At 38.8% G+C, this 138463-nt stretch overlaps 2 protein-coding genes across 4 annotated transcripts; one reads left to right on the plus strand and one right to left on the minus strand.

Annotated features, from left to right (window-relative positions):
* Nucleotides 1-4157: 4157 nt before the first annotated feature.
* PSME4 (proteasome activator subunit 4) lies at nucleotides 4158-72921 on the minus strand. 3 transcript variants are annotated; one of them, XM_075708556.1, is made up of 47 exons: nucleotides 72795-72921; nucleotides 65194-65334; nucleotides 64508-64624; nucleotides 59497-59541; nucleotides 57968-58117; nucleotides 56725-56788; nucleotides 54798-54872; nucleotides 54155-54277; nucleotides 53588-53680; nucleotides 52464-52729; nucleotides 50696-50882; nucleotides 49898-49987; nucleotides 48079-48143; nucleotides 47832-47982; nucleotides 46086-46184; nucleotides 45625-45694; nucleotides 45110-45177; nucleotides 44316-44531; nucleotides 42110-42267; nucleotides 39826-39921; nucleotides 30014-30069; nucleotides 28847-28903; nucleotides 28602-28657; nucleotides 28422-28520; nucleotides 27872-27934; nucleotides 27614-27709; nucleotides 26652-26783; nucleotides 24948-25157; nucleotides 24085-24221; nucleotides 23712-23765; nucleotides 22906-23035; nucleotides 22450-22531; nucleotides 21757-21910; nucleotides 21149-21218; nucleotides 20291-20416; nucleotides 19787-19939; nucleotides 18906-19010; nucleotides 17939-18030; nucleotides 17428-17559; nucleotides 16545-16753; nucleotides 16153-16238; nucleotides 15053-15181; nucleotides 13832-13987; nucleotides 9016-9178; nucleotides 7545-7678; nucleotides 6404-6542; nucleotides 4158-5752 (listed from the first exon to the last, which is right to left on the minus strand). In XM_075708556.1, exons 2-46 carry the CDS (start codon nucleotides 65232-65234, stop codon nucleotides 6408-6410), a joined length of 5190 nt encoding a protein of 1729 aa, XP_075564671.1. In that variant the 5' UTR covers nucleotides 65235-65334; nucleotides 72795-72921; the 3' UTR covers nucleotides 4158-5752; nucleotides 6404-6407. The 3 variants fall into 3 exon arrangements, with proteins under 3 accessions (XP_075564671.1, XP_075564672.1, XP_075564670.1); XM_075708557.1 differs by lacking the exon at nucleotides 72795-72921 and adding an exon at nucleotides 68773-68805; XM_075708555.1 differs by lacking the exons at nucleotides 47832-47982; nucleotides 48079-48143; nucleotides 72795-72921 and having other exon boundaries at nucleotides 65194-65268.
* Nucleotides 72922-90906: 17985 nt separating this feature from the next.
* On the plus strand, nucleotides 90907-136192 carry ACYP2 (acylphosphatase 2). Its single transcript, XM_075707837.1, has 4 exons — nucleotides 90907-90976; nucleotides 91665-91681; nucleotides 93947-94056; nucleotides 136078-136192. Exons 1-4 carry the CDS (start codon nucleotides 90907-90909, stop codon nucleotides 136190-136192), a joined length of 312 nt encoding a protein of 103 aa, XP_075563952.1.
* Nucleotides 136193-138463: the final 2271 nt, after the last annotated feature.

Genomic DNA, 138463 nt, shown 5'->3' on the forward strand with positions numbered 1-138463 from the left:
TAGTAACACATTTTTGCAAAACAGGAGACCTTTAAAAAGCTGGGAAGGTCTGCATCATTCCAGGTGTTATTTGGCCAAATGCTCAGCCTTGGATGACCACAGTTAAGACTTCTTATTTCCTGTAGTTACTAGATTAGCAGGTGGAAGCACACACACAGAAATAAGGCTGCACGTGCCTAATGGGACTGGTTTTAGCAAGCCCATGGGGTTTAAAGGAGTTAGCAAGACAGACTCTGATCTATTCTGTGCTTTTGAAACCCCTACCTGAGAAATGGATTTAGGAGTCAAAACTGTAAGACTTGGGCCTTACAGAGAGTTAAATATTTTAGAACTAATTATGAGCAAAAAAGCAAAAGAAAACTCTGCATTTTCTAATAGTAATAGGCTTCGATTGTCACTTATTTTATTAATGCAGTTTAGCAGGCCCATGAAGAGCAAGGGTGGTTTTTTGGTTTGGTTTTTAGATGCTTTACCAACTGTAGTTTGAAATGAAGGAGAAGGTGTTCCTCATTCTAGCCTGCGGGCCTCAAGCGTTTTGGCCGGATAGCGTTCTGGTGATGCACGTTGAGAAACGCTGCGGATGGCCACCGGCATTCAGCAGAGAGCCTGTGAACGCTGGAGGAGGCGGCGAGCGCAAGAGAAGGTCGTTGGAACACAGGGCTTGTACTCGGGGAGCGAGGGGATGAGCTGAGGCAAAAAAGATCTCCATGGGAACACGAAACGCTGCACGGTCCCTTTGGCACGGCAAAGCGTCTCGCCCGCCTGCCCCTTTTTAAAAGAAATGCCAAAGTTTGGGGCCGGGGAGAAGAGCAGTGAAAGAAATCAGTCTCAGTTTTGCAAGGCAGGAATCACAAGAGCGACAACTTTTGCAGCACCTTGCACAAGGTACTAGGCTATTAACTCTTTCTTTACAGCACTCTTAAGACTTTCCTTAAACCAATTAAAAAAAAACCCAGCACGCTCCAGTACTATCAAGCTTCTCAAATATCTTTCAGCATTGGAGTTCCTACTGCGTAAAGAAAAATTGTATTCCCAAGACATTTTTTTACAGCAGTGTCAAGTTTTGCAGATTACTTACCACAAGAAACTGGAAATTACTTTTAATTGTGGAAGCCTGGCCCCCTCTCAGCCTCAGAAGAGTACCTTATGATTTTAACAAAAGAATTGCAGGGGAATGAAGCTGGAATAATAAAAGGGGAAATTATCCCAGAAAAATAGAAATATAAGCCAGGAGAGAATATAGAAAAGCTTTTAAGTGATACCCTTAGCAGAACCCATTCTGCGTAAACTCACCTAGGCTTCCACATAGACTTATTGCTAACGTGACTACACTTATTGCCAAAACAGATTTATTGGGTTTACTGCTGTTTTTCCAAAGTATGCCAATCTGAAATGATTGCACCTCGTATTTCCTGGTACCCCCCACTATTCCCCAAGGGAAGCGGGTGTCCAGCTCCATCTCTAGCACCACAATCTGCTCAGGTGATTTCGACAAAACCTGCAGCAGTGAGGGTGCCAAGAGCCCAAGCAGGGAAAGCAGGCTGAACTTCCACAAGCCTTTTGTGGAAAAAGTCATTTAATCTAGACTTAGAAAAGGATCACGGCTAGCAAGGCTCCCTCTTCTTTTTGCTCTTTGAAAAAGTCTGCCTCGTTAGGATGCAGCTAATTCCTCTAAGCACTGCACTCTAATCCATCAGAAATCAAAGACAATTTTGCTAATAATCTTTGTAGGCAACAGTTTAAGCTTTTATCTGTGCTAAGAGAACTCTTGATTCAAGACTGCTTTACTAAGAGTCACTCTCCTTCCCAGGGAGAGAATACTAACCTTTTTCTCCTCTCACCTCATGGACTTTCCCTTCTAAATATCTCCGAAGAGCTCTGAGAAGCACCTGTTGACCGAGAGAGAAAAAACCCTCAGTGCAAATCAATTACAATTTGCTTGTAATTTGTGTGCATTGCCTTAAAACAGCTTAGCAATATTCTTCATCCTCCACACAGTTTAATTTTCGTCTCTAACTAAACCTCCGATTCCTTGCACCAGCCTGGGAAATTACTGCTGCCCTCGTGCCCCAGGTACCTCGATGGATTAACCACCACAAACCCCCTCCCTGGAGCATGGTTACCTCTAGCCAGCAGACAACCTGAAAGTCTAGATCAGGTTCAGGTGAAATTCGCCCCCTCTTATAGGAAATCCCCTTCTCCAGAGCCCGTGCAGCAACGCGACTGTGTACGGCGAGTATTTTGTGACAAGGAAATCCACAGAAATTGCCTTCCAGTTACTGCACAACGCCAGTGAGAATGTAAAACAAACTAGCTGGTAATTCACAGCAGGGTTAAAGTTAAAATCTTGCAAGGACAATGGCCAGCACGACTTTCTACTGGTAAGTTGGGATTTTTTCCCTTTTACATCTTAGCAGATTATTGTGTCTTCCACAGCACAGGGGAAAAGGAAGCTGGAGTCTCTGCTGCAGGATTCCAGGAAGCCTGAAGCTATGGAAGAAAGCGCGAGACCGAACGGAGTGTGGGATGCTGGAGATGCCTGACTCTGAAAAACTGACAGGAGACATCATGCCTGTGTACCAAGCAGCCTGGTAAAGAAGGATGAGAGGGCAGATACCTGGACATGAAACGAATACAGTCATAATATACCATATCAGAAATAACGACCTTCAGACCTTTTCCTCTTTAATTTTTAAAAAAATCCATATACAGATTAGCTCAACTTGTTAATAACACAGTCCACCAATGTCAAGTCTGTGGTGCCACCCAAAAGCAGAAGTTAAAGCCTTACTCATCTACTTGATACTTTTCTTATACATTTTGATCAACATCAGCATCATGTCTCTGCTGTGATTTCAGCAGGTTTTCACATGTGCAAATAGACCCACTTGGTTATGGAAATATGGGAGATCACAACATGCTAGCAAGATAGTCACTCAACAGTAAGTCACTGCAACTCAAGGGGGAAAAAAACCAAACCAAACCAAACCACAAAAAACCCCACTCAACAAATGAATTTTGCCTTACATCATTGCCATTCTTTGGTGCTTCAGACAGCGGTGGTCACTGAGATTATTTGTGCAGACTGACACGCGGTCACTAAGGCTATGAAGGCTACCAGACGATCTCCAAGCTATTTTTCCATCTCCCTTACTGTTCAAGGGGAAAAATTCTCTCTTCTCCTGCTAGAAATGTCTCCCTCTCCAGACTGAGGTATTGCAGTTCTTTCATCTCTAAGGCTTTAGGGAGGAAAACAGCATAAGACATCAAAGTGACGGAAAGCTCAGAACTCATTACATGTGTATATTGCTTGGGGAAAGTTAGGGAATAAAAATAGCAATGGAGTTGTGGTATTCGATGGAGAACTCAAAATTGTTCCTACATTCTCAGAATAGGAGACTAACGATCTTTCACTCACAAAAAGTCAATTAGTACAAGTTCCTTCACACTACCATAGGTATATTTTATCCTACAGAACTGTACTTTGAGTAGGTACTCTATTTTCTGGGTGATCTGTTTGGATCAAGTAATTTATTGCTGATTTATAAACAGCTGTTGTGAACTAATATCACCTACTTCTTTGCCATCATAGCTCTGACCACAGAATGATTCTCTGCAGAGCACTGGATCCTCAACATCGCAACCCATTCCAGCTACACCTTGACTATAGATATGTAAGAAAAGAAACTCCCAACTACAGTAAAAAGCAGCAGAGCTGGTTCCTGTAGTTAGCTGCCCTTAGCGTAGGCAAAACAGACCATCTAATACCTGCTCCACCAGTTAATCAGCCAGCACATACTTTAAAGACAACTCTCTGCAGCAAATATTTTCCATTAACTTTTTTTTTAATTCTATCAGCAAAACCCCCTCCACTTCAAACTAGTTTCTCCAATTTTCAGCGTACTTCTCAGAAGTTAACAAGTTTCTTGGCAAGCCTCACCGGGTACAAGATATTTTTACATAAATATAAAAGCTCGTTTCCCCACCATTAGAACCAGACCATTAATTGAGCCTTAATGTTGCCTTAACTCACAGCCAAGTCCCACAATAAAACACGTGCCTCATACAAAAAGCTCAAAAGCACAGTACACAACCTTAAGTTATAGTCTCAAAATCCAAAATTTCCGCTTTAGAAATAAAAAAAAAAAAAATGCAGATGTTACAAACAGTCCATTTATTGGGTCTTAAACTACGTACACAATTGAAATAATAATTTTGGCACTACGCTATACAGTGGTTACATCTGTGTGCTGACACTCATTAAATACTGCACCAGGAACACCGCTGTGCTTTGAAGTTTGGAATGAGTCACACGCTCAGCAGGTAGATCACTCGAAATGTACCAGTGCTCCTGTAGGGTTGCATGGAAGTTGAAACACACACCAGTTTATGAATTATTTCAATGTACCTCACATTCTGTGAGCTTATCACACTCGAATATGTGATGTCAGCATTTTAGAGATGGCCACAAGTGTTGCATTAAAATCTGAATGAGACATAGTAATAATGATATAAGAAAACCAAAACAAAACCTCTGCCTTTCAGACATGAAGAGATATTCTGTTAAAGAAAATAATTTAAAAAACTAATAATGGCATTTGATTTGATACAAAAGCCAGAACTACTACTGTATTAACATCTAAGTATGAATCTTTACAAATTAATCTCACAATGGTGTTATGTAAAAGGTTGCAAACTGTACAATGTTTTGTCAATGCAATGCCTCTACAATTTATACAGTCTTTTACAACTATGTAACACATTAAATAGCCAATAGATATCAGTCTCTGAACAAAGCTGCAGGCAAAAAAATACAGAGCTTGCACAATCTTCAAACAAGATATGCCTGCTCAAACAGTGACAATCTTTATGAGAATATGCTGTTAAAAATAGTCAGCCATTCAGCGCTTTTTCACACTCTGCATACATTTCATCCTGTGAATTCAACCATCGCTTGATAGTCCATAATTTCGTATCTGTGGGCTCTAATTACGTGGAAACACCCATAGTCTTTCACCCTTAAAAATACGCAGATAATCATAGATTGTTATTCCACACGTGGCCAAACTATCTATGAAGACCTGGCCAGGCAGTAAGAGCTTTCACTCCCCACGTTTTGTCCTGCCATCGTCTATACTGCACAGAGAAGATCAGCTATTTACATTTTGACAAGGAAGATACAAAAAGGCAATCCTGCCCTGAGGTGGACTGAATGATACAGAGCCCATCACCTGACGGGCACTCAAATCCAAGTAGTGAAAAATAAACTCTGAGAAAGATAGGTTCCTGGTATTGTACGCTCACTAGGTAAGAAGTTGCATCAAGAGAACTGGAGGGCTTCACTGACAATATTCTGGTTTGCAGCGCGCTCTGGTTCTGCGTATCTTTGATGTCGGAAACAGCTGGGAAGAAGGGTCGGAAAAAGAGGGTAAGAGATGTGCAGTGTAAGTCACCGTGTGCAAGAAAGCAGAAACAAGACTGATGTGTAATGCAGGCCAGTGACAAGGGTCTTGCAATAAACTCACGATCGGGCTCTGTGAGCGCAGTTACAAGGAGACTGTGGGGCTCCCACAGCTGCTCCCTGGGGAGGTGAAATTCTTTTTGAATAGAACCAGGTCTTCACGTTTGTATTTAAAAGTGGTTTTGATTAGGCATCAGGATTTCCAACACAAAGTTTTCCACATGATAAATTTCTTGGAGTTTCCTTTATTTTGCAGAAAGGTTCCCACATCCTCATTTTTCCAGGAGAAACCTGAAAAGAAAGAAGCAAGAATTCAAAACAAGATTACTGCCTCAGGCTATTACCACATAACAAAAAGAAAATATAAATTAAAACTTCTTTTGGAATACTGCCACAAAACATCACACTGTGACAGAGATCAGAATCTTGTAGCGTAACAAAGAGAAACTCCAGAATGGACTCATTCTTTGGGGACATGCCTATGTGAAGAGACCTGGCAGCAAAGCCACAATGAGGAAGAGGAAACAGTTTGGCAGCAGTCATTCCCCATCGTGAGAAGTAGATGATATACTGGGCTGCGCGGTAGGCTAAAGTCCTCAGAGGCGTCAGAAGTATGAAGCAGCAAGCACCTTGCCTTTAGTGAAGCTGCCAGGCATTTAAAAGGCAGCCAACTGGCAGAAAATGGAGAAAAGGAGCATCAATATTCAAGAACACAAGTGTGAGCATCTTAGCAACACACCGGTGTAATACAGGGACACGCACAAAGATGGGCAATATTTAATGAAAATAAATCTGATCCTGAACAGACCACTGGAGGTGCAAGGGACTCAATTCTCCCTGTGGTTTACAGATTCCTCCCTACTCCATGCTAGACTGGAGAGCTACAGTACATTTCGTAAGACTGATGCTTCTGTCAGTTTATGTCAAAACAAATAATCTTACCGATCTACGCATAATAGCATGGTGAAACCAAGAGGTCAGTAAGCACTAGTAGCTGGTCATCCGTGAACTGCTGTTTATGCTCCTGCCAGTTGTCATGATGGGTCCTCCGGAAATTTGACAGCGTTTTTTTCACAGTCATCTGCATGGCAGACAATCAGCATTGATCTGTATCAGTTATGGATTTAAGCTCCATGACAAAACAAACGTTGAATGCAACAAAAATAACTGCTGAGTAGAGCAAAGTGTTTGAGCAGTTATAAAGATTACAAGGGCTCTGGGAAATTCAGCCCAGTTCCCCAGTATTTTAATTTTTACAGTTCTGGTTAGTCTTTTGACCAGTGTCACGACTCCAACGTTCTTATAAAAAGGATTCTTTGACCTACAATTTTGGAGTTTGAAAAAATTAATAGACTCTTATAAAGTGTAAGTGAAATGCTTTTCCCCTCTTCCTTGGGTATTTCTAACCAATGGTTTGGGTGTCCAAACATGAGAAAGAGTTGATGAATCACATGAGGTGCACAGAAGAAACAAATCGGAGGAAAACTATCTTCTGTTATTAAAATAATTAAGATTATTATTAAATTAACAAAAGAGAAGTCCAGTCAGTTCTGTTGCTTGATTCAGTAAAGCACACCACAGCAAAGTTCGTTAAATCTAAGGAAATCTTCAGCCATAAGCTCACTACTCTGGTTAAAACAGCAAAGGTCAACAAAACCGAATAGACAGGGAAAAAAAACCAGAGTTAAAGGTAACTATTTCATTAAAAACTTGTTTCTAGGGCTGCTTATAAAACCTTGTATTAAGAATTTCAGATTTTTTTGGTTCAGGCTGGATATCGTCTAGAATGGCATGCACAAAAGTGACATTTTTAATTAAAAAAGACTATTTCCTCATTATAGATATAGTTCTTGCAGCTTTCAGTTTGTGCTTTAAATTTGAAAGCAAGAACAGAACTACCACAAAAAAAACTTAAAAGCAGTCCACGACTTAAAACGTATTTGGAACCATTTAATAAAAAGCAGCAGAAACTAAGTTTCTTAATAGGTTCCTATTTTTTTTTCTAGGAAAGGGGAACTCGGAATGAGTCAAGCGTATTTTAGCTGTGTTATATCGAACAGACAAATGATACAAGTATTTTTACCTCAATAGGCTGAGGATCATTAAGATGGGCACTGAGATCCATCAAGAGCTGTGGCATCCAGGTGGGCACATCATACGGACTTGACAAAATACACGCGCTAAGTCCTAGCACACCAGCATGGCGCTTAACCAAGTCTGCAATTGCAGGATATCAATTTACATTTGGCAAGGTGCAACTATCTTCTCTAAGACATTCCTCAATGACGCAGCCAAACTTAAAACCAGTTATCAGTGAAAATAAGGCTATTTTTAACTGATGGGAATGACTGAAGAGAGCCTATATATTAAACAAAGGTGATCTAATTAGAATAACATACTGATACTAATATTGAGTTTTGACCCCGAATTAAAAAAAACCCCACAAACCCAAAACCAAACAACCCTGCCACAGTAGAGAGATCTCTGGCTTCTGCAGAAAACCAGACAGTTCTACAGACCATATAGTCAAATAAATTCACACAAGCGTATGGATCTCCAAATTGCTTCTGCTTTCTTACACAGAATCATAGATTCATTCTATGATTCTATCTTTCATTTCTAATGGAAGGATGTGTAAAAAAATTAATCTGCAACTGCTGTATGCTTTTATAAACATTTCAAAAGAGCTTCCTTCTCTCAAAGACTCTTTCCCTCTACTCAGTTAAATAGTTCATGAACTACATCTCCACTGTTACTTATTTCTGTGTTCAGAATGTTTTCTCAAATACCAGACTATTGGACAATCTGAAAGCCCAGTCCTTCTGGCTCAAATGAATGTAACTCAGATGCACTAAACATTTGGTCAGAAGCCAAAGCTCCTGAACTAAGTTGGTTTTTTTGTTGTTGTTGTGCTGGGTTTTTTGGGGGTTTTTTTTGGTGTTTGTGTGTTGGGTTAGGTTTTTTTTTAGAATAAAAACACCATGCTGCTAACAAATAAGAGGATAATGTGGGTAAGGAGTGAAATTATGTTGTGGCAGCTAAGGAATTTTATTTACTGAGGAAATTGCTATCCTTCATCATCTGCATTCTTAACTATGTGAACTGTGCACAGGGGAAATGGAGAAGTTTCTTTCGTGTTAATTCTGGAAAAGTAATAAATTAGTTTAATGTAGGAATACATCATAAAAAAACATTATTTGGGTTTTTTTGGTAGTAGTGTATTCTTACTCATCATTTATGCTGTAAATCAAATTCTGGAAGCACTTAACAAGGGTTAGGATCTGCACTACATACACAGAAACAGACAATAAGGTACGTAAGGACAAGTGATTTGCCATTATGGTTTATGAATGCTTAGCAAGGAAAAACATTCACATGGGCAACGTGTTTCTCTGGGTATATGTTAAATTTCTCACTATTGCTTAACCACAGGACAAATCCTATTCCATCTGGAGTGCCTGGAGAATAAGCATTTAAGTGTAGCACAAAGTATTTATTTCTTCCTAACCTGCTATCGACATGCATGGGTTTAGTCTCTGAAGCAATTTTCTTACCACCGGAAGGAATTGTGTCCACCACTGAACCCAGGTCTCGCTTTCGTTTTTTCGGTAACCTCATCTTGCACAGCTGTTCAAAGTGCGTCTGCATGGGAGCATCCATAGCGAGAAAATTGCACTGTAGCAGACCACTTAGTGTGGTAGCAGCCATTTCTCTTACCTATGAGCAGAGATAGAACATACCACAATTACTAAGCACACATGCACAGCAAGAAACAGGTATTTGTGCTATTACTACCCTTTTAAGCACATCCAGCTAGGGCAAGTTACCAAACTCTGCCCAAGAAAAGTCTTTAAAATACTATCCCATTATCTCATAGATCATAAACTACTAGTAGTTTACTGTATGGCTCTTTACAACTTAATAAGCATAGTTCTACTGTAATACAGAACTACCTTCACATAATTTGTCATAAAGTGACCCACTACTCGAGCAAATAATGTAATTAAACTCCACTGTCAAGACATATATATCATAAACTTAGATTAGCTTTAGAAAGTTTAAAAACGGACTTCTTGAATGAGAACAAGATGCCCTACCCCAAAAAATCAACCTGCTTTACAAAATTTGTAATAGTCTCTGTATTAACATTAGTTTTACCAAGAAAAAAAAAAGTATACTTTATTCAAAAGCATTTAGTTTTCCCCCTCATCTGTACGTGGAGACATGAGAATTGCCAAAGGCAGAAGAGCCTTTCCAAGAGAAGGTAGAAGGTGTGTTCATGAGACAAAGCTGATTCTGTTCTAGCACAAGAATTCTTCTGAGAGATACAACAGGTGCTGCAATTAATAAGCCATTATGGTCAACAGTTTGGTTCTATAATGGTCCAGCATTGTTTACTTGCTTGTCCTGAGTACCAGTTCTTTTCATTACATGAATAAAAACCAGAATTCCAGGTTGGAAAAATATTCTTCTCTTCAGTAACACAGAAACCCAAAAGAACAAGAGTAAACTAATTTTTCAGCTAATTGCCAAACCATTCAAAATACAGATCTCCTTTTCCATTCCTTTTAAAACAGCCACAACGCATTCTTAGTGGATTACAAGTAGAGACAACTCAATCACTTGCTTCTAAAAGCAAGTACAACCAATCAGTTTTACTAATTTATCTCATCTACTCAAATCTTCCCAAACCATAAAGTTATAGAACTGTAAGACCATATTTAAATTGGAGTCCCTCCGAAACTCACTTCCACTTTCAATAATTGCAGGCCGACAAAAACCTCCCAACATTTACAAACTTGAACACCAAATCGACTTGTTGAAATGCTGACAGCAGTCGCCAGATTTTTTGATAAGTACATACTGTTACACCTAACCGTAAACAGAACATTTGTCTATCTGGAGTACAAACACCTACCAACGCTCTGAATCCAATGCAGCAGATTATAATAAATTACATCCTTGAACATGATGTTCTGAACCTCCATAAAGCAAAAAGTATAGCTGCAAGTGCTGCAGTAATTAAACATAGTAAGTTAACAATACGCTCTTGAGACTTCACTTCATTCCATTTAAATTTCTACAACGTATTATTCAAACGTGATCTACTTTGTTAGCAGCATAAAGAAGTGCAAAGTGAAAGTCTGCCAGTATTGTTTATCAGCAATTTGTGAGTCTCTTAAGAACGAAGCTATTAAATGAAACATGATGTGCTAATGCAAGACCCAGAATAGAAAGAAGCTTGGCTGTAAAGTGAGCAAGCTCCCAAGTGAACTGTACTCATTTACATCACTATTCCCTGTATTAAAACCACTTTCATTTCTAAATTAATAGTCTAACTAAAAGGAACACTTTGCTGCAAGGAGCACCTAGAAGCAAAGCCTTTAAAATCGTACCTTAACAAGCTAATCATTTGTCACAACGTCTGACACTAAATAATTTAGATCATCATACTCACATAATGACTCCTAGAATATAAAAACTGCAGAAGAGTAGCCGAGGAATACTCTTCCAGTCAAGGACGGTGGGGTTTTTTTGTTTGGTTTTTTTTTGGTTTTTTTTTTTAATCAGAATTGACTGACCAAGGTCTACAAAACTGTAACAGTATCGGAACAAAACCACTCAACAGCACAATAAAACCTAAGCACAGTCCTCGCAAGGGGCTACTTACACAAAGAGAAAATACTCCCGTAACTGCAGTATTGCAGTGTAATATGAAAAATGTTTATCAAGACATGAGTGCTATGTATTCAGTACACTGATTTATAGAAACATAAACATATGAAGCACCTACCCAGATAGCTTCCTAGCTCAAACTACGGCCAAGAAAACTGTAAGATGCTTTCAGATTAACTAGGCTATCACTTTAACCATAACTCCAAGTTGAATACAGTCATTTTCACTTTTCTTCTACTTCTAACCGAGTAAACAGAATTATTTAGTGCAAAACATGCTTTCCCAAACTCAAATCATTCCTGCAGCTCTCTTCAACTGCCTATGTGACATGAAAATTAGACACAATAGTCAATGGTGGTTATACTGCTGTACACAGAGACTTTTTTTTTCAGGACTGCACACTTTTTCCCTTTATCAGCTGCAGTGTCACATTAGCTCTTACATTCACAGTACTCCATCAGCTCTATGACTCCTCTGACTTTCAGAAGGAGAATTTCCCGCAATACCATTTAAATACAGCATTCTTCAGTCCTAGAGGCCTATGCCTAAAAGCTGGATGCATGGAATTTGCGTTCGATAGAAGACAGGCTGTTCTATGACCCATGTTCGCTTTGTATCGCAGTCACATTGCTATCTGACATCAGTGAGGTCATCTGACACTGTAATTTGCCAAGGTTTGTTGCTGTGATTTTATGAAAAAATATGAAGTTACCAGGAAGTTTGAGAATTCTAGCAATATTAGAAGTGTAAACTGTATATTAAAGCAAAGAACAAGATGAGCAGGATCATTCAGTCTGGCACCTCTAACAAAATAAGCAAAAAAAAAAAAAAATCATCATCATCATGTGTCTTTGAATCCAAGATCCAAAATGTCAGTTCCACAGCATAAAGACACCAAATACTAGTTAAAGCTAGGGATTCTAATGAAAGCACACTCATCTTAAAAATCCAGCATTAAAAAAATACACAGGAATTACTCTGCAAGATACTGCATCTTGCCAACTATTCTCAAGGAAGAACAAGATTACTTTTCAAAGAAAAGTGAAAGCTTGCATGGTAACAACATGATCATAAGTGGTTATGAACATAGATAAGCTTTTTTGATTTGCATCTCTGTAGGGCAGACGAGTAATTTTTGTACATTTGAAATAACTCGACAAATTGTATTGAAGTGAATAAAAGGTATTTTTCCAAAATGACATGAGATCACGGAGGTAAGCGTCCCGACTGGTGTGGAGAACAACTTATCTTGGATTGCCAGCTTTCGCTTTCTAGCTCGCTACAGCAAATAGCGACATGAAAGACATGAGAGAGCTCACCTGAAGACTGAAACGGCCATGGCTGGGCAAGTAGTCTAAGAGCTGTTCTTTAATTATTACATGCACTTACAGAGACTGTACTGTCAAACCTTTTAAGCCAGGTATTTTAATTTGTATATTCAAATTCTTTCCAATTCACTGTTCACAAAAGCAAGCTTCGCAACTCGGGTATAACTAATGTTTTAAATGTAGCTTCAGAAAGACCTAAACCAGGATGCTTGTCTTGGCAGAAGGGTACCACACTTCAGAATCTTCTTTTTCTTCTAGAAAGAAAAAGAGCACCCAAGCACCCAAAAGAAGGATTTCATTGCTATTTGCCAACAGCACACAAAACAGTGAAAAACAATGGAGCAGGATAAATGGAGCAGACTGGAGGTTAACACTAAAGATTCTTCACTGTGCTTGAACATCAAACGTACTTAAACTCACGTCACTTAATACAAGCCTTCAGTTCTGTACATTATTGATACAGAACAAAATACTTCAGTGATTTTCCCCCAGCTTTTGGAAGCCTGACAAGACTCAGTGATTCACATCAGGCATCTTTTTTTTTTTCCTGAGAACAAGTTTATGATCTAGCACTTCTAAGAGTATGGTGTACATCCATACACAGATCTTCAACAGTACGCATGCACCACAGCCAAGATTTTGGATTTTATCTCTTTCCATTCGTATATACCGAAGTATCAGTAGCTCGAGACGTACAAAAGTACCAAAACTTGCCAGACTGACAAATAAGCTTACAAACTATTATCTTTTTGAATCATGCAACACCATCAGTAACAGCATCTGCTAGACAAATTCAGTCCTATTACACATGCATCTTTCACAAAAGTAAGGAAAATCTGCTTGTAACTGAAGAAATACTTCCTTAGTGAGCTGGATGTGTAAAAAAAAATTGTCATTAACTAGCTGGTATTATTAAATGGGAAACAGACCTACAGAGTAATAAATAGCGGTTTTATACAGTTTTCACATAGAAAGGCATTTTACCTTGTCAGAAGTTGAATTTTCTACCAACGTCCATGCTAACATTTATAGTAAAATGATAGTATCCCTATTTCAGCTGTACTTAAACCAAGAATGAAACAAAGCAATGTTGTATTCTTTTGAAAAAGTAGGAACAATGGAACTTTTAAAAATCACTAATGAAGTATTTTCTAAACAGCTGTTTTCCTGGAATGGAATATTAACAGAAAAAATGGAATATGGAAGAAGTAAATCCTATACAGCTAGTTGTATTTTCAAAACAGGAAGAATGCTAAGCTAGAAGTACTTGCTGTATTAATTTACAATTGGTAGCTTTTTCATAAAACTTGACAAGGGCAAGAACCAGTCATGTGAAACAAAGCATTTCATAAAAGGTATTACTTGCCTCCAGCTGTTCATCTTCCAGGAGTTTTATAACCAGCCATCTAATGTCATTGACTGCTTCTTCGTTGTTGAGAAAGATAAAGAGATTGTAGAACACCATGGTCTGGAGGTAGGTTAATATGGTATACCTAGCATGCCAAGAATTGCTTCTTGCTGTCTACAAGTAAAAATAAATAGTAAGTATCAGAAAGGAAGGATGTGAAGGAAAGAAGCTACCTGATGTAAAGCTAACAATAGCTAAGAAAAAGCTTTTGGAGTCAGTTGCAAATAACTTCTCTTATTCAGATATTTTTGTTTCATACACTCTTCAATTTCCAAAGCACACAATTATTATTTAAATAATACTCTATTACAGGTTTAACTTCCAAAGCATACTGTTATTTAACAGATACCTAATATTGTAAAAGACAAAGTAGGCAAGTTTCTCCCTTTGATTAGTTCCCGACATCAGTCATAAGGCAGATATAAATAAACCAGAAATTCCATTCTGCTTGAGGGTATATGTATATATATTCTATACAGTGGATTTGGAAAGCAAAGTTTTTTCAAGTTCCTTTACTTTCATCTCCACATGCTTATGGGAGTCCAAATTATTGAAAGCATCCAGGCATGGGTGCAGCCTGGCTTGCAACACTACAGTTACTATTTTGGCTGTGTGTACAGCTTACACCGACAGTTTGCAATAGGTAATTTTACTACTATGGATCAGCCTTGAATGACTAGACAAAAAACGCATTTCTTGCATGACAAACTGTATACAGAATGAACCATTCAAGAGTGCATTTTCATTTGTGGTGTTTTTCAGAAAGCCGTAGCAGTTAATAAACATACTGTAGAACTATAAAAAGGCAGAGATTCAAGGGCAGTTCTTTATATGACGACTCATCTTGAAACTGGATTTTGAATTGTTATGCTCATGAGGAGACATGTTTGGCTTAAACTGATCTACTACTGAACTAAATTTTCATTTACTAAAATACTGTTCAATTTCTTACCAGGATACGAATTGTTTAAATGTTTGGAAGTAGGAAACAAAATGTATTTACTGTGTCTCAGAATGTTTTAAAACACTTTTAATAAATTCCTTCCTTTCACCTCTAAGAAAATCAGTATTTGATTCTCTTCAGACCACAGCTATTGTATAATCTTTAAAAAAAACCAAAAGAAAGGCACAGAGTGCGTCAGCTAACAAGAAGCTTTAAGCTATTTAGACCATACTCACTTGTTTTAGCACCTGAAGTACCAAAGGCACTTGCTGAGGATACAGCAAACCCTGAGACATTAACGACAAACACATCTTAGCATCTCTTTTGAGCTCATCATAGCTATTGTCATTTTCTACTGGTGCAATCTATACAAGATCAGAGAGGGGAAAGAAAAAAGAAGAAAAAAAAAAAAGGCTAGCGTCAGTAAATAAGCGTTGCTAACAGCAAAATCCTGAAACTTTCTAGTTTAATCTCATGAAAGGGAAGTTATCTAGGAAAAATACAATCAACATAATGCTGAAAGATTAAGTTAGCTAGGAAAAACAACCAATGTGAAGTTAAAATATTCTCAGCCATAAGCTGTGGAAAAGTGAATAGACTCATGAGATCCTTGCTCCTTGCACCACATATTACTTATCTAAACACTATGGCTAGCCTGAAGCTCTTAAGGAGGATTAAATGGGTGCTGTTAAGACTTTGGTTCTCCATGGCCATTCTTTTGGTATCAAATCAAATTAATTTTATATTTTAGATGTAGGTCCAAAACAGAGAAAGCTTTATCAGTATTCCAAGTTCACGTTTACAGAAGTAAACCTTTATTTTGCGGTCACATACATTATTATTGGATAATTGGTGTTTATATAAAGACAGACATATGCTTTGGGGCACTGAAATATGCATTATTTCAGATATGTAGCACTGAATCCCAGCTTCATAAAAGAATACAAGGATTAGAGGTGCCAGGAAAAACAAGAGAAGTACCACCTTTTCGAAAGAATTGTATAATCATGGAACAAAAGAAAACAACTAAAGATAAGTATCAGAACAGAAACAACAGACACTCATTCATGAATTAAACACATTTTCCCCCCCAAACGACACAGGTACAGGGCATTCACCTACAAGTCATTATTGTCAGGGAACCATTTAACAGGCTAGATTACCAGCTGTAAACGTACAGAAGCACAAAAACCCCATTTGGGCCTCCTCAGTATGCATGGTTTTTATTACCATTACTGGTTTTCTTCTTTTTTTAAGAAGTCCCTTATAACTCTGCTTTATCCTAAAGCCCTTTTTAATTCAACATGACTAATAAAGCAGCAATTAAAGCATATACCTTGAAAAACAAGGGTAGCAGCTGGAGTTGCTCTGTGACAGCCGTAGAGAAGGACCGTCCTGCACTTGCCATCAACCACTTCAGAACTGTTTTCGTAAAGAGAAATGATCACTGATGAAGAAGATAAAAACCCAGTAATAATCCCAAAACAAATGATAGACCAAATCTATTGCAAGACTCGCCTGGGAGATTTTCACACGTTAAGAGTGTACCTATACTGGTAGTTTGACCCTGTAAAGGTGACTTTATAAACCTCAACCCTGAAACAACAGATACTGTGTTGTAGCACAGGTCTGAGAGATGAAATTGTGTACTACAACTGTATGATCTGCAGACCTCAATCATCATGTCCTAAAACACCCCCCATTTCTTAACCTCATTAAGTAACTCACTAGTTTTCACGAGTTTAATGCCCTGAGTTCGCTCATCTTGTTCACCAACTCCATTCTCTTCCATAACATGATTCTGAATTTCTTCATCTGCTTCCATGAGGGGTTTAAGATTTTCAAGTATCCGAGTAGTAAATTCATGGACACGAGGAGATTTAGTTCCAGCAGTATTTGGCAAGGAAACATCTATCATGAATATGTAGGTCAAAACACTACAAAAGCAAAGCAAGCAAGCAAGAACATACAGTTAGTCATGATTACTGCCTAGAGAACATAGCTAAAACTGATATGAGATCAATTTGTTGAACTTTGAAGTTTAATACTTCTAGAAAACATCCTCTTATCTTCACTTCAAAGTTATGTAAAACCACATGTTTTTCAAATACCCTCTTTGTAGATATTTGAATCAAGCAGGGTTAGACAATCACTAAGCTACAAACCCCCTCTCCTCCAAACAGAGGATCTGCAACTAGTTTTTAAGTCACTAAAATGCTCTCTAAAGGATTCCCTGTATATTTGTGGCTTACCAGGGCTTAGACACAGTAAATTTGGGTTGTGGTGGTGTGGTTTTGGGGTTTTTTGGGGGTGGGAGGTTGTTTGTTTGTTGTGTTTTGGGGTTTTTTTGTGTTTTTTTTTTTTTTTTAAAGAGCTTTAGAGATACCATACATAAACATAACAGGCCATATATAATAAAAGACAAAAGTAGAGAAGTCATCTGAAGTTTCTGAAGCAAGCCTGTTAACAACAATTTATCTAATTTCTATTACCAGTATTAACACACAGAGATAAGCAGTCACCACTTCCGTGTAATTATTTAGATACTCAATTACGCGAATAAAATGAAGAGGGAAAAAAAACCCCAAGAACTGCAGAAGAGAACACTGACCTTCCTATTCTCTCTCGGACGTTTTTGTAAACCTGCGTGAGTTTAGGTTCCAAGTACTTCAGCAGTCTATGCAACAGCTCCGGTACTCTCCATTCTTGCTGTGCAAGGCCACCTTGCAGTACATAAAGTCGGCTAGGAATCAGAACAGCCTATCTTTAGTCATACAAAATTGTTCCTCTCTTCCCCAGTCCCCTCCAAGCCTTGTTTTGGAATGCTGTGTGTGTGTCAACGCATAAAAGTGTCTTTGTGAGAATTGCATGCAAAGATGGGTAAAAATTACAGAATGAAGCAACAGTACTGCTGCTATGCCAGTTCCAAACCTTCACATGCTGTTAACTAGATTTAATTACATTAAAAAAAAAAAATTAAGAAACTGCCATTGTATGGGGAAAGCTAATTGGAAAGGAGCGCTTTTGTTCCCCACTTCTGCAAGCCAGCTGGCACAATATGTTCTCAATACATTTTATCCAGCTTTATTCAGCCACAATAGAACAGTTAAAATTAATTTTACCATGCATCTACAAATGATCCTCCTTCACCACTCAGTGGAGATTCCAGCAGCAATTCAAATAACCAGTGCAGTTTCCTAGGATCTCTGCTCTCCTAAAAATAAATGGGTATCAGAGATATAAGCAAATTAGGGATTTTTTTTTTTTAATGTAAATAATGTATAAACAAGGAAAGTTTTGACAGAGGTTTTCTTTGCATCCCTTGGGTTTACTCTATTAAGCAAGTACCATTAAATGTCTTTGCACAATGAACCTCAATAGGAGGAAAACTCAATGAAACTACATGCAATTGTAATTATTCGATAAATACAACGATAAGAGTAGAAGGAATTTTAGCTGCATTTTTGCCATATATGAATAATCATGTCTGAATTCTGCTCATTAATTGCCAGGGTTCTGGCTGACAAACTATGCTGAATTTTGCTGAGTGATTTCAAAGAATTCCTGATCCAAGATATTTGTGGCCAGTCATTTACCCTGCTTCTCAGACATCACAACTCCCAGTCCACCACAGCGTAGAGAAACCTTACCACAGTGTAGAGAAACCTTACTGTATGTGAGAAGATAACTTGAGACTTAGTTTTCACAGCATAACGCTAAGCTGCACACTTTTAAAGCAAGAGTAAATGTGTAATTTGAGTTCAAAAACTCCCACAAAAACCAAATGCATAGCAAGCACACATACCATCACCTGCTGACCTTATACAGCTCTTCTAAAATACTTGAAAACTAAGGCTTTATTTCTTTTCTAAAATGTTTTATTTGTCTGCAAATGGCAGAAGAGAACAAAATTTCCAAAAAGCTATGAGATTTTAAATGGATGTTATTGTTATACTGTATTCACAGTTCTCAGTTTTAGCTGATAAAATATACCCAAATACCTCTGTTCCTAACACTCTTATTCACCTATTATCTATAAAACTTGACCATCTGGATATAGCTTTACAAGACAAAAAATGGGGAACTTACACAGGAGGTTGCTATGCATGTGCCCCAATCATTATACGTTTCCACTGTAATGTTGGATAAAGCTGTTCGAAGCAATGGACAGAGAAGCTTCCAAAGTTTTTCCACCTGCTCAGCAAAAAAGCAAAGACAAGATTTGTCTATTTAAGGACAAAATGGCCATCTAACCTCTGTGAACCAAAATCCTTCCATCTTTTCTAATCGTGGAAAAACAATACTCATTCTGGAAGCAGCTACAGTATGATATTTATAAAAGGAAATAAATACTGTCAGAGGTGAGATTTTGGGAATCATTTTAATTTTGTTTACAAGGTGTTTAGAAATACTGCGGACTATGTATGCACCATTTTCATAGTGATTTAAGTACAATTCTATCAGAGACTGCATACACTTTGCTTTTGGTAGGATAGCAGCCTTGTATGCCCTCCCAAGGACTTCACCCCCCACCCCCAGATTTTAAAATGTCTTTTTTTATTTTTTATTATGGAACTGATTCTCCCAGAATTATTTTTCAGCATAGAACTTCATTTAAAGCTAATCTAGACAGCTAGGTCTAGACTAAATAAAGATGTAATAGTCTGAGATGGACATAAGCACTTACTCCAGTTGGAAATTACGAACAATGTCAGCTTTACTATCTCCTTACCAGCAAACTGTTCTTAGTTCTAATCTTGAAGCAATTTATTAACACCTAGTATTACATAGGCACCAAACCAAGCTATGAATTGTGCTCAAAGTTTGGCAACAAAGCACTAAGTGTTGCAATATTTTCCAGTCCTTTCTTGGACGTAGGCGACACGTTAAAAGCCCTCAACTTCATATCTTTAATAATTCAAACTTATTCCTTAACTTCCATGAATCACTCAAAAATACTACTTCAGCACCTTCTCGAATGTCCAGTGTTTAGAACCTCTTATTAAGCCAGCTATAATTTCAGCTACACATCTCTGGGTGCTTTCATGGGAGTCTGCCACAAGTTGTTCTAAATGGGGCTGAAGAACTGGCAAGAAGGCATCATCAAAGTTTCTGAAAAGGCCCTGTAAAACAAGATGTGAAAGTGTCTTCAGGAATTATCAGTCTAAACCATTGTCTTTGTAAGAACATAAGATCATGAAGCGCTTGAGATTTGAATATGCAGAAAGTGAAATTACTTTGCTTTTGTAACCAAATTACATGCAAGTGTCCTACATACTTTTATATTACTCTGATTATGTTTCCCTAAGTAGTAGTTAATCAGAAGAGAGGATTAAAAGGATTAATCATAGCACCATACCTTTAAAAATCAACATTTTGCAACAGTAGCGTGTAAGACAAGTAGCATGTGGCTCTTCCACGCTTTGATAATTAACTACAAAATGGAAGCAATTTAGTTATTGAACTCTAATTACCTTGAAGAGGCAAAATCTGCGAGGATTAAATTTGTCTTTTCCTTTTCTGTCTTCTAAAGACAAAAATTTTATTAACTGCTCAACAAACTTGGGATCAGAAAAGTGATCATATATAATTTGTTCTGCCTGTAACAGAAGGAAAAACAAGGATTAGCTTTGAGGTGCTTGACTGTCACAGTGATATCCCAATCTTTTCAAGTCCCATTTTTCATTTTAATTCTATTTTTGGAAAAAATCATGCCCGAGTTATCCATTTCCCCCCCTTATATTGGGTAATGTTTTGCAAGAGTCCTGATTTTATTTTCATTAATGGCTTTGGATTGTCTTTCCTTTCACTAGCACAACCCCTACAAAGTAGTCATTCCCACTGTCATTAATTACCTTGTTCTAAACTCTGATAAAGATTTGAAAGGGAACAAGAAAGTGCTCATTAATACAATTGCTCCACGATCACTGACAGAGAAGCTGCAATACGCTAAAACAATAATTTCTTGTATGCTAACCCCGTAAGTATGAAAATGAACTAGAAAAACACGATTAAAAGTGTCTTGTGGGGATCAAGGTTTTAGAATAGTTATCACTTATTGCTTGTTAAAACCATGATTATATCCACACAGCCATGAAACTGCGTAGTTGAGTTCAATATCCATCTTGGTTTGCAATCAAGCCAAACAAATCTGTTTCCACACATTTTGTGTAAGCACTCTCTAAATGCCAAGCAATACCTAGGCCAAAGGAGAGAAGGGAATTTGATCTCCACATTGTCTCCACAATAATTTGTGGACAATATTAAAAAAATAAGGGAGGAGAAGTAGTATTAAAAAACCCCACCAAACTGAAACATGCTGAAACCCTTACCTCTGTCAGCTCATCTCTCCTTCGCCCAAGCTTTGGTTGATGCTCAACTGGAGCATAAACTGTCATAGTTCTGAATATTAAAAAAAAAAATACAGTAACGCATGTTTCAAAGTAAAATAAAGCTTATGATAATTTTCTACATTCTCTATATTAAATAGGATTTATCATCAACTCCAAAAGAGCAAAACTGATACGAAAATTTACAACAAAAAGATTAAGTCTGTTATTATAAAGGTTTTGCTACAGCGAGCAATCCAGAATTATTAGTGATAGAATACTCTGCATATTTTGCAACTAGGTAACTTTCAAACATGTATACTTCATTTTAAAACCAGCAGTTAAATAGCCATATGACATATATGCCTATAGTACCCACGAAACCAAAAGAGAAGCCAGTAGAAAATAAATAAATGTAAAAAAACATATGAAAAAAAATCACCCCCTCCCCCAAACCACCCAGAAGCAGTAAAACAAGCAAGGAGCACAAAGGATGAAATAAATTGTATTTTTTTGTTTCAATTTAAAAAATTAACAAACATTATTTAATTCCCCACAGAATTTTTTCTGCTGACTCTCACAATTCTATCCTAATGCTTAACGATACTCACTGAGGCCAGGTATAATATCCCCAGTGTGTTTTCTCCACAAAACAACACGACTCCCAAGCTTCCTTAGTCTTTGGTAAACTCCGACTGTCATAGTGCAGCCACTGGTTATCTGGTCTGTCACCAGCCTGAATGCTGGAAGGCTTAGGGTTTCCACCTGGTTAAAGAGGAATTTCTAATCTATCAAACTTGCTCATTAACAGTCCAGCAAACATTACGACTTACTTTTAATAAAAGATTCTAAAGAGCTTTTATGTCTCCCTCCCCACAATCAAATCTGTACAAAGATTTGCCCTAGGAGATTAAAAGTAACACTAATAGTAACAGAAAATATTCCTTTAGTAATTTATATAAATGTGTCATTTGAAATGATTTAAAAAATAATAAAAAGGAGATATACAAATTATTCTCACAAATTACAAGGCTTTCTGAAAGGAGAATGACCATATCTCTGAAGTTTTAACTCACTTCTAATAAGTGAATAGCTTAATACACACTTGCAACACTGTTTAAAAAAAAGCCACCAAACTGAAAACCGCCTGATTATATTACCTATTTTGTTTGCTGAGGACATTAACAACCAGAGAGAAATGAAAAGCTTGTGATTCCATGTTTAAGTTAACCAGAAAAACACACTTTAAAAAAAAATTCAGGATAAATGTTAGTAAGACTTTTCTTATATTAAATAAAACCTACTTATTTCATAAGGGCAGACGGGCACTTTCTTGTGTGTTCTCTTAAGCTGCTTAAGAATACCAGCCACAGCAGAGATGGCCACCTAAAAGAAAGAAATAGGCATTAATGTATCCGTTCCATACACTTACCTCCAGAAGGATGCGTCTCATCATCTCATTATAGACACGTTTTAAGCCAGCTACTCGGCACCCTAAAAAGCCACTGAAAATTACAGTGAACTTCATCATTCCAGCGGCTGATACTTCCCATAAAGAAGTAAATCTCACTCCTTTCAGGGGATACAGGACATGGCTTAAGCGTGACCTTTATAGCCCACAAAAACCTTCCCACTAATCGTTTTCGGGGGCGGGGGGGGGAAGGAGCTGGCCATTGGTTTTAAGCAGCAAGACACCACAAACATCCGATCTAAAACCTAGTGAGTTGCAAACCAAAAAGATATAATTATGTTGTCTTTACCTTACGAACTACAATTGCATCATGGTTGAGACACTGCACAAAAAATTTTATGGCACGGACAGGCAGTATCCTATCATCCCTCAGGAGCAGAGACAGAAAACCAATACTTATGTGCTCGAACTTCCAGGGACTAAAAAAATAAAAAAAAAATTTCAAATAAGCGGCAGAGTTGCATGTACTGCTTTTGCACAGAAATGATTATATGCATTATGTAAATATGTTTGGACTAACTTAAGTAATGTTCTACATCACCGCTGTAGTCAACGAGCTTAACTGTCATTTAGGGAAACCTCCAGTGTTCTGGGAACACACAAGTGCAATCCAACACATTCAGTTAACGATGTCTTTTTGATCTTGGCATTTCAGTGTAAAATACAGACCTATGGGGGTATTCCTTTAAATTTTTTAAGCACAAATACTAGGCTACCAATTAAAATCTGTTCAGATATCAGTATTATGCAGACAGAACCAGAGGTTCCCCCCCCCCCCCCCCAATAAATAATTTTTTTAAAAAAACCCAAACCAAAACCAACAAAGACAGGTCAAACTTACTAACAACAAAGCTAAACTCCAAGACGTGATGATACCTTAATTTAACAAATCAAGCTTCCAATGAAAATAAATTCAAGACTCATTCACGTCTTTACCTAGGAGACAAATGCAAGACTCCCCCATAGTGGCCTTTATCTGAGTATTACTCAGTTGTGGTCATGCTAACTGCACTTCTTGATGCTTTTGATGTTTATTCATGCGGCCACCTCCAATCCACCCCCAAAGAGTTCTCGTGCACGGAAGGGGAGACTTACAGATTTCTCTGTTCCACACAATCCAGCAGCATGTTGACCAAATTTTCATAGTTTCTGAGGGAAAAAGAGGGAATCATCAACCGGATGCTACTGGGAACCATTTAAAGACAGAGTAAAAGTTCATCAATGAAAGGTGGGTGAAGGCAATGCAGTAAATGCAGCACAAACTGGGAGGAGAGAGGACGAGGAAGGAAGGAAATAGGAGTGCAGAAGAAAGAGGCTGCCAAGTCAGGAGAGAAGACACACCACAACAATCCTTGGACATTCTGAATTTGCCGAGCTTGAGATTTACTTTAGCAATTTCGGATTATTACATTTAACGTACAGTAAATATCAGGCAGCACAAGCTGGTGTTAAGGGAAGTTTAACTTACTGCACAGCCTCGGCATTCTTTTCTTTCTGTCGCTGAATTCCCAACTGAATTTCTTCTGAACGAAGACCTGTGAAGTTTGCACCTGGATGTTCTGTTTTTTGCAGCATAACAGCTATCTCAACACATTTCTCTGGAACCTATTGACAGAGAATGCAAAGATTTAGGACAAGTTTTTATATTTGTTTATTTCTGTTTTTAAATAAGGAGAGTTGTTTATTTCTGTTTTTAAATAAGGAGAGTTCAGAATCATATGAAAAGCGCAGAATTTCCATGAAGTCCGTGAAAAAGTATGGAAGACAGCTTTTGTGTTCACACAGTAGAATTATTTCTCCAAGTAAATGTTTGATTCTGTTTTAAGATAAAGACAAACTTTAATACTTCATTAAAGCATAAAAATTGTCTCTAAAAGATTTTTATTAATTGGCATTCATTCTTTAAAATAAGTACCATGCCATTTATCCCACTGATTAGGCAAAAGGCAGTTGTGTAACGTGTGCTGTGTTAGCACAGTGGGACAACACTACAAATACTGCCAACATTAATTTGATGACACTGTCCTACCAAAGCACACCTTCACACCTGATCAGCATGGCCCATACTAATTAACACTGAAAGGCAACTTAAACTTCCTTTCTGTAACAGGCTTCCTTAGAGGTTAACGAAAAGTTACAAACTCCAATAGCATTACAGGAAGCTCTATTACTTCAGCCTCAAAAATACATGTCTACATTCCTCTGTAACAGAAATCAGGACGTGATCAACATCACAACACTAACTCAAATAATATACATGAGTCTCAAGCATTTATGCAATCAAACGCTCTCAGAATCCAAGACATTAATGCCAAGCAATCTGTCACTTACTGCAAAATCCAATCCAATTGTTTCATACTGCCTATGGATTTTTTCTGCTAGGTCATCAAAGAGTCTAACTATGGATGGTTTTTCCAAGGACATAGCTTTGCTAAGCCCAGAAGAAACAATCGCTGGCCACGTCTGTGCAATACAATCCCAATCGTGAAGATTTGCCAAACATACTCCACTGTGATTTCCAAGAAGACAATATAAGGCACCCTGCAAAATGAAAGAAGTCATTTTTAAAAGTTAAAGCATTGTTCACATATAAGTGATATCTATCTACATAAGCATGCAACCACACAGAATAAAAATTAATCTTCATCTTACCAAATCATTAAAATGTACCATAAACATTCAGCTATGCGGCCTCATTGTCAAAATACTGAAGATTTTTCACAGACTCCTCTTCATACTAGAACCGTTTTAATGAGATTGGAAGCCCTGCCAATTAATTTATCCACAGAATGGCTGGCTGATTTCTGAATTACATTATAAAGATTATTCAGTGATCAAGTACCACACCTGGCCTTTCTGTGAACTTACCCACGTTTGGGCTGCAGGCAAATCATAACCCTGTTAAGTAGGCACCTGAAATGGTGCCGACCGAACAGGATGGGGATAACTACCGGAGACGAGGAACTGGTGAACGTGACAGGTGATTGTGTGAGAAGCTGACAAGAGTTACACACAGCGAAGCAAAGCCTGGCTGGATTTCACAGGTGATTAAGTGGGAATTATGTGAGAAATGGCCAAATTTCACCGGCAATTGGAAGGAAGTCTTGGGGACCTTTTGGAGAGCAGAGTCTTACAAGAACAACAGTGCCTAGGTAACCACATCAGTAATACCATACAGGCTACAACTGCCTGGTAGCAGTATCAGAAACACCAGATTCAGGTATGGGAGCAAATGCTGTAAGTGTAGCAAAACTGGGACCAATCCAGAAGAAGTAACTAGGTGCGGGTTGCTTATCTGGGAGGAGACAGGGATGGAGAAAGTGAGGTACAAGGATGGCAGAAAAAAATAATCATCAAGAAACGAGAAAAGGGGTAATAAGATATGCAAACAAGGTAATGGCATGCTGTCTGAGAGTACCTATCAGGCAGCTGGAGCAGGACAGTAAGCCATAGCTCTTGTTCTGACCCTATGACAAGGGTCCAACTCGCCCCTGTGGCCAGGAGGACTGAGGGGGTGCAGAGGAAGGAGGGGAGCATGATGCTTTCGAACACCCGGACAGATAGATTGCATCCTGGCATCACTGCAGCAGCATCATTTCTTTCCAGGCCTGACAGCATCAGCAATTACCCACCATTTCATAACAAACCCCACCTGATTTAGTATAATTTTTTTGGGTGATCAACTTTTTGTCGAGTTCACGTTATTTTCTTGTACTGTGAGCTGACAGAACTGTCTAACACGCGTTACCACCTTGGACTGCAGCTTCTCAATTTCCGTGTCATAATTTAAAAATGGGTGTTAACATACATTTTTGTAATACCTGAACACACAATGAAATGAGGAACCTATATAAACACAAAATTTCTCTTGACAACTGATCTAATCCAAGCAATTCCTTACACTAGTCATGCATAAGCTATATGCCATGAAAATATCAGTCATGCTGATAAGCAAATCCCACTTTCACCATTAAAAATTCTCCTGTAAAAACACTTTAAAAAGACAGACATGAAACAAAGGTAATGAGACTGTACTTTAAATTGCTTTTGAGTGACATCTTGCCGGTCTGGACGCAAGAACTCCAAAACCAAGGGAATGATATCTCTGCAACAAAAATTGTACGTTCCCAGAGCTGTGAAGAATGCTTGCTGAGCTTTACTTCTGACCTGTGGGAAAAGAGACATTGCTAGAAAGTCTTCTGAGCCAAAAATACACTCTACAAAAATGACATCCTTACCCATTTCCGTGACTTATGCACAGCATTTACATGATGTATTTGTGCACAGAAAGAAAATTATTTGTAGAAGGCTGTAAATAGCATGCTTCCCCTCACCCTTGCTCACAGTTGTTTATAAAAACCTACTTCTTGTTCCTAGCATTTACTTGAGAACAGCTACAAAGTTAAAGAAAATTCTTTACGTTGCCAAAAAACAGTCACTGTGTTTTTAAAATAATTTGAAAAGCAAACAGCTAGAATAACAGGAGCAGTCAGCAGAACTCTAAAGAGCCTGCAGACATTGTGGATGGATCTGAATTTATACACACACACAAAGCTCTCACCAGGCAAAGAGTTCAGAATCCAACTATCAGCACACTTGTTTTGTTTATTTTTAAGAACTAGGGTGCCATCATAGCTACTTCCTAAAAGTAGACCAAGTAGTGTCATGAATCATATCATCACATCTAAGAACCTCAACCTGGTGTATTTTTATTAAAATTTTGTATTGAATTATTGTTTCTAGAATCCTAGAGTTAAGTCCCTCAAAAAACTTAACATTTGTAACCTAAGTTGGCAGCCTCTCCACCCAGTTATTTATTTGACAAAGAAGGGGCTTCAAGCAAAAGCTATGCCAAAATTGGCAACTAATGCAAATGAAGTAAATATTTCATGTTGCCATGGAAATAAATTGAAAAGCAAAGATCCTGAAAACATAACTTGAAGAGATCAATAAAAAAAAACTCCATATATTTCAGTTCCAAAGGGGTAGTTCCTTACCTGACCGTATGAACTTGTGGACAAACACAAAAGATCTCTGATCATCTCCTGGTGGGAAGTTTTATATTCACAGCCTTCCATCGTTAGTGTTCTCAGCTAAATTGCATAGAACACACAAATAAAGGACAGATTCTTTTTACATTTCACACATGTAAGAGAAACACTAGCACAAGATTATTGCATCTTTTGCTAAATGACAACATAACAAATCAGCTTTTTGAGAAAAGTAGTTAGCGAAGATTTAAGTGAAAGTATTACCTCATGCTGCAACATAACTCTGTCTATCAGCAAAGCTCTGATATGCTGTTTCTTTCCTTGAAGCTGTAAACAAATATATGATTGGGTTTAGAAACCAGTATTCGTATTAGCAATTTGCACTGAATTCCCCATGTACTCTTCTTGTTCTAGAAACAAGCAAATTTCCTGTAGAAATTCTTCCCGGCAGACAACCTTGATTTTTTTGCCCTGGTAAAGTTTTTTATTTGCCTATTGCTCTATAAGCAAAAGGAAGCGCTGGTCACAGAAATTTCTCAGTTAAGAAGGACCAGAATGGAGCATCACGCCAAATCTCAGACTTCAGTCCTGAGAGGGACGGAGGGTTACTACAATTCAGAAATGCTAAGCTATTTACTCATAAGATATCTAAATAAAGGTACAAGAGCACTGCAAAACAGTATTTTATCAAGGAATTAGATTTCAAAATTACAAAAACTGATTAGGACAGTAATGAAAATACAAAAAAAGTCTTTCTGAACATTAGGAACTGTCTCCACCCCTCACCTAAGCTTTACAAAGAAAAATCACTGACCCTGTTCTCCATTGATTTTTTCACTAGATTAAAGCTTTTCCATCGTGAATCAAACTCATGCTTGTGAGACCCTTGGAACTGCAAAACATCACTAATAATCTGTAGAAAGAAAAAGATGACAGAGTGACTATTTTGCAAAACAAGTAATCTTGTCTTAAGTATTACAAATTATAATTATACCTTTATTATTAGAAATAAAGACTTGGTGTCATCTTCTGAATTATCAAGTATATAGCCTGCAATTAGAAGAAAAATAATTTATTGTCAGACAGGAAAAGAGCTTTAAAAATTAACAATAATTTTATTTCTACAAAGCTTAAATTTAAGAATTATAGGCAAAGTAAACAAAACAAGTTTCCCATCTATAAAATTATATTTAAAAGCACGACACAGTACTTTTTAGATAGAGGAGTGGTTAAACTTACGCAGCAATTTCCTTGTAACCCTTGCAATTGTTTCTCGATAATTCTCTCGTGATAAATCTACAAAAAAAAAAAATTAAACATTTGCTCTCTATTATACAATAGCATAAAAAGCAATTTACAGGTAAGTGAACTAGTGGAAAGCCAGAGCGGACTATTCAGAAATGGCAGTATGGACTATTATAAAAATAACCATCGTGTTCTATCTAAGGACACCACGCTCACAGGGCCACCTTCTGTTTATCAAGTCAACAGTATGTTTTTTTACATGTATATAACCTTTATCTGCCCTGACAGTTGGCTTAATTTCTAACCACAGATTGAGACATATTATTTAGCGTATGAAAACTGAGTAACACATTAAGCAGGGTAAAAAAGAAAGTCAATAGAGTAGATTTTTATGGATCGGGTGATCAAGCCAGTAAAAGACTGGGAACTTATTCCCCTTCAATACATGGAAGGGAACAGACGTTCCCAATCTAAACACCAAGAAATGCAGAAGAAAGAAGGATCAATGATACAAGCAGTCTCCTTGGAAAGTTTTAAGCCAGAAAAATCTTAATTGCTGCAAAAGACCACTAAGTAAACGCTCATTCTCTATTACGTGTTACATGGCTACAAACTCACCACTTGCAAGCTAATAGACCAGATTTTAGAAGAAGTATTAAAGCACCTAAAAACATTGAACGGTCCAATAAGCAGTTACCGTGTGTGCCTCAGTTCCTTATTTAAATAGCTCATCTTCACTTGGAAGATGGTGAAGAATACACACAAAGCCTGAAAAAATGCAGTTTTCTTCTAATGGAGCTGCCACAGCCTTTAGCAGGTTATGCCTTGATTCCTTCTGTCTCTCAAGTGCAGTCCTTGGTGCTGGGTGTTGCCTCCTGCACCTCTCATCTGTGTGGAAGTACAGGGGCCCAACCATTCTGACCTGGGGGTTGGACCTGAGCTCCCATTCCCAGCTCTATTACTGCAGCACATTTGCATCTCGGATACCGTCGTGGAAGATGAAACGGTGTGTACACAAGAACTTCCATGTTGGCCAAAAAAGACCATTTCATACACAGAGAAGAATCAAAATTACGGTCTCAAAAAGAACCTACTGTTTTTAAAGCAGACCAAAAAAAGAAACAAACGCAACCTGTCTGAACAGAGTTAGGATCTACTCACCATATTCAACACCAGTGTACAGTTTTGTCTCTTCCAAAGACACCAGACTCGGGACCCTGCATGAAAACAAACTAAGAATTACTACACATTATGGAAATCATTGACTACGTGAATTTCATTGGCATTTAATTCATTTTAACAAGTTAAATTTCATGCCAGTAGCGCCAAAAATGTTTGGCTTTACTAATAGTATGCCTCAGTTCTAACATTTATAAATCAACCATACCTATGGGTCAGACTGTTTGTCAGAGACAAGTACACTATAAGGACACCACCTCGAACGCAGAATCTTGATTTCTCATCAGTTCTGTTAAATAGCCAGAGATTTGGTCTCATTGTCAAACCTATGGACACACTCATCAAAACGAGCGTGGCTCCTCATCGTCTTAATCTAGGAAGGACAGGGGAATTTGGCTGCTGAGGCAGAATCCTTTCCTGACAAGTTAAGCTGATGAAGCTTTTCTGACTTTGGTCCTTTCTTTACAAAGTAAAGAAATACACCCACTATCTACAGAAGTGCTACTTATTGCTATATATGAAGTTCACTATTAACAACCATGCCAAAAAAATAAAGCCATGAGTCTTCCAGGATTTGGGTCAAACTTACCTATCCAAAATATTTTTTCAAAGTGAATTCTTAGTCTTTGTGGATTTGCTTTTATGTAACCATGCAAAAAAATACAGACTCAGATAGCACATGCCAATGAATTTAAAAGATGTAAGAACATACACTTGGGGTTTTTTGTGTGGGATTTTTAAAATTTGTTTTGGTTGTACGTTTTTGCCTTTTTTTTTTTAAACCTACAGTCTCATCCCCTAAAACATTAAGGTAGACAAATTCAAGCTTTCAAGAACAAAATACACCAGTGTATTATATTAAACAAATAGTATCAGCAAGTAATCCCCATAAAAATAATCTTCACATAAAATAGCACTGACTGTATAATCAGAACAAAGCTAAGTGAAGCAATGTGAATCTACTCCTATTACAAATACTAAATAACACATCAGAAAACACTACAGACTCTGTATCCGAGCATCTGCTACAAGTTACTAAAATAAACTTTCAGATTTCAGGCAATGGCAAACTTCTATCTGTCAGAACCAGAAATAAGGGTCATGTTTCTCCTGTAAAAGTGAACACATTAAAACATGAGCATCACAATTACTGTGCCGATAGACGAAGGAAAAAAACTTGCAATCAAAAATTTGGTAAACTGACTTCACAACCCTTGTAACAGTCACATCTGCACCAACAAAAGTCAAACTGAAATGTCTTTTCCTTAATTGATTTAGACATCAAGAAGCGAAGTCTTAATTTCATTTTCCTTGTATTTCTGGTAGCACTAGGTTAACTTGAAAATAAGCCATTCCAAAAGTCTTCCCACTTTTTTCCCCATCCCAAAACTCAACACTGGCATAGGTGCTTAACGTACAACTTGGCCACTAATACAATTTCCAAAATATCCAACATCAATCCAGTACTTTGGTCCTGAATAACTGAAGTTTTTACGGTCTCACACACTCGCTCTTTTAGAATCATCTACGTGATTGACTTTGAAAGTGTTTGCTATGTATTTCCCCAAGATCAGACCCTTCCAGTTGGGAAGATACAGAGAGGGGATATTTCTGCAATTAACATCAGGGGGAAGAGTGAACCTTCCCACCCCAAATGCTATTACTTCTTAAAAAAAAGAAGGTAACAGATAAATCCAACAATCTCAGACAACCAGATATTAAGCAACTACTTTTTTTTTTTTGGTACAGTATGCTGGATATGTTGATAGGTAAATGAGCAGCATTTTTTTTCTACAGTATTTGAATGTATTTTTACCCTCGAACAGTTTCCCCTGATATAAATACACAAATTAAGTTCACATAAGGCTTTCCTACCTATGATGCAAGGAAAATTAAAGTGCAGTTTCCCAGCTTTCCTCAGGTAGCCTACAGAAAGATTACAAATCTTCACACTTCTTTCCCACTCCCAGCAAAACGCATTCAACTGTTCTTTGCCAGCTAGCCAGGTTCCAAACCAAATGGGTAATATTTAAAACAAAGGAAAAACAACACTCCAAGCTCTCTCTACACTTCAGGTTCCTGAGCAAACCAGGAGTAACAACTCAACACCTAGCATCCAGTAACCAAGAACTAGCCTGGTATAGTCCTTACGCTCACCATGACAGTACTCCACAGACAGAATACTTTATTTCAGCAAGGCTACTAATAGGATGAAAACATTATGTTCAAAATGCAACGAAGTTTTATAGCTGGCCCACAAACTAAGATCCATACTAGTAATATTCAGAATTAAGTGTCAGCCACTGAGCCAGAGAAAACTGTGTTTTACTTCAGACACACAAAAGGAAGATGCATGAAATGTTTTTCGTAACTTCAGTCAATACTGATAGCAAGATTCTCACGAGAATGCTTCATGCAATGTATAAATAATACTGTGCTTCATTCTGTATCAACAGTTTTCAACACAAATTGCCAAGAAAACTTACGAAGAAAGAGTATCCAAAATTACAGCTGGAACAGAAATTCCAATTAAACAGAACTTTGAAGAATTCATTCCCTAATTTGCCACAGTACAAAAACTAAAGCATCTTTATTTAAGAAAAAGTGATGCACTATGTTTTTCAACTTCCAGACAGTTTACGGAGCACTCCATTCAAGTCTCAGTGTACATATTCCTCAGTATGTAAGTACAGTTCAGCAATCACATACAGCTTTTCAGAAACAAGTAACTTTTAGCATCACTCCACTGGATCAATTGCAGAAGAAATTTTTCTAATTGCAGAAAAACCCCGTGCCATGTTAAGGATGAGATCAAGGGCCGCCATCAACCTATTTTGACATAAGAGATTAAGAGACAACCGTCGGAAGGTGAACAAGGAGAAAACAGGGTTACTCACCGTGGAGGAGTAACTGTTTCCTTTCCTGTGTGCAGCTCCCCCAGCAGAGCTGGGAAGTTTCCTGGAGATGCCAAGAGAGGTTAGCTAGCCCTGCCCCTCAGCGTACGATATCACATCCTTACACATTTAAAAGAAGTGGTCTTATCCTCGACCTGTAGACCGAACACCTTCAGCGAAAGGACATTAAGAAAGCTCCTACCGACATCTGTAGCAAGAGTAGAGCAATACTGCATCCTAACCAAGCTGTATTTAAGAGGAGACAAAAAAATGGATGTTCTCTGAGCAACCCTGGTTTTGCTTCCCTAAATCAGCTGCGTGTTATCTCATTAACAAGCAGGCTGCAAGAAGGGAAGCGAAGCAAAAGGGAACTCAACCGAACATCAGAGAAAGACTTCTCAGAGAGCTTTACGCTGTGTGCACTTGAAATAATCTTTACTTGCACACCATTAGAGTCATTATAACAAAAGGAGATTGATATTACTTACAATTACAGTGGCCTCTTAAGAAAAAGGGTAGAGTGCGTGCGCAGAAGCATTATCTATACCAGCACACATCTCGTGTGGCAGAGCAACCATTACCTTGTCTTTCTGCAGGCGCAGAAAAAAAGCGTGTATTCATTTTTCCCCAACTAATATCAGGATAATTCACCACAGCTCTGACTCTATGGCTTTGAACACCGTAATTCAGCCAAAAAACCCACTGCTGTCATAAAGGATTACTCCTCACAACCTCTGGCAGCCTCCTCAACTCCTTTTTTCCCCTTCCCCTGTAACTATCCATTTGGCATTAAAAAAGTAATTCACAGAACACACCTGAAATCAATGGCATCTCTACTAGAGATGAAAAGCACTGTGTGAAATAATAATATAAATACACACTATTGGGTCACAAAATAGTTTTCTATTAATTTGTTATGCATGGCACTTCAGAAAAGAATTCATTCATCCACCAAAAAAGATGAAATTTAAATTCCTTGCTACTTACAGGATAAAAAAAAAAAGTCAACACCAAGTGACATTTATTAAAGTTCTATTTCCTACTGGAATTTAACTATTCTTTTCAGTTGTGACAAGTTCAATTATGCAGTTTATTTGTGCATGGATTGTGCACTAATTTTTTTTCTACTGAATCGCCTATCATCTCCCTAAACACAGGAACACTAAGCATTTAAAAATAGCCTGAGCTATTTTTTAATTAAGCTATGGTGGGAAGATGGGATTTTCAGAAGGATATCAATTATTTAGGTCATTCACGTAAAACACAGACAGGAATTCTGCTCCCAAAATTGGGGGGGGATCGCAAACTGCACATAAGAACTGCTTGGTCTCAGAAAAAGCTGGAGCATTATGAAACCTAAGCGTTTTGTGCTCAAGTTCACTAACCAAGGAAATCACTCTTCAAGCACTTCACAACAGCTATGCTGAGGCGTATACCCAGTGTGTGTACGTACACACCTACACAGAGTGTATACTTGTGGGTATACACACCCAAGTCAAGTGTTGGTCAGTTTAACCATGTGTTTTCTGTACTAAATATAGCACTTTTCAGTTCGGAGACTACCAGTCATCAAAAGATAAAAAAAGGAGTAAGAAAAACTAATGAATCAACATGAAAACATTAACCTAGATTGACAGGAGCTTCAAGGAGGCTCATGCCAATGTACACACTTGCAGATAAACAGAAGTTTTGAAACCTTTACTCTAAAGCAGTATTTATTAAGCCATGAAAATAAGGGCACGATTTGATTTTGTCTAGCAAGGAGAACATACCACACCAATTCTGGGGAATTCTATGCAGTTTCAGCTTTATCAAACAATAAATAAAAATTAAAAAAAAAAAGAAGAAACCAACAGAAAAACTTTGTATATTAACTATTCAAGAACCAAATCTATTTTCAATAGCTAATAAATTAAACACACACAAACTGCTGAGACACAAACCAGACTGTTCTTAACAAGAAGAAATGAAGACAGACATTTTGAAATTATTGGGTACTCTCAGGCGTTTGACACCGAGGAACAAAAAACCTGTAAAAGTCCACAGAAATGGACCAAGTGACTTCCCACAAAACTTTTCAAGATGAAAAGTTTCTGTAAGTGATTTCCATAAAGTTATGTTGATGAATTGTAATACACCATCTATAATCAAACAAAACAGAATCCTGGGTTAAAAGTACTGCTACAGTAAAATGTAGTCGTCTCCACGCTGGTGGACAGGCCTTATATTTGCAAGAGCTCTATTTTCCTACTGTAGAAGTAACTTTGAAAGAATTACAGCAGCAACAAAACACCAAGCAGCAAATAGTTACCATGTTAGCCAAAAGCAGTCTCATGCATTCATCTCTGCAATTTATTTTAAACCAGAAAGGTTTAGAACTTGGATCCAGATTCACTCATTTTCTTCTCCCAAAACAGTGCTCATAACTTCTGTTACATTCTCATTCCTCTAGAAGACTACCACGTTTCTGTGATACCGTGATCTAAAATTCATCCATCCAGAACACCCCAAACCTCGCATCTAATGCATGGGAATGCTATGCAACAACACAGGTCAATTACGACAACCAATAATGAAAAAAGCATTTGGACAGCTTGCAACATCTGTGACATCCAGTCAATATATAATTTTCATAATTATGTTTTCCCTATTACTTAAGCAAAAAACCCCTCCTTCCTCACTCAGTCATCTTGCTCTGTACTAGTCACTGTTCTGACCGAGTCACTTAAATTAATGATCAAATCGGGTACCGTGGTCTCGCGCTGTTACAGCCTGCTCCTAATGGAGAAAGCAGCCTTTCTCCCTTCTTCCTGCCACCGCCTTCCCCTGCCTGTCACCCAAGCAAGATCGCAAACAGACCCCAAAAACAAGGCCTGCAAACATTTGGGTAGCTTTCAGTTGTCAAACAGAAAAATAAATCCCATACGTTCAGGAAAAAAGCATCTTGGTGGCAGGAGCAGCCTGCAGGCAGATAGAGTTCACAGTGCTAACTGAACCATCACATCTAGTTCATCATCTGGCTACACACAAAATTTTAAAGTTCATTCTACCCACATATTTCTTTTGCTGAGGTTCAAATTACATAGCTCCAAGCTCTCCCCATCTATGTGATTTTCCTTCCATTCAGTGAGCAGGCTAGAGGATTATAAAGGAACAAATATTCATCATCTGTCTGTCTTGGCAAGAGTCTTCAGATATCCTTAACCATCAAGATGAAGGAAAATCTAGCAGTTACACCTACTCAGCTCTACTTTACAGCCAGCACAAATAACCATGTTGTACTACATGGCATGTGATCAGCTATGGTTCATCAGAGTTAAGGGGCATAGAAGGTATCTGACAAGAAATCTGTGCCAGTTTGGTTTTGAATGTAGATTTTTTTTTAATCTTGAATATAGCAAACCATTTACCAATACCTGCATTCAAAAATATTCCTATACTGCCACGTTAGGACAGTGAATATCACCACCACTAGTGGTAAGTATTAACTGTGAATAGACAGTACTTAAAATAGGGGTGCTCTGGGTAACTGACTTGGCCCCTCTCAATAAAAGCCCTTCAATTTGAAATTCCAGGGCTTTATGTGCATTCCCACTATGTATAATGGGAACAGGCTCAGGAATGTGAACTGGTATCTTACAACAACAACAACAAAAAAAAATCCCAGGAACTTATGACACAACAACAATTATAATCAAACTTTCTTTTTTGTTTTAATAGCAAGTTCATCAAAAGACACCTTCTACATTCAAACTGGATATAATTTTCTGGATATAGGGGATAGAAAACAGTATTCACAGGAGCCTGTTTAGTATCTTTTGATTTAAAAGCAGTATCTCCCTCACTACAGATAGTCCAGTTATTTCTTGGGGAAGGAAGAGCGGGGAATAAGGCAGTGGAGAGGACATCCTCCTTCTTGGTACAACTCCCTTCTGTGGCCCTTGCTTACATACAGTAACCCATTAAAACGGAATATACATTTCTTAAGAAGCATCACTAGAATGAACACCATCTGTCCTGGATGGATCAACTCAGCCTCATCTCTCAAGATGCTAAAGTAATACTGACCTATGTAACTGCTCTTGCCAAGGAAGTTGAATAAACTGTCAGGGATCTAACATTTAATCGATATGAAATGCAAGAGTGCCTCCTTAAGTATTTAGTCCACCTTACTAGGCCAAAGTACAATCCACTGTGCACAAACTCACTCTACTTCCCTCAGATTGACTCCTTCATTAAAAATCCATGTTCCATTTGTGGTAATTCTAATCATACAAAGAATGAGAACCAAAGTTTATTTAAAATTAATTCAACTTCAGCAGGCAAATTCCAGACTCCTGGGTAAAGTCACTGAAAAGATAAATTGCTTTAACTATGTTTTTAAAAAGCCTTAATGTAAACAGAAGAAGTCTGGATGTAAGACTTGCTCACAGCGCATGTAAGACGTTTCATCAATGTCCTGGTTTCGGCTGGGGTAGAGTTAATTTTCTTCCTAGTAGCAGGACAGTGCTGTGTTTTGGATTTAGTAGCAGAAGAATGTTGATAACACGCTGATGGTTTAGTTGTTGCTCAGTACTGCTTATGCCAGTCAAGGACTTTCCAACTTCCCATGCTCTGCCAGGGGCACAAGGAGCTGGGAGGGGGCACAGCCAGGAGAGTTGATCCCAACTGCCCCAAGGGCTGTTCCATACCATACGGCGTCATGGGCAGTATGGAAACTGGGGGGGTTGGCCGGGGAGCAGCGATCGCTGCTGGGAACTGGCTGGGCATCGGTCGGCGGGTGGGGAGCAATTGCACTGTGCATCACTTGCTTTGTGTATTGTTATTATTATTATCATTATTATATTGTTGTTATTATCATTACTGTTTTACTTTATTTCAATTATTAACCTGTTCTTATGTCACCCCAGGAGTGCTTCTCACTCCTCCGATTCTCTCCCCCATCCCATCGGGGTAGGGGGAGTGAGCGAGCGGCTGCGTGGTGCTGAGCTGCTGCCTGGGGCTGAACCACGACAATCAGTATGCGTAAAGTTTGTCCAAAGCTAGGTAATGGTGGACTCTGAATCTCTGCAGATGTTTAGTAGAATAAACTACTGAGTTCCAAAGTTCAGATTATGTGAGAAAAGTCTGATTCTGATTTCTTTAGTACCAAATTAATTTCAGCATATTCTCCTGTAAATTGTATGTATTTAATACGGCAGCACAGATAACTAACAGAATGAAGCAAGTCTTCCGTAAGTATACAAGTAATTTAGAAGTTGATTATAGGTTAATGCCCTAATCTGTACGTTAAGACTTTACAGACCTTGCCCAACAATATAAAAAGATGATTCTAAACACCCCACACCAAAACAAAACCAGAGTACAGTCTACATGAACACATTTTAATGACAGCTGCAATTCACTCTTCTCCACAGGTGATGAGGTTCGTTCTTCTACCAAATGAAGCTTCCATTATTGACAATCAGATAGCCTAGACAAGGGTACAAAACTGCTTCCTCTTACACAGGAGTTTCTTCCTCGGTTAATAGATTACTCTAGCTACAACAGATTTTTTTTTTTTTTTTTGGGTGGTGTTAAAGACTTTTTGGACCAAGATAGCCTTGCATTTTGAAGTTCAAGGCATCCAAGGACAAAAAAAACCCTTCTCCTTTGAAGGACCAACACCAGACACTCTGTCCTTGAACGCGAGCCATATGAACTGCAAGCGCCTAGTGCTTGCTGCCTAACAGATCCCAGGGCAGGATTCAGAATCAAGAAGCAATGCTAACACACTCCCACATTTTTCCAATATGGACCAGGAGCACATTGCTGGTACAGGAACAGTCAATGCCTCCTGAAAGGTGTTGGAGTCCTTATTTTAGAAGACAGGCATAATCAGCCTGAATGCCTTGCACTGCCTCTAACTAAAAGATTACTTCCCCGCATTTCTTACATAGTCAATGGTAAAAGATGGCCTCTACAAAGCTCTCCAGCTTAACACATGTTCTAACATACACTCAGGCGGAGCCTCTCCCACTGTACAAAGAAGCTCACAGAAGCTAGGCACCCGAGTAATGCGTTTGAGACTAATGCTCCTTGGCACTTGGGCAAAAAAAATCTCAGCAACAACTTTATAGTAACCATACAGACTGCAGCCATAAGCTTAACTGAAACCCTCCATATTTTAAACATGATAGGTAACAACAGGAATACTGAGATCAAACTCATAATTGCCTCTAACATTAATATTTCAACGTAATTTCTTAAAGAAGTCAAAACTAAAGCAGCAATCCCGCCTATTAAAATGCAGTCTGTTTTAAAGCCTGAACTACAGTAATGCAACAGAAAGTTCCTATTGCTTCCAAAATGAAAGCCGACTCGAGCGTTTTTGCTAGAGTTCTACTGTATGCTGGCACCAGTAGCCAGGTTCTGCTGTGACATTATTCACGGGGGTTTGAGCACTCAGACAGGACTTATTTCCTATTTTAATACGAGAAGACAGTCGGCAAGAAGTTCAGAATGTTTATGACTTTACTCGTTCAGGGTGAGAGGAATATTAGTAAGATGGCAGTGCACTATGGTTTGAAAGCTTCTTTTAGAGGAGGGGAAACACGAGTAAATGCCTAGCTTCCATTTCCTTTACATAAAGTAGCATCAGCAATGCAGTGGTGTCACCTACCTTTTTAAACGTTTTCAGAGTCTTGCACGAAAAAAAGCACTTAACACTCTTTCATATTTTAAGTACTCAAGTGTTAGTGTAAGTCACTATTTCAAATTTCTGTATCTTTATACTAGTATGAGAGTTCCTTAACAATAGCCATTGGAAGCAGTTGTGTGACAATAGCAATAAGCACTAAAAAACAGTATGAATATAATTGCTAAGAATGTTTGCAATATAAAAATAAATTTTTTACTTACAGATGAGCCACCCTTTCTCCTTTTAGAGGAGGCAGAACATTCCCAGAACCAATCAAGCAGTTATGCACTATAGCAAGACACTGCTGCACGTCATCTCTTAAACAAAGAAGAAAACCCGATTACTCATCTGTTAAATGCTTGAAAACATACAAACGATAAATCGTATTTTTGGTGAAGTTTTATAAAAGCCCTTTTCTTTCGCTACATCACTTCTAAACACAAGAGGGAGCACTAGAGAAATGAGTAATTTTTTGATCTAACCTAATTCTATTACAGAGCCCCAACATTCAACTATGTTTTCTGAAAAACTTGGTTTGGAGATTTTGTATTCTGAAACAGTGAAGGAAACACCAGTATAATGAGATAAACTCATCTCAAACCAGACAGCTTTACCCCAAAAAACTGGTTTGAAGCATTTTATCTAAATCTCAGATAAAACCCATGAAATAACTCTCTACCCCAAGGCCAAGAAAAGTCCTTCCCACCATGAGTAGGATGAGGGAATATTTTCTTTATGAGTGAATATTTTACATTCTGAAGATAAATTATAATGCAACAATGTGAACAGCTTGCTTTTTTCTGTGTTATTTTAGAGAATTAAGGAATTCTTTTAAAAGCTGTCTCATCTAAAGTAGTAGCATTTAGTATATAGTTACAAATTTTGCCCTTTGTTCTTATCTTTGTAGTAAGCGGCTCTGATTCGTAAAATAAGTCCTTTCAGCCCTCTACAGAGGTTCCCTAACTGAAGGGCTCTTAGTACTCATGCATTACTTATCAACTCTCTAAATACGTGTGTTTGACAAAGGCTGTTAAGCTTTTTCATTTTATCTTTTGTAATAGAAAAATCTTACTCTGAAGCTCTTAAATACATAAAAAAAGTTTGATTTCCAATTATTACTTTGTGGAATACTGGAAAAGAAAAAAAAAAAAAAAAAAAAAAGAAATTTGACAAGAAATCAAGCTCCAGAAATATTGCAATTCAAAGCAATAGCAAACTCACCTAGGATCTCATTTATTCACAACTGTTACTCCCTCAGCAACTAATGGTATTCTCTACTCTTGCAGCTTTGCTAGCTTGCCTTCCAATTTAATTTGCAATTCATGCACTGGGCTATATTCTCCCAAATCACCCCCATTTATTTCTATTAGGTAGCACAGTGAAGCCTCGACCAACTCAAAGTCCAATTCTGTTATAAATTAGCAGCTTTACATACAAGGTGTCAAAGAGAAAAAGAAAAAAACAAAATAAACAAACATACAAATAAACCAAAGACTTAAATAGGAAGCATATCCTTTCTTCTTTTAGTCTAAGTATACTTTCTGATTGCAGTTTGGTGGCATTGATTTGTCAAGCGTATATTAACTTTTTCAGATTAAAAAAGTGGGAACCTGGTCAGACAGAAAAATATTTAGGACTCTGATACACCATGCCCTGCTTCATGTAGGGCTGCGCTTTATAGCATGAGGTATAACGTCACATGCTGTCAACATCGATTGAGTATATATAGCTTCAAGGACATGAAGGTTTAACACGAGAAATAAAGAATGTTCGAGATTTAATGCTTGTAAACAGCTTTAGCTATTTGATACTTGTAAATGCTTTAGCACATACTAAACTCATGATTATCTTGTGCTTAGGAAACTATCCTTGCGAAGCCACGGTTTCACGCTAACAGTGTGGCACGATTGGGCAAGGGTATTCTTGCCTCCATTACCATTTGTTACGCCACTGACTCTGCACCACCTCCTCAGTTTCAACACCTTTTGCAGGGGCACACTATGTACCTTTTACTCGTAGGAAAGAAGTGGAGAGGCAGATTTCCAAGCCGAATCAGTTCTGTGTTCCACTTCATAGTTTAGGAACACAAATGGTTGTGCTGAAGTAACGGGATAGGAGTCTAGAGGAAGAGCTTTTTTTATTGCTGACTACAGTTACATAGGAACATAATTTGTGGTGTGTATACATAATTTGTGGTGCGTATAAAAAAAATCCAGAACAGAAACGTCTTTACACCAACATAAAGTGTCTTCAAGATTTTTTTTTTTTTATAGAGCAATTCTGTTCAACATAACGTGTTATCCATTTTATGAAATGCACTTCCAAGCTACACGTACTCTTAACAGCAAAAAATCTTGGAAAGATACTTGGAATAATATCCAAGACACTGTAACATTACAGTATTTTACTCCTTAATTTTTATAGTGCCAGTATGATTGGCAATAACTACTTAAAACAGACATGAGTGGATAAATGCACTTCTCCATAGTACGTATCACCACTAACCTGGACATTTCTAGCTTTCCAATTGCATAGTGTTCTAGTTTGGTGAGCTCAGGCTGAAGGAAAGTATCCAGCAAATAAAAAGCAAAGTTTATTTCCTCAGATGAAGGAACATGCCACTGGATGTCCAAGTTCCACAGGTCACCTGGTTTACCCCAGTCCTATAGTAAATAAAGACATATGTATCAAACTACAAAGCAAATTTTCTTTTTTTTTTTTTTAAAAAAAGCATTTAATATTACTACAAAACCCAAACACATGAACTAGTTACTGCTGTAAAGCAGTTATCCTGACAATTCCAGGAAAAAAAAAAAAGAACACAATAAAATCAAATAGAAATCCCAAACCTCCTATAGCATCTACATATACCTGGGAAGTAACACATACTTGAAAGGACTAAAAGGCAAAGGACTGTACTGGTCTAATTCAAATGTAACTGTGTCATTCCTTTGGCTGGATACAAATTCAGAAAGTACAACTCAGACTTTTGATACTCCTATAGAGAACATAAAGAAGCTAGCCCATGTAATAATCCTCCTTTTCAGTTTTCAGCCACAATCAGAAAACTTAGTACGTTCATTTTAAAAATAAGAAAAAGCAAAGTTTTTTAAGTTGCACTTTCCAGACAATGCTAGGTCATCCCGTAACAAAGACAACCTTTTGTATTTTGGCTTACAAAGAGCTCAGGCTTGCTGTAGATTAACACCACTTGAGTACTTAGAAGAAACAAGTCAATATTTATTACTAGTTCTATTCAAACATGAATTCTGTGCTTAGGACTCGATTAATTAATAGATACGTAAGTGAAGACTGCAAAGGCCATTTCCTGTCTTTGTCCAGTTTTACACGGTAATTTAATATTGCAAAACTTCACCCTCTGTTCTTAAAATGCCTGACTGATCTGACTGGACAAAAAGTACAAAGAACTACAGTAATACACTTACTCAATGTAGCCTGCTATTACTTCTCCTCCTTGGAAGAGCAGGCTAGTCCTCCATCAATATTACTTGAGAAAGTGACAGAACTGCAGTCTTACCCTTGGGCAGGGTAGGAAGCATGTAAGTGACAAACTCAAGCTGTTAATGGCAATTAAGAGTTGATATAATATACACTTTCCAAAGTAGCCATTGATGTGTGGAACAGCAAAGTAATTGCGATTTTTTTTTTCCAATTTCAGAGGAGGAATTTAAAAAAAAAAAACAAAAAAAAATTTGGTTTTGTGTTGGGGCATTTAATTAAGATTCTTTTCTTTGTTTTTAAATGACTATTTGGCCCAACTGGATGTTCCCATCAGTTTATAAAACTATACTAGCTTTCAGTAACAAGCATTAGATTATCTGCAGTTGTAAAGTTATATGTAAGACCACTTTTCAGCAAAACGCAGTTTTATATTCAAACAGGTCAGCCAAAAACTGCTGCACTGTTCACCTGTAATACTGATAAATTGACCTCGAAGTCTTAACAGCAGACTAGCATATTACTTTTGACAGTTTCAGTAATTCTTAATATTGCCACTTCTACTTTCATTTTATCTCAAGCTCAGTGTGGAATCATTGTTCATTTGTTATTCTGCCTACCTGTAAAATACCGTATCTCCTTTCTTGCAACTGTTTTGCACCGATGTGATCATTTTTCCACACACTCACCATTACTTGCTATATCTGATAACCACATTTATATGAAAAGGAACAAGAAAAGGCTGCAGCTCTCATCCACAAAAGCAGATGAAAGACTAAGTTTGTCCCAGTGCAACAATGCTTCCTATGACTGGATGTTTAAGTTAAAGCAAACAGCAAAATTCTCCTGCTAAACTCCAAACGTAACTGTTTATACCACTGTACTTCACGATAGCTGGGTCTCAATTAAATGCATCATATATTACAAGATTAAGAAACACGAGCAGGCACTCCTGCTTTGCATTACCTTATTGTAGTCATGCAATCATTGTAGAACACACATCATAAAACACTAACATGTCATGTTATAAAACTATTCAAAACAACAGTCAGTATTCATTTTTTGCTATCGATATAATTTTAAGTAACTTGTCATTTGCTATACGTTTCAAAGCCCAAAGCATCTTTCAATTACACTTTCCATTGCTGCTACCTATGTCCAGAAATCTCCAAATAAAACCAAATAATATAGTGTATGATTGTTTTTTTAAAAAAGTCAAATCCTCTAATCCTAAATAAATGAAAATCCTTGCCTTGAGAGGAAAGTATTCAGAAAGAGGCTTGTCAAAGCCACCTGGCACACTGCAGTACTCTGTGGGGTAGATAAGTGTAGCAGAACGAAGAAGATGGTGCAGTAGGTTACAAGACAGAATGTAACCCTGCTTACAGGTTAAATGTAGGGTTCGCTGCAGTATCTTCCCAAGCTGCTCCCTGTACGGTAGCAACTTCTTGCCATCCACTCGAGTGATCTAATAGGAAAGACAAACATTTCAAAGGTAAACATAACTGATTTAGTTCTAGAGGACTAAAGAGAGGATCACGCCATTCAGCCGATCCTGCACCGGCTTTCGTTCCATACATCACACTGAATTCAAATTAAAGACTGAACTTGCACATGAACTACCGCTTCTATTGCTGTTGGAAAAGTTTAGTTAACGCATAAGAACCGTGATATACGTTGCTTCTTGATGCCGTTCAAAATTTTCTAGCAATACTTATATATGTTTTGAGATGAATTTTAAAAGATTTATCCTTACCAAAAGCATCTTATGTTTTTCCCTGTGCATATCCCTCTTCTTTCTCTACCCCTCAATAATTGTTTGTATTAAATGCTTAAGTTTTTTTCCACATGCACGTCATATATTTATTTTCTTCAAACAGCAGCCACTTATGTCCCATTTAAAATTAGGTAAGAAAAAGAAGATATGCAATGTCATTCAAACATTTACTTGGTTTTAACAGTAGAAGTTTTATTATTTTCTCCTTTCAGGGGTATTAAACAGGATTCAATAATATACATGCACGGGGAGAACATTCTTTGCGATACCTCTGACAAAAGCTGGAGATTCCAAAGTAGCTCCTTATCTAGTTCTTCATCGTGTAATACATCATCATCTAGAGGAACAAGTGATAAGCACTGCTGTAACTATGCTGCAGTCAGGTTTTCCCAGCAAGCTAAATCATAAATCAGACGCTTGCAATCCCAAAAGTTTACTCCCAACCCTTCTATCGCAACCTCCCAATTCATGTTGCACCCACATCCAACTGGAAGTTACTTTAGCTAATTTAACATCTTGAATGCTTTCTGAGGAATTGCGGAATGTCTGGAGACATTTTAAACTGCCACATCTTTAAAGAGGCATGCTCTTGTAGCTTGATAGACTTCTGTCTTGAAATTACACATAAACAGTTGGTTTTTTAGATGAAATAATGGACAGAATTAATTTTCCATTGATGAAATGAAGTTGGGGAAAACACACAGAAGTTTTAAGTATTATTTTTATATTTAACAAAAGTCAACCCAAACCGAAGGAAATAACATTAGAAATCTTATAAACTTACTGACTGTGAGGTGAGTTATAACGTTGCAGCAATGTGGCACAAACAGCTTCAAGGATTCCTCAGGGCGGCACTGGAAAAAGCATCACAAATAGCCCATTTAAAAAAAGACACTTTACGGAACTCAGCGCATACATTGCTAAAAATCTTCTAACAACATTATTGAAAAAAGGGAAGAATACGCTGTAGCTCAACTCCAATTCAATCTAGAATCAGCCTGACATCATCATTTTTAAACATTCAATAAAACCTATATTATATTTAACATAAATGCAGAAAAACACCTGTGAATTAACCTCTTGAAATATTGCTATATGTAACCATCCAGTTTTAGAAAAGACAGAATATTAGGAACAACCTGTATTTACAAGAAAAATTAAAGATCTTATGTAAGAAAGAGTAGTAGTATTGGCCTTGTTTTTTTTAAACTAAAGATCAAGTGAAATCAGAGCATTTTCTCTCACTTTTACTGCAGCTCGGCACATATCGGCAACCATTCGACCAGCAACTCTCGTCTCAAATATATTTGAAACAGCAAAGTTGAAGACCTTCTCCAAGGCAACCTAAAAATGAGTACAAACAGATGAAGGTTACCTTTTTCTTTTTTTTTAAACTAGGTCGCATCAAATGTTTGGTGTTACACAGAAGGCAGCATCTGTACATAATACTGTGCTCTCTTAAAACAGAAGACTAGAAACATAATTCACATTAAAAAAAATCAGAACAGAGACACAGAGAAAGCAGTTCTGCAGAATGCCTAAAACTGAGTAAAATGTAACCACTCATAATTAACTCATAATTAAAGTTGACAATATTATAGAATAGAAAAATTAAAAAATTTTGTGAATAGCAACTGCTCAGGAAACAAATCCTAAATGTTACCAGTACACGTGACTTGCACGCTATGTAACACCTATGTCTGATTGTACAACTACTGCCTTGAGCTGAAGAATAAAAGCTGCTACAGAAGTAGCAATGACAAAAGGTTTGTCAAAATAGTTTCAGTTTGCAGTTTTTCACTTTTTTTTCCTCTTACTTATGTTAAGACTCAGTTACAGTAACACACTGTAACTGGAAAATACATGAGAGCATCCACTATCATTAAAATAATTCAGCTACAGCAAGGTCTATACTCCCCCACCCCCAAGAGTTTAAAAACAAAACACGCTGAGTGCTTTAACTGGTGACATAACAGGACACTGCCTTCAGCTGGAGATTGAAGACACTTGTGAAATACTCGGGGAAGAAAGAAGGTCAGATAAATCTTTTTCACTAATGTAAACTTGGGGTGCTTCTGAGAAAGTACACAGAGAAACATTTTTCCCTGAATAAGTCACAGTCCTCTGAAAGGAAAACTGTGCTATTTCACATGTGAAATTGATGTAAAGCCAGAACATCCCTCAGTTAACAAATAAATAGTTGATAGTTAATTCCATATTTAAGTGGCCAGCGTATTTTAAAGAAGCTTATTACCATCCAATACCTTGCAAGGCAAGCTGAACTATATACAGTCTAGACTGCATGCAATTACTTTAATAATGAACAATCAGGAAAAATACAAATGAAATACTTAATGACAACAAAGAATTAACTTAGGATTTACATTAACCAAAAGATTCCAGACAAAAATCATACCAAAGTGTCCAGTGCAATGGTTCAAAATGTACCAAACCTAGCATCTCCAACTATACCCACAATGTGAACAGATTAAAGTGTTTTAACCCAACCTGCAAGGAAAGAATCTGCCCATGTAACAACATGGATTCTCCACCCCCCTCCCTCAGAGTTATTTTAATCCAGATAATTTTTCTGATCCCATTAGCCACATGGCTCCTTGAACAGCTTCTTTTGCCCGGTTGAAGAAATGGCACAGAGAGGGAGAGAAAAGGAAAGCAGGGGATTGGGTAGGTTAGCATTACCGTCAAAAGACATGAAAAATCACAGCCCAAAATGATAAAGTGATAAAATGAGCTGTTAGAACGATTTCTCCTAAGAGAGCATCAAGAACCTAAGAGCTCTGTATTGATGTACACAAAATCACAAAGCAAACTGACATGAAGTGCTAAACTTCCCCCCCAGCCCTTTCCTTGGTTAAAGGTTGAAGTTCGCAACAGGACAATGAAGGAAGGAAGAGTCTGAATGCACCCGTCATCCACAACAGAAAATTAAGCCTCTTAAAAAGTTAGATGGAAAGCCCATATTCTACATACCTTAAAGATATCCTTTGAACACTGAGTAAGGATTGTACTGAAAGTAGAAGAGAGACCTAATTCCACTAGACTCTCTAGATGAGTCATTTTCTCAGTTTCAGTCTCCTCTCTGGTTTGTTCTAGTGTGCTGCTCTCTATAAGTCCAAAACATCTACACAAATACAATAAGTACAATTTTAGTAAGTGGAACTTGAAAGTTTTATTAAGTTCTTCGTGCCAAGCTTTCACCTACCCTTAGCTTACTTACCTATCCATAAACTGTAGAACAAAATCCTCAAATTCAGCAGTTGCAGAGCACAATTCTCTTTCCACCTACAGTTTTCCAATGCAAAAAAAAGCACAAACGGTTGGCTTTTCTTAAGGCAACAAAGTTTATTTCCTATATTAACTACTTAAAAAACGCTTCCAAGTTCTAAAATATACAGAGTACAGTGCACTTCCCACTAAAGTTTGAGTAGTAGTCTCGAGTACACCACATGAAACGATTATTACATTTTCTTTACACTGTCCCATCAAATTTCCTGGCCTTGATGTCCAGCCAAATAACCTCTCGGGGTGAAATCAGGTCTGCCTCCATGGATACAACCTTTGGCCTTACTACTGATCCTCCTTTCCAGCAGGAGGTCAGTGAGTGCCAACTGTGGTGGCAGTCTTGGCTCTGCCGACATATTTATATTGAATGTTCAGCGTACAAACTCCTCTTAGTTTTTGAGTGCTGCAGCTCTAGGGCAATGAAATTAACCTTCTTCCAGTAGCTGAGCACTCAGAATCTGTGCAATCTGTAGCTACTAGCTGTTCTCAGAGCTGCAAGAAGAGTCCTCTCTGTAAAATGAGACATTTTACATGGCAGTTGAAACCACCATAGCAGACACTACTGCTGCTGCCCCATTTGTAATATGCCAAAAAAGCTTCACTATCTGTGCTTCAACTGCTGTATCAAAAGCAGACTCAAAAGCCTAGCGATAGACAGAAAAACTATTGTCTGTTCTCTCCTGTATTTTTTGCTATGTGGAAAAGGACAAAGCATTAGAACAATGCTGGAGAAATGGAGTGCAAGGAGCTCTAAAACTAGAGATGAATACGAACAGCACTCCAAAGCAGCAAACAAAGCATAAAACACAGAAGAAGGAGATGAGGCTCACTGTCTGATGAGGTTACTATCTCTTAACTGCAAGAGATTAACAACCATCTGAAGAGAAAGCAATAGAATCTTAATCAGAAAAAAAGAGAAGCATGACTGCAGGAACATTTTAAAGAGGTGCAAGTGTTTTGAAATTATTTCCCATAGGAGAAAAACAGCCCTGAAAAGTTAAAGAGTGCATTAGTTTTTTGAAAAACAAATACAAACAGCTGGGTTTTTTTGTTTTGGTTTTTTTTTTTTTTAAAAACACATATGAAGTTTTCAACAACCGGAGACCAAATTCCTTCCAGAGTCTCCCAGACAATCAGTTAGTTACCTTTTACCTTGCTCTAAGCTGGACTAGTTCTGAACTAGAAATGATGTATATACATCTTACGGCAACACTGTGGTCACCTGCTTTTTTCTGTTTTTCTTTACCATTATGTTAATGTTTTATGGTGGCAAGAAGTTCCAAAAATTTAACGGTAACAAAGCCGCTATTTTACTAGACTCAGAAAAAATGAGATGGCAAGGGACCCCTGGAACACCACGTAGTCCAACCTCCTAATCAAAGCAGGGCAAGCTCAGAGTCGAATTACACTACACAGGGCTTCGTGCAGCTAAGTTTTGACATAAAAGTATTAAACTGTTTCAATTTAACATTATCTCTACAACACCTATCACTAAGAAGCAACGCTAAGAATACGTGCACGTAAGAATACATAAGAATTTGCACGCTGATGTCAGCTCTACCACACTGATCAGAAGCAAACTTGATCCACATTTTCGGTTTTTTGTTGCATTTTTGTTTAAAGTAGTTTCATGTATAAAAAAAGAGAGTAGCAAACCTGTTACAACTCTGAAGAGGCTATTACATTGCTAGAAATTAAAATGAAAACCAGGTTATAGTTTTGTTTTTGTTTTTATAACTGCACAGCACTCTTACCTCTGAAAGATCATCTCTCTCTTGCAATACAGATGAACAATCTACTAAAGGCACCAAAGTAGAAAACGTTGCAATGAACTGGAATGTAATCTGTTGAGAGTTGCAAACAGCTCTTTAATAAATGTTCCTGTATTCTACATATTAAAAAGCTTTTGCAATTAAAGTATGGGAGTTAAAGCAAATCATTACATTAAAGAAATTCCAGAGCCTAATTCTTCCACCCCAAAACTTCAACAGTTATTTCTGATTTCATGTATAAAATTTACCAGCTAACACTGCACAAAACCCCCTCAATTTTCCGAGTAAAGTAACACTTACTTTATGCTGAACTTTAAAATTACAAAACCCCTATAATGTTTACATTGTTTGAATAGTCAATTAATATGAATTCCTGAAGGTGCGGGCTTTTAGGACCTAATTTAATGAAGACCTAGTGATAAAGGTCTTCCTATTGATCTTAAAAGACTAGGAATATTTGGTAGGAGCTTTGGAACATGTATTTTATCTTGCTTTTTTAGAGCTGCCCAAAAAGTCAGTACAATGCTTATCACAATCCGGTGTTAAAGATTCACTTGGCATTGTCCAGCAAGCCAGAAGCATTATCGTAAGTTAGAGGCTTGTAATATTAACTCTTTACAAATAAAACTGTGCAGGAACAAAATCAGACTAAGAAATTCTGTAAACATGAGTTACTCACTTTCGTACGAATGTAAAAAAATGCTTTCAGAGTGAACTAGTTGGCTAACTACCTTCTAAAAAAAAAAAAAAAAAAAAAAAAGGTAAGATTTATACACTCACCATACATTTGCTGAAGTCATTTGGATCCACCCCAGGCAATGCTCTCATCAGCAGAGGTAGCATGTGTGTTGGACCTTCAGGAAACCACTTCCCCCCAGACACCAGACTACGAGCCACTCCGATTACACAGCTTAAAGTAGCTGTGAGCTGATGAGGTTCTGTCAATGTCTCAAGTGCAGGATATGTTCTATAAAGTTGAAGAGCAGTCATATTAGGAACAATAATGTTTCTAAAGTCTTCAAAGAAAATAAAAGCGGATTGCACATGTTATTTCCTACAGAAAGGGTACAAAGTTTCTGCAAGAAAAATTTAAGCTAATCAATGGATCTAAAATTTTTTTTTTCATCTTTTTCCAATGGACTTAACATTGCTCCGTTAGAAAGTGTTCCTTTCATTTGGTCAGTCCTATTCACCACAAATTCAGGATTAAATAATTTACTAGCAGTTGCAGCATAGGAATTAATGACTGTATGGGCCCCTAGATTCAAAGCTGTGATGATTTTTGTGTTTGAACTCTAAGCTAATGCAAGCTGTGTACTTAAAAGTGTAAGGCTCTTGTGGCAAGCATCAAAAGCATTGACTACCCCTAAATAGATAAGGGATATATTTCTTAATGTTACATTAAAGTCCATATCTTTTTTATAAAAACCTGTTAAGCTACTGTGATTTTGCAACTTTTTTTTATACTACGTACTTTTTAGCAAACTGCACACCACTTCCTACTGTTATCAACAGCCTACAGTTCAAACAAGAGTCACAGTGCTACCCTTGCCCTACATCATTCAAAGCGCAAAGGACCTACGTCTCCTCAACAAAATGAATTTGGAACTGCAGCCAAGGCAAACATACCAGCGATAGTTTGAACTACTGAGCAGACGTTCAGTCTGCTCTCAAAACCGAAAAAGTAGTCATACCCAATACAGGCATCCATTGCTGTCCTTCTTAGGACTGTTATGCTTGAAATGTTTTCACGTAAGCGCAGATTTATCAAGTTTTTACAAACAGCTGAGTCAGGAAGGTATGGAACTCAGGAAGGGCTCTTCCAGACAAACTCATTTCTCCATTGGTTTTACGTTACAAGTAGTTAAAGAACAAAAGACCGCATAGGAGGGGGAATGTGGAGAGGGACTAGGAAGAAACCTTTTCATTGGGGCAGGACGGAGTTACTTTTTTTTTTTTTTTTGGTGGAATTTCAGGCACCAAGGCATTATTAATAGTACGAACTAACTATTTTACATGGGCACATACTTTAGTGATTTGCTTATGAAGTCAGAAGTAATCTTAAACAATCTGTAACTGTAACATGCTCTGACAAGACAGCAATATAAAACATACGCTTGTTACTACACAAACATGCAATACCATCATTTATATTTGGCCCAATTGAAAGCTAGTGAGAAAGTACAAGGCGGCTCATGAATAAAGGGTACAAAGTTGCTTTTTCAACTGATCCACCCACTATCCGATACAAAATGCCAACAGAAATGCAAACCACCAGATAACTACCGCCCTATATTGGGCAGGCTACCAACAGCTCCCAGAACTATTTCATTTGCCAGGTGTTTAAAAACAAAACAAATAAAATAAAACCCAAAGTCCTCCCTCACTGCCTATCCTGACTCAGGTGATTGCTTGGGGCGTGTATTAGCAGCTCCTCTCACTGCAAGCATTCATTCACAGCAAGGAACTTACTTATCATTTAATATGGCTGCTTTGCATACTTGTTGGGAAGGGAACAGGGAAGTTGTAGTGTTTCTGCAGAACTTACTTCTCAAGTACAGGTGGAATTACTAATTCAGGACGCATCAGTGCAAGATTCTGCAGGGCTTGGGCAGCCTCCAGGCTTCCAGTTTTACTAAACATAGCCAGAAGAACAGGTTGAATAATGCATTCTACAAAGTCTGTAACATCCTGATCAGTAAGTTTATGACTATCAGGCACAGGAGTTAGCCAAGTGATTTTCTTGTAGCGCTCACGATGCAGCCTTCTGACAACACCACTGGGTAACCTCTGAAGTAGTTTCATCAGTTTGTTCTGTTGAATATACAAGAAATGCTCTTCAATTACTTGGCAGTAGCAGAATCTGAGCTGCTAAGTGTACAACAGACAATTAATAAGCCAATATCTTGAAATTACACAACTACAATAAAACTCAGACGAGCTCTAAAACGCAATGTCACAATTTACTGTTAAACTTCAGTTCCCAAAATACTAACAATTATGCTGCCAGCACTGTACCTTATGATTTAAAAAATCATGACAAATATATACAAAGGATATAGTCAAGAATCAAGATTACTTACCAGTAAACTAGGACATCCTTGAGAGCATTCTCTGCACATTCACATGTAAGCAAATATCCTATTCTAGAACAAGTCAGCTCCTTTGGCATTGCTTTGACCAGTCTTGCTATTTTAACGCATGCTTTCTACCAGCTATCACAGGGAGATTCTTACATGCTCTAGAAGACGACTCCACTAGCCACACCGTCAAAAAGGTACGCTTTATCAAACTAGATATGCACCAAAAATCTGTTTTGCTTTGGTTAATACTAGATTTTGCCGACTTGGAGACAGTAGGTCAGTAATATGAAAGCTATGTCACACAAGTCATAGTGATGCTGTACATCACCATCCTTTAAACTGCTGACTTCTTTTTCCTAGCTATATATGAATTAGAAGTCTAGTTTTGGACTTCTAAACTGCACATCAGGACAAAAGTATGATTTGAATGACAGTACAATCACGTCTTGAAAATTAAAGCCTCAAAATATTATACAACCAACAATCTGGCTGTTGGAGCACACAGTGCATCTATCAGCATGTTTGATTTGACAGGTTCGACTGTTGAAATTACAGCCAAAGTTATTGTCTTGACACGCAAAAAACTCACCAGCCAGCGCCCGTTATTTGAAGGATGGTAAAAAGAGGCAATGCTATTGAACAATCCAGACAAGTGCTTCTGCACTAGTTTACTTGGTCCACCCTGGAAAAAATAAAGCACAGAATTTTATTACATGGAATAAGTTAAAATGAACAGGTAACAGAGTAGTACGAGGCACAAGCGAGCACTCTCGGATACCTCCAAGCATCAAATCACATCTGCAAATTCCCTCCCTTCCCCACCCTCAGCTCAGCACTAAGCAGCACGTTCTCTCCATCTGATCTGACGAGGTTCACCCTAAGAGCGTCATTCAGTTGTTCAGCAGGTCCCAAGCGTGTATCCACAGTGGCACTCGGAGCTGGCTGTTCAGTTCCAGAATGCCCCAGACAGCGGCTGCAAAATAAACCTTCCCATCCACATTCCAAACTGACAGTGAAACAACATATTTTAAAACAAAGACAGCCTAAAAACACGTGTCTGCAGCAAGCTAAACAGAACAAAAACATGAATTTTAAATACATACTTGCTTAAAGCTTTGCATCAGTTTTTGTTTCACTTTATGAAAAAGTTACTAACCATCATGGCTGTGATCCACATTACCGCATGTCCTACATCATAAGCATTTGTTAAGAATCTTGGAACAACAACTTGATTGCTTCCAACTGGAAGATTTAAACTCCTCAAAATTCTGGTGAAAATCTGAAAAAAAAGAAAAAAATGGCATAAATTAATTTATTAATTTACACCATAAAACTGGCATAAATTGATTTTCTAATCAAAAGGTGTTTGGTGGTTTCAGGTTTTTTTAAACAATGTAAAAGCTATGAATACCTTAAAAAAAAAAAAAAAAAAATCAGTAAGCCGGAAGATTCGAAGGTCATACGCACTATTAAAGAATACCATTAAGAGCCATTTCCACAAGAACACGGGGTTAGTTATACAATCAGACAGTACTTGTATAGTAAGGTACGTCGTTGCTTTGGTTTGGAATCAGATGATAACAGTAACAACTTCCGATGCTGTCTATTACAAAAGGATGGCTCAAATTTTCAGAAGTTAAACTTAGGTCTTCAAATGAATGCACCTAATTTGAAAAACTGGGCCACTGCAGTGTAAGACCCATACAGGGAATATGAATTACTCTTAGCATAGTAACACTGAAGACTTATCTCAAAGCAAACAAAATAATTTCATAAAATGAAATTTCATAAAGTATTACCTTTGGTACATACGGATCCCAGTCTATGTACCCGATGTTGTCAGTGGCCAAGCGCGCAAAAAGATTTACCAGATGCTGAAAACAACCATAAAATAAGGAAATATTCATTAGACTATATTTATAATAAAAGACACACAAACCCCTGAATCTACTTTACAGATGCAAGATAAAAGCTACACATAGCACTAAAGCACTTGTAAAGGGAGATTTCACTCTATCAGAAGCCATTTCATAATGCATCCGAATTCACAGCTTCAGGAGTCTAACTCGTCACTCATCTGAGCACTTACAAAGCAGGTACTGACAATATTCACAGAACAACAGTTCACCTCTCACTCTGAAGGACATGATAGCTTTGGAAAACCCACGAATTCAACTCAGGACAGTCACATCTGACACAGCCTGAAGACAAGTGTTTATTTGCTTAAATGATCTACCTTTTTTGCTTGATACTAGGAGATACCCACTGAAAAAAACCCCTTACCATGCACAAAGGCAATTGATTCTACAGCTCCCCTTCAAACAGCAAGTCCAACTCCTGCCAAAGCAAGCTGAGAAAAAGCTTGCAGCATACAGAGGCTTAAATTGGATTGCATAGTCAGAACCCATATGTCTAGTTATCTGCATCCAAGCTTGATGAAATGAACAAGCCTTCTCTTAAGAAGTGGACAAGACAGCAAAGGAAACAAGAAGTGAAAGCTTTGGGGAAAAAGTAGAATTATTTGGGCCTTCCAAGCAAACTGTCAGAATACAGTGCAAGAGGGAAAAAATATCAGAGATAACTTATGAAAGAGTGTTGATGATTATTTGTTACACCGTTTGACAGAAACAAACCAAATCATGATATTAAAGTGCAGGCTGTCATCTTTCTGTCAGAAAGATAGACAAACTGTCAGACAGAACTGTGATTTTTTGGATAGCCATCAGAAAGATGCAAAAGTGTCTACAGACAATCTCAGATAAAACTTTGGCAACCACCCCTGTTCAAATCTGGACAATTGCCAACGAAGACTGCCTTCCTTTATTTGTGCTGAAACGTAACTCAAACCAGAAAGACCTACAGACAAGCCTTTTCACAAAGAAATTGCCAGAAACGGAACGTGCTACAAAGGTAGCATTCAATGGTGTTTTGGAAATCAGCTTTCTCCAAAGACACCAAGAAGTCCTCCTTGTGTACATAGGCAGGAGATTAGTAAAAGGAGCCAGATGGTCAATGAGCTTACGTTCATACTGAGTATGGAAAAAATCTGTTAATACGCCAGATTCACTGCGGCAAAGCCAAGGCACAGGTCAGCTGACAGCAATAGCGCCTAAGCTGCTGGTGGTGGTGTCTCAAGAATGAGATTTCATTTTATTTCCCAACTTTGTATCTAGTCATACGAGACGCACACAAAAAAGGCAGACAGGTACATGGTATCTTTCCTTGAAAGATATAGCCCAATGGTATTTTTGGCCAAAGGGAGTCCAGGTTCGTTACTGTACCTAGAATAAAGATGACTACAACTCATTACAGTCAAGGCAAAGCATTACTACTCAAAATTAGGGATCATGAAAGATGTGTTAAGATATAAAAGATGGGACTTTGCAGAATTGTAATTTATAGGCATCAAAATAGCACTTTGCATCATTGTAAGCATTAGCAGACCACCTGGAAAATGCCAGCATTCCCAAGGCTGGAAAGAAAAGCTGCCTGAGCTAGCCGTTAAACAATGTTCACCAAGCACAAGTACAGTCTCATTTACTCAGCCAGTAGTTGCTTGCTAATAATCATGAAATTATTGTCTCTGCTTTCTTGTACTAGTAAAAGCAGAAGGAAAAAAAAAACCCAAAACATTATATCACTGTTTGACTTCAATGCCTTGCAAGCACATTGTAGGAATATTTAACCATGGATTTCTTCTAGTGTAGGTGAAAAATAAATACTTACCCCTTCCCATTGGGGAAGATTTTGAACGGACACCCAAAGGCCTATGAATTCATCAAACCAAAGCCTGCAAGAGAACAGAATCAAAATAATTTTAATGTTGTGAAAGCAGCTCCCTCACTGGATATTTACCCCTCACTTTGCCAGGTGGTCACAGGAACGCATCTGCCCCTTAACTCACTCAACAAGAACAGGGATCAACATGGACATGCTTGTATCACTTTGTCTCCCACAGCATCCTCCCTACCCCCAAACTGATCCTGAGTTTCAGTCCTTGCTTCTTTTACCTCTCCTCTTCTTATTCTTTTCCGATCCCCGCTTTTCACATAAGTGTTTCACCAGGAATTTCCTTACCTACTTCAGCTTTACCATTTCATTACATATCGTCATCCCAACACAGGTAAAACAGATGAAAACAAATCGCACTTCATTTCCCTCTACCTTAAAATCTGAAATTTGTCCCTATTGACCAACGGTTACAAGAGTCATTAGCTTCTATTCTGAATTCATCTGAAGCCAAGGACGCAAACCCTCCATACCAGTCCCTTACTTAAATTCACCTTTATAAACTATATGCACTTCCTTCCTTCAAGTTTCCACTAACCCTGTATCACAAATATACTTTTAACCTAACCAGCGTAAGTAATCTCTACACGCACTAAACATCACTGGCTTAGGTTTCGAAGTGCAATAGTTCTGCCTTAAAGATGACCCAGATACTGCCCGGTCCTGCAAATGTTTCTCCTTTAATTCTCAAATTTGTTTCCTACACCAGCCTTCTGACCGTCGCACACTTCCACAACCTTGACAGTGAACTGAAGATCTCTACCTCACAATCCCAAATTTGTACTAACAGCTGCACTTTAACCTCCATGAAGGACTCATCAGAAGCTACCTCAAATTAAATAAAAGGTAGGACTCAAAGCTGTGCTATGGTTAACGATTTTAACTTGTGAGACTCTTCCTTCAGAATTAAAGTGCATTTAATTCAATTTAGCTTGCTTTGCTGTATACTGTGTGCTTTACTGTAGAGAAGGGAGAACTCATTAGAGAATCGGTACTAAGATTCCCCCGGGTTACTTTTACAAAAGATGAATGCTGACAGAATTTCTGTCTTGAACTCCTTCCAAAAATGCTGTTAAAAGCCACCATTCATTTTGCTGGTTGACTTCAAGTCATCCTGTAAAAGATAATCTCTTGTATTTCCAACAAAATACTATACCGATAGACATTCAATTACACTTACTTGAAACCTTTCTGGTGAAGTTCAGGAGGAAGGGTGGTAGGCAGAAATAGTTCAAAGTAGGTAATAGCCTTCTGCATGGTAACATCGAACGGACACATTAAAGGCCTCCATTCATCTAGCATCTCCGCAGTGGCATCTTCTGGAAAATATCTGAAAACAAGGAAACCAGGGAACATATACTGGCTTAGCTTTAAAATTTGGGTCTTGTTTAAACATATTTAAAACTATCTACTAATTTGTCATGGAAATCTTAGCTTCACAGTAAGACCATGTACCCAGGGGCAACAGATAGGCAGTCCTCAACTCCACTTAACCTTCCCAAAACACAAAGTTAAGATCAAGGACGTCATGGTGCATCATTTTATAGACCACAAATGTAAGAAGATTCTTGTCTTGTTGAACCAGAAAAGATTCTGTACAATGCAAAAGCATTTCGGTATGAAGGCCAGTCAAAACCAAACAACTAGCATTCACATTTGATGCAATATAACAAAAGATGGCTTAAGGCACAAGGAACATTTATCTGAACATTACAAGAATCCCAAAGTGGTTATTTAATTTCTTTTGAAAGAAACTAAATATCCATGCAATGCAGTATTTAAAATGCATACCACACGCAACTGTTTATACAACACAATTATTGCAGTTGATATGGGGCCAGTTGAAAGTAACCTTATCAGTGTCCCAACCTTAAGTCAGAATTTTCAAGAGACAAATATCACATTTTCATTTTTAAAACACACTGCTTCAGTGACTTTTGTATTCATAACAGATACCAAAAAAATCAACATCGAAAACTAAGGGTTTTTATTTAGCTACAAAACCACGTATGTTTGGGGGAAACGTAAGGTTGCTTTATCCTTATGTTCCTCATACTAACAGTATGTGTTTAGAACGGCACTTCCTATAGGAATGCTCAATGGAGTAACAGCACTGTGTGAAAACTGCTCCCATGAAAGCAGACAAATGGCTGTATGAACGGTAAATAAAGAGAACAAGTCTCTTCTCTGCATCTTTGCAGTATCTTAAGCTGCTAACAACGTCAATTAGTGCAGAGGGCAAGACTGGTTCAGTCACACAGATCCCCAGCGAACGAAAAAGAGCACAAAAGATCAAAAGCAGTGGCGGCCTTAGCTAGTGGTATCCTAGCTTAACTAACTATTAACAGATTTTTCAAATGAGGCTGTTAAAAAGGAAAAAAAACCAACCTTACACGTTGTTTAAATATTACACCACAGAACATGCCTGTCATTTTGTTTTCATTTTAAGCAACCTACGAGCCTGAGGTATCGATCATTCATAATGCAGTAAAAGAGAAAAGTCTCTACCCCCCACCCCAAGCTTCTTCAACAAGTTGGGACAACATCAGCCAAGGAATGAGTAGTAGGGTGGGGTGTGGCTTTTGTTTGGGGTGGGTTTTTTTGGTGGGTTTTGACTTTTTTTTTTCTTTTTTTAAACACTTTTCTTCCCCCTCTAAAAGTAATATTAAAGATACAGGCTTAAAAAAAAGCAAACCAAGAAACACTTACGGTCTGCAGCTCTTCACAAGTGTTTTCAGAACACTTTCTACAGAACTGAAACAAGAAAGGAAACATTAGGGATAGCATATCATGGAATTTCAATGACAACATAAAATAAACAACCATTTGCTGATTTTTCCCTCAAGAGCTTAAGACAATGTTGATGCAATTACATGTCTTCTGTGACCATGCAGTAGCTAATCGCCTTCCACACAGACCTAATCATAACAATTAAAATTGCTCTGCTAAACTCCTCCTTCTACTTTTCATTTACCACTCTAGTATTTACTGTGTTTAAGTAAAGACTGAAGATTTCTTATAAGCAATATCCTGCATTTTATCCATGAATAACCAGCAGAGCAAGGTAACTTCTTAGGGGAAGTTAAAAAACACAAACAAGGGGAAAAAAACCCCAAAAACTATTTATGGACTTCATAAATATTTGTAAGATAAAGGCAACAGACTTCAGAAAGTTGTTATTATTAGACACCAAATACCATATCTGTCCTTTTCGATCTGGTTTTGGGTTTTGTCCAGTGGTTCTAAGAAAGAGAAGTGAACTATCTGCAAATCAACAGTTATTTCATTAGCTTTCCTCACAATAAACAGCTGATTTAAAAAGTGTTTTCATTCATAGCAAGAAAACTTATTTGAGAAATCATTTTCACATGAATTGTCACAGGATGCCATCAAACCACTTAAAATGACTAAACCTCAGAATAAACTCAAAGAATAAAAGGGAGGGGGAAGAGAGAGCTCGATTGATCAATGGAACCATAAAGGTAGTAAACTCTCATGTTCTCCAGATCTTCCGTTTACTACAAGACGAGCTCAAGACTAAATTGTACTTTTACTAAAAAACATTCCCCGAATGAAAAAAAGTTCTGGCAGAAGAACTTCCTACATTTTTTAGATGTACTTTCTGTACTTTTAATAGAAAAATGGCGTCCTTTAGTTCATCATCAAAAACTAACATACAGAAATGCTATTTTGATCAGAAAAAGATGATGCAAATGTATCATCTTCAGAATTTTACCAAAGATCAGTTTAGGTCAATTAATTTTGACACACACAAATACTGAGCATGCACACACTCTCTCTCTAGTCCTACACAAAATAAACTGATCCCTTACAAGCCAGGAGAAACATAAAATAGATAAACCACTATTTCCCTTCAACACCTCAACATTCACTGCAAGCCAGCAAAAGCCCACCCAGCCCTTGTAACACCACTTCAGTTCAAGCAGCACTCTAGAAGATGCAAAATTCTGTACATTTTATGCAACAGTGACAAAGTAAATCCATGACCTCTCCCGGAATGAAAATTTTGAGCTCACTGACAGCTTCTAAAATTTGAAGAGGAATGGCCAACCATTCATTAAGCAAAAATAAGACCAAACTCTGCAAGAAGCTTATAAAGATTCTGGGTTAAAGTGAATACTGTTCCTGAAAGAGTTAGGAAATAGGTAACAGTTGTTCCAAGAGCAGATAAATAAAGCATGAACCAGCAACATTCCTTAAGAGCATTAAGGATTAACATGAAAAATGTTTGTGTGACAAAACAAACAAAAAAGTTATCCCCATACTATCATACTCCACTGAAGTAAACTATTACTAAGGAGAACCTGAAGGACAGAGGAATTTTAAGACACAGTGATGCCAGAGATCAACAAGTCTTTCAAATTCACAAGTTTTCAGTCAGGTCTCAGCGTTTGTTAGTGGAAGAGAGCAAAGGAGAAAGATTGGAAGGGATGTCCCCTCCTGTCTTCTGATCACAAATTGAGAAGGGAAGCTAGAAAGAAAAAAAACAACAGCAGACAATTTCGTACATAAGGAAACTTCCCTCTGAGACACAGTGAAACTACAGACCAGCTACAGAAGACAACTTGTAAGGTTCCCGTTTGACGACTACTAGTTAGAAGAGGACAGGACAACGTAGCTGGGGAGAACAAGAGACTGCTGGTTACTGTTTTCATTATCACTTCGAACAAACTCTCCCAAGCTTTTTAGCAGTGGCTTCTGTTCCGCTTTAGGTTAGACTTTCTGCATACCCATTACTGCAGAATTGTTCAAAAAATATCTACAGTTATCGCACTCCCAAATTTCTGTATGCTACTCTACCACTAAACCTAGCCATGGATTAAAAGAGCACAACAAACAACTACATACATAAACCACAGCAGAGTGGATCAGCCTACTTTGTCCTTGCTCGGGTATTTAACGCCAGCCATTTGGATAAGGTATTAAAACCTTTGTAAACGAGAGATGATGAAGCCACTCACTCTGGAAGGCATCTCCTATTAATTACTGAAACAACAGCGGCTTTAGTGAGATAAAGGAAGATTTCTCATCCCATTCAGTTTCGTTTGCTTTTAGTTCCTCATTATTGCCTGAAGTATTATTAGCTTATTATTATTATGTCTTACCACATGGATATATTAAAAAATACCCAACAATATTATTAAGTCCTATCACTAGTCATCATTTTGGCACTACATGATTATTTTCTTCTTTTGGAAAGGACACGACTATATTAATTTGTAAACCTGGTGTCCATCCCCCCTACACCCCGAATTTTCAGAGAGAAACGTGTTTCACTTAAAACAATTAACGTATAAACTGACACTGTTGACTCTTACATTATCAAAAAGCAGTAAAAGCACAATTTTCAGTTCTTCAGGACAGATTCAGGCCTTAAGTGAAATTCTAGCCCTGCAGTGGACACTCCATTACAAGAGCTTAAATTAAGACAATGAAAAGAGCAACCAGCTACAGTTTCACAAATTATTTTAGTGAATTTCTAACTACGGTGAGCCAAATACCAATCTCTCATTGGATTAGTACAACTAAAAATTTCTTCCTAAAAAAACCCAAACAAAGCAAAAAACACTGCAATTCCGCTTCCAGTTATACCAGGTTTCTGAATTTATGTATACACCAAAACTCCCGATACGGTTTTTACCGCAAAAATTCACAGTAAACTCTTCCGATACAGAAACTTTGTTTCACACTTCACAGCTACAAGGTTGTTGCTGGGTGTATTTTCCAGAACCTATTACCTCACTGCTAAAGCACTTTCCATGATTTCATCGTTTTTAATAGTAAGGTACACTTCCTCAGTGACATGCACTCCTACACCAATACTGCTTTTGTCCATATTCAGACACAGCAATTATTCAAATGTAAAATTCATCTTTCATTTGACCCTTGAAATATATATGCTGGTTAAATTAGTTAGCATATAGCCGCTTTATCAGCCACTTCACACACACTATCTTGTTCCCCAATTAGAAAGGTTTACATACAGTGCGACATTCTCATAAACAGTGGTGTCATGTTAACAATGGTTTTCCAATACAATTATTTATGCAGAAAATTACACCTGTGTGACAAGTGTTATGATCTAACAGGACATGCAGAAGATTACACATCGGCCAGAGCTGAACAAAACAAAAAGTCATTCTTACCACCTATGTAATACATTAAGCACAAATGTTTTAGGTGAAGACAAGCCTGGTCGATATGAACTGAATGTAAAAAAAAAAAAAAAAAAAAAAAAATTAAAACAGCAGTTAAATTAACAGCTATAAATCAAATCAACTCAGCTTTTAAAAATATCTCTTGACTTCCAGCAAAAAGATACCCCTCAAAATTGATGTTAAAAAAAAAAAGAAAAAACACCGTATGAGAACAAATCGCACTGCATATTAAGATGGAGTGTCTGACCTCTAACACAGTTAATAAAAGCTGAAAGTTTCAGACAGACCATCACAACTGACAACCTCCTCCCAGCTTAACCTTCTTTTCCCTCTTGGAAAAGTCTCCTCCCCACTATGCTAGTTTCTCACACAGTAAATGAAAGGTGACCAGTCAACATCCCCACAGAGCAAAGGATGCCGTTTCAGCAGGTGCTGGCATATGCATAAAATAAACCAACTAAAAAAGGCTCCGCTCTTTCGGATTTTTACTGGCAAGTAATGACTACAATTAGCAAAATAACGCAATTTAGCAAAATAGTACAGTTAGCAAAATTGTTTTTCCAGCTACGTAGCCATGAGAGAAATTGGGCATGAAATGCTCTGTAACAAGTTACAAGGCTATATGTATTTTCTGTTCACATCACTTATCAGCCATAGGATCATCCACTCAGTAGAAGGAAGTAGTGGTAGTACTTCAATATCCCTAGGCAGAAAAGCCAGTTAAGCCAATCAAGTATTTTCGCCTGCATTTCTTTACATGATGTTTCAATTCAAAAAAAACATAATGAGTTATCTATGTAATATATACTGTAACCTGTAATTTATAGAGCAGGACCTTCTCTAATTGGAATTATTAGAAAAACTGTCATTTTGGAAATCTGACAGATGGGGAAGGATTGGCAGCATAAAGAAAGCAAAGAAAACAAGTTTCTATGAGTCTAAGTTTTCAGTTTTAAAATCAGTAGAACATTTCTAAAATTCTTAACTGGGAAAAAAATTGATTTGTCCATATCATATCATCACTTTGAAAATATATATACACACACACATACATGTATTTCCTATAGAAGGCACATCACTTTTCTTTGTATACATACTGATCTATACCTAGATTAGATACTGGGAATGCTTACAGTCCATATATTTAACAACAGTACCACTTTTATTTTCCCAAACACTTATTGTGTTATATAATTGAACAGCAGACATTTAACCTGAATATCATTACAAATTTACATTAAATCTGTTAAACTGTGGGTTATCATCCTAAAATAAGTTGATGAAGACCCCTGTTCCAGCATATTTAGAAATTAACTCAATCACATGCATAAAGAGAGCAACATCGTAACAAACACAATCCACTGGCAGAAGGATATGCATGATTTAGTAGTCTTGCATGCAATTACTGAAATATACTTTATCAAAACATAAGCAAAATATTTACTGTGTATCAAATTCCAGATATTAAAAGCAAGTTTCAAAGTACTTTCAAGCATTACAGGTACTTATAGCCTATCAAATGTTTTAAAATGCAAACTTACTTGGGAAACCAATTTAATCCAAGATGTTCCGTCTTGGAGTATAATATCCTTTCCAACATTTCATAAAGCGGTCTCCATGGTAACTCTAAATCATCCCTGGAAAGCAGTTCTTTTTTCCTAATAGAAAAAAAAAAAAACAAACCACCACCAAAAAACAATGAGCACTTTAGGATTAAACATTTACATCAACACACTGCACATCAGAATACTCCCCATCACTGCTCTGAATTATGCTTCTCTTCAGCATTTGGCACAAATTGCAGGAAGGTCAGGCCAGAAAAAAAGCTAGCCACTTGCAGCATTTCTGCACACACAGAAGCTGTCAAGATCTTCAGAAAAAGTCTGACTAAGTGAAATAAACATTATCAAGTTGTGAGACAGTCTTCATCTTCTCCCTATTTGCGATTCAACCTTAACACTTGGCTCTCCAAGATGTTTTCTTTTCCCAATAGGGGGGAGAAAAAAACCCTGACATAATAATAACACTCGTAAAGCTTTGAAAGGGGCAAGGTGTTCGCTTAGTGGGAGCTCTTTTTAACCAACATCATCTGTACAGGGGAGATTAAGTGAAGTAACCTGTAATAGAACATCCTATTACATTAAAATATGTAACAACATTAAACAAGTGAAGTGATCAACTACTTAAGAGAAAAAAGTTTCAGTAGTCAGCAGAAATCTGTACTTACTTTAACAGGTTTATCAACAGGCGTGCAAATCCTTGCATCATGCTGATCTCCAGTTTTGGAATTGTTACCAACTCATACAACAACTTGATAAAAAGCACATGATCTTCTCTGCTAAATTTTCTCCCATATAATCGGATGTATCTACAAACAAACCACAAGATGAGTCAGCAATATTTTTAAACATTTCCATTTTATCCAAGACCTGAGCCAGACTCATCTGACTTGCTGTTTAATGAAACAAGATTAAAACCCCGTTCACAAGTCCAACAAATAAGAACCTGAAGATACATAGCAAAGGAAGATTGAAAACTGAAACTAACTACAGAAAGAAAAAGAATGACTGAATAAAGTTTACAGTCTAAGGTTCAAACACCATAACTTCATGCTCACACCAAATACCACAAAACCAAGGATCGTATTCTTTCACCTCAGCTCAAAACGTACTAGCCATTAAATTTAGTATTTCCATATCCCCATGTACTTATTTCTCTTAAAAAAAAAAAGGGCACAAAACCACAACAACTCTCACAAGCAGCCTTGTTATACTCTATCCTTTTCAGCTGGGGCACTTTAAGAAGGAGACAGGACACAATCCAGAAGCTAATAAAAAAAATAAGTATCAAGGAAAGTCCAAATCTGATAGCTTCCAGTAAGACTGAACAATTGATTTAGACACTGAGCTTTGCTGGTGGTGTGTCCCACTGCTATCCCTCTTATTTGCTATCTTAAGAAAGCATAGATCCATTAGGACTAACTCTGGAAGAAGTGCTTGCTGTTTTCAAAGAGAAATTGAAAAAGGAAATACGTTTAAAGTCTTAAAAGATATTCTGTACCACCAGAACCTATATAAGGTTCTAGTGCAGCATTTTACATGTCACACAACTATAAATTACTACTCACGTGGGAAGCACACTTTCCTTTTTATTACTGCTCCAACTATTCTTAAAGATTCATAAGAAACCTTACTAACACGCTGTCCTCCAAGCAGCAGTTAGACAAAGCATACGAGATATGAACCCCTACAAAACAATTTTTGGAGAAGCCTGTTCATTGCTTTTGTTTAAGATTTAGTAGAGGTTGGATTGGGTTTGTTGCTAAATATACACCAGCGGAGCATCAAGGCTTGTTCTGGTAACGTGAAGAATGCCAGATCTCACACTGCTTATTGGGTAGGCAGGGCAGCACACACTGCAGAGTCCTACACTGGGACCACCACGTGAAATGATTAGGAAGGAAACATCTCTGAAGGACTCCTACTTGAAAGTAAGAGAGGCTACGTACTTTTAAAGGGGCAAACATTAGCAGTTACTGATGTAACAAGGAAAACAGACAGTCTCCATTCCTGAATTTGGTTTCTGAAATTGACTCCCGCGACGTTGAGGTGTTTAGTTTAATATTCTATCTGGTTTAGTTTCAAATGCTTCATGCTCCTCTGCAAACTTTTCTTCTTCGCAGAACTACCAGTGGGAGAACTGACTCCTTCAGAACTAAAATTCAGATCCCTTAATAAAACACACTTAGATGAAGCACACTTCACACTGACACAAGAGCAGACGGGATTTGGACTCAACTGCTTGAGTGCTTTTTTCCTACTTCCCCACATCCCCATTCCTCAATTTAAAATAAAATTGTCTCTGAACTTTCAGGATCACCCACAGCTAGTAGTTTTACCAAAAGGAGTTAGTTTCCTTAAATCTACATATACCAAGGCCCCTTGCTCTTTCCTCGCAAGATTTTGTTTTCAACCTTCTTCCTCCAGTTTCCCTTGAAGACACAGCGGAACAGCTGCAGGGCTCTGACAAACCGATAATCACCAGTTTTCAGGGGGGAAAAAAAAAAAAAAAGAAAGAAAACCCCAACCAACTCTACAGCACTTCTTTCCACTTCCCTTTTCCTTTCCCATTGATTTCAAGGGGGAATTTTTACATTTGGTGGGCAGTATTTTCACTAATGCTCATTTCAATGTGTTTTACTTATTTCAGATACAGAAGGAAACAAACAAAACACAGGATAACCCGCTCTTCTACCACAGGAACCTAAATTATCTGGATTGACCAGAAACGCTATCTACCTGTAGAATTGCACCATCAACAGTTGAACGCCTACACTATTCACACGCATAAAATGGATGTGCAAAAAGAATCCTCAGAAAAAAAAAGTGGATGACACTTGATTTTGTGAGGACTAACAGAAGTATATAACTTAATCATACTTACTTTAATTGTAATATTTTACCTTCTAAAAGCATACATTGCTCACACACTGTATGGGAAGAACCCAATGTGAAAGTCTGGAAGCTTTTTCAAGATAAATGGGTAATAATCAGGACAACACAAAAATTTCATAAGCAGACATAAGAGCTATTCCCAGACTCTCAAAGGAAAAGCACCCGCCTTGAGAACAGTCTGCTAGACTTAACAGGCAAATCAGAAGCATGTTGGATGGGCATGAGAGAGATGAGCAGCCGCACAGTCCGTTCACTCCCACTTAGCCGTTGCCCTTAGTCTCCACTCGCTGTTTAATAAAAGGGTAAGACAGTGTTTGATGCAATGACCAAACTTTACAGGAGTTTGTCTGCAAGAGTGTTTGTACTTTTCATGACAGCGCACATCTGGGAAGGAAAACAGCAACACCAAAGGCTCATTTCACTGTGGAACAGAGGGTTCTGAAATAAAGTTTAACCTTTAATAACTTCCAATTCATTATCCTTCAATCATATGCACTTGGATGTACTTCTCCATTCTCATAAAGCTAGGCAAAAAGTAACGAAGAACACTGGTTTCGTTTCTTCATGTACAATTAAAAAAAAGAAACTGCAGAAGCCTGAAAAGTAAGCCTTAACTACAAAGAAACACTACATAAGAAATCCAATTAATCTGTCAGCATTGCTATACATATCAAAAAATAAAATGTTTGGCTGGTTACCTTTCTTGACATTTGCTAACAGCAGTTCTATTATACAAAATGCTGTTTAATTAAGAAACAGAAGAAGGCGTAAAGTACACAGAAACGTACTGAACACAGAGATGTCACTATGCCCAAGAAGCAGAACTAGATGCCAAATTGCTCCCGTGTTTAAGGCTTCTTTATGTAGGGGCTGGGGGGAAGGCAGATTTTAAAATTGTCAGTTATTTGTCTTAATCTGGCCGTGCATTAAGACAATGACATAAAATAATTACTTCTAGAAAGGGACTAATCACCTTTTCCTCAAGCTTAAATGAGCAAAATGTAACAGAAAGGAACTGCAGCATCTCCAGAACACCCCCTCAGAGAAGGGGAAATATCACCATCACTAAATAAAAGAATACAGGCATGAATCCTGAAGGATGCCTAGGGGCTAATCACACAGACACATGTTCACTATATAAATAGTGGCTCTTCAGGATTAAAAAAAATTACAAATTGGGTTATTGGGGGAAAAAAAAAACCTCTAGAACTGAATCGCTGCAAAACAAAAGATAAGACTTCTTATATCAAGGCAGGTAATACTACACCGCGACGATTCTTGAAATCTTAATTCCACTTCCGATTCCTCCTTTAAGAAAACTATCAAAGGTTTTATGAGCTCTCAAACTCTACCTTTTGCAGTCAACTGCAAAAAGGAGAAATGAATTGGCCTTCGTTGTGCTGCTCCACTGGGTTCCGATTTGGAGTTTAGCTACATGGAGAGACAAAAAGAAAAACAAAACTACAACAAAATCCACCCACACAACCTGAAAAATGTGATTAGGAAGTGAAAATTCTGTTTGCAGCTCCATCATTTCAGAACAGAGTAGAGGAGATTTAATCTCCGGAGATTAAAAAAAAAAACAAAAAAAACCCAACAAAACCAACCCACCAAAAAGCCAATTCTCTACTCTGAAAGTATTAGGTATCCAATCTCTCACTCCACAATTACAATAGACCTATTTTTAGGAAATGTACTATCGTATCAAGTGGACATCCTAAATTGCCCTAGAAAGTTGGCTGCTCTGCTACAGTTAAAAATTGCCTTCACTTATGAAGCCGAATAAAGCACTCTCCTAAATTCCTAGCTATCTGTTTTAATTTTCTAACACACCGGAGAGGATTACGATTGGTCTAAAACTCAGTTTTTGATAAATTGTATGAAAAACAATGCATCATGCTCAAAAATACTATTTAAAATGCATGTATATGTATATAGTATACACACACATCCCTTATGCATCCAAAAGGAAAGCTTGTATTTTTCTGATAAACGTGAGCGGGAAATAGATGTAAAACAAGGTTTGATTAATTTGATTAATCACTATTTGATAACTCTCTTTAAAATACTTCAGCAAAGTCTCACTGCGATGTTTTCATCCTCACTGTAACTTCGTGTCCTGTCATTCAAATTCAAAACAGTTAAGCTGTGTTTTTTCCACACCTTACAGCAAGACAGTTAAATGCCATTTCGTAATGAGCTTATACCTGACAAGCACATCAAATAACATTGTCAGGAACAGAAATTGTGTCCCTCAGCTCCAAAAACTCTACCCTTGCTTACTGAAGTAGAAAACAGAGAGAGACATTTGTGCGTTTTCCAGGCTGCAGAGTCAATTACATGTAGAGTAACTATTAAATGTTCTTGTTATACTAATATGCTCATTTACAGGCTATGGTCTAAATAAATAATCTATACACAAAGTTTTATGTAAAACATGAAAGAGGGAAAAATTGAAACAGCAGCCTATTTTTGACCTAGAGGCCACGAAAGGGTATGACGCAAGTCCATTTAAGCAAATGATTTCGATGCAGCCCGCTTTTTCCATCCCCCCCACACGCTGTAGCAAGTTATACAACTGAGATTCAGTCTTCTGCTTTCACAACCAGATTAGCGTTTTATAAGATACAGATTTTACTAGCCAAAGTTGGAGGAATCTTGTGGTAATGATTACAGACTTAAATGCCAATCTTTGAGGCAAGCAGTTTTACTTGCGTAAGAAGTCCCACTAAGTCATAAGTTACTTAAGTAACTGCACTATTTCTGTCTTCACAGGAGAGAAAGTTCTCTTGCCACACTCCGCACATGCATCCCAACCGAAGAACCAGTTCGCATGGTGGAAGATTATGCATAAAAGAATTATGCAAGTCAGCTTACAGACATTGTATCTGATAAACTCCAATTTTGCTCTTTTCTTCCCCTCTTCAGCTCATGACGTCAGACAGCTGAAACAGCTGCTCCTAAGATAACCGTGCAAGTCATGTTTTCAGCTGTTGGGAGTACAAGCAACACAAGATCTCAGGTTCAGCTGTCATCATGAAATAGTAACTGATACTCAGAATTTTATTTAAAAAAAAAAAGATCTGAGTTTCACTTTCATTCTTCATACTCTCCAGGGTTTGTACATGTTGTATAAAGTTGCAAGTACCCGAGGAGGTGTAACTACCCAAGTACATAATCTGCATGCAATTTTTTCCTTTACTCTTTTATATGTAAGTACGTATTACAATGTTTGTATTAACATTTCTGTCTGTACAAGAAACAAAGACACGTCAGCCACGGTTCTGAATTATAAAGTATTTCACAGAACACTGTGAGAATACCGGGTTTTATAATTCAGACATTTGCAACAAAGCTAAGCAGAGATCATACCTTTATGCACATTCTGGGCACTTTTTTCCATCAGACAAATGTGCTATTATTTATTACAGCTGGCCAGCAGGGAAAAAGGTATTAAGTTGATCCGGAGAGGAATCACCTGCTATCAGACAGCAAAACTTGGATTTTGTTGTCATTATCCCATAATTTGGCTTAGGTATGACATCAGAACACCATACGGTTGGAGGTGTTTCATCTAGGCCTAAACTTTTATTAACATATTTCATCCCGCAGAAGTACTTTGTCAAGTCAAACTATGAAGCAAAACAACTCTCACGTTAAGTACACCAGCTTATTTTTAAACCAAGCCCACTGTTTCCTTCCCATCCTACATCCAAATGTACTGAGAGCCTTACTGCATATAAGATGCCACAAAGAAATCTTGGGACTGACAGGCATCAGACAAGTTGCAAACACACACAATAATGTCAAACTTCAAAGAGTAGGTGGAAAACCACAAATTGGGGCCTCCTGACCTTTCTGTGATTCATAAAGTAGCATAGCAGCAATTCTCAACAGGCTAAATTCACTGCCCTGAAGCCTAAAGCAGTAACAGTAATTGCAATTTACGGAGTGACTAATAGTGGGATTCTAATACAACCCTGCGCATTGTCAAAGGACTTAGGCGCCACATTTAGCCTATTTAGCTAACGCCGATCTTTCTCGCAGCAAGAACTGCTACAGTTCATTTCAACTTGACTAGTGTATGAAGTTCTACCTCAGGTACAAAGGCAACAGGTACCACTGAAACCAACATGAGCTAGCAGATGGCTGGGGTGGGGAAGGGAAACAGCGCTGAACTGTTTCCAAGCAGGTTCAAACTGTCACATAACATAAACATGTGAGTCATTTTGCAACCACCAATGTAATTCTATCTAAGAATGCCTCCTGGCAAACCTAAAGACACTTACATTTCAAAACATACGCATCAAACAGATCTGACTGCTAAATATATATTAAATTCCCAATTAATATAAAAAAGTTACTTATGTAAGGAGGGAAATTGGAAGTGAAGATCTTGAAATTGCACAAAACACACATATTTCATCATTTCTAGCACGTAGGAAACATCATGTATGAAGGCACACAGAGCGTTCAGCAAAAAAGCACGATAAACATCCACAGAAATATGGTTTACTGATTGAAGCTACAGGAGTCATGGTCGTGCGATGCCATTTTCAGCGCCAGAGCGTCCAAACTAGTGGCTTTTAAGGAAAAAGGGTTAAATACGCTTTGTAAAATTCACTAGGAGAAATCTATGTTCTAATCGGTGCTATCTACGGAACCACTGTGTTTGTAGCTGTATTAAAAACGCCCTGCCAGCGCGCACAGCGGAGCCAACATCAGCATGAGCTGCACCGTGCCACAGCACAGGCAAGCTACCAAGGGCACCACGGGTGTTTACACAGCGCCAAGCCAGAATTTTACTTCTGCTAGCGCTGAACTAACAAATCGCCTGTCTGGAGAAAGACTTGGCGTTCCTGCGGCAGAAGTTACGTGGAGATGGTATCTCGCACAACTTGCTTAAAAAAGGCAAGGGGTGAAACAGGTGGCCAAGTATGCATGAAAAAAAACCAAAATAAAATAACCATGCAACCCACAAATTCGTGAAGTTCGGAAAGCTTCGGAGGCGAGCTGCTTGAAACGAAAGCACCTCTGTCCCCGTTTCCTACGCCGAAGCACCGGCGGGCCCTGGGTGAGACCCGGGCTGGCGCCCGGCCGCCGGCCAGCGCTGGCCCCGGAGCTGCCCGGGCTCCGCCGGGGGAGGCCGGCCCGGGACCCCCTCCGGTCCTCGGCCCGGGGCAGCCGAAGCGGCGCAGCGAGGAACCGCTACGCAGCGCGCCCGCCCCCGCCGCGCTCCCCGGCAGCCCCACCGGCCCCGCGGGGCAGGGGCGAGCCCGCAGGCCCCGCTCCCGCCCGGGCGCCTCGACCCCGGGCGCAGCCACGGCGCCGGCGGGCACGGAGCCCCGGGGAAGGCACCGCTTCGGGCACTCACGTCGAGAGCTTCCTGGTCCAGAAGAGCCCGCCGGGCCACAGCTCCTGGAGCTGCACGGCGCGGGCCAGGTTGTCTTTGATCCGCCCGAGGAAGCGGGCGGCCTCGGCCTCCAGGCGCTCCCCGTAGGGCAGCAGCTTGTTGTAGACGATCTCCTTCTGCGGCGGCGGCGGCGACGCCATGGCCGGCACCGCGCTGCTCCGCGGCCCGCCGCCGCCCCGGCCCGGCCCGGCGCTGCCCCGTGACGGCACACGAGGGAACGGCCGCTGCGTGGGCGAGCGAACGAGCGAGCGAACGGGCCCGCGGCCGCCCCGCCCCGCCCCGCCCCGGCCCGGCGGCTTCCGGCGCGGCGGCGGAAGGCGGGGGCTGAGGGAGAGCGCGACGGCGGCCCCCCCCCCCGCCGCCAGGAAAGGGGCTAATCGCCTTTTCCTCAAGCCTAAATGAGCAAAATGTAACAGAAGGGAACTGCAGCATCTCCAGAACACCCCCTCAGAGAAGGGGAAATATCACCATCACTAAATAAAAGAATACAGGCATGAATCCTGAAGGATGCCTAGGGGCTAATCACACAGACACATGTTCACTATATAAACAGTGGCTCTTCAGGATTAAAACAAAATTACAAAGTGGGTTATTGGGGGAAAAAAAAAACCTCTAGAACTGAATCGCTGCAAAACAAAAGATAAGACTTCTTATATCAAGGCAGGTAATACTACACCGCGACGATTCTTGAAATCTTAATTCCACTTCCGATTCCTCCTTTAAGAAAACTATCAAAGGTTTTATGAGCTCTCAAACTCTACCTTTTGCAGTCAACTGCAAAAAGGAGAAATGAATTGGCCTTCGTTGTGCTGCTCCACTGGGTTCCGATTTGGAGTTTAGCTACATGGAGAGACAAAAAGAAAAACAAAACTACAACAAAACCCACCCACACAACCTGAAAAATGTGATTAGGAAGTGAAAATTCTGTTTGCAGCTCCATCATTTCAGAACAGAGTAGAGGAGATTTAATCTCCGGAGATTAAAAAAAAAAAAAAACCAACCCTTTCCCGAGGAGAAAAGAAAAGCGCGCGGGGCCGGGCGAGGGGCAGCGGGGTCGCTGCCGGCAGCGAGGGTGGGCGCAGGCCGGCCCTTGGGGCGCCCGGGCGAGGAACGCGGCGCGGCGGCAAGGCCCGGCCTCCCGCTCCGAGCCCGCTCTCCGTGCCTTTGCGGTGTCCTCAAAAGCCCGTTTTCGGAAAGCTGCCGCCACCCGAACGCGTAATTCGGAATAAAAACATTTCGCCTTCCGGCTGCTCCCAAAGGCAGAGCTTCGGAAGTAGAAGCGAACGTCGGTCTTCGCCCAGGAAACTTAGGCGAAGTGGGCTTCGTGATGGAGATTAATTGGCCACGGAGTTTGGCAGCGGATTGTGTGGCCAGCTAAGAGGCTTATTTGCAATAATACCGCTAGTCAGCGAAGCAGGGCTCGGTGGTGCCTGGTCCTGCCATTGGCCTGATGTAGGGACAAAGCTGCGGTGGATGTGGGATAAAGCTGTGGCGGGTGTGGGATAAAGCTGTGGTGGATGTGGGATAATGGCGCTGCTCGTACTGATAGCTGTTACCTCCAGCTGTCTCCTAAATGTAATTGTTCATTGCATTGCCCCTCAGAAATTACATCGTGGCCGCCCAACAGCTGCAAACTGATTAGATTTAAAGCTACTGACAAGGGCAAATCCTGTTTTCTGATCTTTATGCTCAAACTAGCTCCGATTAAAATTAAAAAAAAAAAAAAAGAGATGGCTAACTAAAGGCTCAAACACATTATGAAGAGGAGAAATGCCACAGAAGAAAACCTAAGTATGATAAGCAAAGGCCGTAATGCTTAGATACTGTCATGGCACTTCCCTGAAGAGTGCATTTATACCATCCTGTTACATGCCTTTGGTAGCAGGTATTATTTTTATTTCCAGTCCACTGCAACAGCAAACGATCCCGTGTGTTATATTCACGCACACCTGCACGAGCAGAGTCACGCTACTTGGATTTGCAGTCAGCAAAAAAAATAATGGGCGCAAGTGCTGTAGGTTTCTTTTTTTCTGTAGTTTTAATAAGGGAAGTACGACGATTTTGTTTAGTGTTCAATACTTTTGAAATACCCTTCCATTCCTGGAAGATTTTGTATCACATAATCTTGTAGATTATGTATGTCAACTTTTACATCATTACAAAATAGTTGGACATCACTATGATTTTTCCTGTGATTTGGAGGGCATTTGCTGACATCTTTCACAGTGGCTTTACAATTACATTCTATTGCCTCATAGCTACATTATGCAAAACAACTTATACATTAATCCCTGTCCTTTCTGGCCTGAATGAAAAATGAACCTTGATTACGGTCAAATTTCTATGGGGACAAAGTACATCTTGTTTTAGTTTTTTCTTGGTGAAAACAGGAATAAGCAAAAGGTGTAGCTAAACACTATTGTATTAACTATGAAGTTAATAGCTTTATCATCAATCCAGACAAGGATAAATTGGATAACTGGCCCAGAAGCTGTAATAAAAAAAATCCGTGTTTAAAGATAATGGAAAATGTACATGCCTTGAAACTGAAAAGTCTAAAAGTACTTATTTTCTGTCACTTAGGGGAAATTCTTCTTTCCTACTTAATTGCAACGGTGGTTTGTCCAAACAGCTGCTTCCAATGTGGGAAAGTGTTTGTTAAATTTGAAGCATGCCAAGTTTGTTTGGACTTGGAGAAAAAAAATACCAAAATTATAGTCCAATTTTCTGAAATTGAAGTTGGCAGGTACATAAGGAACTTCAAAGCTGCATTCTGTGGCTTCACAGCTGCGTTATCACGAAAAAATACTCCTGCACTTTCTGCCCTTTCTAACCCGAGTTAAAACCAAAGCTTGACTTTTCACACATTTCAAAGTATTTTGCAATGTGAATAAGCACCTCTGGCCTCAGGGAGCCTGTTTTATCTGAGCCAGCAAACCTCCTCATCTGTGACCCTTGTACCTCAGACACACAAGCGCCTTCCACCAGAATTAAACACTTACCTTTCGGGGAAAAATGCGCCAAGTATGCCATCAGCACCTCAGCCAGCCATCGTACTCATCTGACCTCCTCGTTCTCAGAAGTATCATTCCTGTTTTCAGAATCTGAAACAAGGGAAAAGGAGATTCTGAGTCCATTCGCAATTACAATAGTAAGCATACACACAGTACTTGCATTTTGAAAGTATTTTCTGCATATTAGTTTACTAATTACATTTACTAATTATTAAAAAAACTAATCCTTTCCCCCCAGTATGCTGGCATTCTGATATTTAAAAGGAACAAAAATGATACATTTTGCCAAGTGAGTCAAAAATAAATTTGTTCTTCAAGTTTGCAATATGTTTTGGCTGCAGCAGTGTGTAAAAGCACATTTGGTTCCCCAGTCATATGATGAAGGACTAGCTTTCATAACAAGGAACCCGTCTGTGCTACTTGCATCAACAGCTTTTTCCTCTCTTATTAAGTAGGAGGAATATGAATTGAGAGCAACCCAAATATGGTTGCCACCTGTTGTTTTTGGCATTCAATCTTGAGAACTGATGCATCCAAGTGTTGTAGTTGTGAAAAAAATACAATCTTTCCATTCATGAGAAATTTCGACTGCTAACAGTGGCTTAAGTCACGTTGCGCATTGTTCACACATTCCCTGGTTGGACGGCTTGCTGCCTTAGGTCACCTAACACCAGCACTGTCGTTGGTGTTTAGGAAACTTGTCACTCAACCTTAGCCGTGGTTTCTACTATCTCAGCTCTCATGCAACTACTTTTCCCACATAGACATTTTGCTTAGTGACCCAGCTGTCCTTTCTGACCTAAGTTAAAAGTTGAATAAATTTTTGAGTGACACACTTCTATATATTTTACAGTTTGGAAAAGAACAGCCAATTCAACAGGAGCTTTGTATTACCTGTATCATACCTGTCCTGGTCTGTGAACCCCTATATCTCAAAGAGCCCCATTACAAAAATGAAGAGGAGTAGCTTTCTTTTTGTTGTCATCAGCGATGAGGATCCTCAGACTTTCTCTCATCCCTGTGTTTCTAAATTGGTCAGTCACCCAAAGCAGGCACTGAAAGATGCCAAGGAGAGTCAAGAAGCTGCTGCCCTCCTGCTCACCAACTTTCAGACAAGATGGCAGTAGCTTACTTTCTCCAAGAAGAAGCATCTGTGATTACTAGCTGCAAGTCTTCAGACCAACAAGGGCATTTTCACTGCAAGGAGCCGCTCCGTCCCTTCAGGATGGGGACGTGAGAAGAGCCTATAATTACAGCCTGCTGGGAAAGTGTTTACTCCCTGCCCCTGGGAAACTGAGCTGCTGTAAAGATTTTGGGTAGTAGCAGTTCCTTGTCTGGTATAAACAGCGAAGAGCAGTAATTACAGCTGCTCGTCTCCCCTCCTGCCCCTAGGAACTCAAATGCAGTTATTATTTTCTTGAGAAACAATGAGCAAGATGGCAGTAGGATTAGTCAGTCTAACCAATCTTCTGAAGTGTGTGAATGCGATTTTAATCACTAGTTTTAAGGCAAAGAAACAGGAACACTGATTTTAAAAACACCACGTCTATGCTGGTTTGTAGCTAGAAAATCTCATCTGGAGACACGTGACCTCCTTTGCCTTATTTAAAAAAAAATATGAGAAACACTGCTCTGCCTAAATATAGAGAAAATTTTCATGAGCCAGAAGACTACAACTTAGAAACATGCCTACTGCGTAAACTTCTATTTTATAGAGAATTTATCTATTTGGAGGATGGGGGCAAGAGTGATTATAGCATCTGAATGAGGTGCCAAGGAGCTTAAGCTTCCTGTATAGTATGAGACAAAAATAGGTTCTTCTGAAGCGTGATTCAGAGTAACTAATTTTAGGTCCCTAAAGTAAGGCTGTCTAACATGTTTCAAGTTGGATGGGGAGGCGGATTCAGTATCACCTAAAGCACATACGCTGAACACTGATATTGTTGTTTCTATAATGCCTGTTTAGGCACACATGTTCTAATATAAGCAGAACTTTTCTTAGCCTATATCGTTTGGGAAAGGAACAGAAATAAAAGGCACTTGTGAAGGGGTTAAAGTGTTAATATGGGCACCTGTATAATTTGTAAAACTTTACTACATAGACAAGGCTGACCAAATATGTGCAACTGCTATTCTTCACTTTACATTCTTGGTGGTTCTGTTTATGAGAGTTCAGGCAGTTAAATCCATCCTCAATTATATCAATTCACAAGGTATTATTTGGCCTCCTCTCTTTCCCAGCTAAAGTTAGTGGGTCACTGTTCTTACAAGGATGGACAGTCACTGTTTGTACAAAAACAGGACCAAAATCCTCCTTGGTGAAATAAATTAGTTTATAGGAAAATTGGTTTTCCCTCTCCACTCCTTGGATTTGCTCTCTTTGGGTGTCTTATTGCCTAAGATTTGGAAAGCAAATTTTCTGAAATCCACACAAGTGAATTTGGCTTTGACAGTCTGTTTCCTCTACATATCTGAAACTCCTGAAGATATCCCTGGAAACTATTGTGTCTGCAGGGAGAAAAAGTAATAGACTTGAGCCTCATTATAGGAGCTTACTGCTGATGTCTTTCCAAATTGCTCATAGCTATTTGAAATAAATAATAATTCCTTGGATATGAAATAAATGCAGCCAACTTTGGGGAAAGGGACATTACTCCCCCCTCTTGAGGCACCGAGATGGATTTTTCTGTCTCGCTGTCTTGCCAAACAGAAACCAGCTGCAGAGGAGCATGTGATGACAGTGAACTCGCAAAGGTCAATTCTAGGGATTCTGCTGTTCTAGGAAATCAAGGAAACAGTCCCTTGGCAGCCTGCAGTCACTCGCATAGAAACCGCTCATTATGGCCTTTGCAGTTTCATACAGCCACTCCGTGTTTGCCAAAGCAGAATTGTGGCAGACCTTACCCCAAGTGCTTGAGTAGCTGATGGTATTTTTTTTCAGCAGCAAACGCATCTGTTGCATCTTCATCTGTGGTTCTCAGTTCTCTGGTTTGTCTATTCCTTTCTCTCATTTCAGTCTCCTTCCAATTCTTATGTTAGCAAAATGGCAACTATATATAACTCTTCTGAGCAGGATTTATCTTTCAAAATAGGAACAAATTGTGAAATACCAACTTGTTTGATAGTATCCTACTTCACGAATAGTCCCATTGACTTCAGTGGGGTATCACACACAGCACTGTGCTGCTTCGCATTAGAAGATTGTAAGTATTTTCTTTTAGAAAAGCCTTCAAAGCCCATTTGGATATCACTGACAGAGGGAACCTGTGAACAGGTGCTCTTCATCCTAAAATATCTGCAGTCTCTCTTGAATTAGGCATTAGCCAACAATGTCTTCCATGTTGTTCCAGCTAGGGGAAGAAATTGGCAAGGTCTATTTTTAAAAAAAAGGAACAAAGTATAAGGTCTGTTTTCCCAACCCAGGAGAAATCAAATAACAGCCAAAAACCTTTGTTCAGGTTTTCAACCTTGTTTCAAGCAGCATTCAGCACAAATAATTGTTGTGTTTTTCAGGGCCATAGCTCAAGTGGTTGCTCAGGCTTTAACTCTTTGGGTGGATTGTGTGTTCGCTGTTTCGACATGTGGATCAGAAATATTTAAATATTCATGAATTCTGGAAGAGAGGCAAGCTCACTTAAATATTCCCTTAAGCAACCAATCCTTTCTCTCCTGCTAAAGAATTATTTATACTTTGCTTCTGGCTGCATGGTTTTATGCATTGAATCCGCATGGTAGACTTTCTGGCACATTTCTAAAGCAGCAGCTTCTCTCACGGGGTATTATGGAGGCATCCAGCAGATTAACAAACCTTTGAGAGGATCACGTGAAACAAGCTCAGAGCTATCTAGCATTCATTTGGTCTAACGTGGCAAGTTGTTTATGCTTATGTCCTAGTAACATGGGGATAATAAGTATAATTGTGTCAGGGGCATGATTATAGCAATGCAGGTCCCGCTGACTAAAACTGGGATTCAAGGAACTGTAAATTGGTGGGTTTTATTGTGTCAGGTGTCCTGTTAAGAAGAGTTCAAGGTGAAACAATGACTGTAAATTAACATTTCATAACAACCTTGGAAATGTAACTGTCAAAAAGGCCATTTAGGATAGAAGGAATGTTCTAATTCAGGAACACAATAGGACTGTAAATTCAGAGAAACCCCAGGGAGAGGGAAAAGTCACTTTTGCCACATTTGTATATTCTAACTTAAAGGCCAAGCCCAGTGGAAAACTGAGCCATATTTAGTATAAAGCCAGAAGCTGCCCTTCTGCTGGGCAAAGTACCAAGAACTGGGTGAAGGAACTAAGGAAGCTTAAAAAAAAACTCAAGTGAGAAAGACAATCTGTCTTGAACAAAAAGAGCAGAAAAGATAGCTTGTAATCTTAAGAGAGTTCTGCAGGACTATACAGCAGGCGTTAACTTTTATTTCCTCAGACAGATAGCGATACCACTATCTACAACCCCCATGTGTTTTCTTTTTTGGTAACATTGCAATGGATGAATACAGAATCTGAATCATGCTTTCTTGGCTTTGCCAAATGCGTGCTCAAATCCTATAACCATGCTATGAATTAGTCTGCCTGATGAGACATGGTTGGAAAAAATGGTTGTCCTTGGAGATTCCAGCCCTCTGCCTGGGAAAGACTGAGTAAGGGATTGGTCATCAGCATCTGGAATGGTATCAGCAGGAGGCCTGACAGGCTCTGCAATTAGAAGAAACTGGGTCAGAGTCACTCTGGTTCTCCCCAGCAAGGGAACACCTCTGAAAAGCAGGGCATTTTGAAATGGGAAGTTGGCAGGAAAGGGAATTTTGGGTGGTGTCAGCGGTACCAGAGGTATTACCAAGTAGAAATCACTTTCAGATCCCAACAAAGCATACAATGGCTTGACGTGCTTTAGCTGCCAAGAACACCACCTCTGCATCGCATCGGCTGTGGCACTTACACTGTATGCTACGAGAACAGCCATACCAGCCACGATCATCAGCCCTGCGTAGCTAGTGCTATCACGCCTCTGCTCAAAGCATGGGCTAGCATCCCCCAGCTCTCTAGGGCTTTGCAGGGAGTGGCTGGTACCATCAGGGTTGCTTTGTTCCGTATCTCCCTTCTGGTTCCCTCATTTTGATTTTTTTTTTTTCCCCCTAAACTGAGATATTCACATCTTTTCTCATTAGATTCCCAGGCTCTGTGCCTTTTTCTCTCTCCAGCCCAAGCAAATGTTTCTTTTTTCCAGGAAAGCTTTCAGTTTCTTTAAGACTGACCTCACTCTTTGCTGCGGAAACATGCAATAGCAGTTTCCTGTGACAAGACTAAAACTAAGAACTAAAGACTAAGAACTGGGCATGCATACAATTTTACTTCCCCTCTGTATACTCTCCATTTTCTTCAGTTCACAGACAGACATCCTGAATCACAGGCTATTTCATTGTGTTAAATAGTGCCAAATTGGTTTTTCATCCCCTCATTCATCTGCTTTTTAGGCTCATTATGTGTTGGCATCAATGTTCTGCAGCCGCAATTTCCAATTCATACACAGTGTGAAAAGTTGTTCCCTTTTGTTTGTCATAAACTTGTTGCCCGGTAATTTTGTTTGATGCCCACGAGTTCTCATATGTGAGAAATAACGAGGCCTATTCACCATTTCTGATTATACAGAGCTATGTGGTATCCCCTGGACAGACTAATATTCTTCTGTCTCAAGACGACACAGGAGAATATCAGTCCATTTAGTCTCTCTTTGTATGAAGCTGTTCCAGGCTTCAGATCATCCTTACTGATTTTGTCTGTTGCCTTTTCTGTTGTTTTTGAGGTGAGGGATGGCTAGAACAGGATATTCAGTAAAGCCAGGGTTTGCACTGTGGCCTGAGGGTATTTTCTGTTTTGTTCTCTGTTACTTTGTTAATGTTCTTTTCCTAAGGGCTTTTCCTGACAGCCACTGAGCATTACGCTCATCTTCTCAAAACCGTGCACAGTAACTCCAGAATCTTTCTTGAGCGATCAACAGCTCATTCAGAAACCACTGCTGTGTTTGCATAGTTTGGTGTGCTTTTGCTCTGCGCATAGTGTTTAATAACACTGAATTTAGTCTGACTTTTTAATGTCCAGTCATTTAGTGTGATGAGCTAGTTCTTCGCAGTGGCACTTACTTTTACTGCCCAGAGTAATCTAATACAGGATTTTGTCAAAAGCTTTTTAAAAATCCAGAAACACTCTATCAACCACATAATCACCGATTTCTCAAAAGCATTCAAGTTGTTCCAGAACATGAATTCTTGCTACAAAAATCATGCTCCCGTTTTATCAGAACTACTACTGTTTTTTCTAGGTCGGATGGGGAAGATGACATCAAGGTAGTAAGAGAATGGACGGCAGTTTGGGTCCGACAGCAACAACCCTTTTACCCATGCATAAACCCTGTTTAGTTAGGACAAAAGAAAGGGCACACAAGGCCCTGATGTAGAGTTCCATTTCATTACCTTGGGCACGCACTCGGTCTTGCCTGCTGCATCTAGATAATGCGATACGTGTTTCTAGAGCTTCATCCCATCTTTCAGAGGCAAAAGAGTGCCTTCCTTCACCCAGATGCTGATTTTCACCAAAGTTGTCACAAGTTAATGTCTTTGAAATGTACTCCGCTCATCTGATTTGAGTTGGCCAGCAGATCCAAACTTGGAGAAAGATCTGGGAGGTTGACAGGCAGATGGACACAGTGAGTGCATACACATTGCTTCTTCAGGAAAGAATTGTTATTCTTATCAACTTACTCTTACCAGTACAAGGTCCTGTATCAGGGAACTATGACTAGAGAAAAGAAGGGCCATCTAAAACCATCTGAGAGTTTTCATGTTGTCATGGTTTAGCCCCAGCCAGCAACTCAGAACCATGCAGCTGCTCGCTCACTCCCCCTGCCCCGATGGGATGGGGGAGAGAATCGGAGGAGTGAGAGTGAGAAACACTCCTGGGGTGACATAAGAACAGGTTAATAATTGAAATAAAGTAAAACAGTAATGATAATAACAACAATATAATAATGATAATAATAATAACAATACACAAAGCAAGTGATGCACAGTGCAATTGCTCCCCACCCGCCGACCGATGCCCAGCCAGTTCCCAGCAGCGATCGCTGCTCCCCGGCCAACCCCCCCAGTTTCCATACTGCCCATGACGCCGTATGGTATGGAACAGCCCTTGGGGCAGTTGGGATCAACTCTCCTGGCTGTGCCCCCTCCCAGCTTCTTGTGCCCCTGGCAGAGCATGGGAAGTTGGAAAGTCCTTGACTGGCATAAGCAGTGCTGAGCAACAACTAAAAACATCAGCATGTTATCAACATTCTTCTCCTTCTAAATCCAAAACACAGCACTGTGCTTGCTGCTAGGAAGAAAATTAACTCTATCCCAGCCGAAACCAGGACACTGTTATAATATAGACAGTATCTGTGGCCTTACTGCCTTTCATGCCTTCTCTCTTTTTATCTTCGCAAGATGAGCATAGCAACATGTTTTCATTGTTATTACTAATTTACCATTTATTTTTCTAGCAGAAATAACTCAATGTACCAATTTAAGGAGGCAATATTATGGGAACCTAAAAGTAAATGTTTGGAACAGACGATTCACTTTCCTAGTGAATGTCTGAGTTAAAATGACAGCATTTATAGCTCAATCTAAGAAGCTATTCTGACCCCCCACTCCATCAATGCAGTTGCTTGGCCATCACTCAGATACCCCTGTAATAATAGCAGATAGCTCATTTTATCTGTTTCAATACAAATTCTAACTTAAGCTTAAGCTAATAAGATAACTTAATAGATAACTTAAGCTTAAGTTATCCAGTTCCAAGAATTGAAGTGGTAATCAATTCAGCGAGACTTGGTGGAAATACCTGATGACACAGGCTGCACTAATCCATTTCAAGATTCAGAAATGCTAATTAGGGTTTCTCTTTGTTGCTTTTAAGAAGAAATAGTGGGCTAATGCAGTTAATGAGAACAAATCAAATAGTTTCACAGAACTGCAAAATGTAATAGCTGTCAACCCACCCCCATTATAAACCTTTCCTTTACCAACCCACACTCTTTTGTGCTTTCTGAGATCTTTTCTACAGCCCTAAATCCTCCACAAAATCTGACATCATTGTTCTAGTTGCTGTGGGAAGGGTGATGCTTAAATTTCCCATATTTCAGTGTGAATATAGAAATAACTGCCTTAAATGACCACATCTCCCCCTCTTCCTCAGTGTGTTGCGTAAGAGAAAAATAGAACCATCAGCAGCATCTCAGTCAATGTCTTCCCCAAATTTTAATGTTTCTGGTGAATGCATATTTCATATATCAAACATCAGATAAATCTCCTTCTGCTTTCCTATCAAACCATGTGACTAAGGCTTCTAATGTGCTCCTTCTAAACAGAAGAGGATGGCCTGGGCTCCCCTTCTTCACCGAGCCCCAATCCTTTTGCACTTTCTCTTCCCCTTTGGAGCTCACTGTCATCTCCAGTAAAACCTCAGGAAGCATATTTCAAATCATTAAATAATAATCCATGTAAAACAGAGATCACAATGACAACGCCAAAAGAACAGCTTGCTAAGTTGAAGAATTCTAACATTCTGTTTGCACGCAGAATAAACTTTTTCCTGAACAACATTGCTTTTCCATACTTGTTAGTTTAAGATCTAATTTGCATAAAACTCCTAGGTCTTGGATGCACAAAATTAAAATATTATTATGGCTAAATTGTTCCCTTGTTCACAAACTGCTTATAAAGTCAAGTTATTCTTACCTTCTGTAATGAAATTATACCCAGTGAATTTAAATCCTCGCAGGCATTACAGTAGGTGGGTTTGTGTTTAGATTTAATCATCAAGCCAAGACTTACTTGCTCCATCATGCCAGCACAGGCCTCACAGACTTAACCCCAAAATGCACCCTCTGATTCTTATGCTTTAGAACTCAATAGTATAACTTTATCAGTCACATTTTTGTTTGAGATGGATTTTTTTTTTTGCTATAGGATACCTCAGTTCATATTCTCATGTTTTATTTACCAACACTTTACGATTTAAGAGAACTTTGCAATGATGATGCAAGTCTTCATGGCAGATTTCCTCATACTACGCGTTTATTTTTACCTAGTGGCTTAGTTCCTTACTATGTTTTCAGTTTAAATTTTTTACTACTACTAACTAGAACCAATTTACCTGAAGGTTCTTTCTTTTAATATATCAGTGAAAGTACTTTTTAAAGCTTAATTTATACTGAAAAATCTGAACTTTATTTTCATGTGGTTTTGTTGGTGGAGGTTTAGTGGTTTATTGCCTTAGATCTTTACATGGAGGATTATTAAGCAAACTAAGGACTTTGACATGGCAATGATAAAAAAATGTTGAAAAGTGGACAGAAGTTTAGTTTCATCAAATATTCATATCTACATATTATGTCAAACAAAATTATCAACCGATGAATTGAATCACAAGCAAAAGAACTTCAGGGATTACTACTTTAACTTAAAAAATAAAGGCTCATTTCAGAGAAAAACACAATTGATTGGTTTTCATGCCCTAGAGAGAATCAGGACATAGTGAATTAGGGCTTTAATAAAACAAGAAGTCTTCCATGCAATTTGCTGTACAAGAACATGGTTATTCTACGTGTAGGCTCTCAGAATAACTTTTTGAAAAAATCACAAGGTAACACAAAATCTACACAATAGAATCTAGCCACAGTAAAATAATGGGTTCACAATTTTGTATCTGTCACCACATAACTTCTGTTACTTTCTGTAAGCAGTCCATGATTTTAGAGCACAAGAGGGACAAATTTAGGTCCCATCCACGCAAAATTTGGCCGCAGTCCTGTAATCTGATCTGTGTGGGCATGACCCTTCCTCTGCACAACACTCCACTTGCTTAAGTGGGCCTCTGCACAGGTGTATGGGTCCTCCCACACAGATCAGATTGCTGGATTTGGATCTTGCATTGTAAATGGATCAGGAGATATATGTTGTAACCAGGTCACCTGCCTGTGCTATAGGTATACCGTAGAGTCATCTATAATATATTTAATCAGTCAACCACCAAGCAAGTATTTTAGCAATTGTTATTTTTGTCCATACATTATTGCTTCAACAGTCTTTCATTTTTCCAGAAGGGTAATCAAATCCTCTTTCAAAACTGAATGCAGTACTTCCTTCAACCATTCTGTTAACATTTTTCTCCAGGTTACACAGTAATAATTGCAATATAAGTATCCAGCTAGATCATCCTCAAAGATTTTATGAAATTTATATGCTCAAACTTCAAGTTTTGCAGTTTTACAGTACAAAGTAATTTTTTATGATGCAGCTAAAGAAAACAGTTTCCTCCAATGTTGTTCTATTTCAGCATGAGACTTCATTTTTTCAAACACTACTTTGGTTTTTGGCTTGCTAGTTTATATCCAGATGCTCTCTCTTAACAGACATCCTTTTTCTACACTTTCCTACAAAGTGCTTAGACTCCCTGTGATATATGAATATAGCATATGAAAGGTACATGAAGCCTAAATCTTTACTTTAGTTGACACTTTTACATCCATTCCAGTTGATCTTTCATTTCCTCTAAATAAGCCGACTCATGGCTATTAGTAATGGTATTAGCAAAACCCTTACAAGCTAGAAACACTTCATTGTCTTGTCCTAAAGCTTATGGAATAAAAGTTGCTTTGTGTTTATTTTTGCAGGATTGCAACATTTCTATTCAGTAGTTCTGCAATGAGTCATTGTTTTATATCTTCTACAGAAGAAAGCAGACTAAAGCTCTCCAAGAATCCCCCTGTATGCCTGTCTTGTCCTTCAGGCTTCTAAATCTAATCTTTAATACTTAAGAGAAGACAGCTACTGATAACCAGGGATCTACAGAAAGAGGACAAAATGGGATGAAGTGAGACCATCTCTTATTTCACAGTTGGTCAAGATTAAGCCTTCGAACAGTTTTTGGTATATTTAGATACAATGTAAATAAGAACTGCAAAATAAAGACCCTGAAGGAGTTTGTACAACTTTGAAGTAAAGTCTGTAAAGCTGAAAATCATATTAATTTTTAGTCAGAAATGAAGTAGTGAGAGTGAATGCAATTTAAGAGAAGAAAAAGCAATAAAGGAACACAGAAAAGAGGAAGGCCACTGACCAAGGGAGAAAGTTTATCATTTTGCTTGAAGAAGTAAACACAAAGGAAGGGCAGGGCATTCTTTTAAAGGATAAAAAAGAAAGACTGATATATGTTGCAGCTGACAGAAAACAAACTAGAACAGACAAACTAAATTTACATCACTTCTAACCTTCTTCCTGCATATCCAGTGCTTCCTAGACAACAGCAACAAACAGACTATCAGAGCAGTAGCTTCTTTTATCTAGAGGCTTTGGTATCCTTTGGGAAACCACTCATCAAAATCAGCTGGGGATCATTTGCAAGCTTAATAAAGAAAAGATTCTTTTATCAAGAAGTTTTATTGATAGCCGTCAGTGTCAAGGGCACCAACAGGTCTAATTGTCCTGAGCAGCCTCACCTGGGACCCAACCACACCCCTCTGCTCCTTGGTGCAGGAGCTCCATTTAAGCTCAGGGCTGAGCACATCCACTTCCTTTAAGTCCCAGGCAGACTAGTCTTTGGCCCTGTTTTTAGCCTTGTCTCTTCGATGCACCTTGCCTCCACATTGTAAGTGTGTTTCCAGTCTTCTACTGCTCCTGGCTGGACCCTGCTGCCACCCCCCAGCTCTGCCTGCCCTGCTCAGGTACTGTGGGACTGTGTCACTTAAGTGCTAGGGTCACCCTCAGCTCCTGCACAGCCACGCTTGTGCTCTTCTCTGATGCTTGCTTGTAATGGCACCTTTGCAGATTTTTGGTGTTTTCCAATAATGATATTCTTTACTACCATCTTTTCTTTATGCTAGGATTAAAAACAGGATGGTGGGAAAATTTTACTGCACTTAAAGTAAGTGCTAGAATGAATTTTTAAAGGCTTAATGCTCAAGAGTAGAGGCAGATGACCTAGTAGTAAAATGAGACCAATCTGCAACAGAGTTTTCACCAATTGCAAAAAGGTAACCAAGTAAAGCACCTTTCAGAATAAAGCAGCCCTTCTGTATAAGCTTAAGTTGCAGGAATAGTTGTTCCTAGGTGACACTATGTGTATTGGAAGTAAGAACACAAAACCAGGTCTTCTGAAATAGAGAGAGGAATGAAAGCTGGCTAGCACATACTTGAATTAACAAGGATATGTAGTGATGAGAAAAGTTAAATTAATATGGTGAAATAGGAATCTTAAAAAATCAGCTGCTGTGAGCATAGCCTGGGTAGACTGGTACCATAATGCTCATCACTGGAATTCACTGCAGCCTGGAATTTCTCACCCTGATATTTATCAGGACTGTTGCTGCTTTGTTTTAGTAATTAAAAAAGTCACCCTTATTTACTGAGTAGCAAACTGAATCCAACATGTGGTAACAGCGAAGCTGGCAGCAGTATGCAAGGCTCTGTATTTTATCTCCGGATGTTATGGCATTACATTTTCTGTTCATCCTCAAGCTCATCCTAAAGGTGCAATAGTTTGTTCATTGCAGGAAATGTTTGTAATTACTTGCATTCCTCTGCAGTATAATCAAGGAACATATATTAAGCCTTTACAGATGTAGGTGTGTAGCATTTTTTTACAATGGGCTGTAGCTTTAGGAAATGCAACCAGCTGATTCTTCTTAGGCCAACATCACCACCCCTAGAGTAAACAGCTGAAAGGTGGGGAAAATTCAGAACTTCATTGTCTACATTTCTTGATAGTGCATGCTAAAGCTCTTTTGCTAATTAGAGTATTGGAATACTATTTGATTACTGATATTGATTACTTGGACTGTAAGAGATCAGGTGTTTCATGGTACCATCTTCTGGAGTTCTTCAGGCTCTGCATGGTATCGCTGCTACTTGTCATGAAATAATGAGAAACTTGGACTTGTCTAGAGAAAGAGTGGCAAGATATTCTTATGGCAAATTAAAAAAAAATCTTAAATTGTCTTTTCTGAAAAAAGGCAATAGCAGTAGGAAGACAGGAGATAAGTACCTCTGAGCCAGGAAGCTCTCAAGGACAGTGACAGGAATGGATTCCCACCCTGAGAATGAGCCAGTGCGGATATGAGGAGACCTAACTGAGTGACATCAAGAAAACTCCCTTGAAAGGTCAAAGATTCTCTTAATAAAACAAAGGTTGCCATTGCCAGTACTGGAAAGTGGAGACAGCAAAGTGTAATCAGTACCCGAATAAGCTCTGGTTTCAAGGCGTGCGTTACAATGCTTTATGCTGTAAATACACTGCTATGGTAAATTTATTTTTTACCTGTCTTGCTCTTCACCGCTGATAGATGGCAGCAAATGACAAAAGATTTTCAGTCTGTACTGCATTCTGTTCCTCTTTCTGTAGAATCTTCCTTTTTAAAAACAAAATGGTGCTGATTCCACAGTAGCAAAATGTATGACCCCTGTAAAAGGCAAGGGTTTGCTTTAATGTTATATAGTTAAAGCAAGCGATGAAACTTTGTCCATTGTGTTCCTATTCCCTGTGATACTGGAGGTTTTCTGATTCTATGTGAATGTTTTTGTTCTATATTCCATTGAATGGTTGCTTCTCTAGTTACTTGATGTGTCTCAGAAAAGCAATTTCATTTTTTTTTTCTAGGTCTTGATCTATTTTTAACTTCCTTCTAGTCTTGAGATCCAAACATGTAAACAACTTGGGTTATGCCGCATTACTGCTAGGACATGAAGTGGTGTGTGGGAGGGCATTGCCTAATGGAGAGAGCAAATAAAATTATTATTTTGAATTTTTTTTATTATAAAGTCAGAGTTAGCCTGCCTTTACCTCTTGGTAAGAGAAGGCTGAGTTAATCTTCTAAGGTTCGTTAAATATTTTCTAGTGTAGGATTCTGCCTGAAGATGCTTAGATTTTCTTTTTTAGAAAAAGCAAATACAGCAGGGGAAAAAAACCTGCAAGCAGATTTAGAAAATCTTTGGTGTTCAGTTGGAGACTCAGCCTACTAAACAACCAGTTTCTGGCCTGTATTTTTGCACATGTAGCAATCTACACAAAAGAAATTACATGCAATCACTTCTGGAAAGGTTTGCTGATGAAAACATGAGCACTAACAGGTATCACTGAAGGTTTGGGGAGTAGTTTGCATGGGGTGAGCTTTCTGTCTCCAAGGCCTGCTGCTCCAGCTGAGGAGTCCAGCCCCTTGCTGGCTTTGGTATTTGCCTCAGCACAGGGGTTGAACAGGGAAGAGAAATAAGCTTTTAAAATGCTGGGTGAAAGCTTCAGTAATGCGGAGATGTGAGAAAAGTCTGTCACACAGCCTTGCCAGGGTGGGATGCCCAAGATAAATTTGTTTTTTGGTTTTTTTGGTGTGTTTTAGCTTTCAATTACTTGCCTTTCCACCCTATCGAAATCACCTCAGTTCAGCCACATATGGTAAATGCTTTTTTTTTTTTTGCTTCAATGATTCTTGTAAATCCCTGACAGAGGCTAACGCTGGTTACCTGTCACGGGATGCTCGAGGCGGGAAGCCCGGTTGGCTGTACACGCCTAGCGCACCAGCCCCGAAGCAGGAGACAGTCGCGTTCAGCCCTTCGCTCCCTCAACGCCTCTCTCCTCGAACAGCACCGGCGATGCCACCTGCCCGGGGGCGCAGCGAGTACCTCACGGTGCGCCCTGGGCTGCGGCTGCCGCGGAGCGCTTGCTGTGAGGCGGGCGAGGCGGCGAAGGGCCGCGCCTCCCCTCAGGGAGCTGCGGGGCCGCTCCCCTCACGGCGGGCGAGGCGCTCCCCTCACGGCGGGCGAGGCGCTCCCCTCACGGCGGGTTTTCCCGCCCGCAGTCAGGGGCCATTTTGTGGTGCCGTGCTCGCCTCCCCCCCCGCCCAGCGCCTTGCCGTGAGGCGGCCGCTTACGCGGGAAGCTTGAGCCTCGCGCGCTGCCGTCCGGGCGCCGCTCGGCCGCGGCCCGCAGAGCAGCGCCCGACGCGACTGCGGCTCTGCCTTGGCCGCCGCCATGTCTGCCCTGGCGAAGGCCTCCGGCGCGCTCAAGTCGGTGGATTACGAAGTGTTTGGGCGAGTGCAAGGTAAAGAGGGGCTCGGCGCTGCGGGCAGACGGGGCGAGGGGCGGCTGCGCCAAGGGCCCGCGGCGGTGGCGGGCCGCGCATGCGCGCAGAGGCGGCGGCCTGAGGCGGCGGCCTGAGGCGGCGGCCTGAGGCGGCGGCCTGAGGCGGCGGCCTGAGGCGGCGGCGTGCGGGGACGCGGGAGCGGCCGCCGCCGCCTCTTCCCCAACGGGAAAGGGGGAAAAAAAAAAAAAAAAAAAAAAAGGTTGTAAATATGCCCCCACTGTAAGGCTCGCCCGGTTCCCTGGGGAGCACAGGCTGTTCTGTCAGAAGCACTTTGCGTTACCTGCGTCTTCTGGCAGAGCGGTTATGTGGGAATGCCCGCCCCCCCCCCCCGGATTTCTGCAAAACTTTAAGGTGAAAATTAAGTCCAAGGCAATTCCCCTGCTGCAACATCTTCATTAGAAAAGGCTATGTGCGCTAACCGCGTTAATGAAAATAATCGCTTGTCCAGGGGAAGGCTCAAGGCCGGTTTGTTTGCAAATTCTGTAGTTTGCTCAATGTTAAAATCTCTGAAAACTGCGCTCTGAAGTTTCTGTAAGAAAAGACTGCAGATGACTTGTATGCAGTTTACTGTAAATTTATATAAAATGAAAATCCTAGGAGTGGTATTCTTTCAAATTGTTCTAATGTCTTTTTCTTTCTTTTCTAGGTGTTTGTTTCAGGATGGTAAGGCAATGTCTGATTTACCAGTTCTACTTTACAGTATAGTATTTCCAGTGCTAAAAATATGGCAGCAGGTCTGTAGAGCCTAAACATATCCAACTTGCTGTTTTGAGTTCTAGGTTAGACGGTTAAGTATTGCGAGTGGATTTAAAAGGAAAAAAAATATTTGTTTTGTATTCTGTTACATTAAAATGGATTTTTAAAAGCTTACTAATGTGTTGCTTGTTTGTATAGCATCTAAAGATTGTGTTTGGATTGCTTATGATAAAACAGCCACAAGAGCATTATAACATGTTAACCTTTAGAAAGGTTAAATCTGAAGATCTTCATATAGCTTCTGAAACAATGTGTTCCAGTTTAATTTTTTTAATAGCAATTCTAGTATCAGTATTTAAAGAAGCTTATTGTGTTTCCTTGTAACAGTGTGCTACAAACATGCAGTCTGTGGCTCATATCCCAGCCAAACGCCTCCACCAGCTCTGAACATGCAGCAGGTAGTTTTGCATTTCACAGAAACCCGAGAAACAAGAGGACACGTTTCAAATAAGAACAGGTTTTTGTCTGAAAATAGTGGGCCATGCTTAATGTTAGACTTAAAAGTTTTTATGCGTAGTTTATATGTATTGTGAAATAGTGCAAAATTGGAACAGGTAGAGGATTACAATATGTCTTGAATTTAATTATTTTATCAAGTGGAAAGTGTATGTCCACAGAATATATGATGGGCAGGTGCAAGCTTGCTCTGCCTTGTTTTGAGCTGACCTGGAGCCATGTGAACACATGCCACGGTGCCAGTCCTGAGCTAATAAACGGTATTGAGAAACAGGTTGTCAGCTGCATTCCCGTGCTTTTGGACAAGTCTGCATGGAGAAGCTGCTCATAATCAACTTGAAAAATACTCTTCATAGTTAGCCATACCTTTTTGTTGCCTAGATTACCCCCCACTTTGTTTTGTTTTTTTTGTAATGTAGATATCTGAAGTTTGGCTGTCAGCATTAGAGTAAGTGTCTAAAGAGGCTGGTGGTGCAGTGTGCACATTTAGTATCAGTGTACTGTCTTGGGTACTACTGCACGTACTCTAACATGCTTGGCTATTTCTTATCAAAATATAATGAAAGCTCTCAGATCTTATTGTTAGAGCCATCAGTCTGTTGATGTCCTGTAACACAAGATAAAAACATGGGCCATGTATGCCTCTTTACTAAACATGCAAGAAGCAAAACAGAGGAGGTAACTTTAAATAAATTTGCTATTAATGAAATGAAGTACTGTGTGTTGGCTAATAGTGTTTTTATTGTCCTACATGGGACAAAAATTTAATGGATTTCTGCAAAACAGGCTTTTTTCCCCCTACCATTTCAGTGTTCAAAGACAAATTATGAAAACCATGCATATATTTCATATGTACATGAAAGACAAAATTAGAAAGTTTAGAAAAAAGAAAAACAAAACCAAAACCCAAATCTCAAACAGGGTACTTGGAAGTTCCTGATTTTGTCACAAGTGAATAGCTGGGAAACCATAATTTCTTGTGGTATTGCAAAAATACTAGAAAAACAGTACAATTAGATTGTGACCTTTGCTACTATTTGTTAGTAGTAATGTAGCAGCTGGGGATAGAATTTAAGGGGTGAAAGTCAAGTGGAAAGGATTTAAAATGAAACTGTAGAAAAGGAACTATGAAGTTTGTACGTGTTGCAAATTTAATGGGTTTAGCCACTCTGTTGAAGAGGCAAATGAGCAGTGATAGCTACAGAAAGGAATAGAGTAGGTAGAAGGGAGTGGTGTGGGATTATTAGAGTCCTTTGTGATCAAAATGGTGTTAAAAGTTCCTGAAATAAGGGGAGCAAGTCTTTGGCCTCCCTGTGAATGAAAAAAATCCTCACACCATCAGAAGGCTTCTATGCATGTACATATGATAAAGCAGAGGAAGATGACTTTTATTATGAGCAGTGTAATGTCTTGGTGGGAGCCATCATATGTGTAGGTTTTTTTAAGGAATGTATTAAAAGCTGTGAAAATGGAAGTGGGAATTAACTCATGCATTTATTATGTATATGTAAAATCTCATTCTTGTTCAAAAGTTGGCTGCTTCTGCTGCAACTTCAGAGCTGACAGGAATATCTTAATGCCTGAGTAGGAGCATCATCTATGGATTTTTTTAAGTGTAGGCCTTATAGCTTTCAAAATGAAAGTGGGGTTTGAAGTGGTATACATGTGCTGTATGTGCTGACACTGATTGTCCTCTTTCATTATTTTTCAAATCAGTACACAGAAGAGGAAGCTAGGAAATTAGGAGTGGTTGGCTGGGTTAAAAATACCAGTCAAGGAACTGTAACGGGCCAAGTTCAGGGCCCAGAAGATAAAGTAAATGCAATGTAAGTATTTTTTGTTTTGTTTAGTCTTACTAAAGTCACTTACAGAAATATTTTTAATCCCAAGTGACAAGTAGATTCATATGCTGGTAATGTAACGGTACTTTTAATAATCAGTTTTGGTTTTGAGGAGTTGAGGAGATAAACACTTTTCTACAGCTTAAAAGAATGTAAGCTTTAAAAATAGTGTGTGGTATCAGTCAGTTTTAATTTCTAATGTCACACAGCTTGTCAGTGTATTTCCCTAACATTCTTTTCTTGTGAAATGAAGAAAAAGCCTTTATTCATACACATGAGCACAGATCTGGTTCTTAATTCTTCAGAACATCTCTATAAAGAAACAGACTGAAGAACTTCTTGAAATGCTTGCTTAGCCTGTGCTTAAATCAATCCAAAGGATACTGGGTTTAAGTATGATTTTTTTCTTCCCCTAATTTAAAAAAAAAAAAAAGAATACACATTTCAGAAAAGGCCTGTAGTCTGTACCATCTGGAAATAAATTTTGAAATATTTTGGTGTCTTTAAAAGAATGGGTATGATTTTCTTTGTTAAACTGCCAATTTCCAAATGCTTACAGCTATCACTCTGAGGAAATGATGCCTGGAAAACCACAAAGCCCAATTCAGTTGCTTCCAACTATCATTTTTTTGCAAGTGTATATAGGGAGATTGTTGGGAGCTTTTAAAAATCCTTCAGTGGCTTGTTCTCTCAACGAAGAATGAGTGATGGTGAAACTTTCCTTTGTAAGCTTTATTATGGATGGACAATTATTAGTGCAAATTCTGCTGGCACTTTCCAATACAGGAATTGCCTCAGAACTGAACTTAGATAAAGTGAAGTTGGCTTTTTGCAGAGAAAGTAGTGTTACACTTTCTGGTAGAGATTTATGTATGATTATCTAATGTGACAGAAGTATTTGTAATAACTTTCTTTGGTCTTGAGTTTAACATTAGGTTGCTTATCTTGGGCTGCAAAACATTTACAAAGCCAGAGAAACACCAGTTATGTGTTTCCTAGGTCAAGTTTATACTTATTTTCTGGAAGACCTCTGTTAGTAGCCTGATCTATATATTTTGTAAATTTAGTGTCTTGGTGCTGTCTCTAGTTAATTTAGAACACTGAAAATGAACAGGTGAGAAATTGGGATTTTGGTTTTTATTTGTTGGAGTACTTTTTCATTTAAAAATTTCTAGGCAGTTGATTGATTCTCATTAAGCAGGTTTAAGTGAAAGCACAGCTCAGCTCCTGGTATGTCCTGTATTTGCATGAACTAGGATTGCTGCAGAATGCAGTGTTTTCATCCATCCTTTTCCCTTTCCTGTTATCTGTGTCCATGGGGTTTAAAGGAAACCGCGCTTACCCCAGCACTGGAAAGTTTGTGTGTACTGGGGGATCTCACAGCTGCAAAATTAGACTAACAAGACTAGGCTGGTTCTCAGATGTGTTGGCATACAGACTATTCCAAAAGGAAATAAAAGTTTTTATTTTTCATTTTTATACATTTTTAAGTAGGGTCGGCAAGCTGGATTGTGACCAAAAAAAAAGTGAAAGCTTTTGATGTACATTGTGTTTATTTAGAGCAAATAAAAAGTTGTTTTGAGTTGCTGCTTCCTCATTTCGTGCTGGAAATTGATGTTTTTCTGTCATGTGGGAACTATGTTGCAGTGCTGAAGTTGAAGTACAATTTTGAAGTATGCACTGAGATAAGGATTATTAAATTGGAGATCCTAGAGTAGAACGCTGAAGGAGTAGCAGTTCACTTTTTCCCTGTTTTGTGCTCTGATAGATTGAAAAGGCAGTGAGTTTATTTTTGGCATTAAATTTGTGAACTTGCACATAAAAAGGGAGCTATGGTATACAAACAGCAACTTTGAAAGGCCCTTATTTCTCTCTGCTAATACGTGTTAATAGAAGATCAAAATAGGTTTGAGTTTTTGAGTTTTTTTCCAGAGCTTACACCGTTTTTTGTAATGCTCAGTCATGGTTCCTAGGAATTCATAATACTGTGTTGTAGATTCAGGGGTTATTTAAAATACTGTATTAAATAAAAGAAGAGGCTTGCTTCTGCTGTGGGAAATTAATATAAACCAGTAATCCTCAACATACATTTGTGTTTAAACTGTGATAAATAATCAGGAGGAAATTCTGGCATCAACTGCCTATGCAAGCTCTGGTTTGTATTTGCTAGGTATTCAGAACTTAAGAGACTGTATGTGTATGACACTTTTTAAAAATTTGGAGATCTTGTATGTTCAAAGAAATTGAATGCTTTTGAGAGATACAGTACATGAATCAACATTGTAAGATATTTCAAGAAAGGTTCCTGGTGAGTGCTGTTTCAGATATTGGAACAATGTGTTACCTTATAGAAATCTTTCAAGAATAGTTTGTGCAGTGTATTTTGGACAGGTATTTCACACTTGTTTAAGTTTCCAAATTAAACTTTAGGCAGAAAATAGCCTGGCTTTCAGAGGTTCAGCACTTGGACTTTTAAAAAAAAAAAAATCACATATTAATGGTAACGAAGTGGTTTGTCAGTTGTTTTAGTGGTTCTGGCTTGGTAATGTTAGTGTTTTTAGGGGGAGGTGGAAGGGGTGTTTTGGTCTATCATAAATGATGTTTATCTTTCCATGATGCTAAACAGAATGAAGAACACAGATTAAAAAGGGAGTAGGGATGCCATTGGAAAGTACAGTTCTAGAACAAGTAAATAGAAAAAGCAATATGGGAGGGAGGAAAAGAGGGATAAGGGGTTGAGAGGAGGATAAAGACAGGGAAAGTGAAAAATGTGGGAAAAACACCATGAGGCAATTCAATGTTACCAGAAGCAAGGAGTGAATAACAAAGCATGCCTTTGTTCTGGGCTTGCCTTTGTTCTGGAGCAGTAATGCGGCAGACCTCTAACCCAACGGTTTTCCAGCAGCAGTCCTTTGCTCCTGATTTTCTGACCCTTTTTATTCTGTTTTTGTATCGCTACTTGTATTGTGAGGCACAGCTAGGAAGCATCCAGTATAGGCTCAAGAAACAATGCCTTTGTATTTTTTTTTTGTGCAGGCTGCAAGGTAAAATATAATCTGGGAGGAATTATAAGAATGGTCCTGGTGATCTATTTTAAACATTATTGTAATGTATGTGTGGAGTTTAGATGGAGAGTAACCAGAACCAGTATAAAGTGGAGAAAATAAGATTTAAAGCAGGAGAGTTGGAGGTGTGACTATCTGCCCATACGTAAAGCTCTCTAGTGAAGCGAGAACATGTTAGAGAAGATCTATTTTGAAAATCAGTTGGCGAGGTAACTGCTGATCTTTGGAGAGTCATGGGTAGTCGAATACAACTTTATTGCATTAGAACTGAGGGATTAGGTACGGGAAGGCAGCCAGAGGCTACGTATCTACTGCTGGGGGTGCAGCATGGAGGAATGTTTGCTAACACAGGCAGTGGGCTGTGGGTTTGGTTCCTTCCCAGCCTGCCAGGGAAAAGAACTGGCCTTTTTTACCTGAGCCTGCTATAGTTTCTTAAGCACTGCGCTGAAGCCTGGATTTTGTCCTAAAACGTGGAAGTAATTGTTTCCCTCCAGACATAGAATACGATTGTGATGAATTACTTTGAAAGATGACATGCAAAGTAGTTTGCTCTGGAGCATGTTACAACTTAGCAGGGGCATTCTGACTATTGCAGAAGGAAGTGAAAAATGACAAGTAAGTATGAAGGATTGGGCCTGAAAAGTGTTGCACGTGCAAGAAGTTGTATTCCTTACTGGACCATTCACTTAGTGTTGGACATGGGTATAGATTTTTGCCAAAGTGGTGCTAGGAGGCTGACTTCTTTGATTTGCGTTCTGTGGTGGTGAAATCTTGATCGCACTGATAACTGGCAGAATTTACTGACTTCCCCTGAGGCTAGGATTTCAGTGTAAATGTCACTGAAACACAAGAAGCTTAAGGTATGAATGAGCAGGTTTTGATTTTTAGGTATTTTCGTTTCAAGATTTGTCTTCAGTTTGTTTTTAATGAAAAACTTCTGGTTTCTCAAAGATCGGGTGACTTACATAATGTATTTTGAAGCCAATTTTTGATTTTAATTGGGAGATCTTGCAGACCATTTTAGAGGGTATTTTTAAGAAGTCTTGAGAACCTTTTACCTGCAAGCTTGCTTTAATATCCCTTGCTTTTTAATCTCTAGATGGAGCTGTTTGTTCTGTAGGTACTTTCAATTATACATGCTTCATTTGAAGTGAATCTATTTTTAGATTGTTATGGTAGAAACTATCTTTTTCTTCACGACCTTTTTCCCTACTGTATTTTATAGTCCTGTTTGCTGCTACTACTCCACATAGATAACACCCATTATCCTTGGATACTCAAAGCTCATTTTCAGACTTCTACCTGCCTATAAGCCAAAGGATACTGAAGTCACAAGAAAAGCAGACTCGCAGCATTTCTAAAACATAATGACATAAGGTTTTATGGTAAACCAAAGGCTTTTTTGCCAGCCTAGATATCATTAAATGGGGTAGAGGAGGTAGTCCTTTGGGGTTTTTTTAGGAAGGCTTATAGTACAGGGTTTTTCATTATAGTATCTTGTGATATTTTTTCCATTTTATTCAATAAATCAGGTTAGAGCCTTTGTAGTCATTGTGATTGTTGCCATAGCAACTTGCATTGACAGGCTAGAAATCACTTTCCTATGAGAATTTTTTGAACAACGACATATGACTCAGTTATCCATTAAAAAGGAAGATAAAACTCATACAGATTGCCAAGTTCAGGATTATTCCAAAACCCAAAGATTTCAAATCAGGTTGACACTTTATAATGTAAAATCTTAGGATACTTTTTAGACACAAGTAGTATATAACAGCATAGTAAGTATTCTTCCTGTCTTTGTAGAAAGGCATGATATTAAATATAGATTGCTTGTCTTGGAAATTGTTTTTAATTAGTAAATTAATGCTAATTTAATTTGAATGTTGTTTTTAATATCCGTGTCAGTGAAGAAGAATTAATATTAAGTATTAAATGACACAGACTTGACACTTACTTCAGTGTGTATCTGCATAGAAAAATCTAGATTATTACCACGTAAAAGGGGAGAAGGGGACTCTGTATTAGTTAATATCGCAACTGTCATTCTGTCTCACTAGTCAGGTGTATCCAAGATTTCTGTACCAACTGGCATTGAATAAATACTTCTTTCCTCCATATCATTTCTTAATTGTTTGCAGAGAATAGCCCTGATGGCATGAAATGGAACCAAATGCTAGTGGGAAAAAACCCCCCTCCACATTTAGACTATGACTGGGTTCCTCGAGCAAAATTATAGATCTTGATACCCAATTTATGTTGATATATAAAATGAACAGATTTCAGTCTGTATTTTGAGATTTTTTTCCTCCATTTTAAAAGGATATTTTTTAAAATTTTCTGCTCAATCTAAATATTGTTTAGGAGAAGAAACTGGAATGCTTCTTTGCACATGAACCTAGGCATAATGGTAGAAATGAATCTGCAGGGGACACTGATACAGGCAAGGAAGTGGTTTAGGTTTTTAGATGCGTTCGAGACATCTGTGATATACCCAGAAGCCTGCTATTGAAAAGAAGACAAAGGCAGTGAGTGAAGAGTTCAGAGAGGTTGGAAATACTGATTAGGGAGAGAATATGGAAGTTAATTTGGGTTTGGCAACAGCTGATCTGTAAAATAATGTGATTGCAGACTGGGCATCAGTAGATACATGAAGTGGTGAGTAACATCAGACTGGCAGAAAAGGGGCAAAACTTCCAGAGATGCTTTTATGTCTGGGGGGGCAGAGAGGCAGCATGATACAGTAACCAAAGGTGTGCTGCAGTAGAAAAAAAACATTATGGGAGATTGGTCCTAGAGATAGAAGGAAAATTCTGAAATCTGTTAGTGTGGGAGAGGAGAATGTCAGAGGAACGGGCTAACTGGGGTGGAAGTGAAATACTAAGGGGGGTTTGAAACCAAGTTTATGGTCAAACGTGGTAGAGAGGATTTAGCAAGAAAGAGATCATTAAGACCATCTTAATACAAGTACTTCTAAAACAAATTAAGTAGGCGCTGAGAAACTCTTGCTGTTATTCAAAGATGAATGCAGTTGTTCTCAAAATAGGCTCCAAATTCATAGGTATACATTTTCAGGGTTGTATTTATTAAAAGGTTGTAAAAAATAGTAGGAAAATTTCATTACTAGCCATGTTTAATGAATACACTGGCTGAAATTCCATTGTATCTTTTATCTGATCAAGGAATGTATAGGCAGAGGTGAACATTAGCATCCCACATGTCTAGAAAAGTATATAGACCCAAAATTGCAACTGCTAGATTTGAGGTTGGTCATGCAAAGACCATTCGTCATTATATGGTTCAGTGTTACAGAAAACATTTATAAAATTGATAGGACTAATACTTTTTGCCATGCTTATTTTCTATAAAAACACATCTGCTCTGATGCAGAGCACTTAATGTTTATCTTGCGTCTTGTCAATGAGGCAGCTATGTGCCATAATAGTATGGCTGAAATATTTCCCGGATGTGCTGTTCTTGGGAAGCTGACAGTGATATATTTTAAAGGAAAGGGGAGAGGGAAACTAACATTGCATTCTTTAAGCTTTCTTCTTTACTTTGCTAAAATGTGAAATAGTGAAAAAAGGGTTAGGATGTGTTCTCATTTATGACTGTAAGGAAGTACAGTTTTTACATTAATCACTGCTGAAGGCGATTTACAGTATTTCAGTGTCTCAGTAAGCGGTCAGATGGCAAGAAATGTGATGGGTTTTTTATAGTTCACTGTGGGTCCAAGTATAACAAGCTCATTTTTTTTGGTTTGGTTTTATTTTCATTTGTTTAAAGGTAAAACTAACCTATACTGGAAAGTTAAATTGTGTTAAACTATAATCGTTGTGGCTAGTATAATGGTAAATGTGACCATGTCTCTTCATACTGAATGTTTGAGGTATTAATTTCTTAACTATGATTATTTATTTCTTGCTTAAAATTGACAGGCTACATTGTGAACTATGTAAGTTATGCAGGCTCAGAGCTTGGTCCTGTAAATTCAATTTACTAAATGTTACTGATGATGACCTGGGAAAGAATGGAATTAAACCTTGTTCTTTGGGGTTTTAGCCGTTCAAAACTAGGTAAATGAAGAACTAATTACAGTTTATTGTAGTGACTGTACTCTGCTTGCAAAGCCAAGGAGTGGGTCAGGTAGGTCAGATGATGCAGTTTTTGTTACTGGCTTCTGAGAATAAAACCAGTAAGATATTAATGATGCTTAGCTGAAAGAGAGCTGTATGCTTCCAACACAAATCTGGAGGCCTAGTGGCTTACCCTTGTTCTGCCAATTCTCTATTGTACAGCAGTGCTGGCTGCCCTGTAGTGAAGTCCCCTGCTGTTTGTCACTTAGGGGTACGGCAAAAGGCAATTCTCTGCCTGTGAGCCAAGAGCGGCTGAAGGAGGAGAGGTGTAGCTCTCCACTGAAGGTCATACAGCCCACCAGTGACAGGGCCAGGAATAGAAGTGGACTCCTGGCACAAGTCCTGTCCTTTCGACTGTGCTGGCTTGTCAGTGTTCCTTACTTTGGAATGCCATAAACCACTAAAGCTTTTAACCATGGTTATGTCTTTCTGGATATGGAACAGTGCAAAAAGAATGTTTTCCACACCCACATTTCTTCTGCTGGGGTATAAAGATAGCTGTATGGTATGACCTTGTAGATTTTTTTTTAATCTAGTAATTTTTTACAGTCACTGTGAATTTGCAGTAGCACAGTGGCACTGGCGTTCTTTATAAAGTGTCTGCTTCCATTTCTGATCACTAAAGTGTTCATAGTAATATATTTTTATAAAAATAAGTTTAACAAATTATGCTAAATGTAGGCTTATAATACAAATAGGTCATTAGGATTTACTGAATACCATCTTATTAGAGCTTAATCCTCATGTTTTTTTCACCTGTTGAGTATTGGATTTTTTGAAAGAGTGCAGGCTAAACAGGGAGTAAAACAAAAGTTCATGTTGAAGATCACGTGTTCTCATTGACACTTAAGGTTTTACTAAGTTAGGGCAGTGTTTAATTCTCATGGCTATTATTCTAAAATATATGTTGAGAGTTTAGTCTCATACCATAAACACAAGTCTACTGAGGTATTTTCATTTGTTGGAGGGGAAGGGGCCACCTCTGAACGGCTTATGGTATTTGGTGCTTGAATTGATTCAGTGAGTGAATGTTTCTTCCTTCTAGCTCCCTCTGAAGCTGCCAGAAATGTCTGTTTGCTTCAGGAGCTGTATGACTCCTTTTGTTCACTAAAATTTTAAGGTGTTCCACGCTTTGCATGTTCGTAGGTCTCTGTAAAGGAAAAAAAAGTTGCTGCAGGCCTCTTGTACGTACCTGGACTCCTGTTCTTATTACTAGTGAGTATGTTAATATTGGTTTAAGTGTTAGATACAGAGAAGACACAAAGCTGCTTTCCTTTTATGTTTATAGAGCATCTACCAGCTGTTATTCCTGCATTTAAACAGGACTGAATTTCTGGAATTGTGCCTCTGGAATAAGAAGTGTTAGTCTATACAGCGTCTTGGAAAACTGAGTATGTGATCTTGGGCAGTGCGCTTAACTTTTTTTTAACTATGTCTTTCTGGTGGCTTGTCTCTTCAGAAATGATGATTCCACAGGGATGTTGCATTAATGCTTCAAAGTCCTTCAGCAGTGTTAATACAGGAAGTCCTAATCTGCTACAGAATTCCAGACTTTCATTTGCTTAGCTGATGACTATCTGTGATAACATTCAATTTTCAAATCTCTGTTGCAGTGGAAAGCAAGTAGGATTGCAAGGTTGTACTGGATTGTACTATAAACACAGGCAAGTGGAACTGTTGTCTGAAGACTCAATTTAGGGATTTTCTTGGATAGAGTGATACGCCTTTCTTGCATCCACACTGAAAAATCAAGAAATTTATTCTGACTCTGAATTAATCTTCTGAATTAAACCAGCGTAACTATTCTAGAGGAACTCTGTGCAGGATTGGTTAAGCTTTCTGGGAGACTGTTTTCAAAATACAAATGCCAGTAAGATGTGTGATTTCTGCTGGAAGCTTTATTCATTTGAGCATTTTAAGCATTTATGCATTTTTTTCTAGTTGATATCCCTGGGACCATGTGTAATGCTTTGATACTTTCAAAGTGAAGATATTATCTTATTACTGACACAGTAGGATGTGGAACTATTCAATGCCATTATTCTGGCTTTTTGTGCTGAAGAAAGTGTTCTAGATGTCTTTAGTGCTCCAACACGACATTTACGGAAACAGTGATGAGTAAAAGTTCAGGTTCAACTAGTATTTTTAAAAGAGGTTTTTGTACTCCAGCTTATCAAGGGGAATAACTGTGTGCACACAGTTAAAAATAGATCTTTGGCAACAAATTGGTAATTATCAATAAAAGCATGTGCTTGAAAAGTGTAGGTTTCTTTGAAACCTGTTATAGGTGCTATATTTGACAAAGCTGGCTGGGTTTTTGCAGTATGAAATAAAACTAGTACTCGAGTGATGTAAGGTTCTAGATGTTTGTCCTGTCGCATATGGCTTGCTCCGTCAAATCACCGAGACAATGTCTGTGTTGCATTCTGAGGTGCAGTCTTCCTTTGCCTGGTTTCACGGCAGTGAACCAAAGCTGCTGTACTTTGCTTCTCAGCAGGGTTTTCTAGCTGGGGTTTACTGCTTCACCAATGATACTCTAGCTTCCAGTCATCATCTTAGCACCTGGCAGAGCTTGCTCATGTTTGCCTATATCAAACTGCATAAACATAATGGGAAGGAAATTGAGAAACTTGTTATTTCCTATGTAGAACAGACTCAGATGCTGGTGAGACTGAATTTATTCATGTGCATGGATTACACACATGCAACTGTATATAAACTCCACTGAGTTTATATACAGGCATCTTGACCACAGCTTGCATACCATGTTTCAAACAAGTTCTGAAAACAAAAGCCAGCTAACATGGTTCTTAAAGAACAACTTCAGAAATGTAATTTTTTGTTTTGCATTTTTTTATGCAAACACATTTTCTTTGACCTCATTCTGAAGTGTTTATTCTACTGAAATAAATTGGGGCATTTAAAAATATTTTTTTAAACTGCATTGCTTAAGGGTAATGTGTTTCAGCAGATTAGGCACAAAGATTGTGTAGAATGGTTTTGACTTTTTTCAATGTTGTCCGGAAAGCCACGCCAAAAGTATGATATAAATTCTGGTATGAAAATTTTTGGTTTGGTTTCATGTGAATCCTAATGTTTCTCCCTAGGTAGGTACTAATTGACATTAGCATGAACCAAGAAATAGTCAGGGATACCTACGCTGTAGCTGGTTATCATAGTGGATCTTTGACTTCTAAAAAGTGCAAAGCATAAGAATGAACACATATTCTGTATGCTGAAAGGGTAACTAACACTGTTTATACAAACTTGTCATTTGATAAGGATGTCCATTTGATGTTCTAACCTACAGAAGCTTACTGAGAAGGAAAAGAGTTCAGCTGACTGGCCTAAAAATGGAGATTAAATGTGTAGAGCAATGTTAAAAAATCATTACTGAATTTGTAAAGCCAAGCATTCAAAAGTCAGGATAGACTAGAAATGAGTTGTACTACAGTGCACTGTGTCTGTTTTGTTCTCTGATTTTCCCACTTGGTGGCTGAAGGGGTTTGTTTTCCTTTTGTGTGCGCTGATTATGTTTGAAGATTAATAGCCCAGTAAGTAGGGAACAAGCCCGTTATGACCACTTTTCTGTCTTAAGAGGGATGAAGGGTATTATTCTGGGTCTAGAGATTTGTGTTTATAATCCACAGGAGAAAGCAACATTAAACTAATATTAAGGTTGCATAACGTAAGGATGAAAAGACCTTTACAAGAATGCTGCTGCTGTCCCCAAAACAAGCACTATTTGCTAGGCAGACAGATTCAGGATTAAGCTAGTAGTAGCCCTTGCTTCTGGTGAGAAATCAGGAGGGAATATTTTTCGGCTGCATTACATCATACGTATAGTACCAGATGCAAGAGCTCTTCCATAGGAATGCAAAAATTTTTGTAGTCCAAATGTACAGCATACAAAGGAGGGGGCAGATAGTTAACCATGAATGTGTTGAGTGGGTGGATTTGATTTGGTTCTGAATTCACTAGTGTAATTATGCACATATCCTCAAAATCTTGCTACTACTGATCTTACCAATGTTCTGGTGGTAAAAATGCTGACTTGAGAAAGCATCATCTCTCTTAGGATTTAAGCACTTAATTAGCTAGGTGAATTTAGGACTTTAAGCGAAATCTTTATTACTTATGCCATGCTGCACAGGTGGCCAGAAAGGAAGAGGAAGCTAGTTAGAGCTTGTTTTATCAGGAAAGAACTCTGAAGCCTTTTTGTGTTGCTGAGAGATACCCATTTGGTTTATTCCGCGAATTACTGCAGTACTGATTAGATTCATGGGCAAGCTATGTTCAGTTTATTTACCATATTTTTACGGAAGATAGTATGTTTCACACTTACGTACTTAAGATATGCCCTTTGCCAACAGGAGGGGGAAAAAAAGAATCAAAATTGCTTCTGATGCTGCTCTTCCCTCTGCTACTATTAGTGCATTGCAGCAGTAGAAAAAAAATGTATTGCTGGGTAACTTCATTATATATAACTCAATTTTACCTTGTTCTTTTTTCCCAGTTCCTCCCTCCACTCCTTTGTCTTACACTCCAGGGAAATACAGTGTTTATTTGCTTAATGTGGTGCCCTGAGATTTTTCCCTTGAACTATGCTAAATGTTACCAACTATCCTGCAGAGTTAACATTACTTTGTATCTTTGCCTTTCTGTTTTATGTGGCCCCTCTGAAGAGGATACTGAAGTCTCTTTACAGAGAATCATTTATACAGACTTGGAGAAGACACTGGGTTTGGTCTGACATCCTTTTGCTCTCGAGTTGATTTACTATATTCACACTGTGTTACCGGATTAGAAGCTTTCTTTACAAAGCTGGTCTTTTTTGTGATGTTTTTTTCTGTAGTTGGGGTGAAACAGCTGGCTGTTTTAATCTATAATGAATACTCTGCTTGTGTACCTTCAGTATTTTCCACTGGTGTTCAGACTTGTGCCCCTGTGTTGTGATGCTGTGGGCTCTTCCTGCTGGTTTCCCCGCTGCTAAAGGAACAAAGAAAATCAGCCTGGAAAAAGTCTGGAAAGTATTCAGAACTTAATGAAAGAAAAGCAGGGTTTAATGTGGGCAGCTGATATTATGTCTGGAAAAAGATTCATTGAACTCCCAGTGACCATCCTGATGGAGAGGGTCCTGGGCAAATAGTTTTCCTTCCCTTTTTTGACTCTATAAGCCACAGAATTTTAATATATACTAGAAAACAAACCATCTGGAGCAACAAACCCAATCTATTCCAGCTCACAAATCTCCCAGCAATCATTAAAGAGATTTCAGTCATATTTTTGGATCTGAGCAGGTTTGATCTACCATATAGGAACTCGCCTGAAATCCTGTTATGCTGTACAAATGCTAATCCTGAGCCTCTGGCCCTGCTCATTGTATAATATAAGCCATTCCTTGAAATTAGATTTCAAGGTGAGTACTAGGAATCTTTCAGACAGCACAGCTATACCCTGCTGTCAGTCTGTAGGTTTAAAATCTTCTTTAAATTTAGCTGGCTCAGTGTTTTGCAGAGAAGATATTTTTTTTTAGGAGTTTAGGAAGACGAGATGGTTTGGCTCTGTATTCTAGGAGGGGTGGAGAAGAGCAGCTGGCTGCTGCCAGTCCAAGATCTCCCTGACCTGCCCTGCTTTTGCAGGCTGTGGATCCCAGGAGCCGGAGCCTGGAAACAGATCTTCCTTGTCAGGGGGCTGTAAGGACTCCGGCCCTAAGGGAGCTCTGCAGAGGCTGTTGCAGAGCCAGGAGTGTTGGAAAGATTGGTCTTGAGCAAGTCTGCATAGCACAACTACCTTGGGGCTGTGAACTTTGAAAGCTCAGGCTCCCCAGCAGCCTCATAGACAAACTGGCAGCGTATTCTGATGAAAACCACTTTTTTGGAGCACAAATTCAGTGCCTTTTGGAGATGAATCTGTTCAAACTCTTAGGTCAGCTGCCTGTTTTCCAGTGAATCACAACTGTAACCTATCCAGGGTTGGGAGTATATACACAGATAGAATTTTTCATTTGTGCTGCTGCAGTTTACTGTTGCATGTGCTGTGCCCTACTTGGCTGGGAAACTGTGCTTGAGCAGTATTACTCAGCTTCGGTGACAGGAAGGCACGTTTGCTGTTCCCTGCTGTTAGTCACAAACATCACTCGTGATGTCTACTTATGTTTGAAAAAAGCTAGGATGTGGTCAGCTTTGCAAAAGTTCAGGCAGGCAGGGCTCCCATGATGCCTTGCAAGATGATGGCTGCCCATTCGGCTGCTTTTCCAGATCTTTTTGTTAGAGCATGAATTGCTATATTGTATTATCCTGCTGCCCTCCCAGACACTCGGCAGCGATCCCCACGATGCGTTGTGTGAGACCTGCTAGGGAGAGCAAAACTGGTTGAACGCTGGCTGTCCCAGTGATGAACCCTGCTAACACAGTTGTATTTATTTGTGTTTTCAGCTTTCCTCTAACTGCTATATCCTCTCAATTAGGGGAAAAAGTGCTGAATATTGGCATAAGTGAAATGCAATACGTCTCGGCTTGGTTTGAAGATTGAAGTGCTTTGTATGCTAAGTGTGGCAGGATGTCAGGATGTGTATTGGGATCCCCTGAAGATCAAGATCTAATGGATTTCTGTATTCTCCAGTTCACACGACACATCAACAGTTTTGTGTGAAGTTCAGCTGTCAGGACCTACTGTTACCCAGCCTAGGGGGTGTTTCATGCTATTATTGCAGTTAAGTCATAAATACATTGGTAGCCATATAGTGCAACTTCAAAAAAAGAGTTCATATTTACCTTATACTATTGTAATGGTGCTGAAATTGATAGCTGTGAAGGTACTATGTATATTTGGAATGAGTGCTGAGGCAAATTTTGGTTAACACTTGTCTCTTTAAATTCCTAGCACAACTGTGAATTAAAATTGAAAACAGTTCCATTGAGTAGCTACGTACGGATTATTCCCATGCTGTACATAGAGGAACTGGGGCACAGAGCAGCATCAGTATGGTCTCATACAGCAAATCTGCAGTGGAGTTGAGAGGGAGGTGTGGGACTGTTGGTAACTAGTCCTGCGCTAATCATTATAACAAAGTTTCTTCCTTTAAGTTGTTGGGGTTCTGCGCGTGGGTTAGCTAACATCAATAAAGCACTGAATAATAACACCTTGCTCTAAATTTCAGGGGATAGCATGCTTTTATCTGGTTTCCAGTAACTGCATTTGGACTGTTTCAAACTATATTGTTGCCTTATTGTATCAGTTGATTTCTCTGGGCCAGCTGGAGCAGTCAGTTTCTGCTAGGTTCAGAAGAACCTCTCAGAATCCCTGATGTTAAATAATGCAAAGAAAAAAAAATACAGGCTTTAGGCAGTAAGGACCCCATTCTGCTTATTAATGTGATATAAGAGATTCCTTCTACCAAAGAACAGAGTGTAAAATTAAGCAATAAAGCCAAAGAATGGGAAAGTATTAACTTACAAATGGAAACCTGTAGCACAGGGATGAACTGATTGGCTCAGTTGCACAGGAATTGTGTTGCAGACTCTGAATTCAAGTTGTTTCCTGACTCCCAGTCCAGCCCTTCACTGCTCTATTCTCTTTGTCTTTCTGATCCTCTGTAGTTTAAAACAAAACTGTTCAACTTTGTATTTTATAGCTATTAATAAGAAAACAACTGCCTTTTGTAGTTCTTGCACAATAGAAGTGAAGTGATTGTTATGTATGCCAGCTGGCATTTTTTGTTAAATGCTAGCATTAATAATAATTAATTGGGTAATTACATAGAAATTTTCTTTCTGGCTCATGTCCGTGTGGATAGTATAGGCAGAAAAGTCTGAGCCATAGCAGTGTGGAGTGGAAGGTATGAGCAATTAATCGTTTCAGTGAGTACTTGTAAACAAGGTCAGCTCAGCAGGCATTCAGGAAATCTCTTATAAAATGTGATGCTGTCTTCATTTTCCTTTTAAAGGGTTTTGGTGTAGGACCAGAACAGAGGGCAGGATTTAACTCTGCTGTGCTGTTTCAGTACATACAGCAGATTTCTCAGGACTTGCAGACCCGTAGGTAAACATTTTAAAAAACACCAGACCTGTAGTCTTTTATGAAAACTGTATGTTATTCTCACCTTCTGAAAGCTGTTCTTTTGCCTGAGTTTAGTCACAATTACTCAGTGAATTTAGGCTGACAAAAAGCTATTCAACTTAGTGTCCAGTTTACTCTCTTAGCTAATATTGAGAGATGTTCCTGTTATTCCCAACCAGAAATATGTAGAAGGCTGACAACCTAAATATTGAGCCCCATGCATTCTGAGAAATGCTAAATATTTTGCTTGATTGTGTTGGGAGTGATGTAATAGACTTAAAAACCAACTTGCTTGCTAGTTGTTAGGCATGGAAGGTATGCCTGCTGGAGACAAATGGAAATTGCAAAGCGTGGAGCACATATGGGACCTGGGCATGAAGCAGCGTGTTGATGGGATGGGTGCCAGCCTTTGCCTTGCCCAGTGAGCTAAAATGCCATGTTGCTGTGTGGGACTGATGTGGGAGGGGATGCTGGAGCTTGTGGGACAGCGCTGTGACCTGCGCAGGGATCGCTGTAGAATCCTTCCCACTAGAGACCTGCCTGATGCCTTTGCCCTGACAACAGTGCCCTGAAGGAAGCCGCGCTGTGCTATTGGCTCTCCTCTTCATGACTGTGCTTTAATTATCCTCCCAAATGGAGGTAAAAAAAGAAATGAAGTTAATGGCTTTTGTTGGAGTCTTGTGTGGAAACTTGTCTTCTCCCAAAGGGATCGTGTCACTGGGAATGTGACTCCCTGTAGAAAGGCATAGAAGAGGTCTGTGTTACCATATGGTTTGAAAAGAGAACTTACTAAAATGCTCCAAATGTTTTTCCAGCTAATGTGGCTATCAAAAGTTATGACATTAATCTTGAAATTGATAGCTTCTGTACGAATATGGAACACAGGTGTCTTTAGTGGGACTCTATTGGTGCAAGGGTCTGTCTGTGGATATCTCCCCGACTGCATCATGGCACTTGTTAATGGGAAACATTTGCCTTACTCTGCTTTGTTGCCTGTTTGAAATCACAGCATGTGCTTTGAGATACGAGGGACTTGACAGAAATAGTATATTTTCTTATTCTTTGCCAGGTGATATGTGCTGTCTAACCCAATATTTTTAATAATGAAAAGGAACAGAAATACCAGAGCACTGAAGGCAGTAAGTATGTAGTCCCTTTGGTTAATGTGAATCAGTGTTCCAGGGTAGCAAAGTGTTTGTTTGCAGTGGTGGTTTCCCTGGTAGGCGGTTGCTTGTTGTTGCTCTTAGGAAAAAAAAAAACAAAACAACCAAACCTCAAAGGAAAGTGGGAAAGGACAGAGAATTTATAGTAGTTTCAATAATGCGTTGATGTCAAAGTATATCTGGTATGTAGCAAGTGTTAATTTTAAACAGCTGTCTTTAGGTAGAAATAAGTGCTCTGATCCTCACCTCCTAAAATACAATCCAGAATTGTCGTGTTCAGCTGGTCACAAGATTGGGCAAACCCGCAAGTGGAAGTTAGCGGCGGTGAAATGAACACGAACAGAGGTGGGCTTGCCGGAGGGCGGAACACGCAGTCCATTTCAAGTTCATGTTGATGCCACTTGTTTAGAGCATTGTGGTTGGTAACCCTTTTCTCCTCTCAAACTGCCTCCCTGCTCTTAAAGTGGATCAGCAGTATAACATGCCAGTGGCTTTAGGAATTAATCTCAAGGTCGTATCTAAATACAGGAGTACAAAATAGAAGAGCTGTGCTACATGTTCCCCCCAGTCTGCTGTAGGCAAGCATAACGTATACTCTGTATTGTTATTATACAGTTATCCTGGACTTCACAGTGACCTTAGCATTTTAAAAAAGTTGCTACATATTTAAAGAAAACAAAATTCTAGTCCACGGCAGTGTAACAGAAGCCTCTTACCTGTGCTTAAAACAAGCATTTATGTTTAAAGAATTAGTATACAAGAAAAATTTACCACATTTACGTTAAATTGTGCATTATTACCATTGTAGACAGTATTTCACAGGATCTTGTGAGCATGCCCTCTGCTAAGGGTACAGGGTTGTTTTGATACAGTAAGCAAAAAGATCTTTTTCTTAGCTTTGGAGTTGGTGGGAGCAATGAACTGGAGCTCACTTAAGAGAAAGGCATAAGATCAAGTACTGTAAATTCTGACATAAAAGAAAATGTTAGTTCTGGCTCTATAACCACCTCAAAGAGGAAAGAATAAGATGGGCAGGAGAATAAAGTACTTGTAAGTGTGGGGTGGTTTTTGGTCCTTCATTCTGTCACTCTCCAACAGAAAGAAGAGCAGCTGTCTTGAGGCCAGCAGACATTGAAATCCATGAGCACTTTTGCCCTCCCGGTTGTTCTGGCTCTACTGCAGCTTCACAGCAAACAAGTTCCTCTTGTGGCAGTTTAAGTTGAAGTTTTGGCTACATTTATACCGCTATAGTGGCACAAAGTGACTGGATGACAAAGAAATTCTGCCTTGATGAAATTTAAGCAATCTAGTGGTATATTAAAAATAAAGCCAGCCTCGTAAAGGGTTTTTTCAAAGCATATGGATCTTGATGGAAAGATTTTTTTCAAGAAAGGTGAAAAAGTAAATTCCTTCAGGAGAAAGGGCTATAACTTCAGGAATCAAGCAAAGAGAGCTACTGCTCTAGCAAATAACTTCTGGTGTGTTTTAGTAGGTGAAAAAATAAAATGTCTAGAAAGGGAGATTAGTTAATTAACTCTATAGAGAATAGCAACAGTCTGTTTTGTGAAGTCTGTCTTCAGGCACACTGACAATATTTAATTCACTAATGATTTGGTGATTGCATCCTGATTGACTGCATTGCTAACTAAAGATTTTTGTGATAATACTTTGTTTTTTCTTAAAGCCCCAGTGCTTGGTACAAATCTGTTATGCAGGAATTGAAGTTCTGTTTTAAAGAAAGGTTTCCAGCCTTGCATATTGCAGAGAAAAAGTTGGCACTGTTAAGACAATTCCAAAACCCAAAGGCAAGCAAAACTTCTGAATTTTAAAGATCTCATAAGATTTCAGCTGGTCTCATGATTTTCTGGCACTTGATTAGTAAATCTGAATGTGTGGGATTAGTAATAATCTTTCGTGAAAAGGAGATGCTAAGAGTGTTATGAATAGTTTCCAGGCATTTCTTGTTCTGTGCCATATCTGTTCAGGTTCATTGCACATTTTGTTGTTCTGATGTCTGGTTCTCCTAATGAAGAAAAAAGGATGGTAAAAATAAAGAAAATTATGTTCAAGTAATGCCAAGATATATTTAAGTCTTATTTTTTTAATCAGACCCAGTGTAATACTAATGACAAATAAGAAAAAGCAGATCCTGAGTCCATGTTTGATAGAATTCAGTTGAACCAGAATTGTTTTTCTGGGAAATGTTCAGCCAGAGCTATATCTGAATCTAGAGAAGGAGCCCTAAATTTCTCAGGCTTACAACAAAGTTAAAATAGTGTGGTGTGTGTTGCTCATGAGCCAATAAAGTATGAAATATCGACTGCTTCATAATTAGAGATTCTTCACAGTGAGAATCTCATGTTGCTTCTGGATGTGTTCACTTCTTTCCATTCAGTATTCCTTTCGTCTCCTGCAGGCTTTCTTTGAACTGTGGAGTTTTTGTATCTTAGGGTGTAGGGAGGTATATTTAATTTGTAGCTTGTGTTTGTGTTTCTCTTCCTGTGGTTGCATACAAAATCTCTCTTGATTTATCACATGTAAATTATGGTGGTCTTTAAACTGCCTGTATACTTACTATAGTAGTGTAGGGCTGCTAGAGGAGGACTTTGAGTGTCAGAATTAGTGTGCGAGGAGATGACACAAACTGCTTTTGGTAGGAATAAGCTTTAAAAGTAACACGAACTATAAATCGCATGTCTGATGTGTAAGATACAGTGAATGGAGTCAAGTAAATCTAAAGAAACATACTCTCTAGATCTGTCAGATGCTAAAGGAAAACAAAACTTAAGCTGTTTGTTCCAAAAATAAGTAATTTTCATTTGTTTTCAGTATGTTTCTGGAGTAGTTATCTTGAGTGCAGTCATGGATCTTTATTGGGCATTTCTCCAGCTAATTTCATATCATTGGGTTGCTAGCACAAAACAAAAACTGACAAGATACATATCTTTTTTTTTTTCCTCAGGGTCTGCTTGTTTGCAGTTTCTGAAAATCCTTAGCTTGGGGAGCAAAACTGGATAAATTTGAGATTGGCAAGGTCTTTGGTATTGAGCAAGTTCTTTTTAGCTTTCTCTTTAGAACTCTGTAGGGTTTAAATGGTGCCAAGAAACTATTTTCTGGTTGACTTGATGTGTACAGTATAGTTACTGTCAGGAAAGTTGTACTTCAGTGTGTAGGCTTACAGTTTTCTGCTCTGTGCCCTTGCAAAAATGGCACAGTGAGCAGCTATTTGTTTTGGTTTTCCAGATGCATTTACCATTTCCAGAGTTTGTCCTGAAGTCATTACTCACTTCTGACTCATTGTGCAGAGGTTCCCTTGAGTCCGAAGTTTTCCTGAGTAAAAACAAGCCTTTGGTCATGTCTACAACATTAGAAACTGTCAGTTGTTTAATGATTAACATATTGAGTCAGTGTCAAGGAATCATATTTACTCAAAAAAGGATTAATTTTGGCAATTAACCATCACTCAGGGCAATAGGTTATCAGAACACAACATAATCATCAGTGCTTTTGGATTTGAGACAATCAATAGGAAGAAGAAATTTAAAAGTTGAGGGATAATAGTGGGAAGTATAGAAAATAATGGGAGATAATTTTTATTTTAGATGCCTGTATGTACCACATCTCTGCTGTTGACTGCTCCTTAATATCAGTTTGGTAATATTTGGTGATGCTAAATGCAAAATAATAAAATACTGTGTGTGGCCTAAAGGCTTCCTTGTGTGAATGTGGACAGTTACTCAAATATGTAAACCAAAATCTCTTATCAATATCTTGAGGTTGCGTTGTCCCTGTGCATAATTATTGCCATGCTCCTGCCCCTCTCCTTCAAGGCCTTTTCACAGGCTTTTCAATTCCAGAATTCTGTGATTGAGGGGGGAATGAGATCGCAATGTTTGTGATCCATCTAGCGTATTCATATGCTGAGCATAAGGATGGGGGTGGACAGGCTGTGAGTGTTGCCTCTAATACCTGGAGTGAGAACGTACACGCGGATGGCATCTCAAATGGCTCCAGCTGCTGCTGTGTAATTCTGCTCTTATTTAGCAGGAGGCTTGTAAACTGGTTTTGCCTGAAAGTGTGTTCTGTGTCAGTGTTGAAAACAGCTTTTAAATAAAGGGGGGCTGCCCGGACAAGGACAGTCACACAAATATTAGTGATAGGCTGATACTGTTTGTTTTTGGAAAGCATCTAATATCTGAACATACGGCTATGAAATGAATAGGCTTGAGGAGATTTTGGCAGGGGCCAAAGAGATATCCTAATACTGTTATAATAAATGATTCATAAGTGCGTTGGGAGCTGTAGTGCGAATGCACTTCTGTCAGCTTTTTAAGATACTATTCTTTTAGATACTGCTTTTACAGAATTACTACAGACAAGAAGGTGCAAATAGGCCTGAAATGACTGAAACTGCCAGGAGAATGTGCTTAGGTCCAAAATCTCTGCCAATGCTACCGCAAACTTAGACATGATACTGGTAAGAATAAAAAGGTGACAAACACTTGAGATTACATTGCAGGAATGAAAGCATCTTTGACTGAAGATATTTAATAAGCTAAATTCTAGGATAATAATGTTGATACTAGGGTTCAATCTTTAGCAGGATGACTATGAAAAGCCTTTTATCTCTCTGTTCTACAACACATAGACTTTATCTTTGATGGCTTTATGCGTTGTGCTGAAGAACATAGCTGTCTAGAGACTGCTTATACCACTCATCAGTCTTTGGGCCTACATCACGGAAATGAAGGTATTAAAGATCTTTTTCATTCATAAATGCTAAAACATGTAATCATTCTGCCTTTGTCTCTGACTTTTCTACTTCACCTTATCCAAGGCTAGAAAGAGAACTTCTGCTTGACCAGCTAGCCTGTGCTCCTCTCCTCCTCAGCCTTCCTGTCTGAGTTTCTTTCCTGATTCTCTCATCGGCTTTTAAGATTCTCTGCTAACATCTCATTTCTTTTCTTTTAGAAGTTACACTTCCTCAGTCACTAGTACAATGGCTTTGGCTCTGTGTAGCTATTTGAAAAAAGATGATTTAAAGGTGCTTGTATTTGGAGGATTTGGTTCTCTTGTCATTTAAACAAATATATTTTACTTTAAATTCATCCTTGTTGATACGCAGTATAGACTTTGTAGTTCAGTGTTTTCACACTAGATGTCAATCTACTTGCATATGTAGAAGTTGCTATCTATTTTTTACCTTCTAGATACTTCTTTCACCAACTGCACTAGTAGAATCCTGTTTTCCATCTACTTTGCAGGGAAATTAACGCCATGAGAAAAAGGATGAATTTAAATACCAATTTTCCTTTGGTGGCTAATATTGAAGAACACTTCTTCCAAATAAGCCAGCAGTTTTGGGATTGCTAAGTGTAATTAAAATGTTTGATTTCAGTAAAACTGGTTGACAGCTTTAATTGAAAACGAAATTTCAACAACATTGAGGCAGAAGTTGGAAAGACTTAAGTAGAAATATTTTTCTACTTGCTGAACAGCAATTTAATATACTTACTAAAATTTGTTGTTGATAGCTGTTTCTTGCTATTTGAACATTGTAGGTACTGAGTTTAGTAAAAAGGCTGAGTATTTGCGTGACTAGTCTCTTGTTGGCTGCGTAAAACTTCTGTTTGCAAGAAAGAATTTCAAGTTCCCAGAAAACGGAGGCTGCAGAAATAGGAACGCTAAGCTAGAGGGAATAATAGATGTGTGCTCATGTCACCCCACCTCTGTTCTGCTTATTCTATTCCTGTAGCAGGCACTGTGTTGAGCGATATAGGATACTGCCATCATAGCAGTGAGTATGAGAGGGAAACCTGAGTATGAAACATTTGGAAGTCTGAAAACACTGATTATAAACATATGTACAATTAATGTTGTCTACTGTCTTGTATAGAAAAATGTATGATTCACAAAAATACAGAGAAACCGTGTTTGCTTATTTCTTAATCTCTTCCACCTTTTGAAATAAGATTCTTGCAAGGTCTTACTGCAATGAGAAGAGGAATGGTGCGATATATTGTGGTGTGCTTGCAAAACACAATACAGTTTTAGGCTTACAGTAACAGACATGACAAGAGGCATTTGAAGTCCATTTAACATGGTATTCGCCTACAAGCCAGGAGATGCAAGTCTTGACTCACGTCTGTACTTAAGGATGAATGTTTTGGAGGTGTCTGTGGCTGATGGAGGTACTTAACTCCAGAGGGATCCTGAAATTTTTCAGTGATTAAGGTAGTACTTTTTTTGAAGAGGTAGGAGGATTAGGAAGAACAGAAACACTTCCAAAAATCAGTTCTAATAATTTTTATGATATTGTATCCTGCTTCTGCTGTATCTCCTCTTTTTTTCTATTCTAATTCAAGAAATCACAGTGGGGTGAAAAAACGAGTTGTCTGAAATGTTTAATACTGTGTGGATGTCAGGTCCTCAGCGCTAAACATCGTTCTCTACAAACCTCCTCTTGCTGCTCTGTGCTCCTGGCTAATGTAGACGTAACCACACTGTTTGTAGTTAGCCTGTTTGTTTTAGTACTCAAGTACCATTTACAAAAGCATTTCCCATCTTGACATTGCAGACATTCAGAGGATTGGAAAACCTTTGAGACTGGCAGCAGTACAGGTAGAAGCCTCTGCCTCCCACTGGTTTTTCTACATACCTTAAGTAGTATCTTACTCTGAGTAACTGTTTAGAAGTAAATGCAACTAATCGCTGCTACAAATGCTACTGGCAGAATTCAGTGAGTTACACAGAAGTTTCCAGTCGCAGAGCAAGTAACAGTGGTTGTAACAATATAACTCCCTTCCTCATTATGTTAACCTCTTCAATTGTGTTATAGCTCCGGTTTTGTGGCAGACCTTCTCTGCCTCTTCTGAAAAAAGCCTGGTACGTTTTTAGATACCACTAAAATAGCTAATTGGTCTAACAACATCTGGAAATTTTTTTTTACAAAGGTAAAATGTGATTCAATATGAAACTGTTGCTAACATGCTTTGTCATCTTTGCCATCCTGACTCTGGCTGGCTTCCAAAATTAGAGGTGCCTCTTGTAAATGGCTGTGGAGGTTTTCCATGGGCAGGAGGGCCTGTCTGGTGGGCTGGAGCACTGTCTGGCATCTCGAAGGTATTGCATACTGTCACCCTCCACCTGAACTGCCCCTACGGATTGCAGCATGTCCCAGCTTAAACCCCAGAGCTCAAAAGCTTTTTTTCCTAGCGAAGCAGTGTTTTAAATATGTTTTAATTAGCATCTGTGTAAGATGAACTTGACCCTAGCTGGAAATATTCAACCAAATTATTTCCACCATGAAGATGTCTTGTGTTACACTAATTCTGTCAGATTAAAGCATTTGAACAACAGTAATTCTGCCCTTAATATCATGCAGGAGTCTTGTTATAGTTTGGGTGCATTAGTAATGGTATACCAATGTAGGTAAAATTCTTCTTAAGGAAACATTATGTTGTTTTTTGCATGTCTGTACCTGTTTGGATCAGGGTTAGTATTTTTGTATGTCTGAGTAAATGAATGAAAGTTCACATACTTTTAAGTTTAATATGCTTTATAATTGCATCCGAAGTAATTGCAGTAACTACTGAATTCTTCAAAGCTTTCAGTGCTTTGGGGCAAAATAAAATACCCTATGATTTTTTTTTAATTTTTGGAGTAAATATCAGTACCTTATCATTAATATAATTATTTTTCTATATTTTCCTATTCCTTTAAAAATTTAAGAGGTTAAAAATTCCAAACATCACCGAAGAACCAAAGCTGGCCAGCGTCGCTAGTGATTTGGAGATATGGTGTATTGTTTAGAGATTCCTGGAAGGTGTATGGTAGAATGTGGTCTTCATCGTTACCCTTCATTTATTTTGTGTTATTTCATAGGGCTTAATACCAGTTGAAGAGACAACTTTACACGCTGAGTCACCATTCCCAGGGAAAGAACTGAACAGGGCCATTGCTATGACTTTGTAGCTGACTGATACCAACCCTGTTAAAAACTTTGCCAACCACAGCTGTGCTGAGAGCTCTTTCTAACCTATGGGGCGAGCGTAGGGTCGCTTGGGCTGTATTCCCTGGATGCTGCTGCTAATGATATACATTCAATAGCTATTTTTAACATGAATTTGTCTCAAATACCTATTAAAAGTGGTGAAGGTATGTAAAGTAATAAATAATGAAAAATAATTTGCTTTTAAAAAATTCTTTTGATCAGCTGGAATGACTTGTATCCTCTAACCAGCATCTGTCGTGCAGCAGTTTCATTATCTGAAAGAATTTTGCCATAAGGGAAGTGTTTTGCATTCCTTAGCAAACACGGTCTCTTCCAGAATTCACTGAGGTGCCCTGGAGAACAGTAAATAATAAGTAATTGCTTGGGACTTGGAATTTTCTTTAAAACGGAATTTACTTGAAAAATGTATCAGGAAAGAATGCAATTTGAATGTTACATAGTAACATCATAGAATAGAGATTCAGGTGTGCTTTATCACATTTTACACAAAAATCCCTGGTTTTAAGAGCACATTACTTTGGAACAACCTACAGAGTGACTTCTGTAGAAGCATGTGAGTGATTATGTATGTCCTTATTTGAAAGTGTACGTAGTTCTTCGTTTCTCTTGCTTCCACATTTGAGCGTGTGGATCATAGTGAAGGCTCGTTCATCCTCACCTGTCACTTGATCTTCCATCATACACTGGAGATGTTCTGTCTCGGGTTTTACCCCTGATGTGAGACTTCACTGCGCATCTTTTATTCCTGCCATCTACAAACTACCCAGCAACAAAGTAACCTCATCAGGAGGTTTAAGGTGGTGTCCTCATTCTCTGTAGACTTGTCTGCCAATGTCAGAATCATAGAATTGTTTAGGTTGGAAAAGACCTTTAAGATCATCCAGTCCAACCATGTTCATGCAGATTGTGGTCATTTTGAGCATAATGGTGAAAACCAGAGGATGTGAATGATGTGTTGCAGAGTGCTGCTGTAATATGTTCTTCTGTCTTTAGTTGTGCATATTTAGGCACGCTATTACTGTTCATACTTGCTTCTTGCTCTGTCTTTGCCACATTTAACTCTACTTAAAACAACTTCTTGGTTTTCCTCTGTCCTTTTTGCTGATGAGTAGTTCTCTTCTGTCTTAAGTGCCAATAGATCTTAAGGAAACATTGTGCCAGCTGCATCTTTGATGCACTAGCAAGGACCTGTGATTTTTGACTGTTGGAACTTGCTCATGGAGCAGCAACATAAGTCAGAGCTGTGTTCACAGCGTTCAAGTTGAGCAATAGAGCGTGGATGCGGCAAGGTAGCCTTGATTTGTGAGAGTAACAGTAATAAAGAGATGGAGGAAAAACTGGAGGGACAGAAAGATTTTTCCACATAAAAATGAATTGGAAAGCTACCCATTGTTCTGAATGAAGTGCTCTTTGCATCCCCCCTAGCATCCATGTCTATGGGTCTGGTGTCCAGCCAGGTTTCTCTCAGAATTGTGTGGCTCTTCTATTTAAATGTAGCAACTTTGAACTGTTTATGGTTTATGTTAAAACTATAGCCATGTAGCCATTTTCGTCCCATGTGCTCATAGTAAATGTAATTGTGTTAAAACTATACATAGAGATCAAGGCCTGAATTGTTTATGCATTGTTTTCTGTTCTGGTAATTTGTCCTCCTTAGGCTTCTCCCCGTTACAATTTTTTTCCACTGTATTTTTTCTTAATCTTGTAAGTAGGGGTTGTGTACATGTTTAGGTAAAAAGAAGTTTTTATTATCTTCCACCAAGTGCCCTGTTGCTTCAGGGTTTTGTCTGTTTCCTAGTTGGCATTTGCTGGTCATACCAGTGGTGTATCAACTGCGTGTCTGGGAGGAACGCATGACTTCTTTCTCCTAATAAAAATCAATGTTCTGCATTTTGTGGAAGGTAAGAAACTGTCATCCCTTCATCCGGTTCCTGGATGCCATCCAACCTTTTGGATACATCAGTGCTGCGGGTTTTGGAGAGAATCTGCTCTAGCAATTTGGAGTGATCTTTCTTGGTCTCCAGACACAGTGAAGGAGCAGTGGATAGGCCCAGCACTTTAATTCAGGTTTGAATGCATGGAGAGGAGTCTTAGAGTTTTTTCTCAACCATCAATTACAATTTGATTAGTTGGGCAGGGGTTTAGGCTTTGTTTTTATCATTTTACTGCTGCTGTAAGAGCAAGGCAAAGCAGATATTCATATTTAATTAAATATTCTGACTCTCAACTGTAATCACATTGCTTTTTGTCTGGATTAAAAAGGGTGTTGCCTCTTCAAGTACATACTGGATTTCTTTGTCTAAGAAGCTAAATCCAGATTTCATGAATTAATATACTTAATCCTTGAGTTAGTTATATTGAGATATGCTTACCAGTTGTTTGGGTATATTAGTAATCGATCAGGCTCTTGGGTTAAAAATTTTTCTAAGTGAATATCCTGACTAAAACTACTTAAGTGGGTGGTTGTGGGTGGTTAGCTCTCATAGACCTTCACTGAACTGGTCCTTAACATACCCTGAAGATGAAGCGCTATTAACAGCTGAAATAAGAAATGGATTCTTCGCTATCTGTGAATTTTGGGGCATTGTCTTCCAGTTTTAGAAGCTAAGTCATGAAAAATGTCCAACAATTAAAATAAAAATGGGGTGGAAATAATTATTTTAAAGCTGAAACACAGAGTTTTATCTATTTGGGGGGGCTAAAAAATTAAGAAAACACAGCATTTGTCTACATAGTGTATCAGAACATACGGATAAATAAGCAAAACTGCATAAAGGAGTAAAGGTTGTTTCTATCCTTAAAGCAAAGGAGAATGAAAGAACACAGTGATTTCTACCATAGTAGTAAAAGATCTGTCAATACTTGAATTACAAACCCTTGTTTCCATTGTTTAAGTAAACCAAAAAAATATGTAGGCAAGACTGTAACATCCTGTATTAAGTTTAAAGCCAAAACGGATGTACTGTTTTAATTAAATAATAATCCTTTTTGCTGCTTCATATTATAAGAGTAGAGATTTTTTTTTTTACTTGCAGGCACCTTCATAATAACTGCAGCTTTTATACTTGAAATGCTGTATTTGTCATGTAATGAAGGAACAGGAGAGCGAAGTTAAACGTGGGAACTTTTAGCTTGCAATACAGCGTTGTTGCTGCTTTGATGGTACACAGTATACATGGAGGATTTCATAGAAGTGCTGGAGAGTTAGACACATGTTTTACTTGAATTTTAATCAAAGTTCTGTGGCTAAATTCCCTGCATTGCAATGAAAACTGAGTCAACATCTGTGTACTGGATTGTTTATGACATTATATATGTCTAATTCTCAGAATGAGCATTACAAGTATTCACTGTCTAATGAATTGCTAGGAGAAGCCCTTGGTGACTGGATTTTGACATCTCTTGACTCTGAGTACCAGGATTTCCAGATTCCTGGAGGAGTCTGGTGTTCCTAAATAATTTAGCATGTGGTTTGGTATGTGTGTCCAAGAGGAAATGTGCTCTGGTGATTAAGATAGCATTGGTATTCAAGAGTTTGAGGTATGTTTTGTCTGATCCTGATCTCTAAAAATGCAGGTCTTTGGAACTGGAAACCTGTGTATATTTGAGAATATATTCTATCTAGAAGTGTCACCATAGGGATCTAGCTCTTCATATATTCTTGTCTCCGCTATGCATAATGGAGGTTTTGCCCCATGTAGGATGTATCTATGCATGATTTTACACAACGCTAGCAGTTGTTACTTCAGACATCTTTCATGTGTTTTCTATTGAAAATTCTCATAGAATACTAAGCTTATTTCTCCAATTATGGGAGAATGATTTACTATGATGTCAAACGAAACTATTATTTTATACTTGTATTTTTGTAATATGTTGAATGAAATGGCAATCATGCCTGCTTGTTGGGGCTATAAAGGATGAAATTCGGATTCTGTGCCATTGCAAAGACTTCCACTGATTTCTGCAGGGTGAGAATCTCACATGATTGGGCTCTTTTCCTACAGTGAGTGCTCTGGCATGGCCATCTTCCTTCACTGAAAGCAGCACTGATCCCAAAAGGAGTGGCAAGTAGTAAAAAGACAAATAACAGTGCATTATCTTATTTAGTATAGGTGGCGTAGCAGAGAACTCGTACAGAGGAAGTTATTCCCAAGTTATGTACGGAGGGAAGGAAGCTGGGTATTGGTGGTGGGGATGCAGCCTGTAGGGTTAGGAGAAATGGTGAAATTAGGTGCTTGTCCAAGACTTTACTCAGTTGCAATTCATTCTGCTGATGTGTGCCTGTCCAGCCAGGGTTCAGTTACACCATCACAAACTATGTTTTTGGTAGAACTACTGCACTGTTCAGTGTCCGGGGAAAGCTTGTTCAGAGGAGGCAGTGGGCTTTGTATAGTAAAAGGACTTGTAGCTTCTGGTCATGTCTTCTGTTCTCACCAGTCTTATTGGTGAATAAGACAGGAAGAAAAGAAGGGTGAACAACTAAGAGCATTAAACACTGCTCTGAAAGGTGGGCATTTCTCTATTTCCACCATGGTGCCAGTCAAGTAATTTAGATGAGGCTTTTTGCACGTGATCTGTTTTTCTCCTTTTACTGGTACCCCGTTTGAGACTCTGGAATGTGACTTGAGGAGCACTGAGCTCCTTCCTGATCTCAGTTACATCTGTGTGGTGAAATTGGTCATATAGTTGTAAGTATTCTTAAAATTCAGGCCTTGCTTATCTCAAAATGGGCGTTTGAATTCATGAAGGCTTTTAGTGTCTTTATCTGGAGCCAGATCTGTGGTTTAGCCACCCTTTTCATCTGATGTATACTATATCCTGAATTTCATTGCAGCTGTTGTAATGCAAAGTTCATATTTAACGGATAGGATTTATATAAAGTGTTTGGACTATTTTTTCTGGACAAGGAAGCTGGAGCATGCTCCTGTTTTTATAAAGTGCATGATGATATGAACTGTTCTGATGTTAATTCTGCAAAATTATTGTTTTGGAACAGCTCCCCCTAATCGTACACTGCTAATGTTTGTAAGCTTTTATAACTCTTCCTCCTAAATTATTAGTTTTGTTGTTTTGCTTCTAAGGTCTTGGTGTTGCAAAAAAGGAAAACATCTTTTATTCTCTGTGCGCTTATAAATGGCCAAACAGACCTTCATGAGCAAATTCGAAGTGTGAGAGTGTGCCTTTTGAGAGGTTTTACTCTAGGAAACCTGCCAGTCTTCAATGCCAGCATTTCAACTCTCTGCCTTTGGAAATCTTTGTTGCTGGAAGCACCAAGTAACTCAAAGATTATTTTGAAATGAGTTATTTGAAATGAGCTATTTTAAATACTTAGTTGTTTTTTCTCTTTGTTAAGAAGGTAGTAACTTTGGACTGTGGTCCTGAACCCCTTCTTCAATGTGCATGTTAGCACAGGTGAAAGTCAGGAATGTTATAGTTAACAAGGAAAAGGCCAAAATCTGCATGCAGGTGATGACCATCGCAGGAAACACTGAGTCAGGAAAGACATAATGCAGCTGAACATCTGTGACTATACTGGTGAATTATCCCAGTTCCATGAATTCTGTGGGAAAGCCCTGTCTGGGGGGTGCATGCAAGCTTTGCAATGGAAAACAAAATTTGGTTCAAAATGGTGAGTCACGACTAGCCTGGTAGCATTCACTACTCATCCTTTTGTGTGTTAATGGGACACTGGCAATTAGCTACGAACCCTAGGTTTTGTCAAGCAAAATATTAATGAAGTACTTGTACATAAAAAATTTTAGTAAAATTAGCTGCTAGTGAAATTACTGGTTTTCTAGGATTGTTTTGTAGTTCTCAATTCACATTACAAAACCCGTGTGGTCCCTGCAGCAGTCTACGGTGTGAAAGTGATCAGAAACAGATCTGTCTGCTTTAACTGTCCAGGCAGAATGACATTTCAAAAAAGAAGAAGGGAAAGAAAGAAATGGCATACAGAAAACAAATGAGATGTTTGATACTTTTTGACAGCCCCTGAAGCTTGAGGGAAAGATGAAAAAATGGGAAGATTTGCGTTTCGGAATGTATTTATACTTTGCCAGTAATTCTCTTCTTACCAAGCATTTCACAAAATAGCAAAACCTGTTGTATATTAAGAAATTACAACATACTACTCTTACTCTGCTGTTACAAACTACCTTTCTGAGAGACAGGAGGTAAGGTGTGGCATTGCCTGAGCAATGCTCTTGAAAAATCTAATAGTTGATACGCTTAATTCTATACATAAAAAAGCAGAGAGCTGATTTTACTTAACTCTTACTGCTTATTTTAAAAAAATCTTAGTGTTTCATTGTTAGAGCATACATTGTTAGCTCATTGCCCATAGTTCTTCTGAAAATGTGTCTTTAAACAATTGAATGGAAACCAAACAAGTTATTTGGACTAGAAAATATTAGAAACTCGGGTTTTGCTAGTTGATACCCATGTCAAAGGAATATGCAGTTATCTTAAAAAAAGGGATCAATGTTTTTCTAAAATGGAAATTCTTTGCAGGAGAATATTGCCCAGCTCGCCGCACATCTAATGAGTTGGAGAAGTGTTCCCTGGGTCTGTTAGTGTGTTAACCCACAACATCCTCCCCGGTTGCCTCCTGATGCACATTTCTGCTCTGGCAGCTTATGTCACATGAAGCATAAGTGACAAAATGAAAATTTTGTGCAAGACAAGGTGTTCATTAACAGTTAACAATACCTGTTTAGGAATACTTGAAAATAGTAGGGACTAATTGTCTTCCAAAGGTGGTTTCCTTGGTTTGGGCTTTTTTAGATGTTTATTTCTTGTAAGTAGTCATAGATCTTTGTTTAAATTTTGTAAAAACAGAGGTCAAGTCTATCTTGCTGTCCTCATTACAAGTGTCACTGTTGACTTCAGTAGAAATAAGATACTGTCTTCAGTAGAATTCTGCTTTTATTGTAGTTCTTGAGGTCCGAAGCTCTCAATACCAGAAAAAATGTACCGCTAAAGGGCAGATTCTAATGAGTCGGCAGGAAGATGTCCAAAACTAATGAAAAGTTTAGGAGGAAAGATCAAGCCCATTATTCTCATAATAATAATAATAATAATAAAAAAATCAGTAAATCTGCTGGTTTGCTTTCTTAAGCAAAGTTAAGTAACTTAAGCAGCATGTACCATAGTTGCCTTCAGAAGGTGATAGTTTAGGGTTTCCAGTCTGGGTTTCTTTTTGTAGGAAAAAAGATCTTTTTTTTTTTTTCCCCCTAGAAAAGAAATATCTATTTCTTTATTCGTTTTATCACTGTTGCAAATAAACAGGAAAACATTTCTAGAGAAATAGCATAAAAACCAGGTATAATATGTAGTTCAGCACAGGAACCACTGAATAGTGAAGAACATGTATCAGATCTTATTTCAATAAATATTAAAAGCCTTTTTTTAAAATAACAGTTTTTTTAGAAGGAAACATTGAACCAAAGTGTGTTCATGCTCTGATAGCTTCCTTAAATAGCTTGGAGCAAGTGTGTTTATTTTTACTGAGTATATTCATAATGACAGTTTATAGACCACGGCATGGACTTTGCCATAGGCGTACTTGCAGCACTGTCGTCACTCGCATGAACAGGCCCTTTTGCTATTGAGCTTCTCGTGATATTAGTGGAAAGTGTAAAGCCTAACAATTAGAGATATTACAAAGCTGATTTGAGTAATGTAGATCTGCAGGAAATCAAGTAGCTCACAGTTGAGACTTTTGGTATCTTTTATTCAAGATCTCAGCTGATATATCCAAGATACCTCCTATCAGAGCAGTTTGGGATCGAAGAAAGGCTGCTTTAGATGATGTGTTTAATACTCCCCTGCAAAGATAGCCTCTGTCATCTTATGGACTTAAAACCAAAGTGCCCACAAGTGATAAGATAAATTTATGGAACTTAAAAGCCAGTAAAGAAAAACAGTCTTTATATTAGGTCTTTCAAGAATGGTATTTTTAATGTATGCATAGTCATAAAAAAAACCCCATCGTAAAGTAGTAATATATGGTAAAGAATGAAAATAATTTTCTTACTGTAAGTGAAATACAGCTCTTTGGGACGTGACAATGTGGAAGATGTACTCACTTCCATAAGGTCTGTCTGCCCCTCCATAAGGGACAGCATGCCAGAGCCTTGGCACGTCTCATTTTTGGCTCCTCTGCTGCCTTAGGCTTTGTCTGGAGGTTTACCTCAAGGCAGAGGAGACAGGCTAGGCTTTGGGAAGTACGTGACTGTGTTTAAAATAAAAGGTGGATTTCTGTTATTTATGGAAACAATAAATAATACATCTCAACAAATCCTAGTTCTTGGTAACAAATCTAATCAATTGCAAATGGGATCTTATCGCCAGGGAATATTATATACACATTGCAAAGGGGATCTTATTTCCAGGGAATATTGTATATGCATCTTGTATACCATGGGTACAACGTTACCTCCTTGTAAGCGTACTACCATGCTGGCTTCACCTCAAGAGCATGTTCTGGTGTGCTGGAAACCACAAATAGCTCTTGTTGAATAAAGAGTGTAATAGCTGTAACGTATCCTTATGTTAATCTTTTGCTTCCTCCTTATTGTAGCTAAATTTATTATACAAAAAACATACAGTATTATGAAAGTAAGTCTTGACAAAGCCCAAATTTCCTCATCATGTAAAACTTAAGCAGACTGTTAGCTAGTATAATCTACTTGGTGTTTTTTCTGAAGAGTTGTGCTCTCTAATATAACATCATTAAAACATTTTCTTGATCTGTTAATTCATAGACTAAACTCTCCACTATTTTATATCACAGTTGCTTAAAAAAAAAAAAAGTTCCTTGAGATTGCAGGTTAAAAAGATGGGTGTAGCTGCTTCCTTTGTGAGTGTGCAATTTACATTACCAAATTAAATCACATAGTGTAAAGTCAGTGGAAAAAAGGGGGCTGAGCTAGCTGAACGCTTAATAAGAAAACTTCAAAACACTTTTGTAAGCTATAGATAAGAAGAAAAATAAAATTGTCAGTTGTTACATATTTTTCTGTCAATAGCATCCACTTCTACAGGGGCTAGATACTATGTGTGTTGCAGTTATCTTTTCTTTAAAGGTAATTTGTAAGCCCCAATATATGTTAATCAGCTGGCCTAATAGTAAAAAAAGGTATGTGAAACACCAACATATTTAAGCCTTTCAGCTTAAAATTGTTTTGGCTGAGATTTTTGTGACAAGCTGAGGGGTGGGTTCTGTTTTTACTATAAAAACAGGCAGGCAGACGTTCTGTACATACGAAAGCAATTGTGTGTGTGTTCCAGCATGGGGAACAGCTGGACAACCAGCTACCTAATCAGTGCTCACATATGTGGATGCTTATTTAAGGTATTTGGATAGAAACAGTCACTCCTGCATGTTTTGAAGTGAGCCAACCTGTTAGCTCCTGAAGTATTCAAGCAGTGGTATTCTAGGGAAAGGTAAATTTGTGTATGGTCACGGCAAATATTAAATACTGCCACTCAGACTTGCTCAGTGCTCTATAACATAATGCTTTAAAAATTATGATGCTTCCCTTTCAAGTTCTCTTTTTTTTTTACATCAGAAAAGGCCAGTTTGCAACTTCTCAAGTGAGTGCCTTCGTTTTTCAGTCTTAGCTATCCTAAGTACTTGTAAAGTAAGGGAGACTTCTGAGGAAAATAGCAAGAATCCCAATGGTGCTTGAAGGAATTCACTGTCTTTTGGTCTGGCATTATTTTAGTTCTTGCATAATAAATTAATCTGTAGCTTTCTGTGTAAATCTGTCTTCTGAGAATTTCATAGGGGATACAGCAAGCATGGTAATGTGGGGGTTGGTCCTCATATGGCTTTTATGTCTGTCCCCCTTGCTGAACCTTATTACCAGAGAACAGAAAAGTGTAGTTTTTCAAATTCTTGATTGCATTTGTCATCTGCAGTTTTCTGTCTTATTTGAATGCTTTCCTGGACTGTGGATGCCTGTTGGTTTGAGATGAATTCTCCAATCGGATGGCTGGAACTGGGCCCCCTTTACTGTAGCGGCTGGTTTGTTTTTACTGGGCTGTGTAATGAAATGGATTTTAAGAAAAACTGAATCGGTTGGTGTGATGATTCCTGATGGTGTTCCAATAGGGTTGCTTTGAAACGGCCAAGGTAAGGGTTTCATTAACATTTTTAGGTACACAATTGATGGTCAGAGGCAATAGTACTTTACTCTTTGTTCAGCTCTAGAATATGGCCGTTTGTTTTAAATACAGTTTATGTGGGTGACGGGCGCTAATCAGTTTCTAAGCGTTAGAACTAGCTTTCCTTCTCCAGAAGCCTGAACTGGTACACTAGCAGCAACAGTTCCTCCTCATTCTAAGCTTCCTGTGGCATTTGATTTAATAGAGGTGGAATGAAAAATAACTTTCCCTTGCTTTCTGCGCAATGGAGCGGGGCTAGCCAAAATTCCTAGTCTGCTTTGTGAGCCAAATCGTACCCTGCAGAGGCAGACGTATTTACAAGGAAAAAATACAATAGGCCTTTTTGCTGCTTCTGGCTCTCCGGTACGTTTACTGCTTTGGGAAGATGGGACGCAAGCTTAACAGGAAATTCTCTTTTGTCTTGTACTTTCTGTAGGTCAGTGTGGACATAAAAGCTGTTCTGAGTTACTGAAATGGCTGAATTTGGTATTACTTTTCATTTAATTCTTTACTCTTCTTTGTTGGAACAAATTTCTGCAAGATTGCTTAGTTTTTTCTGATAAGATCTGTGAAAGAAGCCAAATGTGACTTGCCTAACATGGATTAAACAAAGAGGAATTCTGGTAACTTTTTTTTATAAAAATGCACTTCTTTTGATCATATGTTTAAGTTAAATCATTAAATTCTACTTGAAATTTACCAACATGGTTAATAGGAAAATCCACAACAGGTCTTTCCATGGCATACAGGAAAAAACAACTTCAGATTTGGTTTCATTCATACTGGGATAATTTCTCCTCTTCAATGAAGAGGTGAAGACATTTAACATAGATCAGATATGAATAACAAAATAAATTTGAGGTACATGGAGTCAAATTCTGTGCTAATGCAGACTAGTAATGATCATATGTACATTAAACTCTTGCCAATAAAATGTATGCAGTATGTGATTAACATACAAGTCATTTTTCTCAGGTTTATAAATAGAAATGTGACACCAAAATATGTATTTGAAGCTTATTTGGTATTACCATACCTGATTTGTATCTTTAACGTATCGGATTCTGCTAATTTGCCCTTGTTGATGTTACTTTCAAATAGTACCTCGAAGAAAAGCTTGTCATATATTCTCTAGAGAAGTGCTGGCATTGAGCGCAGCAGGGTTTGAGAGAAGGAAGAAGTATAAACAAATTAACAACATTCATCTGACAGCTGTGTTTAAAAAGACAAAGTCAAATGCTAGTTTTGATTAAGTATCTTTCTCCCCTTTCTAAAACAGCTACAGAACTTCTGCTAAATAGCCAATGGGCTAAGAAATTCCTGTTGTTGGGATGCCCAGAGCAGCTGGTGAACAGGCAGCAGCAGCGTGGTCTTTGCCATGCCTACCTGCTCCAGCTCTGCCCTGGGGGGGCACGGTGCTTATGCCTGAGCAGGTTGCTTTGTTTCCAGCCCGCCTGCTTGTTGGCCTGTATCCTTAGGCTGCTGGTGGCTTTCTCTTTTTTTTTTTTTTTTGTTTTAATCCTTGAAGTAACCTGTCACTTGGCTTTGATTCGGTGGACTGTAGTTGGGGTCCTCTTAAACGTGTTCAAATTCCTCTCCCTTGCGCTTTGCCATGTTCTCCCACTGTACTTCCCCCTTCCTTTTGCAGGTCCGTATATGCAAGCGGCATGGACGTGCAATGAAGTGCAGACATTTGATCCTGACCTAGCGTGGCCTGCTGCCAGCAGGGGTTTTGGTGGTGTATCAGGGGTAGGCACAAGGGTTAAAAAACCGCCGGATACCTTTTGCCTGAGGAGGTCCATCAGTTCCCATGGCAGCACAGAGGCCCCTTGGGCAGAGCTCTAAAGGCAGCTGTGTTTTGGGTCAGGTGGCTTCAGGTTTTTACCCCAAGCTAGAGAGCCTGGTTTTGAGAGCTAAAAAAATTACTAGGACCAGACCATGAAGGCCAGTAGGAGAAATTTGATTGTACATATTGCTTGAGTCCTCTTGACCTTATCCTGCACCAAAATCTTGGTAATTCTTTGTAGGATTCTCCCCAGGATCTCTCATGTATTTTCTTCAGAACCTGTTTTTCTCCACCTTACTAAGGCACTGATTGCTTTTGCTAAAGTTAAAATGCTAAATGTGGTTTGGTTTTTTTCAGGCCACACTATGATTCAAATCATGTCAAACAAAACTATTTTCAAACACTGTTGTTGCCAAGGTTTTTATCCTTCCTGCTAGTGTTTTCACAACAACACTGAACCCTATAAATCTTATTTCCAGATTCTCATTTTACTATTGGGCTCCTGCAGCCGGAGCAGAGGTGTAGGGACAACGGAGTGGCTCTACAGTGAGCTGGGAGAGATCTTTACTGCACAGGCTACTAGAGGCGTTACCTAGATGTGAATTTCAGTTTCATAAAAACAAAGGCTTTAAGTAAAATGTCCCTAGCCCTTATGGTTACCGGGAAAAGCTTGAAAACCATGGCTGAAATTCTTCCCAAAAGCTCAGAAGCCAGCCAGCAATGAAAAAGAATTCCACATTTCTTCTGCAAACATTTAAATATCAGGATTTATGAAAACTTGACAGTACTGTTTCAGAATACAACAACATTTTGGAGGTATTTTATAAATATTTGCAATCCTAGTCTATACACTGTCACAGATATAAATACAATCTTCAAAAGGCAACATTCTCTCCAATATTTTATCCCAAACAAAGGGAAATGAAGTGTAAACAAGCCAGTGCTTTTGTTTTCTTTCCCTCTAAATGAAAGCACCCATTTCTCATGCTCTGCTGTAAGTGATACTGTGGCTAAGGTGAAGAGAAACAAACGTGTTTCTCTGAACTGTGCCTAGCTCACCAAGTATTAATGCCATGGGTCATTTTCAGGTCCGTTCCTACTGCTATAGACTGTAAATTGCTCCAGTCTCGGGATAAAATAGGTTGGCTTTTTGCATAAAATACATGAACTACTGCAGAAGCATCCTGTGTCTATCGATGGTGTGATAGAGTCTAGCACAGGAAAAATGCATCGTTCATTTACGGGCTTGTTTGGCATGCCTGCTGTGGAAAGGTGCAGAAAGGCCTGTTTCTTCCTTATCAAGGTAGGAAAAGATTTCAGTCGGAGCACAGTGCCAACTAAGCCATTTTAGACATCTGTTTGGAAGCATCGATTTCAGTTGGAAAAAAAATGTCTTATTCAGGGAAATCATGATGTTATTTGACTGCCTGTAGTATTCAAAGTGTGGTGGCTTTTAGGGCTGCGCTAGTATTACCTTGTATTGCAGAGGCAAGGCTCCTTAAATAACATTTCCAGAGAACTCTCCGGATTTGACCTGGTCAGGCTTCGTTCTGACAAGTTAACGGGTAGGCACGTGTGCCTCGGCGTACAAAAAGATGCCTGCCTGGAATAGTGTACGTAGCCAGGCTATTTCTGCGAGAACCGAAATCGGGACGGTGCAAACCCAGCTCTTCGGATGTCGTTTTCCAAGAATATGCTGAAGGGAAAGAGCCTGGTTGCCTAGGTAACAAGGCAGAGTCACTTAGCACGGTTCGTTTTAGTTAATGAAATGATAAAAGGGAAAGAACGACAGATCCAGTTGTTTTAAACTGCTAGGAGTAAGCCTATGAATATGGGGATGGAGAAGGCATGTATTTAAGTTTGGGGAACTGCCTGGGAAGCTGTTCCAGGGGAGCCATCCTAACGGGGCTGAGGAAGGAAAATCCAGAAGGGTGAGAGAACCGGTGTGCTCCGAGTGGCTTCGGTGACAGCGCCCGGAGCGTCGCTGTGCTCGGGAACGTTGTTAGCTTTGCTCTGGGGCACGTTTTGGGCTGTGTTCGCAGCCCTGCCCATATGCAGCAGCTGGGGCGGCTGGGCCCTGTTGCAGGGGCCATCTCCTGGCTGTGAGGCTGTGGAGAAGCTTCCAGAAGGAGGCGGGAGGCCCACACCGGCAGCAGCCAATCGTGCGGTGCCACCTGTCTGACTGAACCAATCAGCTGGGCGTTCTCAGCCCTGTGGCCGAGGGCGGGAAGGGGGTGCCAGGAGCGCTGCATGCCCTGAGGAGCTGCCCCAGGGCTTGGCCTGCGGGCAGGGAGGCCGTGTACCTCCTACGGCGGTGGCTAAAGCGCGCCCCGTTCATCCAGGCCCCACGCTGCCACTTTGGTTTTAAAGAGTGCGACTGGAGCGTGGCCGAGAGCGGTTGCGTTGGACAGGCAGTACTTGAGAAACGAAACACGGTAGGAAATGGCGATTTGGAGATTAGCTCTCGTTCCAGACTCATGGCAGCAGTGTAGCTTTAGAAATATATCCTTTAAAATTGAAGAGTAAGCTCTATACTGGCCTGTCGCAGACTGGTTTAAAGGAATGTCCCTGTTTGATTCAGACCTACCCCATGTGAGAAGCGAGGTGGTGGCTTTCTCACTCCTGAAGAGAAGTGGGTAGCAGCAGTGAATTTTAAAAGATGGATGCTATAAATGGCAAGCTAAAACTCCAAATGCTAGTAATTGTAGCTAATCTCTTGCATGCATTGTGTGATCTGAAATTCATGGCACATGTGAAAGAAAATTAAGAAGGCTGAGGGAAGCAAGAGGAGGATACAGAACCTTTTCTTAACTCAGGTCTATTGATCTGGGTACTAATGAAAGTTAAAACTGTTTTAAAAATAACTACTCTTACCAGAGATATTGGAGACGACATTTTCTGCTCTGTAGATAAATGAGGAAACAAGTGTAACTGTGTGCTACTTTTAGCAAATACTGGTTTCCTGCTTTCTTAGCTTGTAAAAAATGAGCTGCTTCGTAGTGCTCAGTGAACGGTCTGTCACTTGAGCAAAGTGAGGGGAGATCAGTGAAGAAAGTCCTATTGCAAAGTATTAACATCTCGGTGAAGAGCTGGGCCCCTACAGTGCAAATCCCAGGTAGGAAGCAGTTCTGTAGCACTTCTTCCCTACCTCCTGCATTAAATAAAGAACAAAATACACATATCCTATAAAGTACATGCATCCTATAAGGAGTTGCCATGGAGTTGGATTGTTTAAGTTGGATTTTCATGATTTGTACTTTATCCTTATTCATGTAAGAGTATATGGAGCTGACAATGAATAAAGTTTGCTCTGTGCAGAGTTTGCAGAGTTACTTTCTTCATGCAGCGGAACTTGGGAATTGGAAGCAGCCACGGATGAATATTGGTCTTATGTACAGTGGTGAAGGCTGGGCAAGGAATATATTTCTTTTGGTTTTGTCTAGGACAAGCTCACCTTAAAATGAGAAGGAAAAAAAGGAAAAAAGTCTGTTCACTTGTGGACATCACATTAGTCTTCTAAAAATAGTACAGATTTTTAAAGTAATTCAGTGTTTCAAATACATGTTCTTTTTTCCTCACTCAGGGACATCTAACTGTATTGGGGACTTTTCTGCTAAATAAACAAAGGACTTTTCAGTTTTTTTTCATAATATGGAGCAAAATGGACTGGTCTATTACAAGGCTTTTTTCCTTCTGTTGAAATACGTGGTCTGCCTTTAGGGCTCCAGCACAGAGTGGAAAGTTGGATTCTCTCGTTTCAGTTATGTAGCCCTATTCCTGCGTTGTACTCCTTACTGGAAAGGCTTCGTCATCTAAAACAGACAAGGGGGATTGCTCACAATGTGAAGCAAAGAACAAGAGGTGTGAAGATGTGTAAACACCTGACAAATATTAATTAATTGCTGTATACTAAATTAAGGCTTGTCACACGTTGAACATGAGATACCTGTATCTGGTTGGTGTTTTCTAGGAAGTCTTTCTATATAGAGCCTCTGTTGTAGCAGTCAAATAAGAAGGAGCTCACGGAGCTCTTTGGCACTGAGTCTATAATCCACCAAGCATGCCCCTAGGGTTATATTTCAAAATGCATGAGTAGTGGGACATACATGCTTTCTTAATAAAGTATTAAGGATGTATATTTCTTCATAATCAAGAGACTGTGCGCAGAGTTTCAAGAACAAGGTGAGTTGCATAGATCCTGAATACAAGTTTGGACCTGTCCATGCTAGTGATGAGACCAATCTTATGAAGGACTAGCATGGTTTGGAGAAAATGACTTCTCTGATAACCAGCTAAGACATCTGACATGTTTTGTGGTGTTACGCTGTGTCAGAAATTGTCTAAAAAACCCTCTTGTCACATAGGGCCTTATAACAAGATACATTTCTATACCTCAGGTGTGTTTTTATTTACTGGCTCAAGATAAGCAATCTCTATGCACAATTTTCATTGTAAAGACATCAAAGTTAAGTCTCACTGCAAGAACGTTGCATTTTATAATGCTCAGTGTGATTTTTTTGTCAATGAATTAACATAACTGTTAATAAGACATAACTTTTATGGTCTTCAAATTGGAATTTAAATGAATAATGATATTTTTTAAAATACTAATCACAGTTATGTGTCTACACCAGTTTATGCATCATTAAAGTTATGGAAGGAATTGTGTGGAAATATACTTAATTATGCTACACTAAAATACTTTTTCTATTTCTAAGACTTTAGTACAACAGAAGAATACTCGGAAAGTATTTTTTGTACATAAACCTCTTTGTAAGCAGTGTCATCTGCTACACTTGAAGTGTTTGTGCACCTCCCCTTGTTACACAATAGTTTCACTAGTGTGAATTAGTAAATTGCTGCAGGATAGGAGTGTAGGGGGTGCGTGTGTAGGAGCAGCCATTGTGCTGTCAGCTTCCTGCCTCGATTACCTTATGGTAATTTGTGTTCAATACTATTTTCGAGTGTGCTGTGGAAGAAGGCAAGCACCAACATAATTAAAGATTGGCTCATAATGCAAATACATGCAAAACTGCCCCTTATGAATCAAGAATGCCTGTATAACATTCAGTGTTTATTATTATAATCTAATATTGCTTTGTGACACCTTTTTTATTTCTGTTTGCTCTATGTCTTTTTGCTGGTTTTGAACTTAAGTCATTTTCCTTTCAGCTTTTGTTTCTTTCAGTTGTCAGAAAAGGGTAAACTGGTTGTTGGAATTCTTTTTTCATACTATTTTTCAATTATGAATGGTTTTTTAGGTCCTTGCTAAAAGTGTAGTATTGAATCTGCAGAGGTAATATATACCTATTTTAATGCTATTAATAAGCACTTAAAGGGGATCATTACAGTTAGTCTGCTCTAGCCTTTTGTCAGATGTATTTTTATGTAATGTTGTGTAATGCTTTTTGAAACATGCTGATACCTTCTAAATAGTTTGGTTTGCTTTTAAAGGAGAAAGGGAGGGAAAACAGAAAAAAAACCTGAAAATATTTGGGGTAGTTTCCTCATTAAAAGGCTGCTTCTTATGGCTCCTAAAAGCATGGCAGGAGAATAAACCCTACGTGTGCAGTTCTTTATATGCTAACCCTCTCTTTTTTTCTTGCAGGAAATCCTGGCTGAGTAGAGTTGGAAGCCCAAGTTCTCGAATAGATCGAACAAATTTTTCCAATGAAAAGGAGATTTCCAAGCTTGACTTCTCAGGATTTAGCACTAGATACTAATAGAAGAAAAAAATCACTAAGCACAAAACCATGATGTTTCTACTGCATGATGTTTTCTGTGCCTCCGTAAAATGTCACAAGAGTATTTGGATGCTTTCTGTACTAGAGATAAATATAAATGGTCCCTGTTCACATGAAGTAAGAATTTTTTCGTTGCTGTATTAGACATTTTACGCCACGAATGTCAACATCTAGTATCTAAAAATACCAATATCTAATTTGTTGCATCTTGAAAGCTAGATAAATGGTTAAAAGTGCCTATGATTATTTGTGCAGAGTGAGATTTGTTATATATAACCATATGGAACCTAATCTTTACACTGTGATTCCTATTTTAGGTGCAAAATAATAAATTTATGTTCTACTGTCTGTAATCTCACCAACAATACTTAACTACAGAACTGGAACAAGGAGAGATATTCTAACAGCTCTGTATTGTAGATCATGTTATTTGTGACAATTAGGTAAGATACAGTGGTAATTTAAAATAAATGTATGTTGCCTCAAACTAAGACTGTCTAATCAGCTCTGGTTTAAAATTCTCTATAATAATGCAGATAAGCCTTGGAACGAGATGATGAAATGCGTGGCCTCTCACCCCTTTGTCCTTGTCTACCTACAGCTTACATCCTTACTGACTATAAAGGAAGTTTTGATCTTTTTGCTTTTTTGATGTTCTTACTAAAATTGATGTCAGTTGTTTTCCTTATGGATCTGTATTTGCTCCTTAGTTAATGTATGTTGGAACCTGATTCAACATGATGCACCCACATACATCATATCAAGTACCTAAAAGGTCCTGAGAAACTTGAGTTATGTGCTTGCAATAAATATTGGGTAAGTCTCTGCAGTTTTGGGTCTAGTTCTCATATATAGTGGTCTTCACAGGCACCAAGGAGTCTGTCAGGGCTGGTACAGACCTATATCCTCGTGTCTAAAGTAATTCTGTGTCAGGATCAGTACTTACTGGAAGACTTTGGTTAGATCTCTGATAAATCCAAGCAGGCCCCTGCGTGATCTGGCAGTACTCTCAGTTAATCAAGATTGGAGTGATCATGCTATGATGGAGGCTCAAGCTGTAAGTCCCTGAGAAGCGTGTACTCCACAAAGCGCAGTAATACTGCAGTAACGTGGCCTCGGGTTGGCTCCGAGCACAGGCAGAGCCTGCTGCTGTCTGCTGGGGCTGCATCCTCCAAGATGCCCTTCATGAAGATACTTAAGCTGGTATTTCCACTGGTTGGTCTCTACCTCTTCTGAGGGTAGATAGCACCAATTTAGGCAATATCCTCAAATTTGTGGTTAATTTTTTAATTTCTAGACAGGATGTTTTGTAGCTTAAGCATTGTGCTCTTTGATGCGGGCAGAGCGAGGGGTGCATAGAAAGGTATTTCTGCTGACTACTAGATGTATTTTCACTGGGCCTTTGTGCAGTAAGCAGTAAAATCTCCTTTCTAGAATTTGCAGGAGTTATTTATAAATTGTTATAGTTCAAACCACACTTGACTTCTGTGACTATGCACAAGCGTCCTTTGTTGAAGTCATTGTCAATAAATCCTGTTCAACTCAAATGGTAAATGGCAAAGTTCAAGTGCAGCAGTAGCTCGGTAGCAGTTACATCCTCTCTGAAAATTGTATCCTGTCGAACATAAGTAGTTCACATTTTCCTTGAAGCTACCTGGCAGAAGATACCCCCTCAGTCAAAGGCATTTCCAGCCGAGTTGTTTTGCTCATATTTTGAACAACAATGATAGAGGAAGGCAGAAAACAAATGGGGCATTGGATGCACAGGAAGAGGAGCCAAAGATGAAATTGTTGTTTTGATGTGTTGGCATGGGTGGAGCTGGATGCTCACAAGGACTTGGCAATTTTACCCTGACTCCTCTAGAAATGCAAGGCTTGGGGAGGGGGAAGCAGCCATTTAAAGTGCTCACTTTTTTGGGAGAAAATGTGTAGATAGAGAACTTTCTCAAAGTTGAAAGATGAAGTCTGTATGTAACTTTCTGACATACTGAAAACAAAAAAAATTATGTGAAGTCTTGATATGAGCAGTACACTGAGGATTTGAGAATGCTTTTCCTAACCAAGTAGTATTTCGGCAGAAGTTATTTCTAATATGGTATCAAGTAAATATAATTCCTGTAATCTGCAGCCTATATACTGTAGGCCAGATCTCTTGCTGAGTCTGTGCCACAAGGGTGTTTTCTGTATTTGTGCGATAACACTCAGTCTCTACTTTTGTGCTTGTTTTGAGCCTATCTGATGAAAAGGTTG

Source organism: Pelecanus crispus, chromosome 3 (genome assembly GCF_030463565.1).
Source record: "Pelecanus crispus isolate bPelCri1 chromosome 3, bPelCri1.pri, whole genome shotgun sequence".
Taxonomy (NCBI): Eukaryota; Metazoa; Chordata; class Aves; order Pelecaniformes; family Pelecanidae; genus Pelecanus; species Pelecanus crispus.

Coding starts and splice junctions, on each gene's coding strand:
- ACYP2 (XM_075707837.1), top strand. CDS start 90,907: ATGTCTGCCCTGGCGAAGGCCTCCGGCGCGCTCAAGTCGGTGGATTAC. Junction 94,057..136,077: donor GAAGATAAAGTAAATGCAAT/GTAAGTATTTTT, acceptor TTTTTCTTGCAG/GAAATCCTGGCTGAGTAGAG.
- PSME4 (XM_075708556.1), bottom strand. CDS start 65,234: ATGATGCAAGGATTTGCACGCCTGTTGATAAACCTGTTAAA. Junction 42,268..44,315: donor CTGAATACTTTCCTCTCAAG/GCAAGGATTTTC, acceptor TATTTACTATAG/GACTGGGGTAAACCAGGTGA. Junction 23,766..24,084: donor AAGAATGCCGAGGCTGTGCA/GTAAGTTAAACT, acceptor TTTTTCCCTCAG/AAACTATGAAAATTTGGTCA.